Source organism: Falco punctatus, assembly GCF_963210335.1.
Source record: "Falco punctatus genome assembly, chromosome: 1".
Lineage (NCBI taxonomy): Eukaryota > Metazoa > Chordata > Aves > Falconiformes > Falconidae > Falco > Falco punctatus.
In genome coordinates this window covers 69,667,721-69,779,574 of record NC_137580.1, presented here as the reverse complement: position 1 = coordinate 69,779,574, position 111,854 = coordinate 69,667,721, and the positions used below count along the sequence as shown (strand labels likewise).

The 111,854-nt window shown below is 37.8% G+C and overlaps 1 protein-coding gene across 1 annotated transcript; it reads right to left on the bottom strand.

The window, feature by feature from the left end:
- Positions 1 to 44,782: 44,782 nt before the first annotated feature.
- On the bottom strand, positions 44,783 to 109,988 carry TACR3 (tachykinin receptor 3). Its single transcript, XM_080379712.1, has 6 exons — positions 90,453 to 109,988; positions 74,217 to 74,405; positions 72,620 to 72,770; positions 53,554 to 53,750; positions 48,161 to 50,631; positions 44,783 to 48,125 (listed from the first exon to the last, which is right to left on the bottom strand). The coding sequence occupies exons 1-5, from the start codon at positions 90,926 to 90,928 to the stop codon at positions 50,292 to 50,294; spliced, it is 1,353 nt and encodes a 450-aa protein (XP_080235838.1). The 5' UTR covers positions 90,929 to 109,988; the 3' UTR covers positions 44,783 to 48,125; positions 48,161 to 50,291.
- Positions 109,989 to 111,854: the final 1,866 nt, after the last annotated feature.

Here is a 111,854-nt window from a genome sequence, read left to right as displayed (position 1 = left end):
TCTTATTTCTGTAACACCTATTTAAAAAGGTCATTTTCTAAATTGATATGTCTGTTGAATGCTATAATTACCAAATGCACATATAAGAATTTAGAATATTAGGAATCTTAAAGGAAAACTACTTCATGATTTTATATATAGCACCTATTACTTCTCTTCCTCCCTAGAATATTTGCTTTGTGGCCTTTTTCTTGAAGAAATTATTTCTTTTACAATAATGTACAGAGCATTTAGATGCATATCCCCTATAATAATGATGGATGAGGATCTTTCTTAGTAAAATCAGGGAACACAGAATGAGATCCAGTGTCTTTTATTTCTCAGTCATTAATTTCTCATACCTAACCCAAAACTAAGAGCAAGAGGTTGCACCAAGCCATATAGTACTGGAAAAAGACCTGACATTTGAGTCACACAGTAGGTGAATTTTATGATTCTCCATTCACAAATGGCAGATACACTGGGACACTGGCTAAGAAGCATGATTAGCAAGCATGCTAGCTAGTGAGTCTGGGCATGTGTTATTTTACAGGTCCAAAAGAGTAATTCATTAAACCACAATATTTTTTTAAATAATATTCCCTTGTAACAGATATTTTATTTAGAAGTGAAAGGTAATAGTCTTTCTTCCAGTACTCCTTCCTTGCTCCCTCTGACCCTGCTGTAACATACTGTATCAACCATATTAGCCCAGGAGTTTTAGAAAACTGAAATTGTGCTCCCCGTACCATCCTGGAAAAATATCTAATGAAATCATCCACTAAGGACAAAGAAGCATCTTTTAATCTTTCAGAGATACCTTCAGCTGGTAGTTCTACATTTTTTTTTTCAACCCTAAAATGAGCCCTAGCTGGAACAGTAGTAGACTAGGGACCCCACTCCATGCACAGAGACAGTAACCTACAGAGGAAGACTTTGCAGCCCCTGTTTCCTTTGACAGCATCTCTCCAGCAACTGTCTCAACCTGTCCAAGTGCTTTCTCTTTTTCTTCATTTGTAACTCTAACCCTGAGGGGCTGATAGTAGGCCAGGAGACCCCAGCCACAGGCTTAGTGTTTCTTACAGGAGCGTTCTTCAAGCAGCCCTTACTTGCACTTGGTAGCCCCTTTGCTGTTTTTCTAGAGCCCTGCTCCAGTTATGGTGCTGCATTTCCTCTGAACTCTGAAGTCTGATAATTTCTCTGAACCTAGGCAGGGATCTCAGTCCACCTAGATACTTGATATTCTTCAAATGAGAGTAACATTTGCAATCCCTAAAAGTTTAAACTTAGTTAAAAACTTTGTAAGAGGTTGAGAGGAGAGATACTCACAAATACTCAGTTAATAAGAGCTTTACAAATCCCATGGCTGCCCAAGAGAATATGATACTGGAATAAGGTGCAAGAGAAGGAGGAATTGCTGTATGATACTGATTTATTTTTGAGAATGCACATATATGAGGGTAGCTTTTAAATTATTGTGTGTTCTACAATGGATGACTGTATTAGTGCTAATAAACTATGCCTCGAAGCATGTTTGGTCTAGATTCTGAAAGATAAGAGGGAGAATTCCTCTGCTGGATAACGGTCACTCAGGACTCTGAGTGTGTGACGAGGCTGAGGGGAAGGAAATGGGATGTATTAATGTAATTCAGGCTGATCACATGAAGCTGTCTTTTGTAGGGTAAGCTTTTCTGCTTACCTTGCATGGATCCCTGTGTGCATGGGGTGAATGAATTTAAATGTGACAAAGATCAAGTTTGGTATGGAACGATTTCTATTTGTCTCAGCTTTCTTTAGCCATCTGAGGCATTTTATTTTTAAGCTTGAATTTAAGCTTGCAAATATTGCAGGGAATACTGGGTAAAATCTGAAGTGACTTGCTCAAAGGCAGAAAGGAAGTCTGAAGCAGTAGAAGTTTAAATTTCAGACTTGGGTCCCACCTAGCCAATGGATTCACTTTTCTTTCTCAAGGTCCTGTTAGTTTCTGGGTACGTTGCAGCCTGTCTTGATACAGAGTCCACAAAATTACTGAAAACTGAAGCGAAGTGCTTATTAGATAATGATCAGATTCTTTTAAGGCTTCTGGTTTTTCTTTTGCTTTAGTTGTATCTGAATGGAATAATCTGATTTTTATTAACTTCATATATCTTTAGTCTCTGTTAACCTTTAGTAGAGGCAAGTTGTCCTTGTGAAGTGCATACAGAAGGTGGCCAGTAGGCTGCAGAAGATTAAGTAAGCAAAAAAGGAATTCACCTTTTTCCCTACCTCTCTTTCATCCCTTGACTATTTGTTGGGAAGGTAAAGGGATAGACTGGTTCCCACAAGCCCTGCTTCCTTTGAATGGAACCATTTCTGTGCCCTGCCTTTGTGCATTAGGCTGTGCCGCTTTTCAAATTCTGTTGCTAAAGAACATGTGTATCGTCTTACAGGTAAATCATGGTGTCTGACTTCAGAGTGGGAAGCTTGCTGTTGTTTCAGCACTTAGTGTGCTCAGCTCTTTATATGTGCCTCACAAATTACTAGGATGAAAACATTCAGTTGAAAACCAGCCATGATATGAAGCAGCAATTAAAGATGAATAGTAAGAGTCCAACTAAAACCTATAAAGTATAAAAAAGAAACTTTAAAATCCCAGTTCATATAATTAGTTTTTTCTTCACTGGCCAACACATTGGAAATGATAAACCTGAATTTATACAAGTGTTGTCAGTTGCTTGCCAGACTGGAAAAAATATACCTGACAGATAATTGTTCCATTGCAGTGGTCTCAGCCTGCATTTCAGGGAATGGATACTTGGTGTCGATACATGTAAAGCTGTGCATAGGGAGTAAGCTCAAACACATCACTTTCTGGAGTGCCAACATGTTCATGTTCCTCAAAGACTTCCCAAACGATTATGAGGAATGATTCTGAAACATGGTGGACAGCTGCTGCACACTAACTGTATAGCAGTGTTGTAAATGCTGACAGTTACATTGGGTGACTTCATCTGAGTGAAGAAGGTTTATTTCTTTCTGTCTATAGTTTATGCTTCATGGACAGGCCAACAGAAAAAGCAGGCACCAATTTAACCCCATGAACTAGTAATTAAAGGTAAAGAACACTTCTCTGCATTGTAGAATGTTATTCCATGGGAACTGTTGCAAGAAAATTTACTGACTCCTGTCCCAATCCATGTTAATAAACTTACTGGCTACAAAATTTGTAGATGTAGTGTGAAGTAATTTCCCCTGTGGAAGTGTAGCCATAAATATTGACTGAATTAAATTGCGAACACAAGGATGTAGTGAAAAGGAACTTTTAGCCAGAAGCTATGAGGTCTGTGAACTACACTGACTGAAGCAATCATTCTGTCAACGGTACGTTCTAGCCGCACTTGGCCTATTTTTTTTTCCTTATGTTGAGTATAAGTAAATATCTCAGTGGAAGCAATGTTCTATGGAAATGCAATAAAGCAATATCTGGTATATTTTGTTATAATCTTTTAGCAGAGACATTGATTGCAAATTACTTAGTAGAGAGGGTATTATCTCTTGTGAATTTTGGTCTAACAGAAAAGTCAGAACACAGGTTTTACATATAAAATCATCATGAACTTTGCTTTGGAGAAGAAAGTGGACAAAAGACACCATTGCAACTTACATTCTCTGTAAACTTTAGTTTAAAGACTCAAACAGCATGATGTTGCTATTGATGCTTAAGGCTGGAATCCATCATTATTGGGGAATGGAGAAGCTACTTGAAAGAAGTGATGTAATAAGTATCCTTGAGACACTAGTGTAACACTGGTGCCCATTCAAAAGAAAGAGCAGGAATTCGTTAATACAGGAACAGGACAATAGCATGTGAAAGGGATCTTCACTTAGATGCCTTAGAAAAGTCAAAAGCATGATGTATAATTTTAGATTTCATGGTTTGTGGTGGCAGCTGAGGTTTTCTTTTCTGGCTTTTCCTTCCTTTGAACTCTGTTGACCATGTTTCTGTGCATGATGGTCTAGTTATCCATTTCAACTGGTTATACTTGCGTGCAGTGCAAAGTTCAGTTGGGATAAATTTCTAGACAACTTGTTTTTATTGTAAGGCTTAATCATGATTGTCATCCCCTAAAGATGTCTTTGAAATACCATATTGGTAATTAACACTGGAAAATAAGCAGCAGTCTCAGTGGGGGACTGAGGAGTAATTTTTATTTCTGTAGTGTTTATAGATGACAGTAGCAGTACCAGTACTGATGATAGGGTGAAAAATTACTGGAACTGGAGGGTACAGTAAAATTACAGAGGAGATGCCAAAATGGAAATAATAATACCAATAGAAGAGATTATTAGAAGATTAATAGAGTACAGTGGTGAAAACTGAGCCTGATTTTGTGGGATGCCTGGGGATTCAGTAATGCAATTAGCAGTACCAGAGTAATTAAAAGTTTGGGCAGACTATAAAGTTCTACCATCCAGAAGGTCCAGCTGGGTAATGAGGCAACTAAAGCTCTGGCAAATATGATCATACAGGGAACCTTGCTGGCATATGCAAAGTTGGCAAACAAGTAATTTTCAGAAGTGAAGCTCTGAAGCACTTCGTGGGAGTGAGTGCAAAAGGAATTCCTTTGGGTTATGTAATGAGCATTTGGACAATTTATCAGATAAATGCATGTATGAAAACTGAAACAAAATATTATTTTGGGCTGGACCTGTTCCTACTATAACTTCCAGTTTTTAAACCATGTGTACCTATATCACCTAACTTTTTCCTCAAAGGTACTACGTATAACCTATAAAGAATTATGTGTTTGAAAGAGACAAACTGTAACTAGCTACCTAGTGAAACCCTTGCAGACTGAAGTTGTGTGGTGTTCATTATGCTGCTTTGTAGATGGAACTGCTCAGTCAACTTACGTTGTATTAAGCTGCCGTTTAAATACCTAAGATGCAGTAGTCAAAGTTCACATTAGCACAGAGATAACAGATTTGTCATTTTGATTTGGAGTTGAAATCTGGTGTTCTGCCTTCTGCAGAATAGAGAGATTAATTCTTGATTGTTTGGTGTTTTTTTATCTTTATTCTATTCTTAACCAGTTTCTGCTCATCTTCAGCTAAACAGTTTTCTGCCTTGTTTGATACACATTTTAGATGATTTTTCTTATTAACTCTTAGTAGACCTTTTCCTCACATATGCATAATAATGTGACAGTCATGAATTGAGTTATGAGCAGATAAGTTAGATGATGATTGGTTTGTTGAAAAAAAAATTGATAATTCATAGAAGTCTGATCTGTTCTTGCAGAAGAGAATTGGATGTAATAACATCCATTTTACAGCCCTTCTGTGTCATTCTGGAACTTCAAAGGTAACAGGTCAGCAATATGCCACTTTATTATTGCTGTAATGTAATACTGATGATTTGAGGAAGGACATTTCTAAAAGATAGGTGATTTAGAAGAATATAAAATTAAAATGAGAGAAATGCTGAAATTTCTTAAGCTTGAGCATTCTGTAGTAGGAACTTTGCTTGAGTCCAGAATAAAGCCTTATCCTTGATCTAATCCCAAACTACTATTAGTGTAAAGTCAACCCCCCCCCCCCCCATACCCTTAAAGAAATGCTCCAGCATGGCACCAAGTACAAGCAGCATCTTGATTCTAACAAGTTATTTCTCTTTGCTGGTTCTTCTCTCTGTATCTCTTTGTCCATAATTTATTAATGAAGAAAAAGCTTTAGCACATATAATATCCCAGTATTAAAACTTGAAAGAATGCACTTCTGATTACTGCCCTTGAACTATTTCGAAGAAAGCAAGGGAAATGTGCATGTTTTTACCTAACATCCAATTTCTTGGTGTTGTTTGGGTTAGAAAACCCTGAACTGTGATCCACTTTGTTTTGTTTTGGTTTGGTTTGTTTGTTTTTGTTTATTTTTGACTTGTTAAGATTTTTGGGAATGCTTAAATAACTTTTTTTTTCTTTGTTTCTACTGTCTCAAGGAAGATTAAGTTTTCTTTCCTTCTCATGGCTATTGACACTGTGGGCATAAATTATTTCCTTTGAGGCAGCTTGAGTGACATTGTGTCTAGGAGAAATTTCATTCGTGTCTGTCAAGGTGCTTTTCTTTTTTGAAGGCTGAAAAGAGGTCTGAAAGCTTGGCCATAATATTTAAAATAGCATAGGTCTATTGTGCATTAAGGACAACTGCCTATTCCAACTCAAGATGTAACAGAGTTCTTGAATATGAATTTTTATGAGGGAGAGGAAATACAGACAAAATGATTATTCCTAAATGAAGTATTACGTCTTATGGCACATAAGTGGATATTTTGTGATGAGTATAGTCTTTATTGAGACAACTGTGATCCTTGTGATTATGCATAAATCTTCAAAATGTGAGTCACTGATGTAACATACTGTCTGAATCTGCAAACGATTGAATAATAGCTGCATGATAGCAGATGCTAACTTACACCCTCAATAACATGTCAGACTTTAGTATCAGTATTACTGTTTCCTTGCTGCTAACTTATAGGAAAGTAGAGGGCTGATCATATTACAGATTTACAAAATACCAGGGTGTTTTCTTGCAGCACTCCAAACAAAGCCAAGAGGAATACCAATTTTATTTCCACCTTTCATGACGAAAAAAGAACTTGAGCTGAAGTGTTTAAATGAGGCACACTTATGAATACTTCACTATTCTTGAGAACTCATAACAGATACACAGTTGTAAATAATTCTTATTTTGTCAGATCAGGTGATGATATCTGGGGTCATCATCTTTTTATTGACCCTTGCCTGAAATATTTCTGAAGGGATAGATTTTTTGTTTATTACCTGATTTACAAAGAGCAGGTGCTGGTATACAAAAGCTAATGATTGTTCCATTGTTTGCAGCCCTGTCAGTCAAATGCTTAGAAGCCAAGAAGCTTATCGTTAGTACTGAAATTTGAATGCCTGTTTACAGCAAGCTTTGTGTCTTGAGGACTACTTACTGGTATATGTCAAATCCTACCCCCTAAAATTTACTTTGAGCTATTGTTTATTCTTCCACCATATTCATTGGGTAAGGATAGATCTTGAGCTAATGGGAACAACAGTGGCTTAGCTGAAACCCACAGCAGCACCAACTTTTACCTTGCATATCAGCTTTTCCTACAAAGCTTAATAATTATGAATAGGTTATGTTATGTGATTTGTTGTTGCTGCCTTACTGGGCAACAGGAGTGTTCTTAATAGTATAGGGAGGAATGCTTCCCACTGACAATAAATTTAATCTGTGAAAATAATTCATGTAACTGCCTCTGTAGATACAGTTTATCTACTAACCTTTCCTTGTCTTTATAGCTAGAGTTTTGAATTAGTGCCTGTATGTGGATCCAAACAAGAAGGCATGTGGTCTACACACTTTTTAATACAGAGCCTGCTCACATCTCAAAGGCATTAAGTAGGATTTTATTCAGAAGTAGCTTAATAGAAAAACTCCTTCAAAATTAAAAGTTCAGCCACTATGATGAAAGACAACACAAAGCCTAAAAGCTCCCAGCAGAGTTAATGATCTAAAAATAAGTCTAAAATTGCTAGATTTTTTTTTTAAAGTATATTGACTTTTCAAACATGACAGATATGATTGAAGGAAAATAGTCTTTATGAAGAGAAGGCACAGAGGAAGACAGGTAAGTTCAAAGTCACCTATCTCAGTTCCTTCTAAATATGATCTTTCAAGTTTACAAAAAAAATCCATGTCTGATAAATGTCCCCTTTACATCACCCTTACAATCATAAAAAAATTAATTCTATTAATGGTAGCTTCCACACCAAATAGAGCTGCTTCTGAGCTGTTTCTTGCTGCTTCTACAGGGACTCTGGAATGAAGTCCTTTTTTAGGTGTATATTTGTGTAAGAGAATGGTGGTGGAGGAGTGGAACACAAGACAATTGTTATCCAGAGTCCTGGGTGACCAAGGAGAGAGTGGTTAGATCCCTACCTCTAATAGTAACACCAAGCTTAATGTAGACTACTGTGCTCTGTAGTCTCACATACCTGGCAAATGGAGGGGAAAGTAAATCTGCAGCACTACAAAGTAGCATGTTGATCTAACTGTGATCCTGTTGCCATTAACAGGATTTTGAATGGATCCTATAAAAGACCACTGTTTAGGCAGTTGTATGCCCTTTACAGAGTACTTGCCTGTATTCCTTTTTTGTATTCCCTTTTTTTTTCTTTTTTCCTTTTTTTCTCACACTAGTATGTCTTCTGTACTGGCTTTAATCCCTACATCCCCTTTTAATTTTTGTTTTCAGGTTACTTTGCCGGCATAGAAGAGAATGTGGTTTACCCCTTGAAATCTGTGGGGGTAACACAATAACTTTTCAGCAGACTCTTTTAATGAACATCAGCAAGGAGTTGTGCATAAGAAATTGTTATGAGTTCACCTTTTTATTTTCAGCCTTTTTTCTGTTGACTTTGCATCTGTAAATAGCAATAGATCAAGGGTCAGAACCAGTCTTGCCTATATCTTTACATGTTCTATTAGAGAATGCAAATTAAAAATTCAGACCAAATGTTGTAACTGGCCTTAAGAAATTACTTACAAATGTTTTCTACTTTTTTTCCTTTGGATCTGAAAGTAGAACTCGGTTCTAGTTCATATTAATTTGGGAAATGCAGAAATTTATTCTGTCTCTTGGGATGCAAAAATGATTTGGGAATGAAAGAAGATTTGTCTTTTTCAAGTATGTAGAAGTTTCTGTCCACTCAAGCCTAAAACATGGGTAAAATAACTGAAGCCAGGCAATCTGGCTACTGCAGAAGCAAACAGGCTTACACACAAAATTGTCCACAACATTCAAGCCTTAAAATTAATATGGATAGTGTGCTGACTTATTAGGGTAAAATTCTTCCCCAAACACCACCACCCCCATCCCCCCAAACAAAAAGGAAAATTCCCACACTAATGAATTATTGTTGACTTGAGACCTTGAATTTGATTTGTTATCTGTAAGCTAATATTTAGGTAATTACTAGTATTCATGAACAAGTTTTTCTGAATTTGTCATGAATGAGTCAACACGGAACATAAGTTTCTGTTCATCACTTGATATTGATGAGATACCAGTCACACAACAGAAATAATTCTGAGAATAATTTTTTAAAACCTTCATTGCCAGAGTGAACAGAAAGCATATTTAGCAGGTGGAATGAGTTAATTTTGTTTAGAGATGGCTCAGGGCATAACACAAGGACTACCTCTACAATAACTTGTCAGACCTTGTATCAGTATACCATATAAACTTTAAGGATGGCCATACAGGATAATGATCATATCAGAAATATGTGTGGTCACATAAACTAATAGCTAAAATGGTCTCAGTTGAAACTACTGAAGACATTCTTCTGAGAATTTGTATCACTATGTGTTAGGAATAGTTTCAAATCTGTGCATAAGCTAGTAAAATGCATATGTACTGCCAAGTATTTCATGTAACAGCTTAAGTCTCTTTTCTAATTAAGTAGCTGATAATGTTTCTAGAAATAATCTGATTATTTTCTCCCTCAGAGTCAAATTTACTGAAAACAGACTAACGCTGCAGTGGTGACCAGGCCTCCTTCTCCAGATGAGTTCCAGATTTTTGCATTTGAGGGTGCTGAAGGGTGAGAAAAGAGATAACTTGTTTTAACTGAATAAATTCCTTATCTACAGCCTGGCTTTTAATATGCATAGATTTTAAGGCTAAAACTCCATTCTTCAAAATACCATAGAATATAAATTTGAAAGATTTCTTACATTATTTGGAAGGATACTTCACTCACTGCAGGAAATACTGCTAGAAATTCCATGGGATTTGCTATTCAGTAAAAAAGTTTAGAAATTCATGGGAATCCTCTCTCTTTAGAAGTTCTGAAAGTGGGCACTCGGGACAGTGGAATAAACAGGCAACAAATATTGCCAAGTAATTGCAAATCAGTTAAAGCCCATGGAAGCTCTACCAGTAGAGTCCACCTTAATACTTTTTGATCCTGCAGCCAGAGGCAGCTCTGGAGCAGTTACATTAAAATGTTGTAATAGGTGAGAGGGAAAATTAAACTGCTCCTTTCCTTAGAGTTTCTTCAGGACGAGCTGGAGTATCAGGTTGAGTTTCAATAACTGAAACATACTATCTAAAGCTATGTCCTTTATGTGATCTGTTTTGTTACATTATTTTAATGTCCTTTCTGGATATTATTCTATTATACAGCGAATCTTACTTCTTAAATTAAAGCAGCAGCAACAATATAACATCTGCTGCAGATAGAAATATCACATAGAAAGGAATCTGTGTTGCTATTGTAAAAATGCAATAGAAATATTCTATATTCTTGCTTTGAGTGCTGTTCCCATGCCTCTACTCTCTTAGCATTTTCAGAATGATATTGAAAATCAAACATTACGTGAAAAGTGCTTTACTTATCAGGTATGTGTAGAGATTTTTCTTCATAAAAGTCAGTTAATTGGTATTTGAATCCCTGTAGAAAGAATGGTGGAGACCTCTGAGAATATGAACAAAATAGATGTCCAACTCATACCTGCTTCTTACATTCACATCATTAGTTCTCAGATTACCTTGGAAACTCTAAATTTAGACTTCTGGTATTTTCCTTCAGGAAGGAAATAGAGATGAGACCATCTTCCATAACAGTGGAGGATGAAATGTGCTCTGTCTTCTGATCGCTATGAAACATGTAGAGTAGCTTAAGTAGAGGGAGCAATGGCTTCAGTGCATGATAGTATGATGCAGGATCCCTCCAGGATCCCTCCTGAGTTATTGCTGCTCTTATGTCCCCCTTCCTTCCCTATTGCCAAGGTGGTTTTATTTTGCAGAGTTGAACTCAATGTGAATAGAACAACTCCCAGTCTGGGAATTTAACAGGTGTGACTTCTCCAGTATGAAGAAGATTGAGCAAGTAAGAAAGTGGGACTACAGAAGAACTTCATAAAGCTAGGAGGCAGGCTACAGATAGTGTAGTATCATCAGTTTTATAGTTGTTGGATAAGGATTTTTTTTTGGAACTGCCTTTGAACATGAAAGTATCAACTTAGCCTTTGGACACTAATTCATCAAAGCTAGAAATTATATTTTTGAATAATAAAACACTTAACAATAAATGAATCATAAAGATAAACCTAAGATTTTTAAATGGTAAAATTTAAAATGATAGACTGGAGTTTACAACTACAGTGTTCATAGACAACTGTGCTGAATGGTTTTCAAAGGCAACTTGTGCAGAAAATATGGATGTTCAAACAAAGCAATTCAAATCTTATAAGAATTAATCAGAAGATAGAATGATAGTATCTTTGTCAGAGTAACTCAGTTACCAACTGATCTAATTTAGTATGAATCTAAAAAACTCCCCTGAGAAGGAAAGGGGCTCATATTCCAGAAGACAGAGTAGTTTTCTATATTTATTTAGCAATGACATGTTTAAGTCAAATTTTCCCTGCCCTTTTTGCTGTTTAAACTGTATCTGCACAGAACTGGCTTCCAGGGAGAAGCAAGTGAGATGATAGTGTCTCTTTTGAAAGCATCTATTGATTGTAGGCTATTGTATAATTTTGTGGCAAATAGTAAAATAAAATCCTTTTCATCACTTTAATCAGAATCAATGGGATAGAAATAACAATAGTCTAATTTCGCTTTAATCTCTTTATGATCCAAATGATGACTGGTGCAAGGACAAGTCTTGTACAATCAAATTGGGATACACCAGAAAACAGGAGGATTCAGTCCTCGCACCTTGAGTATAAGATAACATTAAGATAAGACAGAATTCCCACAGGAATTTACTGAGTAGAGACTGACCAGCAAAAGGTAGAGTGTCACTGTAGAACCAGTGTCATTTAGTGACTGCCTCAAGCTTTTAATGGCTAAAAAAGAAAAACAACACTAGCTTTGAAACCCAAAACTTTGTAGCTCTCTGCCAGTTCGAGATTGGCCCTGTGTACTGTTTTTGCCTGGAATAGAGTTAATTTTCTTCATAGCAGCTTGTATTGTGCCGTTTTGGATCTGTGCTGAAAGCAGTGTTGTTAAGTTTTAGTTATTGCTGAGTGGTGCTTGCGCAGAGTCAAAGCCTTTTCTGCTCCTCACCCCCCCACACCAGTGAGCAGGCTGGAGGTGCACAAGAAGTTGGGAGGGGACACAGCCGGGACAGCTCACCCCAACTGACCAAAGGGATATCCCATACCATATGATGTGCTCAGCGATAAAAGCTGGTGGAGGAAGAAGGAAAGGGGGCAGGCATTCAGAGTTAAGGCATCCATCTTCCTAAGTAACTGATACACGTGATGGAGCACTGCTTTCCTGGAAATGGCTGAACTGCCTGCCCATGGGAAGTTGCAAGTGAATTCCTTAGCATGCTTTGCTTGTGTGCACAGCTTTTGCTTTACTTACTAAACTGTCTTTAACCCAACCCACAATTTTTCCACACTTACCCTTCAAATCCTCTCCCCCATCCCACTGTGGGAGTGTGAACAAGCAGCTCTGCATTGCTTAACTGCCTACTAGAGTTAAAACACAACACACTCCTAGCATCAAACTTCATTCTTAAAGGAAATTTATTTAATTTGAAACAGATACTGCATTTTCAATAACAGGTTGTAACATTCTGCATAATTTAGTAGTATGAATGGATGTAAATTGGATGTAAAATATGAGAATTATGAAAAGTGAGGTACTAACACAAACAAAACCACAAACTCATGTCATTAGAGTCTATCTGACTAGAGAGCGTAGCTTGTTGTGGGGCTTTTCCAAACACGGTACATACTAAGATATCAGTAATTAGATGAGTTTACATTCTTCCAGGATTAAATGTTTGGTTAATTAATCAAATTACAACTATTTGAAAAAATTTCTTTCTGAACCCCATATCAGCACTAAGATGGCTCTTTATCTCTTACATCTACATGTACAATTAAATATCTGAAACTATCTGATCATCTTCTATTCTTAGAGGCAGCCCTTGCCACTCTTCTTTACTCCACTTTTATATATGTGGATTCAGTATTTCATTACCTTGAGATGGACAAAACTAAAAGTCACTGAGATAATTTAAGCATGCTGATGAGAAAGGCTAGGATAACTCTTGCATCATATGCTTCATGAAATCTCAAAACAGAGTACTTTTAACTTTCAAAGAATATACAGTCTTAATGAGGTATTTGAAGTATAAGCATAATTACTAAGATTATCATGCATAGGAGGAAAAGAAGAGAAAATGTTGAATATAATCTTCAGAAAATTATTATAATCTGAAGGTTGTCTGCTTATGAGACTGTCTTTCCATGTTTCTGAATGGCTAGGTTGCATGGAGAGAAAACAATTTAAAGCCATTATTTCCTGGAAGCTAACTACCATATGGTTGGTTGTCAATAGCAATGGTTTACTGCTGGTAGATGGGCTGGTAGCAGTATTTTCACAAATATTGATGAATATCGATGCATTCAATGCATCAATGCACAAATACAGATGGATGTTGTTAAGCATAGCCATAACATTTGGGAATGTGGGGGAAGCTATTGAAGACTTTCAGTCTTAATGTGGACAGAGGCACTTTAATAGGACACATAAGTACTCCTACTTTGTGGTCATAATGTAATTACTGATAATGCAATATAAAACCAGGGTTTTTTGATTAAAAATTGATATTGTCTGTGGAAGAGGATTGTCATTATATTGGTTTGATTATACATAAGTGGAAATTTGCTGGAGACTTAGACAAAGACAAATAAGAGGTTGCACTATGTTAATGTTATTGTACCAAACATCTTGCAAATTTTAGGCCTATGCATTTGCTTTGCGGCCATATTGCATACTCACAGAATCCTGAAAAAGTGCATCCACAGAGCTGCTTCGTTATTGCTGAGGGTGATGCAACAATGTTTTTATAGTAACAAGATATGATTGTGTTAATTGAAGATGGTCTCTGTTTTGATGAGGTTGAAGTATAGTTTTATAACAATGGACACTTGGTTGGAAAGTTTTGGCGATCACCTGACTGTGGAGGTGGATGTATTTCCAACTGAACAGAGATGAGATGAACCTCCTGCCAGGGACTGCTTTTGAAGGAAGCTGGTAGTTTTTCCAACAGACTGTTTTTAGACAGTATGCTGTTTTTCAGGTATTATACACTGATGAATAAGAATGACATCTTTCAAGTATTTTCACAGTTTAGAAGTATAAATGGAGTGAGGACCTAATGGAGATCAGATGTTCACCTTAGTAACCCTGTTTTATCACATTACTATTTATTTGTTACTGTTTATCACTATTAAAAGGTTTTGAGGGGACAAAAGCAGAAGTGGAATCCCAATCTTAATTTCCTGTGATTTGTTAATACTTATGTAAGCATACCACTGCGATGCTACACATTTCCCAGATGCAGGACACATCTATCCTAATCCTGCCTTATTTATGCTAAGCATGTGTCAGTATCCTGTAAGTACTGTGGAGAGTCTGAAATTTGTCTGTCAGCAGTTAAGTCTTTCACTATAGATGAATGAACACTGAGCCAGTTTCAAAGCTCATGCAGGTCTGTAGCTGTGACAGCTATTAAATTCCAAATAAACACTTTTAAAAAGACTTCTGTTCCATCTTCAGTTTCCACTAAAATCAATCAGCATTGAGAATGCTCTGCTTCTTATGGAGATACTGTTTCTTATGGAGATACTGTGACAGCAAGCACATTATCAGGAAACTTGTGCATGGATCACACACGTGACTAGTTTAATATCTGCTGTTTTCAGATGGGCAGGAGTAAGTTTTATGAAATCTTAAAAGCTAGAATGGAGACCTAAAGTATTGGTTAACAAAAAAGGATAATAATATTGCCCTTATGGTTCTATTTTGCATTTTGTTCTAATAAATGCTTCCTTAGAGGAGGCAAATGAGCTTATAAGGGAGAAGGTAGGGGGTACCATGCTTCTTCCACGTCTATTTTACTCTGCAAGATGATCTCCGAAGGAAGAGAGGAAGTGTCAGCAGAAGGTATTTAATGACAGGCTCAAACTTTAGAGCCAAACATCACCTGCTTTTAACATTGAACCCAAATGTGAGTCTCTGGAAAGGATGTCAGTTTGCTCTGATTATTTAAATAGTTTTCTTTTAAAGAACTTATTGCAAAAGTTGTTTTCTATCTGAAATTTTGTCACACTTCCAACTCTGATGAGACACTGGCAAATATATTGATCATATATACTAGATTTTTCCCTCTTGATATCTTTAACCTTCGTTCTACTGATAAAAAGAAGAAAAGTGAACAGCATATTAAAAGCATCACTTATAGGACTTTTAACATTGCAGCATGCAGACAGGAACTAATTTCACTAATCATATATACTACTATGGGGCATTTCACTCAAGGTGCATCTTTTCAATTTTTTCATTATGCTATATTCAGCTATTCCATGTGAAATTCTGACAGATTCACTGCTGGTAGCTTTTCTTTAGTCCATAGGGAAGAGGTTTGTGTGTTTTTTCTTCTTGTAATTACCCTTTATTCCCTTGTCTGAAACACTTGACATAGCAACTGGTGAAAACACAAAATAATTTTGTTACTGAAGTTTCTGTATATGCAGATTTTGTGACAGTCCTCTAGCTCTTGTTCTGTGCTATGATGAGTCTAAAGGCAGGCGTCGTTTCTTACTTCATTTTGCCTTAAATATTTCAAGCTTTACCTGTTCTTACAGCCTGGTGGGGGTTCTGATTTCTTCATAATTTAAATGATAAAGTATTGCAACTAAATTCTGCCTTTTTACTGCTGTGCTTGGAAGACAGCATATCCTGGAGAAATTTTTGTCAAGTTCATGTATTTTTTTCCATCTTTTAGGCTGTTACTTGCCTGGGAATTCTGGAACAAAAACAAGAAAGAACTTTCTACTCTTTTAGTCAATGAAAATGTACTTTCCAAAAAAACTGGCCTTAAAGTTATGGAAATAATTTATTCTCATGGAGATGCTTCATAACGTTTTCTCCTGTGCCTTATGCAGGAGACATCTAAAGGAATTTCTTTGCTGTTTTTCTTTCTGAGAATAGTTTTCCAGACAAATTGCGGAACAGCTGTCTGCTATGAGTATCTGTATTCATTCAGAATAGTAATGTACCAGTATTGACTTCATGAGCATGCATTAGTCTGTGGTGTAATTACTTCTATCAGTTTACAGGAGGGAAGAAAACTTTGTGGTTCTCTGGGGACTCTAATCCAGAAACTAAGCTGGGAAGCAGAGAAGAAAAATATAGGCAGAATGTGCTATGACATAGAATTTTGTAGAGAACGAAAGCCTAGGATAAGGGCACAGTCCCAATTCAGTGCTCAAATGTATCAAATATGTTTGTTCAAAGGAAGTCAGGAGTGTCACCAGCTTCCAAACTGCTTTTCAAGAAGTAAATAGGGTAGAATTTGAGAAGCTAAGAGGTATGTGAAGATGCTGCATATATTTTTTTTTAAGTTATGTTATAGTTTTTAATCTGCCCACCACTATTGTATCAGTGCAGTGCTGATCAGGGGCTGTGATGTCAGCCTCATTTGATGCCAGAAGGGAACAGCTATACGTCTGCTTTATGTGGTTTGCAGTGACAGAAGTGGATTACCACATCATCTCAAGGCAGTGCAAAGCCTCAGTGCTTTTCAACACAAATTTTATCTTGTGTCGATGAATAAGAAAGAGCTCAAAGAACTTTTGCCCTGTGTGTCTTAACAGTACTCAACTACTCTACCTATCCCTGCCAGCTTCTCCCTCAGTATTGCTTCTGAGACGCTGCACTCATGTGGTACTATTCACCAGCAATCTCCATTCCAGTCCCATTTCCCAAGCTGTTTTACCCATTTCTGCACTGCCAGTTTCTGGTCTGTAGTTCTTTATCTCAATGTAGTCCTGCCTGTGCTCTAAATAGGGTAGCTTTTCTTCATAGTATGTTCTTGCAGCTGTATAACACCTATGGAGGCAAGGTGCTGAATGGAGAGTTAATAGTTGCACCTGGTAACAAACCAGACAGGGCTTTACATATAGTCTTATCTGTAGGGCTGGCAAACCAACAGGATTTTCTAGCAGAAAACAAATTTACTTAAAAAAATAGTGCAGCATTTGATTTCCCAAAGCAAGCAGGTTTTCAAGAATAAACACATAGCCGGCGAGTCAGAGAATTACACTCACAGCAGTGGTAGCTACTCATTCAATGAATTGACTTATCAGTATTCTTTTCTTTGTTGTAATCTTTTTCACTGATTAGTATATAAAAGCTTGCCAAATTAAACATGAAAAAAATAACCTCTGAAGTAGGAAGATGTGTTTAAAGAAGGTACAAGAAATATGCAGAAGGGATAGTTTTAATAATTTAACTGTGCAGAAAAAAAAGTGGACTCTACTGACTGACTACAGCAAACACCAGATTTAGGTTTTAAAGGGTACTTTTTCTGTCCCTTACGTGTCAAAGATGTGCTTTTTACCTGGAGAAAAATCTGGGGGAAGAAAATTCTTGGGATTTTTGGAAACATAGTATGTAACTATGAGAAGATTCAAAAACCAACTGTCCTATGTTGACTGCTAGGAACATTGACTTGGGAATTGTGATTTGAGCTTTGACAACAGTGCTACTTAAATTGTCTTAACCCTGTGTGGGCTGCTCCATGGCTTTTGTTCTTGCCTCTGTTCCATCACCCACACATTAATGGAACTAATCTTTCTGCAACAACTCAATCTTTTCTTTGGGAAAAAAATTCTGCTCAAAAGAATATTTTTTCTTGTTGTTCCAATCCGATCAGTTCTCCAGTACTGCTTGTTTGGAAGATGTCTGCAGAAACATCCCTGCCAGCAGAAGGGGTATCTAGAGGTAGGTTCCCCTTTTTTTGACAATAGTGGTAGCTCAAATGCAAGTCAAGCGTTTAGTGTGAGTGACACAAGTTATTTCTTGGTTGGGCCTTGACCTTTGACTCAGTGAAATGAAAGGATGGTCACGTTTTTTTTCATGGTTAAATATTGGAAATATAATCCATTTTCTCTTACATGTCAGTATTTCCCCACACTACAGAATGAAACACGGTAAGTGTATAGTCCAGCTAATTGTAACTATATAACCCTAGAAATATAATTACAACAGTAAATTAATGACTTTATTTTAGAATTACAATCTAGGAGAAAATAATCAAAAAGTTGTCATTCCTTGATTTGGACTGGGATTTAGAGGCTTAAGCCTTTGCTTGTAAGTTTTGTGTCAGTTTAGGCTGAATATCCGTTGCTATCAGATGTTGAGATGTTAGAGTCCAATTTGCAATGGTCTTGGTGAGCTGGATCCTAAAGTGCAGTACAAAGCAAACTTGGATAAGTTTCCATTTCCATGAGGGAAATCATTGCAATAATTTGTAAATAATATAAGCAGTTGTAGCAAATTGGTTTATTCTTTGTATAAAATGCCCTCTCCCCTAAAAAATAATGCAAGAAAAAAGAAAAGATTTCTTTTGCAGATTACAAAGGAAAGAAAGCTCTGTGACATAGTACAACATAGTTTCTCTACATAATTAAGTTCCATGGACTTCAATTCAGGTTTATTGTAAGAAAATGCCTTTAGTTTTATGACAATCAATATGCAGTAGAAACATAGAATCATGGGATGATTCCAAGTAAATAATACTTGTTCAGCAATGAATTGACTTAGATTGTATTGTTGACTAAGTCTTGTCTCAAGACTGTTTGTTGGGTTTTGTGTGCCAAAATACACTAACAAAGACATTTCTGGGGGGAAGCCAGTGGTGGTGGATCCTGAGATACAGAGAAATCCTAGAAGTACTTTTCTTCACCTTTGAGATAAAACCAAAGTTGGAAGTAATCTCAGATTTGTGAAATGTTTTATGATTGAAGAAGTTTATTTACATTCTCCAGCAATGAGAATTAACTTCTTTTCCTCACCATAAGACATTTAGTGACTGTTTTAATTAATGTTTTTGTATGAGTTTAGAAAACAGAGTTTGAAAATATGAGAGGCTGCACATCTGCTGGCTGTTTGGAGCCTGCGATTCACTGTTAGAAGCAACATATTGAGGAAGATGCAGTTAATGCAGGTTCAAACTTGAAAAAGATATACCAGATAGGAAAAAGGTAGTTGTAAGAATATTTACATGTTAGTTGTAAAGATTCTTTAGGCTGTGGGAGGGAATACATCATCATTGACGGTCTACTGCAGAATTTCTCTGGTCTTACAGTAACACACAAAAGATAATTTTTAAGCAGCTGGTCTGTAACTTGGTTTTTACAGTTAATAGAACCCATGTTCCCTGGATAGGTAGGGTGTCCTATCCATTTTTCTGTTAAGCTATCTGCCACATTTCCTTCTTCACAGACTTTTCACTCTTTTTCCCTCAATGAGCATATTTCTGTATTCTGGGACAGCAGGCTAATGTGTCTGCTGGATTCGCCATTTTTTGCTTCCTGCCCCGTAACTACTATTTTTGTGTAAGAGAAAGGGCTTGTCCTATTAAAAGTTATTTCTACTTCATCCCCATCAACGTTGTGTTTTTCTCCACACTTCCTGGATGCAAATTACCTGGGATGTCAGGTCTTGTACATCTCATTGTTGTGTAAATTTGTAAGCCAAGATGCGGTTCTCTAGTGCTGTAGATGGTACTGGATAAAACAGGTCTCTGAAAAAGAAAATGGTAACTAAGCAGAGGCAGTAAGACAGTCAGCAGAGTGTGAATTCATACTTAGTGGTCTACAGTAAGGCTGTGAGGTGGAAGGGAATATTTTTTTTTCTTGTAACTCTTCTCAAGTGTTTTTGTAGTAGTAGAACTACCTTTTAGAGGAGTTTGTCAGGCACTCTTGTGGCAGTAGTTGTATATTCTTCCCACTTTTTTGGAAAATATATTGTCTGGATCCCCTAGGATACCTTCCACTGCATTCTACTCACTGGGATCACCTTTAATCACCACACAAGGATATTATGTGGCAGAAGTGTGGAAATGGGAACCAGGAATTGTTACTGCCCACTCTGTAAAGTTGTTGAAACTTGATGAGCTTATACTTTTCCCCCTGCTCATTGCAAGGGCTTCCTTACTTGGAATTTCTGGTAAGAGCTCCAACATTTGTTTGCTTGATCTCTTTCTATGTTTTTCTTGTTTACTATTTACGTAAATGTTGGTCCTCTTTCCAATTTCTCCCAAGTGGGGCAAGCTCATGTTATAACTTGGAAATGAAATCCTGACTTCATGTGAAATCGTGGCTTCATATTCAAGAAAATGCTGTTACTTGTATTCTGTTTCATAAAAGAGAGGCTGAGCTCTCTCTAACACTTTTGGAGGAAAAGACTTTCAAGTGCTTTATATGATTGTGGTCACAAAGGCTGTACCCTGATGCTTCATAGATAACAAGTGGGCCTGCTCCTAGTGTCAACAGGAAATGGGACATGTTCATGGGCAGTCACAAAGCCCTGAATGATTATGTATTTTCTGAACCCCAAAGGAGAAGCATTTGCTGAATGTTCATGCTTGTGATTGCTCTTAAACAGGAAACAAAGCAAGCTTCAGCCCATCAGAAGGTGGGGAGCAGCTGAATTATATACTGCTACTTCTTTCCAATCTGTTAATTCCTGCATAATTAAGTTATCAGAATGCTAATATACCAACCATGAATTACAAGTTTATTGCAGAAAATGGGATATGCCTGCAGACTTCCAGACTTTTTTTGCCAGCACTAGCTTTATGAAGCTCACCTTTGCATCCTGATAAGGACTGTCATTGCTCAGAATTTGTGGTGCGCTCCCAGACTACTTCTGAAGTTTAGGCACCGTAAAGTGATGGACAACTAGTTTAATTAGAGGTAGCAGTAAGCAGAACTCTGAGAAAAGAAAAGGTATTCTGGCTTTAGTCAGTTTTAACACATAGAAGGCACCCTTCATTTTCTTGGGACATGAGTAAAGCAGAAACAAGCCTTAATGTATCTATTGTGCAAATGCTTATAGAAACTGTATCATGATATAGAAACACTCTTCTTTAATACTGCAGTTTCAGGTGCCCCAAAGTGAAAGCAGAATGTGAATCAAATATTCTGAAGTGTTTATTACACATAATTTTCTCCAACTAATGAAGGAAGATATAATATACAGTAGTCGTGATCAGGCTAGTCAGGGGATGATAGTTATTTCAGGTAGGAGCAGTGGAAAACCATAAGTATTAATCACGCTTTACATCTGAGTTTGATTCAGTTTGATAGTGTAGAAATAATATTAAAATCTAATGCTGATTATCAAAATTAGAACACACAAATCTGAATTTTTAATGAGCTCTTGCAGAAGAAAAGTTTAAGTGATGGAACTGGGAGACAGCACATTCAGGGTGCCTGCTGTAGTGAGAACCAATATATGTGACTGTATACATATAAAATCTTCCTATGAGATACAGCAGCATGAAGATGTTCACATGAGATAAGATGTGCTGTGTCTCAAATCTCATATTGCTTTTTGGAAGCAGGCAGAGCTAGATATGGATACCAAAAAGAAAAACTTTGTGTAGTTATATGAAAATCCATAGGTAGAAAATTCCATAGTTTTAATGATTTTCATAGACATTAAAGGTGATCATTTATGTTCTGAAGTATAAAGATTTTATTGGTTCAAATAAGTACAAACTTTGTTGTTCTACATACTTGTTTCACAACATTCAAAGCGTACCTTTTACTTCATGGTTTTAATAATTGCAGTGTTAGTTTAGGCTTTAGCTTTGCCAGCAGTTTTGCCTTACTTGTGATGTCCATGTTTGGTCCTCATTAAATGACTAAAACTGATCTTAAAACTCAACTTTACTTTCTACTTAAGTAGAATTCACTTAAGAGTGAAACCTCAGGCACAGGCTTGTGCCTATGTCACAAAGAATGTAAGAGAAGAGTTATTCTGAAGCCAAATGCAGTGAAGTCAGCTCATGAGAACTCTTTCACACCACAGAAATTCCATGTTTGAGGATGATTGACTCCTGCCCTCACTCAGCCCTTACACAGTTCTCATCTCTTCCTAGCACTTTACAAACCTTAACAAAATGATCCTGACAAATACCTTCATACATGCACACACATCCTCTGGTGAGATAGGAAAAGACTAACTTTTTCACAGAAACACAGTAAGTTGTTTGCTGAAATTGTTCCTCAAGCTGAGAATTTAATAGAAATCCCTTTGCCTCCTCCACAGCCTCTCTTATCCTGGACGCTATGCATTCAGTGTGACTCCGCTCCTCCTTTTGTGTAAGTCAAGGTATTTTCTCCTTCTTCAACATAGTTATACTTTCATGGAAGTTCTGTTCTGCTGTGACTGCTGCTGTTATTATTTATTCTGAGTGCTGCTCTATACAGTTGCTCCACATTCAGAGTCAAAACTGCCAAGATACTGCTCTCATATCAGCCTTACACATTTTCCTACAGGCACTTATTATTCTACTAATCTTTTTACTTTTAACAGTATGTCACATTCAAGATGGCTGATAGGAAAGATGTAAAGATGCTACACAGTGGCAATGACATAGACTTGTCTTAATGTCCAGGTAAAATTTTTTTGATGCAAGTCAGCCAGAATTAAGTGAAAAGATACATGAAGAATAGTCAGGAGAAGGCCTGTAAACAAAAGGCAATGAGATGGTATTAAATGGGGATCAATGAGTCCAGATTCCTTGGGAAAGGCTTGCATTGCAGAAAAATAAAATTTTCTCTTAATTTCTGTTCTAGAGATAAATGAAATACTGCACAAAATATCACTGAAGTTATGTGAACACAATGCAAGTCACTGCTTTGCAGAGATATGCTGGTTTAGCTCTGAATGTGTTATCTAGTTCTTCGCAGCATGACAACTGTATATTTTTCTATTTATATTAAAGCTGCTGCCCAGTAGCCAGGGCGCAATATGCCTCTGCAGTTATACCAACTAAGCAAGAAGCTGCCTTCAAGCTAGTTCAGGAGTATTTGCTTGGCACTGTAGGTTCTTGAAGGAGTTTGCAGAACTTTTTCTGAAGAAAGCAAAAAAAATAAAACAGGTGAGGTATGTAGGGAGGACAAAGATATTTATTGAGTATAAGCAAATGATCATGTATTTAGATGCCTACACTTTTCAGGCATTGTGACAGAGCGCAAAGAGTTGTTTCAGGAAGAGACTAGTTTGGGGCATCATATGGGTGTAAAGCAATGTAATGTATAAGGGAAACATGGAAGAAACCATAAGATCCTTCTTGGAAAGAAAAAAAAAAAAAGGGAAAGCATTTTCACAGAAAAGATGAGCTCTGGTTTCATGATAGAAAGGTAGCCAATACATTCTGTAAATTAGATAACTAAGGAGGGAAGCCAGCAGGAATTTAAATGAACAACAAGCTGAAACTGTTAGAAAAATTGATCTTTGAAAGAGTGATATGAAGGAGTCTTTGACATATGGGAAAAAATGGAGTAAAATTCCAACAGCATGAGAGATGGTACTTGAAATATGATATATTGGTTCTGTAAAAGACTTGAATATGCCTCATATAAATTATGCTAGTCAGCTTCTCTGTTTATATTTTTTAGGTAATGCCATATAGGTGTCCAATTGGAATAGCAAAAGGAACTTTATAAAACTAAACTTCCAAGATATGTTTTGGTTGGTTAGGGGCTTTGACAAAGTCAGTGGAGAAGAAATCATCTTCAGTTTTTGGTGGCTCAACACCCACTTTAGATTTAAGCAGAAAAAGAACATGGAGGAGAAAAGTCCCTCAACACAAATTAGTATTTTGTCTGTATTTAGGAATTTTTAGGGTTCAGATTTTTGTGGATTAGCTAATGCTTGTTTTTCTATGATAGAATGTTTTTATAGTATATTATGTTGCCATTTTTAAATGAATCGTTTGACAAATATTCTTTGTTCTAGTAGCTGAAAGCCAGGTAAGCAAAGCCTATGAAAGAGTAAATACATTCTTGTTCACAACCTGTTTGAAGAAAAAAATGATCTCCTTTTGCAAACTGGACTGTGTATTCATCCAGGCAAGGACAAGGCTGCAAAATCTTCATATGAATCTTTTTTTTTAAATAAATAAAAAGTCCTGTGTAAGCAACATTGAATTTTTTGCAATAGCTGGAAAGATCAAAAGATCATTAATTCACCCCTCTCCACCCCCAGTAACTTTGGGACATGAATGCCTTTTTTTTTCTCTCTTTCTTATAAATAAACAATGACATTTCTATTACAGAGAGGCAAGCAATTGCTGCAAGTGGAAAACATTGACATTGGATCAGAAATTTTGATCCATTTTTCATTTCTGCTCCAAAACTGCTTGTGACATTTTCTTAGTATTAGAGTGTGGTCTGGGAATCTGCAGGTAGCTGATTTTTCTAAGATCTGTAGTGATTATTGTGTTCATGTATATTTGCCTATTTTCTAATGCAGATGCTCATTAATTTTCCTGTGGAAAGAGATCCCAAGTGCATTTGTTGCCAGTGATTATGTTGTATCACATAATCACTGATTATGTGATACATAGCGCTTTATTTTTATTGTCCTTATTGAGTAATATTAAAAGTATGCATTAACACATGACTTGGCAGAAGTGTCTGTGCCTCAGCAAGGAGGAGTTTTCCTAGCTTCACTGCAGGAGCAGATACAGACACATCCTTGTAAGAGTAAGATTATTTACCTGTAAAATTTCTTTCAGTTTATAGCACGTCTGACTGAAACCTTCTTGAAATCATTATTATCACCTATGAAGTGTACTCATTGTTTTGCAAGGGTGAATTGGCTTAGTAGTTGAATAGTAGTTAGAATTGGCTTCTGTATCTACTGGAGACCTAGCCTATTGTCATTTTACAGATACATTTGTTGTGTCTTTAATTAACTAGTCTTTCTATCCAGACTCAGTTCCTGTTCTACTTTACATATACACACCTTGAAAGTTGTGTATTCACCTTTAGTTGAAAGGAAATTTCTTGTTACACTTAACTACTTTTCTCTTGTCTTTTTGTTCACATTAAACAAAATAGAAGTGTATACTGACACAGGCATTCAAGAGGCAATACATTGTATTTGTTTCATCCTTTGATGATCTTGGTGTAATTACCTAAATAGGTTAAAATAGGTACAACTTATAGCACTAATAGAAAACACCAGACTGATGGCCCTTAGTAATCTGCCTGAGAAAAACGGTTGCCTTCTTTAACACCAACTTTTCCTGTCTCCCATAGGCTGTTTACTTCATGTAGTTCAACTCGTCTTCCTGATGATCTTTCCATCTCATATGTCTACCTAAGCTTGATAAGTGTCAGGCAAATCCTCTCAAAAAAGTATAAGATTAACAAACTTGAAGTGTATACTGCTTTTTCTCTCTTAAGTACAAAAGACAGGCAACAGACCTTAACTATGTTTTCCCCACCTCAATTATTTGAGTTCCCTCAGGAAGAAGTGGCCTCCTTCTTTGTATGGATTTAATGGGAGTTGCTGGACAGATGCCACTCTATACATAGCTCAGGTACCATGTAAACTTTCCGTCTATGGCTTTTTATGATACTCAGGTGTGAGTGTGGGGTAGTCTTCAGTAATGCAGATAGTGGAAGCTTCTTTAAGGAAGTGAGCAAGTGCTCACCATCAGTAAGAATTGTGTGAGAGAATTTCTGGGATCTTCTGAATAAGCCTTTGGGCACCAGGTGGCTGGCTTTCACTATCCAGCGTATAATGAAGAGAAGTTCAGCCTCGTTTTATCTATAAAGTCTCTGAAGGGAGGCACTCTACTGACTAGATGAAAAGCAAATACTGCTTGCAAAAATGTGAATACATACTGATAGGAAGGTACAGTTCAGCTAGAGTTCTTGCTCTGCATCTCCCACAGACATTGAGGTAGTATAAAATTTTCTTGGAAGCAGTCAATGGCCTTCCATTAAGTAATGCCACAAAGTCACCCATCTTTTATTAGCATCCAATAGAAAAAGAAGTAAGGAAATAGATACAGTGACTCAAGTAGCACTTTTGGTTAAGCCAGTAAAACCGGAAGATATTTTGGCTTGCTGTTTGCCAAAGCCAGACTGTAAGGGAACCCCCAGACCAAAAATTTTATTCTGTGCAGCCAGCCAGGAGCGTAGACCATCAGACTGTTTTCTCTGGACAAGGAAAAACTTCTCTTTAATTTCAGAATGGAAATTATTTTTTTCAGAGCCATTTAAGCTGGAAGTCAAAACGTTTACAACCTAAGTTCTTCTTATTAGAGTACTGTGTTATCGCAGGACCCTCACTATTACGTGAACTGGAAATGTGACAGGCATTGTTCCCATTTTCTTTTAGAATCTTTATGATGTATTGTTTTACTTCACACTCTGCCTGATATAGTAGTATCTCTGCATTTCTCAGTGTGGTCCAACAGTTGATTTATTTCAAGTTTTTTTTTTTATCCCAACAGAATGACAGTCCTGGGCACTGATATTTTAGTAACTGCTTTTTACAATAATGCATGTTTACTGTAGCCTCTGTCTATGAATTAATGAGATTAAGGACTCGGACAAAGCTTTCAGTTGCTGCAAGTTATTTTAAACTGATGGTAAGTTAAATATCTAAAACCAGAAGTTTCCCAGAGGTGGTAATCATGGAATAACAGGTCTCACTTTGAAGCTAGTGCCTAATGCTGATTTCTGAATGATATTTTACCAAGCATCAATGACAACTTGAAATATATCACACTAACAATTAAAGACATCTCAGTGAGCTAAACCCCTGTCAAATTAACTGTTTGGTTCACCTGTTGCAAAATAATGAGAAGAGTTTGATGACATGTCTAATTATCTGTGATATGTTTGATTATAAAAAAAACTCATCACTGTGAACAGTTTATTTCTCAATTTGCAGAGGCATCAATTTGACTTTTTAGAAAATAACCAATTACATGGGTATTCATTTTTTTGTAGGAATTAAAATTAAATCTAGAGGTTTGTTAGAAACATAAATAATTGGTATAATAAGTTTGCAAGGCATCCTAACTTATGTTATAGTCCACAAAAGTTCTTAAACATTTAAGTACAAAGGACAGCTTCATTTCCATCAAAAGATGGGACATCTTTCCAATAACAGACTTCCCCATCGTGAGACTTTATACTGAGAGCACTGCAAAGCTGAATGGACCACAAACTGTGGACACTTGAGGGTGAGGAAGAAGTGTCAATGTTTGGCTCACTGTCTTAGGAACAGTAAGCTATTGCAATGTTTTTTGTCACCCATTCCTGTCCATTTTAAAGACTGTGCTATAACTACTGCTCTAGTGGAGGGTCATGGACCAGAAGATCAGTACATACAATTATTCATGCTCCATTAGTCTTTTCTTTCTTTAACTTGGTAGAGAGAAGCAAACTCAAACCCAGTGATTTACTGTTGGAAAAAGAACCTAGAGGGTAAGGTTCTCTACAGAGATATGAGGAGAAAAGTGAAATTAAACAAGAAGAAAACAAAGCTGCTCATCAATGAAGGAGAAAATAACTCATTTAAAAACTGGATTTCTTTTTTTTAGGAAGGCCTATTAATGTAAAACCTTGCGAATGTCTATATAAATATGAGGTGTAATGAAATGGACCAACTGCAAAAGCCAAGGCGGACCTGTGCTTTCCTTGCAAGTGTCATATGACAGAACAAAGAAATAACTCTTCTGTTCCTGTGAGATTTGACTTTGACTTACAACTACATGTTTAATTCCAGACATCTTATAACTGAAGTTAGAAAACAATGCTAGAAGGAGGCAGGAAGTGGGAAGGAAACTCAACAGTACTAACTTTAAAAAGAAATAAAATATAAAGACTTGGTAGAAATTATTTGAGGAGGAGGTAAAAACTTACTGGAGTAGGACTATTCAATGAAAGGTCTTAAGCAAATGGAAAAGGATGGGTTATAACTAAGGTTAATTCTATTCAGTTCAAGAAAAGGCTATTTTTGGACTAACAGAAAATGTGGCAGACAGATTCACTGTCATGGAAAATTTCCAAACGCAAAAATACATGGATGTCACTGGAATGGTATCTATATTATGGACTAAAGTGTTCAATTTTAATTTGTGTTTGTAATAGTTGTGGACAATGATTTTTCAAAAAACTTTTAACTACCACTCTCCCCTAATTTATTTTGTAACTTGACCTCAATTCTGATTTCTTAAAGGATAGTATGAAAAATAGTATAAGACAGGTTGTAAGAAATAACTTTTTTTTTCTAGCAAAGCTATCATCTGGGAAATATAGTGGCTCTATAGTTAATATATTCATAAATCAATGAATCTTCATCATAATATTAATTCTGCTTCTTTTTCTTGTTTTGATGTAGTGTGTATGAAATGTACTTATTACTTTTTGAGTATGTAGCTTACACATCAAAAAAAGTAAAAAATAGTGATTCAATCCAATTAGATTAGATAGAACTGAACCTAAAAAGATATTATTAAGGATTTATTTAGATTTCTGACTGTTTATTACCTGATTCAGACACATTTCTATGGTAGAAAACCAGCAGTGGTCATCTGTACTGCATTGCAGATAAAAACTACAGTGCTCGTTACTGCTAGAGAGCCTGCCGATGTGTTGTTTCCCATGGAGTATGACAGTACTAATTTGGCAAGGGGACAAAGGAAGTGCAGAGGGTGAACAGGTAGCTGGCAAGAGTGGTATATGGCACTCTACCTCACCTAAAAGCTTTGTTTTTCCTTTTGCGCTCTGAATCAGTGTTTGTCAGATTTTTTGGTCTTTTCATCTTGTATGCTTAAACTTACAGATGTCTGTGAAAGTAATGTACACTTCAGAAGAATTCTAAGACCTGATGTTCCCTGTACTACTTTAATCAAGTGTTATGGAAGAGTAATTTACTTGCTACAAAAAAACTTTGACCAAAACTTTTAATGGTTGCCACTGAAGTTTCTGTTGCAAAGCCTATGAAAAGTTTGCATTTGCTTGAGGTAGGTAATTTTAATTAAAAACATTAGTTTAAAGATTCAGTATGTTGCACCAGCTCCTAATGGGAAAGGGATCAACTTTTATAAATTGTACTTACCTTTTGTACCCATTTTACTGTGGCTAAAAAAACTTTGGTTGCAATGGGAAGAAGGAAGATGTTCTTCTGGTTGGGTATCTAGCTACATGGTTGTATCTCAGAGCACCCAGCTATGTGCCCAAATACCCACACAGGCACATGCGTTTAGCTAGTAGATAAGTTGAAGTTTTCTTAAAAATATGGGAAAGTCTAAGTCTCTGATTCCTAGGGGATATTTTATGCTTCTCTAAGCTGGTTTATGATTGACTCCTTAAGTTTTTTCATGTTCTTTCAGTTGTATTGTAATTGTAAGGTGTTCTGCTACATAATATTCTCTAATGATGACTTCTTTTGCTTTTGTTTAGTTGTGAAATGATGCCCTGGCCTAAATGGTGAACACTAGCAATCACAAGGGAATAGCCAAGGCTGAATAAGTGCTTTCTCTGATGCTCATTAGACAGAGAAGTATGTCTCAGACATACAGGTGTTAACTAATAACTCTTGGTACATAAGGGAAGTGACTGATTACTGTACTTCTTGTTCTTGTAATGATGGTGTGTGTGCATTTTCTAAGATACCTGCCCAAGAATAATTCAGTGATACTTTTGTTTAGAGAGCTTTTTTCTTTTGTGCCTGTGATTCATCCATTTCAGTACCTGAATGGCTCAGACAATGTGCATTATACTGCTCAGCTTCCTTAAGTTTCACATTTAGATTAAGGTAGTTTTCTGCCTTGTTTTGTGTGATATAATGGTTTCCATTAGATGTACTTTTAAGTTTCTGATTTTTAAAGGTAGTATTGATTGGTTAGCTGCTCAAACACCTTTAGGTACAGATGTAAGTATAGGACATCTTGTTTTAATCTTTTCTGTCTGTGGTCTTGTGAGAGAAAGCTGGGATGAAATCTTGATTAAAGTAAAACTAAAGTGCAGATTAGGAATCTGTTCTCACACTGTATTTGGCAGGTTTATTTCTCATGCAAATATTAATCTGTTAAGTTACTCATAAGCATTGTCTGATCTAAGAAGTAGAACTGTTAAAACTTCCTAAAAACTATGTAAGTTACCACATACATAGTGTGCCTTATAAAAATATTGTGAAATACAGAAGGACATGGCAAATGCAATACATGCATGACTTTCACAGAAATGTGAGTGGATATAAGGGGAACATTTTTTCAATTTGTAGTGAGTTGGCCTTTGCTGGACACCAGGTGCCCACCAAGCTGCTCTATCACTCCTTTCCTTAGCAGAGCAGGGGGAAATTAAATAAAATAGAAAAAAACCTTGTGAGTCAAAATAAAGACATTTTAATAAAGCAAAAGCCACAAACAGAAGCAAAGAAAAACAAAAGATTTGTTGTCTACTTCCCATTAGCAGGTGATGTCCAGCCACTTCCCGGGAAGCAAGGCTTCAGTACATGTAGTGGGTGCTCTGGAAGACAACCATAACTAATGTCCTCCCTCCTCCTCCTTTGTCTGAGCTTGTATTTTTGAGCAGATGTTGTATGGCATGGAATATCCCTTTGGTGCCTTTGGGTCAGCTCTCCTGGTTATGTCCCCTGCCAAAATCTTGCTCACCCCCGTTCTACTGGTAAAGGGGGAATTCTGGAGAGATCACTTTGATGCTGTACGAGCTCTGCTTAGCAGTAGCTAAAACACTGGTGTGTCACCAACACCTTTCTAGCTACCAATACAAAGCACAGCCCTATGAGGGCTGCTATGGGGAAAATTAACTCCATCTCAGCCAGACCCACACAATACTATCTCCACCCCTTATTCCAGGGGTCCTCAGACGTTTTAAACAGGGGGCTGGTGCGCAGGTGAAGTGGCAGGCAGTTATCTGCAGCCGCTTGGTTTCCCCCCCGCCCCAACCCCCGGCGGCGGGGGAGGGGGCGGCAGGGTGGGGTGTTCTGTAAATACGGGGGGGCGGATTGAGGACCCTGGGGGGCTGTATCTGGCCTGCGGGTCATAGTTTGAGGACCCCTGCCTTATTCGATACCACTTCTGTCATGCTCGAGTCCCACGTAATTTAATACATCTGTATATGTATCTTCTAACCACCTCATCGTATTTATTTCTTATTACTGAGATCCCTTCTTACCAACACTTATAGCTTAACCTACATACTTAAACCATCTTTATACCTACCATACAGAATTATACATTCTCATTAACTGCTGTCCCCTGTCCTTTAACTGATAGATATTACTCTCTCATTCCATGGGCTTCTTAAGAACAGGCTATAACTTGGGCCCTATTTGTCAAGATGGATGCTCAGGACAGGAGAGACAGTATGTCTGATTGTTGGGCACCAACACCAGCTTGGTTTGGGTCATCATTACGCTTGATGGGTTCCTGGCAAAACTGACTCTCTGTTGGTTCAAGTAATTTCTGCTACAGTAGTTCCTACAACATACAACTCACATCACGGATTATTTTTCCCACAAGGTTAGATCTCCTGGAGATCTAACACACCAGCTCTCCCCATCCTTCCACATTACCCATCAAGTACACCCAGATCCTTGAGCGAAGACAATCCCATGAATGGGTTTGCCTTTTTCCATGGGAGGAGCTATCCACACCACCTTCCTCAGCCACCTTCCTGTGTGCACTATGGGGACCTTTTCTCCTCCCAGAGTATGTAGGGGTTTTGTTTGGGCAGGACCAGGATGGTTAGCAGGTCCTATGGTGTTAATCAGCCAAGTGGCTTCTGTTAAATTTGTATCCCAGTGCTTCCATGCCCCATTGCCCTACACTCTCAACATAGTCTTTAACAGTTTGTTATATCTCTTGATCTTTCCAGAAGCTTGTGGGTGATAGGGGATGTGGTATACCCATTTAGTGCTGTGTTTCTTTGCCCAAGAGTTTATAAGGTTGTTTTGGAAATTAGTTCCATTGTCTGATTCCATTCTTTCTAGGGTACCATGTCACCAAAAAATTTGCCTTTTAAGGTCTAGGATGGTGTTGTGGGCAGTGGTATGGTTTACAGGGTATGTTTCTAGCCACCCAGTAGCTGCTTCCACCATGGTGAGTATATAGTGTTTGCCTTGGTGCGTTTGTGGCGGTGGTCCAATTTGCCAGGCACCACCATATCAAAAAACCAGCCACTGCCCTCTGTTCCAGGGAGATTTTACTCGTGTGGTTCACTTGATTGCAGCACGTTTCACATTCATGAGTGACCTGTGTGATGGCCTCCGTGGTCAGATCCACCCCTTGACCATGACCACATCTGTATGTTACATCTCACTCTAGATGTCCCGATGTTTTGTGGGCCCATTGAGCTACAATTAGCTTGCCCTTGTGCTTCCAGTCCAGATCCACCTTTACTTCAATTTTGACAGCCTTGTTTACCTGATCATTGTTTTGATATTCTTCAGTGGCATGACTTTTGGGCATATGAGCATCCACATGACATACCTTTAAAGCCATGTTTTTCACCCAGGTAGTGATGTCCTGCTACAATGCAGAGGCCAGATGGGTTTACCCCGGTGCTGCCAATTGGTCATCTTCCACTTTTGTAGCCACCCCCACAGGGTTAGCCACCATCTAGGAGTCAGTATAGAGATGGAATACTGGCTACTTCTCTTGTTCGGCAATATCTAAGGCTAGCTGGATGGGTTTCACTTCTGCAAACTGACTTGACTCAACTTCTCCTTCAGTGGCTTCAACAACTTGTGTATGGGACTCCACACAGCAGCTTCTTACTTGCAATGGTTTCCTACCACATAACAGGATCCATCAGTAAACTAAGTATAACTCCTTTTATCTTCTGATAATTCATTATATGGTAGTGCCTCCTGACCACAAGCCACCTCCTCAGGTAACGCTCCAAAATCTCTGCCCTCTGGCCAGTCCATGATCTCTTCCAGGATACCTGGGAGGTTGGGCTTCCACAGTAGAGCTCGTTGCATGATTAATGCTACACACTTAGTCCATGTAGCACTGGTTGTGTGGTGTGTAGAGGGGATGTTTCCTCTAAACATCCAGTGTAGCACGGGCAATCATGGTGCCAAGAGGAGATACGCTTCTGTACCAACAACTTCTGAAGTGGCTCAAACCCCCTGATACACTGCTAGTATCTCTTTTTCAGCTGGGGTGTAGTTGGCTTCTGATCCTTGATACCCCGGTTTCCAAAACCTTGATGATCAGCCTCGGGTTTCTCCTGATGTTTTCTGCCAGAGGCTTCAGGTAAGACCATGCTCCCCAGCTGCGGTGTAGAGTACATTTTGCAGAGCTGGTCCTGTCCGGACAGGACCAAGAGCTACTGTAAGAGCTATTTTCTGTTTGATATGCTCAAAGGCTTGTTGTTTCTCACGGCCCCAGTCAAAATAGTTCTTCTTTTGGGTTACTAGATAAAGAAGGCTCATAAGCTGACTATAACTTGGTATATATATTCTCCAGAGTCCCACAAGTCCTAGGAGAGCTTGTGTTTCCTTCTGGTTAGCTGGTACAGACATAGTTGCTATCTTGTTGACCACAGCCATAGGCACATGATGGTATATAACCTGCCATTTTATTCCCAAGAGCTGAAGCTCCTGTGCAGGTCTCTTGGCCTTGGTTTGTTGTGTTGTTTTGTTTTGTTTTGTTTTTTTTTTTATGGTGAAACCAGCTTTCAGAAGAATCTGAATTACTTTTTCTCAAATACTTCTGCCCTGTTGCCCCACATGATGATGTCGTCAATGTATTATAGATGTCCAGGGGCATCACCCTTTTCCAGTTCAGTTTGGATTAGTCCATGACGAATGGCAAAGCTGTGCTTCCACCCCTGGAGCAGTCGATTCCAAGTGTATTGGACACCCTTGCACATGAAAGCAAACTGTGGCCTGCACTCTGCTGCCAAAGGAACTGACTGAGAAAAATGCATTGGCAGTATTAATTGTAGCATACCACTTGGCTGCCTTTGACTCCAATTCATATTGGAGTTCTAAAATGTCTCGTCCCATCCATCTGTCCCTGCCTCCCCTGCCGCCCACGTCATGCAGGAAGAATGACAGTGCGCCATGTGACATGCAACTGGGGCTCCCTTTCCCTCTGACTGGGGCAGGAGAGGACTGATTTCTTAGGACACCCCGATAACCTAGTTGCTGGCCCATAGGGATGTCCCACAGAGATTTTCTTCAAAGTTTTGGAGCCAGGAAGATACTCTCTCCACAGCTGGTGCATCCATATTTGGGCTATACATCACTGCCAAGCTGTCAGAATATGATGCTGGGGCACTTTAAATCAGCTTCCTCCACGTGGCCCGTGTGCACAGGACATCCTCTGGTTCTCTGGAGGTATCATTGTCTAGATTACTGTAGATGACTTCCAGCACAGCTAGTTCTCTCAGGTACTGAATGCCTTTATCTGTGGCAGTCCACTTTCCTGGGGAGTTTGCAAGCTCTTCCTTGAATGGACATCTTCCCTCACACTTGAGAGGAGCCATCTCCAGAGACTGCAGATTGCTGCCTCTTTTCCAATTCCTCTCTCAATTCCCTGGTTTCTAGTAAGGGATCCCAGCTGCTGGGCTTCCTTACCTTCCAACTGCTGTCGGCCCTGTTATCCCAGCATTGGAGCAGCCAGGCAGCAACCTGCTCACCTGGCTGGCAGCTGTAATCTTTCCACGTGTCTCAAAGTTCTGATGAGGTCGGGGACCTGGTAGTTTCCACTTCCCGTCTGAACTCTCTCACTTCTTCCTTCAATTTCTTTGTTGAAGGACCTTCTTCTTGGTCAAACCTTTCCTCTTCTTCCTCCTCCCTTACTGATCAATGATACGGATCCGTTGTTTTCCTTGTCTGCTGTTTGTTTTTCACTGCTGGGACAATTACTGTAGTTGTTGCTTGGGTCCCTGTTGCATCCATGGTGCCTTCAGGTGTGATTTGGGTCCCCGCCTCAGCCGCAGCCTGGGAGAGGACCGAGCTGCGGCTCGATGGTGCAGGCCAGGCCCCAGCACAGCGCCAGAAGCTGTTGGTTTCACTGGGGTAGGCAGGGCACCCTTCTGTCGGGTGGTGCGTTGGTGTGCCAGGTTGCTTGTCTGTTCGAGTGTAAAGTCCCAGGTTATGGGAGGTGATAACCATCCTAGGAATCTGTCCAAATCCTTCCACACACCCTCCACCCCGGGACCAGCTGCCTGAGGGCACATTTCAGTATCACCTCACCCAAAAGTTGTCTTCTCTTACATCAGGATGAGACCGAATTCCACAAAACCTGCAATATGCCAACAGTATTAATTAGTAGTATGAAACAGCTCATGTAAGGGTGAACAAGGACCTCGGGAACCTGCATAATAAAACCACCCACATCAATTGTAGGCAGGAAGAGTAAGATGTATTCCTTCATCCTCTCTACAAGACAGCTCCCCCAGCACAGCGAGGCCAGCAATGCCAGGGCAAAGGACATAGCCATCGTTTATTCTATCATGTTACTAAGTTCCCTCATCCTCCCCACAAAATAGCTCAAATTTTATTGTGTAGTATCTTCTTATGCAAAAAAATAATGTGATGTTTTTTCAGTTTACTCAATCCTCTTCCAGTTCTTTTTGCTTTGCAGATGCTCATAGCCTTCTTGTGTGAGAGAGAAGGGTTCCTTTCAAAGTTTTTCCAATTCTCTGTCTACTAATGAACTTCACAACTCTGTGCTTTCATATTATGTAGATAAAGTGCCTCTTGAGGAATAATAATTTTTAATCAGGGGAAACTTCAAGCAGTTAAAGGGGTTGAGAAACTTGATTTATGTAATCAGTTGAAATTTTACATGTCACAGGAATTGCAGATTTATTTTTTTCTTTCATCATTTGGTTAGAGAAGGTAAGAAGTTTTGTGGCAAAAAATATGTTGAGAGAACATTAATTTCTTCTAAACATTCAAATTCTAAAATATTGAAAAGAAGTTTTGAAATGTGTAAAAAGTATGTCAGTAAAATATATTTTTTTTTTGGCTCAATATTACTTTTGTTTTAGAAATATTCATATCTGATAAGAAATACTAAAAATGTTCAATGCTATCAAGTGAGGCTTTTCTTTTTGGCTAAGCACCATTAAAAGTTTTTTGGGAAGCAAGGGATTTTTCATCTTGCCAAGATTTTTGATTGATGTCTTAGTTCAGTGGGGGTTGGAATAAAAATCTCAAAGGTTTTTGAGTAGTATAGTACTTCTTCCTACCTAGTTACATTTCTCGTCTGACCTTCTCATACTTTGAAATAACAGGTTTCTTCACCATTAAAATTACTGTTTTTCTTAATTGCCCAAAAGTGTTGCTTTGAAAATAACAATCCTGCCTTCCAGAAACTCATCCTTTCCTTCCCAGAAAAGCTAACTACATTAATCTTAATGGAGAATCTGAGCACTGGGTTTCAATGAGTATTTAATTATTAAATAAATTGATTTTGCTGTCTCTAAAAAGATGTCCTTTATTTTCATGGCTATCTGATAAGACAAATCGAAAAGACTCTCACATACTTCAGACAGGAATACTTTTCCAGTTTGTAGCATTAGACGAATTGTTGGTTTTTTTTTTCCCTTGCTGTGGTGCTAGTGGTTTGGGTTGGGTTTTTTTCCTCTGAAATGGAATGTTCCAGTCACATGATGGTCATTCAGACAAACCATTTTTTATGCTTTAATACATATTTAAAGAAAACCTCTCACTCTGCCTCTTTTCTATTTAGATACTTTTGTATAGGAACAATTGTGTGAATGAGAATAGAGAATGAACAGTTCCTTGAATCCATTTTCTCACACATGCATCTGAAACCTGTTTCACAAAGGTTAAAGCAACTATGTTATAACTTTGCAGGCTATAGCTGAGCCATTGAGGTAATAGCTTGCTTTCTGTCTGTTTGCCTCATATTTGCAAAATATCTCCATGGGCAAAAAGCAGATTGATCAAAAATGTTTTCTTTTTCATCTCTATTCCATAGTGTCACTACTTATACCACTTTAAGATCTAGGATGTGCAGCGTCAAACATCTTTGGTAAGATGCCGAACTACTTTAAAAGCATCTTCCTTGGCTTTGTCAGGACTTGGAGCTTTTCTGTACTTCAGAGAACAAAGCTTTTCTGTATTGTGAAAAGACCTTCCTTGGTGTGAACTAGATGACTCAAATAACGGAAGAGTAAGAGTGTGTGATGGTTTAGACCCTTTGTTTCAGCCCTCGATTTCTCAGTTGAGGAGGGGCTAGTGAGTTACGCATGTAATGGTGAGTATTTCTCTTCAAGTTCAACTGTAGTAAGACCACATCACTCAACCCACTAAACTGCCCTTCCGTGTCAGCTGTGCTATTAGGGGTACTTTGAGAAACTCTGTATCTCCTTAATAGTATCAGTGAAATCCTGAAAAAACACTGTAGACCAATTGTAGAATAATGCTTGTTAAGAGCTTTTAGAGTACGTAGAAAAGCAGGTATCTTGCTTGTTCATACATACATTGAATTATTTTGTCTATTTAAGTGATTTTGCCTATTACAAGGTCTTGCTTTTATGCAGCTAGGAAGCAGGGTTTCTGTTTTTGAAATATTAGGACTGTGGCTGTGTTGCCTCACAATAAAGATTTCTATGCATGGTGCTAGCGTGAATATGTACTGAAGGATGAATATCAGACAGTTGTAGAACAAAAGTCACTTGAGAAAGATCATGAAACCTCTGTCAATAATGTAAACAAGTGCATTAAAGCTGGTGGTTCCAAGGGACTTAGGCAGGATGCAAAAAAGACAAAATTATTCTAGCAGAAGCCAAAGACTGCAGTGCAAACTGCTGCCTCTCTTGGTTGTGATCTGTGTCTACAGGTAAGGAATTGATTACACCCTTAATGTGCATCGTGCTTTCAAAATGTCACAAAGTTTTGAGAACAGACCTTGGCTGTTAAGTTTCTGACAATTCTAAGATTTCTCTATAAACCCACTGTTGCACATCAGGAAAAGCCTTTCCTTTTACATTCAGTAAATTAAATAATTTTATATTTTACGTAGCTTAGTGGAAATAGCTAAACCATCATTAATGAACGAATGTGGGCAGTGCTTTTTTCTTTCATCTCTTTCAAAGCATCTTGTCATTTATAGCTCTGTAATTGTAACAAATTTTCAATTTCTGTGTAAATGGATGCCTTAGGAGTGAAACTAAGAAAAATGCTTTACGTTTTCTTCTTTCTACCTGAACGAATACAAATGAAACTCTATAATGAAAATATCTGAGTGGATTTTGCTCAGTTATATCAGAGTGAACCCTGTGTGATTTAATTAACTTTGTTGCATGCGATTGAGAGGAGTATGGTATTTGGTCCTAGATGCTTTCTCACAGATCATCTTGTGAATTCAATGTTAACCTTGCATGGGGAAGAGAGGCATTGTACTTTTCCACTGAGAGAACCAGGAGACATTTTGAAAGCCTTTTCTAATCAAGTTGACTACTATTATTAGCAAACCTATTTTAAGCTGCCAGACATTTCTTGTGTTACATGTAAATTGTAAGCTCATTGAATCAGCAGGTTTTGTTTTCTGTTGTGTGAAGTATGCAGCACAGTGGGTCTTGCTCCATAGCAAAAATTTCGGCAGTATTATGCTAGTAATGTAAGAGAAATAAGTACAATGCTTATATATTATGATTATAAAATAATTATTTTATTATACTACCATATATGAGATGAGACATATCAATTCCCTATCATAGTTTTCAGTGTCATGTTTACCCAGTGCCTTCTGCAGGTAGACAGTTTGATATAAAAAAACAAGTATTCCTGTTAAGCATTTTTGGGGTTCCTATTGCTTTTTCATATTAGAAGGAGACAAAGATGTTTGTACTTTGATAATATAAGACCACAGAAGACCTAGAGGGGGGGATAAAAAAAAAGAAAAAACATTTATTGTCATTTGTAGGAAAGCAAGTTAAAAGAATTTACCTTTGGTCCTGATATATGCCTTTCTTCACCCACCCACCCCCCACCCCCCCCGGCCTTGTCTGTTTCCAGTAACAGCTTAGCTTTCCTGGTGTGTTCATCAAGGAAAATGCTGAGCTTTAAAAATGTACATTTAATGATGTACGTGTAATGCTTTCTACAGTTTAGAGACTGCTTTCTCTCAAGAGTAAGCAAGATTAACAGTGTGTTTTTTTTCCTATCCTTTTCCTCCTTTTTTTAGAAGGTCTTTGAAATAAAATGAATAATCAGATATTTTTTAGAGTCTTATTTAAAAGCATTTATATTAATCATTCAAGGGCACAATGCACTTCGGGAGAAATGTAATACAGATACACAACTGTCATCATCTTTGCTGCTTTGAATCTGTGTTACAGAGTAATGTTGGCTTTTTCTTGTTGAATACCAAAGCATCTTCTGCAACTCTTATCTTGAAGATTATGAACAAACTGAGTTATCCCCTTCCCATCAACAGTGTTTGAGACATCTTCTCACAAAAGAGGAGGAAGAGCTGAGACTAATGTTTCTTAGCTATAGTGGCCTAACTGTAGCACGTTCTTTTTATGGAGGTAGCAGTAGTTCAGTAGGACCACTTTTAGGTTGCCTTACAAGTACAGTCTACACATAATAGCCAAACAGAGAAGCAAGATAAAAGAGGTAGCATTTACATTTATGGGCATAAACCTGAAAATAATGGCTCTAACAATATTTCATCTATGGGAGAAAGACAGGAAATTTCAGATATTTGTAAGGGATTGAATTTCACCAGTTTCTTACTCTGCAGTAGTGCAATTTTGTGAAGCACTCAGCCAAGATGTGGAAGGAGAAAAGAAGGAGCAAAGTACACTTTTGATTATTTATATCATGGTGAAGTCTGACCCTGTGCATTGGTAACCTGTGATAACAAATGAATTACATATGCTAATTTAATTTGTGTGCACAGTCCTGGGTTTTTAAAAGCATCCAGCTGATGCTCAGCTGTTACAAGTGTCAGCTGCTCTCAGGATAGTTATGCTGCTTGTTTGGGGGTTGGCTGGCTTATAAGAGCTGATCCTAGCACAGGCACCAAAGTTCCGTGCCTTCCTCTTCAGTCTGATTAAATACTCCCCCATGAAGAGATAGCAGATGAAATTTCTTGTTAGTTTGGGGAGAATCTGAATCATATAAAAAAAAAAAAAAAAAGAGAAAAAGCATTGTACAAACTGGAGCATGGCCTGACAATCGGTAACACTATTGTAGCTGAGAGCACCAGCTAGAGTAGTGCGATTGCTGGATTTCTGCCAGGGAGACACCAACCAAGGTTCAGCCATGGTGCAGGATCTTGCTCCTCACCTCATGATTTAGCACTCTGCAGCACATCAGTGCGCAAGCTCCTTGTTCTGTGGCCTGAGCGGTATGTTAGAATTGCTACCTTTGGTGTTCCCCAACACGAGTGTACATCTCTCCAGAGGCAGCGTTTTCCAAAATCTCAATTTCATGGTTGGCAGGCAAAAGATAGCTTCTTATTCCAATCTATTCTATTACGTTTTTCATTGCCCTCACCTTCAGACAGGAGCTGTGGGCCTTGCAGAGATAACAGCCCTTGTATGTACTTTGTTTCCTCAGTAAAGTTAATTTAGTGTTTGACCTTAATTCCTAATAGCTCTGGCAGTGATTGGAAAGACAGAAGTAATGTTAAGTGCTTTGTATATTAAAACATCAAGACCTCTCCTAATATATCCAGAAACATATGGTAGCCTATGTAAGAGGAATTTAATTTTGTTTCTTTTTTCAATTACCCCTAAAGACAAGGGCTCCTGGGTATTTTGGAACATGACCTGCAAGCTCCTTTATCACCTCCTCAGAGGCCTCAAAAGAACTAAGGCCCTTCTGCAATCATTAGTCCACAAGCCACATTTATTCAGTAGAACAGGAACATGCATTTTGAGCTGAAGGTCATATTACATTGATTAGGAAAATGGTGACCTAGACACCTTCAAAGCTGTACATCAAAATGATATGATTAGCACGCTTTCTTCTATCGTATCAACCTCTGACACATCCCTGGGGGCTTCTGTTGAAATACTCATCTGCCCGTGTGTGTGGGGTGGATTATTAGCATCCAACTGTTTGGTTGTTGCTCATTTCTAACTCCTGTTGGTTGTTTATTTTGTCACTTGAGAATTCTGGCAAGGATCTGAGCTCTGTGAATGGGCCAGGGCCATCACTGACAGGCCAAGGTGTGCTGGGAAATTGCATTGTTCTTTTCCATGGATGAAACTCATAATTTTATTCAAGGTCTTTCTCCTTCCCTGGAACTTGTGTGTGTATGTGTGCATTATTTGTTCTGTTTCAAAGAATTTCTGTGTAACACCCACCTTGGTATGTCACTGTGACAAGCAAGACAAATGCATTTGCTTGCTAGAAAGCAATTAGAATTTAGATCTGTTGATCTTGCCTCATTTCAGGTCTCTAGGTCTACATTATGAAGAATTGTAGAGCTCTCTGTGTCTCTGCAACTCTACAAGTTGTAGAGCTTGCAGAGGTGCAGCCATACTGGGAAACCTGCCAGGTTGCATCAGAGCTTCCTCCTGGCCTCACGGTCAGGCTTCTTTTGAGTTGAAACAAGGAGAGGTTGACCAAAGATCTTGTTATGGCGGGAAGATGGGAGATGGTTACGGTGTGTGAGGAGTTTTGCCATCTTCTTTGGAAAATACAGAGCCAAAGGCTTCCAAAATATAAATGTTAAATGTAACAGTTTAATGATAGCTTATGTTGTTGCAGACCTTAACTGCTCTTTCATTTGCTGGCTTTCATTGTATTGTCATTCACAACTCAATATTTCCATTCATGCCTGTGGGCATATCCTCAGAAAGTGAATAAATTGTAACTTGTTTTGGTATTTTCACTAGCTCCTGTATAGCCTCTAATAGTAAGGTAATTGATACTCTAATGCTCATAATTTTTGGAATATTCTTATACCAAGGTTTTAAAAGGAAAGCAGTAAATGAAAACAGTAAATAACTGAATACATATAGTCAGGTTATGTAGCAAATTGGTTAAATCCTCCTGAGCTGATGTGTGAGCTTACACCTTGTATAGATAGAACTTGTATAGAGCTGTAACAAGCAGAATTCCAGTTGATCCCACTGTTGTATTGGGTAACAGTGTCATCTGGGACTAGAAGTTGGCCAGGTGTAAAGTTAGTCACATCTCTTCCTTGTGTGCTGCTGTCTACAGAAACTGGCATAACTTAATCATGTTAGCCTAGTGGGACAGACAGCCTTGCTACAGACACTTAATTAAAGATAATTTCCTAATCAGCCAGCCTGATACTTGGGAATAAAAAGTACTGGTGCTTAGACTGTTTGAAAAGGAGATACCTTCAAAGATAAACAGCAGAAATACATTGGAAGCTTTTTTTAGGCTGTTGGATGTGTTTGGTAGTAATTTTCTGCTTTCTTATGTTGTTCATGCTATTTTGTTTTTAAAAAGCATTTATTTAGAAATATTTCCTGTACAGTAATGTATTTGCAGACTTTTTTTTTTTCAAGCTGATTCAGCAATTCAGTGTTTGTTGTTCGTCATGGGTGGTTTGTTGTACAATACGAGCATGGAAGATGCTTCTGATATGATCTTTCAGATATATAGTTTGTGCCAAAACTCAGAGCATTCTATGGTTTGTGAATTCAGCATTCAGATAACAAATACAGCAACCTATAAGAGCTAGGACAATAATTTTTCAGATTTTCAAAAATATTGGTAGACCTCTTCGACAAACTCTGTTTTTCACTTACAACTCTGCTAAATCTGGACTCTGAAACTGGACAATTTTGTTAGACATATGGCATGTTCAAATAAGTTGGGTTTTTTCCCAGGAAATTAATTTGTTTTCAGCTGCTTTTTTTTCCATGGATTTTTCTGAAGATGAGATATAGTTCAAGTAAAAAATCACCTCACTTGATACTCTGTGATTAGTTTTTTATATTGATTACTTAAAAACTATTGAAAAACTATTACTATCCACCTTTTCTACTGGCAAATGAAATTATTGATCTTGGTTTATTGCATTTTTAACTTATCTTTGGCTACTCTGAGGGACAGAGATATGTTTTCCAAAGACAAATTCAGTATGGTGGTTTTCTACTGAATTGTGTTTTAGCCATTCAGGGCCAAAGAGTCAAACTTCACATATATATACCTTACCTGTTTAAGAATATTTTTTAATTTCTGTATAAGATATAGAATGTGCTAGTGCAATTAGTCCAAGACACTGCAGAATAGATCAGCAAGCTGCAAAACTAAATTATGTGTTAAACCCATTTACCTGAATAGTTGGTTTTGAACTTATATTTGTAGTCCCAGTGGGGGATGCTACTCTTTCATCTTTGGCATGTAATGCAGTTAGATCTCTTCCTTGGACAATGTTATGCAGCTGTAAATGCTACTGCAACCTATAACCAAACTGATCATGGGTATTGCTACCAGTTATCCATTTTTAGGTGCAGTTTGATAAGCTGCCATGATGACTGAGAAGTCAAATGCACAACATCCTCTGACTGATCTGTAGTTTCTTTGGTGAAAGCTTAATCCATCATTCTGTGATGCTGATTAGTGCTTGTGAAGAAGTGCTAAAAGGATGTTTGACCAGTGGCACCAAAGTATTTTGAGTGTGTCATGGTTTAACCCCAGCCAGCAACTAAGCCTCACACAGCTGCTCACTCACTGCCTTTACAGCGGGATGGGGGAGAGGACTGGAAGGGTGAAAAGGTGAAAATGGGAAAACTTATGGGCGGAGATAGTTTTATAGGTAAAGCAAAGGCATGCACACAAGCAAAGCAAAGCAAGGAATTAATTCATTACCTCCCATGGGCAGGCAGGTGTTCAGCCATCTCCAGGAAAGCTGGGCTCCATCACATGTAACAGTTACTTGGGTAGACAAATGCCATCACTCTGAATGTCCTCCCCTTCCTTCTCTTCCCTCAGCTTATAAACTCAACATGGCATTCTATGGTATGGAATATCCATTTGGCTAGTTCAGGTCAGCTGTCCTGGCTGTGCCCCCTCCCAATTCCCCGTGCCCCTCCAGCCCTCTGGCTGGCAGGGCCTGAGAAACTGAGAAGTCCTTGACTTAGTATCAAAATCACCCAGCAACAACCAAAACCATCAGTGTGTTATCAACATTGTTCTCACACCAAATCCAAAACACAGCATTGCACCAGCTACTAAGAAGAAAATTAACCCTATCCCAGCTGAAACCAGGACAGAGGACTGATCTTTTTTGTTTTGAAGGAACATCTAGCTTCCTGAATCTATCCAACATTGCCAGAAGGCAGAACACTCTGATCACACTGTGTGAGACTGACATCGAGCAAGCTGGATTAAATTTTGTGCTAAATGGAGGCAACCTCAAAGAAGAGTCCCCTCCATGCCTCCTCTGTTTTGCCTCAGGATTAGACCTGAAGGAAGGATTAGGAGCCAGAATCTTAGATTTATATGGGAGAACTATTGAGGAACCACAGGATCAGGTGGGGAAAAAAGGCGGCTTGTAAATGCCTGGTGTGAGAAGACATATGTCTGTTTTATGTGATACACGTTCACAATAATTAGATAAAACTATACCCAAAGCTTTCCCCAGTTATTCAAGTTGTTCAGACAAGGAGAAGCTGTTTAGCTGTGCTTGGAAAGGGAGGTTTGAGGGTTTTGCTTATTCATTTGGTTTGTCATGTTCAGCTGGAGACCAGACTGCTGTGGTGCTCTTTGTATGAATCTTCATGGGCTCAGGATGACCTGAATGTGGTGGAAGCAGAAGCGTATCACTTAGAGAAGTCTGGGAGAAGGGATTGTTTGTGAGATGTTTGCTCAGACAGTACTAGGGACAAATGTTGGAAGTTTTTGAGAGCATGAAAGATAGTTACACTGTTTCCCCCCCCCCCCCCCCCCCCCCCCCCCCCTTTGTATACACTAGGTCACTAAGTGCTTTGTAATATGGAGGTAGCTACACATACTAGGAGGGGTGTGTGTGATTATGAATACTAGAAATGGTTCAGCCTTGACAGCGTGGGCAAGTTTACCCATAGTAATTTGGTAGTCTGGTAATTTCAAGGTAAATTTTAGCCCTCTCTGAGCTCTGTGTTGATGTGCCTGTGCTATTTTTTATGTCTAAGCTTATCTTCTGCTAGCTCCAAAGTGTCTTTACATCCTATCAGTTTTAGGGGGATTACATGCCTAACAAGCTATGAAAAGTAGTTTTGGACCCAGGGGCAAACTCTTTGGCTAGCTGTCTCTCTGTCTCTCTGCCAGTACTGGTCCTGCTTCCCAACATGTATTAGCTGGTTAGGTGACAGCAATGGCATTGTTTAGTAGCCCTGATGGTGCTGGGGTGCAGGGCACAGGGAGAGAAGATCAATTCCTTTCTGCCTTGTTAGAGTCACCAAATCCCAGGAGACCTGCTCCAGGTGGGTAGCCTCACCTGGCCCATTACTTGTTGGTGATACACTAGCCTAAATGTTGCCTAAGGTTCCAAACTCAAACAAAATGAATGAGCACTGTGAACATACTAGAACACACTTCTGAATACAAAGCTTCCTTTCTTTAGTGTAAGGCCCTACTGCGTAGAGCTTTGGGCCAAGGAAAATCATTACCTTTGATCTTTGAGGTGTTGCTGGCTGCTTGAAGTTTTTCAGTTAACATCCAAGAGGGAGGTTTCAGTATTGCAGACAGGAAAGAGCTGCTGGCAAGGCTGCTTTATGAAGTCCTTTGACGCTGAACCTTTCCCTGTCCTTGGCTTGTCAGACCTCATCTGGCAGAACCTCTGCCAGCCTTGAGACACTCTGTGGGAATTTTTTCCTTGCATGCAGGAAGGAGCTTGCCTGAAGTCTTGGTGTGTGTAGTGTCTACAGACTTGATCTGTTGCTACTCTCATTTGCTTATGAATTTGTGGACAATGTTATAGAAGAGCTGTTGGGTATTTCAAGTGTTAACAGATTTGTAGCATTGGTGAATGCCTGTTGATTAAATGATTCGTTTTTTTAATCATCTAAAACATGTAAATCCAAGCAGGCTGGGCAACATGAGTTTTCAAAGTGAATGTACTTTGGAAATACAATTTATGTGACTGATCCTGATGTCGCTTTTTGTTTGCATCGCAAATTTTGCAGTGAAAAACTTAATGCTGGGACACTTGGAAATCGTGGTTCCAGAGGCTATGTTACAGTGTGTTTGTAACAGGCAAGCTTGGTATTTGTAAATGTAACCATTTGCTTTGGGAGATCTGATTCCAATTGTAATCCAATATGCATGTTTCAGTCTTAGGAGAGAGGCAATCCCATTAGCCAGTAACAGTATACCATGTGATATATGAACCCATCTGAAACAATTTGAATGTAAATACCCACAGCAACTGCTCGTGGACTGATAAAGAATAATCTTTGATTGCACTCAACAAATCAATTTGAATTATGAACACAAAATCACTTGAATCTGCTCATGAACGGGAAGGCTTAAATTGAACTGAAGGCATAATTTAATGCAAGGAACTCACACAACATTTGTAAACAGTGATGTATCCTAAGCAGTATCTCCTGCATCTTTTATAGCAATATGCAGAAGTATTCAATAACAAACAATACATAAGAACCAGACTCTAAAGCTTGTCTAAACTAGAGGAAGCAGTATGGCAGATTTACATTTCTACCTGAGCTGGGGTAACGTCGAAAGTCTTGAAATAAATGCAACAGAAACAAGTGTTTCTACAATCTGTGTAGTTCCTGGAGAGAACAGCCTGAAAGGTTTTGAAATTTGTATCAGTGGAATAGGAGTTCTTTTTTACTGCTGTGAAAGAAATTCACCAGTATTAAAGGAGAGATACCCCTTCCAAATACCCTGAATGTTATTACCTAGATTAAAAAAAAAGCAACTTGTAAAACTTGTGTTTTGCTCTCCTTTTCTATATGACTTCTTTTTGTATGTTATTTTTGAAAATGTGTGTTAGTACTGGTCAATGACCTTCCTCCATGGACACATTTAGTTACCAGACGTAAACATGCTGCAAACAGCTCATGCCGTGTGCAGTTGTGCCAATGCCTCCCAACCTTGACAATAATACTTAAGGGGACTGGAAGGGAGGCTGTCAAGGGGCTCCTGCCAAATAGCCTCAGGCTGCAATCTACTGAATGCATCGTGTATGAGTAACCTGAGCTTACTCAGAGTTCATTTTTCCTCTCAACATCATGCTTTCATTTGGAAGACTTGAGAAAAAAGGTATTATCAATCTCTGTTCATGAAATTAATTGTGAAGAGTGTGTTTAAATGTAGTAAATTTTAGGGTTTTTTTTTTTCACTCTGGTGTGTTTCGGGGGTTTTTTTTAGGTTTTTTGTTTGTGGTTTTTTTATTATTATTTATTTATTTTAAATAAGTTTACCCAATGTCAAGGGAATGACAGAGGAAACTGATGCTGAACATACTGTCTCTGGAGATTCTGGAGATATGAAAGTTAAACCTGCCCTATACCAAGGGAATGTCACTGTAGTTCAGGGAGCAATGATGTCTTTTCATCAGAAAAACATTTTAGAGGCAGACTCCAGTAGGAGCCTGGGCTAAAGTAGTAGGAACTCTTATACATGAGAAGGACTCATGTTTCAGAAGATCTTCAAGATCAGAAGATGCTGTTGAATTGTAGCTGCTTTAGAGGAGTATTAGGCCCCTTTTCACAGGAAGCTAGCTCTGTATCTGTCTGGTTTCCTTAACTCACCTCTCAGCAAAAGTGAAGAAGGTGGATTGAAGGTTGCAGCACAGATGTGAGACTGCTACAGTGCTGCACCAGCAGACACATAGAAGCATGTGCACTGCATGCAGACTACTACTTTGAGCAATCTTATTGGCACAAACTGAGGATGACCTAGTTTTCGGTACCTTCAGTGAAGGGTGTCAGGAGGCTTATAATGAATTTTACAGTGACCAGGACACTTAACTGAAAATGTTTGTTCAGAAATAGTAATTCAAATGCAATCTGCTGTCAGTCACAGTTTTTGATGTGCTACTTGTTTAACAGTGTAACCCATCATGTTTCTTGAGGCTGAGATGAAGAGATGGATTTGCACCATGTATCATTGTAATGTTTTCTTAAAGCAAAACTGTGATTAAGAGCACAGATCTCTTAATTTGATGTAAAGGAATATTCTGTAACTTCAGAGAACTACAGCAATGGTGAGGGTGTTTTTGATATGTTTATCCCACCAAAATATAGTGACATAATAAATGGATTTCTTGTCCAGGAGGTCATATCCTAAAACACTTAGTAAAGTGAAATTTTTTCACTGATTAGATACACAGTGAAATTTTTTCACTAATTAGATACACAGGTGTGAGGAAGCCACCATTGCTTCTTCAATATTTGTCAGCCAAGGATAATAAAAGTTATATGAGGATGAAGTTTTGTATTTTTGCGATGTTGTAAATTTTATATACAGCTTTTTAAGATTTATATTCTTTACAGCATATGTTTGGAATACATCACCATCAGGTTAATATGCTTAGGTTCATTTTTTGTTGTGTGTGTGCTGTCCTGAATCTTCTCAGCAGAGTTGTTAAACACCTGTGAAGATTTTAAATTCTTAAAATAGAGTATTTCAGGGGACAAATAGAAAATATTTTTTAGAGGCATTGCATGACACTTGCTGGACTACTATACACTCCTTTTTTTTAATAAAGAAAAAGCAAGGGTATTGTGGCATGATAGAAAACAGAGCTGGTTTTTCAGGAATGCAGACTATAGGAAAGCATAAACCGGCATTTAAAAGGAAAGCCATTAATGAACAGAGCTCTTCAGTGAATTTAAAATCAGGCCTTGAACAGAAAAAGTGTGAGTCTGGAATTGTGATACATTTTTCATCAGAATACAATACTCTGTGACCAGGTTCTTCAGTTACTCCACACGTGGTGGGTTTAATGTTAAATACCGGTATACTACTTTGGGGTATTTCACCGTACGCAGGTTTTTGGTTTGGCAAACTGGTACAGCAATGCACTGAAATCACAATACAAATACAAATTACACTTAGCAGAATATACCAATTGACTATACAGATGAATCACAATACAAACATTATTCTCATTACTAGTCTTTTATGATATGCTCATTGTCGCAATGCTGGGCATTCCCCATTGCTGGGAAGGAATGTGGGCTCAAGGCAGCTAAAGCCTTTCTCTTTCCAAACTTCTCTTTGTTAATTGCTCTGTTCTGATACTGTGTTGGGTTTACCTAGGTATATACTCCCCTATGCTGGTCTAGCTACCTCAGGAAGACACTCACACTCCTTTGCTTAAGTTTTGATTAACTGAGTACAGACATTCACACAACTGGTTGATCCATGCAACTGATATAGCCATTTATCTAAAACAAAGGCTGCCCTCTGGACCCTTTTATATTAAGTTCAGCTTTCTTTGCAATGGTAATGGTCAGTGGATTTTGACTGAACTGGGTGGGAAAGTGTCTGCATAATAATGCCTAACATGTTTTTGGATGCAGACAGAGGAGTAATTTTACATGCATCTAGCTGTGGAAAATTTGGGAAAATAGCCCAAACATTTTTTCCTGGTAAAAGTGTTTCATAGTGAAACAATTTACTGTATTTTCTGCAGAGAAGAGCTCATTGCCACAGTGGTATTTTTCTTACATGTGAATCTCCTGTTTAAAATCTTTTGACCTTTCCTAAAGTCAGTAACAAAGGCTCTGTTGCAGTCACTGGAGGAAGATCTTATACTTAAGCACTAAGATACAAAGCTATGGGACATTCATTTAAGCAATACATCCTCCTGGAAGTACATATTCCATTGGAGTCTAATGTTCACTAATATAGAAACAATTTAACTCAGGCTCTTAGAAATTTTCTCCTTTAAAAATAATCAATTCTCATATATATTTGAAAAATTGTGCTGTTGCAAACAGAGCTGAACTTCATTCATGTGAACATAATTTTGTCTATTTGCCTGGGAATAAGCCTAAACTGTAAATCAGTTGAATAGACTTGGGACTCATTAGGTCTTCATTTATAAAGGATATTTTTTTGGCAGCTCTTAAATAATTTTGTTACTGTAAGATTAATACTCATAATAGAAAACATTGTACATTTCAGCTTCAAGAAGTACAAGAGCCTGTTACATTTCAGCAAGTGAAACATAAATGCCACAGGTCAGATACAGTTAAAACAATTATTTTTTATGCCATTGGCTTATTTTAGATAATCACTACAAACATTACCATGTATAAGGTGCAAGTGTGCATTTGGACTGATGCATACATATATCTTCAGGTTCCTCTTTCTCTCCAAAGCAGAAAAGTAAATGATGCCTGAAGTCTCAGATTTTTATAGCTAGGGTTTATCAATGGAGTTACATTTGCTTTCCTGTGGTGTGAATATCTAGTCCCAAATTAGGAGAGCATTGTCCAGTGCTGCCCTTCTAGCAACTGTCACCATGAAATACTTGGGAATAGTCATCTACTGATGCGTGCAGTGAACTGATGAGGCTTGAGGCTGTGGAGACAGTCTTGGAATTCCTCCATGAAGAGCCATTGAAACTCATGTCCCTCAGAGCTTCTTTTTTCTTACGGCTGGTGTGGGTGTTGTCTCCATCATTAGTGTCGAACACCACTGTCATGCTGGACTCCATTCTGGACACAGCGTATAGGCTGCTTTGCCGGGTGGGATGAAACCTGGCTGACTTGAGCTCTAGCTCATCATAGCTGGACACCTCAATGAAGGGGCACCAGCGGAAAGCTCGCTTGAAGCCAGCTCGGAACCTGGGAGGAAAGATGCTTGGTGAAAGCCTGTGCTTGCGAGAGGCAGCCACAGGTCTTCATCTGAAAACCTATACTATGCTGAGTGGACACTAGCTCAACTAATTGTCTTGCCTCTAATCCTGCTTGTGGTGAAATCAGTGGAAGTTCACTTGACTAAATTCTGGGTAGGATAAAAAAGATAGTGGTAACATCTCATTTCTGTTTCTGACTTTCTATATACTTTCCATGCATTTTTACATTGGTGTTTTCCTGATACTCAATTTCCCTTCCTTTGCCTGTGCTTAAAGAAACAAACACCAGCTTTCATAGCACTGTCTTCACAGAAATTGTTTTGATTTGGCCTATGATGAAATCTGCACCTTTTTAATTTTCTCTTGGCAAGAATTTTTTCTCTAAAGCACCATCCTGGCTTCCAAATTCCAGTATCCCTTCTGTATTTCCCTCTCTGACAGAGATGCTTAAATGGGAATGATGTAATGACTAATAATTGTTGATACAAAATATTTGGAAAATCATTTGTAATAATGAAAGAACATCCTAGGAAGTTAAAAACTGGCTGTGAACAACGTAGAAATGGGAATTCTGAGGCTTTAGCACATTAGTGCTTGCAATATTCATACAGTACGATTTTATTTCAATTCAGAGGCAGAGATTTAATATAAATACTTTTTTGTGTGTGTTTTTCCAGAATAGGTTATATATATATTAGAAAACCAACTTGCTGTGTGACCTGAAAAAGAGCACCTTTTCACATAGACCTAAAACTTATCAGACTTTCTCAATTGTCTTGCTTCTTTTTGTTTCAACAATCAGCTGGGTTGTTTATTGTGTCTGTAAGCCTTCTGGAGCAATGATTCAGCTACCAGAGTGATGACTGCAGATACAAATTTATCTGCATAAAAATGAGGTTTTCAGTGGAAGTTGGCTGATCTCACAGAAGTAACTTTCTTTCCTCCTCATTTTTTTAAGTGAACCACAGAGTTGTCACATGATGAAAAATGAGCAGGTAGCTTGCTATGCAGCATTTCTCTGTTTATATGCAATTATGAAAAAATATTGAAAGAACCTCTGATGGAAATGGATTTAGTGAAGGAAATTGTAAAAGCTTAACAACTTTAGATTATTATTTTTTGTCTCACCTTCTACCCTCTTTCTCATTCAGGCATGTTTTTTTCTTCATCTTGAAATAATGCTCTCTTTATCTAGATACATAAATAGTATCCTAATTAGCCTGGAAGATGAGGCTAGGGGTAGGTGTTATAACTCTGTCTGAGACTAGATCCAGCAGCAGTAACAATACTGCACAAATTGATCTGACTCCCAGCAACAGGCTGTATTTTCCTCCTGCATGAAAAGGAAGTAGACGTTCCAGCTTCTTGATTTCAATATTGAACTTAATTACAAGAAAACTTTCACCAGTATTTCATTCTTGCATTAAATTCTGAACAGAGTGACCTTCAGTCTGTCTCCAAATTGTGAAGTTTTTGTTGATTTGGGTTATTCTTTAATCTAGATGTTTAATTTTGCAGTGTATAAGTGTCAAAATAAGCCACATCAGAGATAGTATTTTTTTATGTATAATGTCTTTTGTAACTCTATCGTAATAACTTTTTGAAGAAAATGAAAATATTTTAAAGGTTTTCTGGTAGTAATTGAGAACATGTGAGGACTGAATCTTCCTCACCTTTGATTTTACAGACACCGGATACCCTTTGAAATCTGATTTCTATTGAAATTAACGGGAAATTTGCCATTTGAATTAGGACTTATTTCTGGCATACTAAAACTATACCTCTTTTTTAACAGTTGTAAATAATCAAAAAAGGCAGAAGGCTGTATGTAATCAGGCATTATCTTGACATTTCAAAAGACTATGAATGTTAAGCATCATAAGCTACCCTCATCAAGGAGGCAGACTCCAGTGTTTTTACACCAATAAAAACAGCAGGATTCGGTTGCTTCATTTTCTATATAGTCTCCTTTTGACAGGTGTTGCATGATCATAAGTGGGGTTTTATAAGTATGTAATAAAATTGGTGTAAAGCTTGTCAGCAATTAAACTTGACACTGTCTGCTCATTCAAAAGAGATTCTAAATAATATTTAAGATTACTTATTCAATACCAATTCATACTGACTGAGTTTGTGAACTAATTCATTGATTTTGGTGGTCTTTATGTAGTAATACTAGAAGAAATACTGAAAAATAGAATGGCCAGGATGACATTTATTGCAAAACTTGTCCTACAAGCTGAAACGAAAAACATGCATTCATTCTGCAATCCAGTTGTCTCAAAGTGAAAAATATCTGTAAAATCTCACCAAACTCAACAAATGAAGTGCCTTTGAAATTCAGAGCATAATACATTGCTATCAAACAGTACTGTAAATTAGTATTGAGTAATGAGAATATAAATATTTTTTTTATTACCCTGTTAAAGACCTCAGAGCTCAGTAGAAATCTAATGGTGAGGTATAAAATACACAATAAATCACATTTTATATTATATTCTTCCAGCATTGCAAAACAAATTTGTGGATACAATCAGGTAGTGACATGCAGATTGCACTGTATATAGCTAGTGACTGTCTTTACATCTTTATTTTAATGTTTTGCAAGCCAAAAAATATTAAACTGCTATAGATTTTAAAGTTTGCATGTGGAAACAGGAAGGGTTGGTTTCTGAATACTGAATTTTGCTCTGAAATTTTAAGTACACCAAAATATTTACTGGAAGTGTGCATTTGTTGTTTCAAGATTCATTTCAAGTACAAACCTAAAGGAAAGGGGTTTTTATGTTTGGTTTTCTTTCCCACTAACTGGAAACTATTCAAGCAAAAACTCTTTGTCTTTTATCCCATTTAAATCATTTATATTCTCATTGAAGTTATGCATACCAACTGTTTCATCACCAGCTCTTACCTCTTATTAAGGCAACAGTAGATAATGGGATTGTACATTGTGGAGCTCATGGCAAGCCAAAAGCTGGCCAAATAGATTTGCTGAATGTATTTCCACCGATTTAATTGTTGGTAGATCCCAGTAACTATGAAGTAAATGTGATAGGGCAGCCAGCAGATGGCGAATGTCAGCACAACCACAATCATCATTTTTACCACCTGAAAGAAGGAAGTAATAATGCTATTTAATAATGTACATTAGTCTTTTTTGTTTGGACTAGCATTTCAACGTCCATTAATGATTTTCTTACATTTGATTATTAGAGTTAGTCAAATCAAAGATGAATATGTGATATAATTTTCTTTTTAATCTGACTGTTAAATTTCTAGTCTGTTGTTTGTTTTTTTTTTTTTTTTTTCTTGGCTGGACATCCTCCTTTTCCTGAGAAAAATAACATTAAAATGTTCTCTAAATTTATTTGTATTGATTCTTCCAAGTAATATACTTGCTTACTTATATTTGGCTATCTAAAATATTACTTTTTTCTCTACACCCAATCATGGAATAAGATTGCAGGGTGTACTGTTTGGACCTCATTTTGGCCTTTATTGACCCTGGTGTCTTTTTCTGTTGTGGTCTGCAAGTATATTCCTTGTCCTCAGCTATTAGATGTGATTTGAATAAACAGTAAGTTGTAGGAAATGAGCAACTGTAGTATCCTGTTTAATTTCAGAGGCTAACAATTTCCTTGGCTGGTGATCATTATTTGTTGTTTTCTGCAGGCATCATAACATCTGTTAGCTACCATAGTTTCCATTAGGCACAAAGGAAGAGAAGCTCCATTTGGTGCTTGACATATGAGAAGAAAAGTTGCAAGTCATATAATACTTTCACTCCTGTCTTTTTCTCTTCAGCTATGCCAAATGCTAGCCCAGCTACCATTTTCAACACAGTATGTCACATGTTTACACAACAGATTTTGTTTTTGTAGGTTAAATGAAACTAGACATGATAGATCTGTGCTGGGAGGTCTCTTGTTCGTTTGTACTGTGAATAGTGAGGAATAATAGGGATAATAGGGTTTGCTATCAACAGTTCCTTTCATTTCTCTGTACAGGGTGCTGTTTCCTACTGTCAGTAATTTTGTCAGGGAAAAAAAAAAAGGAACTGAAATTTCTTATACCTACATGCCTTAGGTTGATATTTTTATAAAATTTCAACTAATATGATTAAATAATTTTACCTATAAATGTTATGGTGTCATGCTTAATTCATACTACAACTTCCTGTGGGAAGAATAAAGCAATTTTTCATTTAATATTCATTTAATATATGGCACCAGTTTACAAGCTTTCCTGCTGTATGGGACTGTACTGTACAAGATTTTGTTTATGAGAATACTTATTATTACTGATACATATAATAACTTAAAAGATACAAAAGGTGCATCTGTCTACACATGCAATGACATTATTAATATTTGGTTCTTCTAAAGCATTTTTCATCAGTTAACTGTAAACCGTTGCAGAGGGAAGATCAGTATTATTATAAGGGAAGGCAACACACCAAAGCACAGTATCACTTTCACCTTTGGTGACTTTATGCCGATATCTGGGACCGTACTGTATGTGAGGTGTTTTTTGGAGTAGGGAAGAGGTTGTGACTATGTGTGAATAGACATTTCTGGACTAAATTATGTATCTGAAATGATGCCATAAAAATACATTGTCAAATCACAGACTATTGTTAAATGTCATGCCTTTTCTACTCCTTTGGATATAACTTCCGCTATTCTTCTGCTGAGGATTTATGTCTCTGCCTTGCACACGTTGTACAGGTAGAAGACTTAACTCCATAGTTTTATCACAATATTTAAGCTCACTGTCTGCTGATTTACAGATGTGCTTTCCTTGTTACTGTATTTTTATAACAGTCGGGAATTGTAAGTATTACTTTAACACCATTCAGGTTTTCTCTAATTTCAGAACAGTTGAGTGTCTAATTACTTGCCTTGATACTTAATTAGCAAGTCTTGTAGTAACAGCTGTGTATGTGAAATTGTTCCTAGAATTATTTGTCATTGAAATAGCATATGTACTAAATTGAGGGATATTTGTCTCCAAGTTTTCAAACGTACTAAATTGAGGGATGTTGTTTCCAAGTTTTCAAACTGTAATCAGGCAAATCCATATTTACACCGAACATTTAATCTGTGCAGTCCTTGAGAACTGAAACAGTAGAGCTTTCCAGCAATAAATGTAGTTGAATCTGGTTGAACGCTATGTCACTCATGCCCCAGAGCTGCTAGAAAAAACAATAAGATTACAGGTTGCCAGTTTGGCATTCAAAATTATGTTAACACCATTTTCAAAAGAAAATTATTTGTCTTTTTTCTAACATCCAAATTATTATTGGCTAGTTTTCTGTGTTATATTAAAGGACAAGGCAAGCAGTGCTTCAAGAACTTACTTAAAGGTCTCTGAAAGCTAATAAACCTTCACAGTCTGTACAAATAATAATTTTTTTATTTCAACTGCTGCACTCAAAAATTAACACAAATTAATTAAATTTTGGTTTAACCCAAATGCAGTATTTCAGGTTTTCTTCAGGGAAAGAGAAATCCCTAAATAACTGTTTACACTATGACCCAAATAAATTCCTCAACTAAAAAAAAATTTTGTCACAATTTCAGGCAATTCAATTTGTATTTCAAATGTTTTAATTTTTGTTTTAAGTTTTAAAATGAAAAATGGCAAATCACCAGAAAAATTACAGCTTTTCTGGCAAGGCTACTGTTTTGTTTAAAACAAAACATCCATCTTTAAAAACAGTGAAATTGGCATAAAATTTTCTTCTTGCTGTTTCTGTCTGGAAATCCATGATTAAATATAACATCATCATCATCCTGAAAGCTGAAATTTCTGAAGCAAATAGTTAAACTAGACAACAAGCAAAAGGTGATTTTAGATGACCATTAGTGTTTGATTTAATTTGTGAAGTAACAAATCACTGGAATGACAGACAGTAAAGCACACTACCTTCTTAATTATTCAGGTTTGCAGCTGTTTTACATAAATTAAAAAAAATACCTTAAAAGTTAAAGTATCATTTTTCTCTCAGATAAGCCTGCATCAGTCTGAGTTTCAATGAAGTGAAAAGCAATATACTGATATATATCTATTTAGGGGGAGACATGCAATGGGGTTTCCTTATCATGTGTAAAGTGTTTTTTCCTAGAACAAAAAAGTGCTAATTTTTCCAGCAAAAAGAGACATTTAACAGAAGTCAAAGCTGTCATTCTTCCAAGAATTTATGAAGTACAGTGCACTCATTGACATATTACCTAAGGAGAAGATAAGTGAGGTGTTGCAAGTCTGTGTGGCATAAAATTGTTTGAAACGGGGCAGTTACAGTTGAATATGAAGACAACTGCAGAAATTATGGGAAGAATCAGAAAGCACTAGTCTGTCCTCGTTTCATCAGGTAAGGATGAGTATGTGTTGGCAGAAATGGAGGAAAAGAAGAATAAAAGGAAGCTGAAAAGGAGGGCGATTATTCCCAATTTCCTTTCCTCTTTCAGAGACAGGCACACACACCAAGTAAGGCCCTACCATACAGTATGGTTGTAGTTCTTGTCTATACCCTTTGTCTTTCCAGTGTTATGTTTTATTTCTTGATCATCTAAATAACTGTGAACAGAAACAGATTTCAAAGTCTATAAAACCAGGACACCTTGATTTTACTTGGCATAACCCCTGATGAATGGGTGACAGTAAACGTTTCAGGTCAGTTAGGGCACAGGGAAAATAAGTGAAACAGGCCAAGTATGTATTTGCTGCAAAAGCCTGATTGTGTTGTCCCAGTACACTGTGATGTTTCACTAAAAAATTTCCAATGACACTTTGCAGGTTCAACTGCAGAGTATAAAAGAAAGCCTGTTTTGATTTTTTTTTTTGAGTTCTTAGACCTGTGGCTCTGACAATACAAAGTTCTTTTATTTTGTTTCTTTTTAATATGCCTGTTCTGCTTTATTTTTTTTTGAGGTATTGCTATTTTTCAATTGTTTTCTCCTCTGTTCTGTGTTGCATAGAATTCATTAATAAGGGTTTGGTCTTGTACATTAGGAAACATTTCTAAAGCAACCAAACCAGAAAATTACTGAATTCAGCTGTGCTTAATGTCTAGCTCTGTTCCTGCCACCATTTCACCACAGAGCTTTCCAAAATGTGATTGGTGTGAACATCACCAACCTGTGTCCCAATGGCACTGTTTTCCCTGGGTGTTCTGCTCAATCTCCCTTTGTGTACTATGGGCAGCATCACCAGAGGAAAGGTGGTTTTTTTTGTTTTAGGAATTTTGTTAAAATTATATGTACTAAGTCTCTCAATTGTGCAATCTTTAGGCAAATCTTGAGGCTAGATTTGGAATATGATGGAAAATCAAAGTATTTTATATTTTTATTTTCATCAACATGTTCTGCCGATGTTGATGTACTTCTGCCTATGTCTATAAAAAATTATGTGCTTTAGAGTCTTGCCTGTTCCTTTAAATATTTCCTCTCTCAGTGAGAAGCATTCTTTCTTTAATGAATAGTATGTAATGAGGAAAAAATGTATTTAAAAGAACAAAACAAGTATTGTTCTTTGCAATTGGAGTTTGCAGGTTTGCCTTTGTTGTGAAACCTTTGAAGCAGTAAAAGTGAAAAGGAGCTACTAGATTCTGCTACAAGTGGAAGGAGCAGCGAATATGTGTGTTCGTCCCGTCTCTTCCCACCCACCACCCCTCCCGTTTTTATATTGCATGAAAAATAGCTAGAAAAATGAATCTGACTTATAATGTAGCATTGAAAACAGCTCTTGAAAGATTAGGAATAAAATACGCTTTTCTGAGAGACTCAATTGCTGCTAGGGGGCTATAGCAATTCACAATTCAAGGCATTGATTTGCCATTAATACCTAAGACTTAGGCCATGCAATCACTTCCTTTTCAATCTGCTCTGCAGCTCCTTATTGCCTTTCTAAGTCATCTTTGATATTGCTACTTCTGCAAGGTCAGGAATTTGGCTTCTGATTTCATTTGCACCAATATCACACACTATAGCTTCATCAGTTTCAGAACTTTTACTCCTAGGTGTTATGTAGATGTAAATGAAAAGCAAATACTTTAAGAACCCATACAGTGTAAGAATGTCTTTTTTTACCTGGTCATGGATATTATTTGTCCATGAATACAATGTGAACACAGTTCAGAGAGATCTCTGGGAGTCAAAATGTATTTCTCTTTCTGATCTGTGCTCTTTTGGAAGAAGTAAAATACCATACTAACATTGCACGAAGTATTTCTCCTAACATGTTAGGATGCAATCAATAAATCCATTTCCCAGGCTGGGGAACATACATGGCACTTGCACACTAAGCATCAGAGAGAAGGAAACACCGTTGTCTTTTGCTTCTCCACAAAGCTTATTTGGAGTAACCTATTTATCTTTTGCAGGAAAATTAGGATTCAAAGGTAACTTACTGGTACTAGTACAGAGGTAGGACTGAGTTCTGAGATACCAGGTGCTGTGGGTTTTCATATAAGTTGGCAAGCTCAGGGATTTTAACCCATAGAAAGAATATAGCTGAAGGAGATGCACATTTAGAAGGAGAAAGAATCAGAAAGCTTTGAAGTCTTTCAGTCAGGTAAGGTACTTGTTAACTCCAGTGCTTGACAAATAATTTTATTCTTCTAAGTTACACTTCCCATCTATTTTTTCTCAATTGCTTAAAATAAACTGGTTTTCATTTCAGTTTTCATAATGCCTTGCTGTGGACAGAATTCACAATCACTTTGTTATTTAAGCTGTAAAGTTGAAAAATATATTCTGTTCCAGTAGAAAGTAGCTTTGGATCAGATTGCTGTCTTACAAATGCTAAAATGTGGTGTCACCTCCCAAAGCAAGTCTTAGATACTGTAATTTTTAAATGATGCTTTTCTAATGTTGCATGGAACACAGCTTGACAGTGACTTTAAGAGTCTCTCAACATGCCAAGAAGTGTAAGTAGCATAAAAAGTTTGTTCTTTAGAAAATTAGTCCAAGTGGCTGTTGTGGGATTAGCATTACTGGATATGGTTATCCACCTGAAATCTAGTCCTGAAAAAAGGGGGAAAGCTGATCTAGTGCTTTTTTACTTAAAATTCACGCCATCACTTATTTTGCAATAGTTTCCTTCATGACCTGGAATGAGTGATGGGGTGCACATCACTTCCATACTGCCAAGCAGGGATGAGATTTGGTGTGGGGAAAACAAGAGTCATATCTTCTTTTGTTTTCCCAATAAGAGTAGTTGGTTCTTAAGTCTACTTTCTGCCACAATTCTGAGAATGTTCTAGGACCTTTAATTTTCATTGAAGGCTCTCCCAGAACCTTGCCAATGTTTTAAGACTCGACTTTTCCATATAAGACTTCAGATGGATTGACATATGTATATTTTTTTTCTCTTGGAAACTAGACCTTATATTGAACAGTGGAATAAACAAAAAAGGCTATGCTGAATTATGCCAATTAATTATGCAAAACCATCCTTTCACAGTATTTGCTTTCTGTGGGCTCCTATCAATGGAAACTGCTCTCTTGAAACTAAAATGAGATGAGTACCTTTGCTTATCTTCAAAATAGGAGCAGGGACTCCTATTCCATATGGAAAGCCTAAAGTCTTTTGGCTTGTTTTATTTTCAGTTTATTCACTTAGGGGAATTAAATAAGTGATTTATATAATTGAAAACCATTCTAATGTTTACCATATTTCTCCATAATTTTGGCACAAAAATTTCATGGGAGTGAATGCAAATTATTTAATACATAGTTTGAAAAATGTCTTTCTTCTCTTTTCTGTTGATGAGAATAAAACTGTGTTGCCTGAAGGTGAAATTAATTATTTCTGGACTGTATTTGTTTAAAATGCATGGCAAAATTCTGCTCAGCAAAAAAACAACAGTTAAAGTTATTTTTTTATTACCATCATAATTATGGATTTGCAATGGTAGTAACATCTTCCCGTTCAAAGGCTGAAGCAAAAGTGTTTATTACCACCTAAAAAACCTCCCAACAAATTAATGATGTCCCTGTCCCCCAGTGTATTTTAATTTACATTGAGTTTAAAGGAAACTGTTGATGTCAGTGATGCTTGAGGTTTATACTTTGCGTTTGATGCACTTAGTTTATTTCAGTTATTCCACAAATGACTGTACAAAGTGATGAACTTATTAGAAGTAGACTTTTAACACACATACAGAACATTTTGGAAATATGTAGGCAGTAAAAAAGTGGTATATGCGCTGGTCAATTATTCTTGCTAAAAAGTATCAGGAGTGTCATTGTCCTGACAGCATCTGCTATTTCTGCTTTTGTACAAACATTTTAGCATGGCTTCAAGTATTAAAGTATACACACTACTTGACCATAATGGTCAACACACTGATCATTACTGCACTGGTTTGACAGTCTCGTGGAATAAGGTATAAGCTGACCCATGCTGAAACTGTTTCCTAGGAAACCTGCTCTAAAGGCTTCAGAAATAAATGAAACTCTTTCTATCCACCCCAGAAAATGAGTAATGACATAATAGTGCTTTGAATAGGTTGTTTACAATGTTGCAGTACAGAAACTTCTGAAGCATAAAGTACTTGAGTTAAAGGATTAAATTTGTTAGGTGAAGGTCTCAGTAGACGTAACATAGACACCCCTCTGTGTGTATGCGATAATTTTCACCTGGTTCTAAGAAGCACGTTTGGAATATTGTAGGTTCTCTGCAGTTCAGCTCCTGCCACCATTTGTGAAGTCTCTGGGCTGTTTCATCTGGTTTCCTCTTTGTAAGTTTACACTGCAGCAGGAGTTTAGTGAAGTCTCTAATGCCACGTCGAACGGAAATAGTCACGTAGCCTTCAGCTTTAGCTCAGAAAAAGTTGTGCTGAAATTATGTTTTCTTTTTACATTAATAGCAACATGTAACGAGTGTAAAAGTGTGTAAGTGCAACACTGGGACCGCAGTTCTGCTGAATATACAGCTCTCGGCAGTGTAGTTTTCCAAGCTGACCTGTGCCAGGTTTCCTGGACTTCTCGCCACACAGGTGTTGGGCACCATTCCAGAAAGCTCAACAGACTTCAAAAGTCATGCTAAAATCAATCTGTTCATGATTTCCCTACAGGGACTCGATGAGGAAGTAGCTCCTTATGAGCTCTCTCTTACCTGTGTGTATGTATGTATATATACACACATGGAAGGCTATGCGTGTGGCCGCTATTTTGTATGTATAAGGGGATGACTTTGACTGCAGATTAGATGAGACAAAAACAGAGACAACAAAAGACCTTTTGAGGTTTTCAAGATTTGTTTGTATGTGTTGGTGAAAGAATTCTCTTAGAACTTAAAGAACAAACTGTCTTGAATGTAGGATATTAAGGGTTATCTGTCTGGAGGGTCACATCTAGAACTTGGGCAAAGCTATGCAGAGGAAATGAGGGCTGTCTCTAAAAAAACCAGCCAACTCCACAGTTTTAAACATGGAGATCATAATCTCCATGCTTAACATGTAAATTCTGAAAACAGGACAGATATGGTTTTCATTTTTCTTTCTGGTAGGTATCTTGGGTTTCTTATTAAGGAATGTGAATAGCTCAATTCAGCAATGCATTTAAAACCACACTGAGTTCAGTAACAGTTGAGCAGTTAGTTGAAATTTTTGGTCCATTTGATGCAGTGTTACTTCCATTCTGAAAAATGAGACATTACTAAAGAGAAATTTTTGCCCTAGGACTGTGACTAGGCTTAATATTTCACATGAATTTTCTGCCACAAGGGATGAGAAATACTGAAATACAGAGGAGAAACATCACAGAGATTATTGGTGCACAGTCCTGAGCCTACTCACTGACCATACGGAACCAGTCTGTTAACTCTGCCCCTGACCTGGAGCTGTTGCCAGCCGTTCTATAAGAAAGTTTTAAGCATAAACCATATATCAGTCTGTCAGTAAATACTTAACATTTGCAAGGTTTATTCATGGTATAAAGCCATTTTTAGACTGTACTGTTCTTTTACTCCCCTGTGGTTGCTACTTGAGGCATGGACACTGAGTGTGGAGTGATGTTTTCACAGTTCATAGCTGAGTTTTAGGGAAACTTGAGACAATGAATGGACGCTGGTACTGCTGCTGAGTGTGCTGTATCTATTTGGTAGACAGAGAGCAAAGCAGGGCAGCTTCCACTGATTTCATTATATTTCACTGTTTTAATGCTGTTCACAAAATGATCAGGAGGTCTGACTTTATTCTTACCTCAATAGGAAAACCTGTTCAAAATGTGGGCAAATTATTAAAAAGAGAACAAATTCCCAGAAAATAAAATCCAGAAAAGGAGAAAGGGTGATGCTTGGTTTTCTGAAGTTCTAAGCCCATGAAATAGCTCTGTAAAAAAATATTTTGGCTTCAACATGCAATGAAAATAATTCCACAGTACCTCATGTCCCAGTCTTTCCCTGGGCAACTGCTAAGCATGTGAAGAGTGAGTCTACAGAATGAAAATCATGATACACAACATTAAGAATTACTTTGCTCATTCCCTGCGTTTTCAGTAGGTATTCAGTCCGTATACTCAATAACAGGAAGAGTTTAACAGAACTTCTTAAAAATTAAAAAAAAGATTTCTCAGATTATTGGTTATGTTGCCTCGTAGTGCTGGAAAAAAGCCTCTCTGTGTGTATATGTTTAAGGAGGGGGTCAGACATTATCATTAATGTGTTGATTGCGCAAGAAATTAAGAATTTAATTAATTGTAAAGAAAAATGCCCAAATCAAGTTTTCCTGTCGCTACTTTGTATTGCTGAGATTTTTAATAGCTGTGGGAATGTATCACTGATTAAAATAGGAAAAGATATCTTCTGCTAGTGTTTTCACTAGGCAGATATTTGTATGATATTCTGGCCTTTATTACCCTTTAGAAGCTTTTGTTAAGCTTAGAAGAATATAAGGTTAAAAAAACCTCTGTTCTGCAAGCTTTTAACTGTAGCAGCAATTACTTGCAAGTAGTGACTTTTACTATTGTGTTAATAGCAATCTGGTAAGTCTGGCAGGGTATCTGTTTTTATGGGTATGGGACAACTGCTCAAAATATTACTGGAACACTAACCTGTGCAGTCTGGTTCCATAATCTGCTTCACGACCAGTACTGACTCACCCGTGCAGAGCCAGAGAAGAATAACAGACAGAACTGCCATCAGTGCTTCACAGGAAGCATGCTACATCCCCTGGTGTAACTTCATCTACAGTGTTACAACACCAGTTTTAGGCATGTGTAACAGTTGGTGACATCAAGCTCCAGCTTTATTAGGATTGGTTTGCATTTACCACATTAACAACGATATTTCCTACTTCCCATAAATTGTCAGACTTAATGGTATCATAGTAAGAGGTGCCCTGAAGCAGAATCGGAGAAAACCTGTCTTTAGCTATTTGTGCAAGTAACTTTTACCTGTTGCATTTCATTACTAAGCATGATTTGGGAAACACTTACTGGAAAGGTAGTGGAGAGAAACATTTTTTATTAGAAAGTATTAATACTAACCTTTCTCCAAATCAGGAGATACTCTGTGTCAGTCTTGAGGTCGGTCTCATTTAGTGTATTTACTCTGAGGAGTTTAGTACAGGAGAATAGGAGCATGCCAAATATGTTTGGTGAGAACACACTTTTGTGCAGCTTTGCTGTGACAGAGGCATAGCAGAGGAAGAACTTGGGAACTGCAGGAGCAGAAATGCGACTTCGAAGTGCTAATCGCATACTTTGTGCAGTATCTGTCGTGCTTGTGTTTCTAAGTGGGGTTGTGACAGTGACAGATATCACAGAAACTGCTGGATTGGTACTGTGCTAGTTTTGGGATTGTTTGGCACTGTTCTTCCATAGGTAAGATCATACTTGGAAAAATTCTGTGATTTGCTGAATTAAGAACTATAAACATTTTTTGCTGTGGGTTGTGGAATGAACTGTTGTGAACAAGTGAGGAAGGTACAGATGTACTGATTCATTATAGCATGACCAGTTCATCAGTTTAATGAAAAGAATAAATGAGATATTAAGATGTTCCAGATGAGGCATTTTCAGCGGAGACAGGAAAGTGTTATTACCACTGTGCAGGACCATGGTGAGACTTCATTGCTGGTGTTCCTTGTCTGGTTTTGGTCACTTGTTGCATACAGATGTTGTTACTTAAAAGAAGACCAGAAGCACTTGTTTAATTAATGTAATGAATGTAAGTGAAGGCTGAGATAGGATATGGCTATAAAAACATCTGTAGAGGTGGCACTAGTGAGGGTTAATAGGTTAATTAGTTAAGCTAACATAAAATAATGGCATAAATAGAGCTGTACATAAATAAATTTAGCCTGGGAACTGGAACTCTAGGAGCGGTGAGATTTTTAGAACACTTTCCATTACAGGTAGCAATCCAGAAGGCAAACTGGTTTTAAGATGGAGATTTGAGATGATATCAGAGGAATTCAGTTAGGGTTGACTGTGATGACTCTTGGGTTCTGAGACTGGTTCCTGTCCTGTTTTTACTTACCATTTTAATATTGAAAGAGACAAACTGACACTCAAGGACAAGTGGAGTGTCAAGAAATAGAGAAAGCTCTGGACACAGTTCAACATCTTCCAGTGTCTGGAAAACAAGGCACAGGTTTTCTTTTGGAGGAGCCCTTAAAAGCTCCTGAGAATTCCTTCTTCCTGAGTTGTTTTTTCTTTAAGCAAGAAATGTGACAATGTCAAACACTGCCACAGATAAAACTGGTGTTTAAAACCTGTTATGTCTCTTTGATACGGAAATCTTCAAATGGATTTTATTTCTAGAGTAGTGTCACAAAATACATAAGACTAGGTGCAGCTAACCTCAATGGACACTGATGTGGAAGTATGAAATTGTAAAGTTAGACTATTTTTATGGTAGGGAGGACAAAAGGAGAGTTAGAGCTAATCACTTCAGAAACTTTTAGTTAAATTCTTTGTATTTCACATAGAGGAAAGACATTGTCTGAGCATAACAAGCTGCCACTTCAAGTGGTATTTTTGTCACATCTTTATCTGCCTAAGAAATAAAACAGTGGACATTTCCACTTAAGCACTGGAATTATTAAAAGGCATTTCTGGTTTATTTTGGTTGTTGACTGACAAAAAAGCAGTGGAATTTATGGAACTGGTGGTAGCTGGGGTAAATTGTCCTTCAACCTGATATTACTCAGTCTTATTGCTTTCTGAATGTGCTGAACAATGCTTGCTAAATTTATGAATGGCTGCACTGAAGTATAGCTGTGATTTTCCACCATGATAAAGCCTTGGCTCACAAGGTGCTCATAATGCATCAGCATTTAGGATAAATGACAATTTAACTGTAGCTGTATGAAATTTCAGATACTCAAACAATATAGCTATCCATACAATATAAGCCATAGTACTATGTCTGTTAGATCAGTGAGACCATTTGTTCTTAAAATAGGGTTTAATTCTCCAGCTCCTCTTCTCTGTTGCCTGTGTTCTAGTGTTCCCCTATCTTTTTCTCTCCATTTTATTTGCATTGTCATTCTCTGCAGAATTGAAGACTATACCCATTTACAGAAAAGAATTAGTGATGTACAGAAAAATAACACAGGCACCTATTTTTGGCAGGAGGTATATGTTATGCATGACAAATTGAATTTCTGTATTGCGCTACCCCATGACAGAATGGGTAGGTGGTTTCATTTATCACTCTCAGAAATGTAGAATCAACCAAAAGGAAGGGGTGCCTTCCCAGGAGGAAAGGGCACGTGCCCTTTTGTGTATGTTTGCACGGTTCTGGAGCGGGCTTCTTGTCACTTGTAAGCAAAGTGCTCTTGCATCACCATGGCAGTCATTTTTGTTCATGAAGCATAAGCACAAATGAATCTCCCAGGTGGAAGCATTCATGCCCCATGAATAAATAAGTAGTGGGAAAGGCACGATGGCAAAGTAAGTCTCTTTTGCAGTCTGCTGTTACATGGCCGATTTGGATGAGCTGTAACCCAGATGCCTTCCCCCTGTATCTGTGCGCTCCAATATCTCCACATAACATGGAGAAGTGAATATTTAGATGTATTGAAGCCTTGGTAGACCGTTATCTGAACAAAGGCCAAAAAATTCTGTGGTTATTACTGTCTGACTTTTAAAAAACATTTGTAGGTGATGATTCAGTATAAACTAGGGTGTCAGCTGTGAAGTCTGTAGTACAAAGCTGTGTTAGGGTAGTTCATTGCAGCTGGTATTTTAAATGGAGTTTATCAGGATATATTGACTTTCTCTTCTATTAAACTGTTTGACTCCCTTATGCCATTTTGAAAATGGAATATAATATTTAAGTTATTAAAGATTGGAGTGCTGGTCCTCATACTGGGAAAATCTAGAAGATGGGTTGCTTAAACAGCTGGGAAGGTATTAAACTTACCATGTCTTTATGCAGTCCCCTGGGGTAGCAATTATTTTCCAAGAAGTCTGAACAAATGTCTAAGATAAAGGTGGAGTTTCAAAATGGTGTTAGTAGGAAATAGGAAGTCACATGCAAGAAAGTCCTTGGACCCAGAGTGTCAAAACATTTTGTTTCTTATGACTGGATGCAAAATTTCACCTGAGGTTTTATGAATGGGGCAGTATCTAGTCTGTCTGTCTAGACTGAGTGGTTGTTTGTTAACAATAAGGATCTTTGATTTCAGAATTACTTACCATCTGATACGTGAATTTATAGTGTAATATTCTCATCGCCTACTTTTGATGAATAAGCTTTGAATGATGACTATGGTATTGTTTTTCCAAATCTGTGTCAGCCTTTGTGGGTGCTCATAATTAATTCAATGTTCCAAAAGTTTTGGTGCTACACTGTAATATTTTGGGCTTTGACTCGCTTGCCTTTTTTTTTTTTGTTTTATTTTAATTTAACAAAATGTGTTGCTTAATGAACTACTCCATAGTGAAACAATTCAGCTACTTTCTTTCATCCTGATCTGGTCAGCCACCATTTAATGCCAGCAAAAGTGTTATTATTTCGAACTAGTGCTTTTCTTATTTTGTGCAATGTAGTATAAAATGTATATTAACATGATTTCATGTCATGTATCCATATGTGGTAAAAAAAAAAAAAAAAAAAGGGAAATCTGCCTTTTTAGTTGAACTAAAAGTCAGTGAGAAGGTAGGAGCTGTACTGCTGTGTAAAAAAGGAACATAAAGACATAGAACAATTGCTCCTGGATCAGGCATTTGTCCATCTACGCTACTATTCTGTCTCTGACAGTGGCAGTAAGAGCTGCTATTTAGGGAGACCCCATGAACCTGGCCATTTTCCATCTTCTATTTTCCCAATACTCCCTCAGCATCCAAAAACTGTATTAGAGAGGGGTGCATCCCTGCTTCATCCTTTCAGTATCTATTTATGAATTTATTGCCTGTTAATTTGCCTCATCTCTTTCTGAAACTTCTGAGATCATAGCACCTGACAGGAGCCTCAGAAGCTCTTTGCCAACCCTTAAACTATTCTTACTTAAAGCACTCTCTTCTACCTGCTTTAAAGGGAATTCTTGTAGTTCTCCTTTAAAGGTAGTTCTCCTCTTAGTTCTTGTGTTTCAGAATTTGGTGACCAACAAACAGTTCTTCAACAAATTTATCTACCACCTTCATGATTCTGTAAACCTTGATCATCTCATCCCATGGCCTCCTGCTCACTAGGTCATTTTAATCTCTTCATAAGATATTTGGTCATTTTAGTTGGCCTTTGGACTTTCTCTAAATCCATGAAAGGAAAAAAAAAAAGGATGGGTGGTGGGTGGGTGGGCAGGGGAACAGAGAACAGAACAAAAGAGAAGTACATGTGTGAGTGGCTACGTGTGAAGTGTTCATGCAGTGTTCCTACAGATGTTTGTTCAGATCCTGTCCTGTTGCTTATTCCCATAGCCTATGAAAGTGGGGAAATATTTCATGTAACTGTTTCAGAAAATTATTTAAAATTGTTGGGATGCCATTTTGTAATACTTACTTGTGTCCTTTAAGACTTCATCTGGATATTTTTGTTTATCTAGTAAAAGGTTTTCACACAGTAATTTTGAGTGATTTTTGAGTTTACATGTAACCGTTGAGTCTGACTTGGAAGTGTCCCCTGCTGCCTTACTTGATTTGGCTTCTTTTCAAATTCTTATTCAAAAGTGGTTCTCATGACATCATTATTCCTACAGTCCCACATTGTTTTGAATATTATTTTCTTTTCAGATGGAATTCTTAAGTTTTCTACTTTTTAATTTTCTCCCCTACTGTGTTGTATATACTCTATTAACTAATTAAATGGATGCATTTGGCTGTAAATGGATGTGGGATGTCTATTTTTGCTCTCAAAAAACCCCCGCAACACACATACAACTTCAAAGATTTCCTTATGTAGTTACGGTGGTAAACCTGACCATCTCTGTAGTGATTCCTACAATTCCTACTAGAAAACATATGGGGCTTTTTTCCGTTTTTTACATGCAAATTCACACAAAAAAAATAATTGGAAAAATGTGGATTTTAATCATTCTTCATTGCAGTAAGAAGCTGAGGTGACACCTCAAGCTGTGTTAGGAGAAGCAAAGAATACAGGCAGAGGCATAAGTATGGAGGAATCATGAAAATTGCTGAAAAAGATGCGCAGTGACATTATCATAAACTTAATAGTTAGAGGTAAGTGGAACTGTAAGGAAAAGGTATAAAAGTTAAGGAGAGTATTTTCTGTTCTCTGTTATTCCTATTGGGACAAGGCAATGGCATCTTCTGTTGAGAGAAACGCTATTTTTTCAGAAGACAGTTGTATCAGAACTGTGTCTCTTGACAAAGACAACAGTAACTGATAGATTTTATTTACAGTACACAATTATCCCCTCTTACAGGTTAATTGAAGTTGGAAGAGGTTAGATAGAAATAATATAACGTGGAGACAACATCTGAGAGCAAGTCTGTATTTGTGGTGAATTTATTTTGGCCTAGTAAAACTGGTAGTAACATTATGAGCCACCTATATAAACTTCAGTTATGCAAGACAGTATTAAAACTGTCATTCTGTCTTGTGAAAATTGAAATTGCAGGAGAATAAGTGATGTTCAGTTGAGCATCAGTCAGTCTCATGCCAGAAGCTTTAAGAAGAAGGGGCAATGACTGCAAAGTCCCCACATGTAGTGAATGTTCAGAAGTTCAAAAGGCTGATGTCAGGCAAATTTAAAAGGGTCAGTCCCTGAGACATTTGATCTGTCAAAAAAAAAACCCCAAAAAAACCAAAAAACAACAAAAAAACAAACAAAAGTGGTAGTAGTCTCAACCAATCCGGAATTTCTAAAAATTTCAAGTCTTTGACCATTAAAGATGCTAAGTATGACTTTGTGTTGCCCAGCCTGTAGTACATACTGTGAAATTCTATGAATCCTTTGTTCTTTGATGCTTTCAGAAGGATTCAGGGTGCATCACACAGTCACATATACAAAGTGATGAGTCTATCGAACTGTTAACAACTTTCACAAGCTACAAATCTTTTCTTGTCAAACATCATTTCTTTTAAAGGTCTTACATTAATTAATGGTTCACTACCTTCTTAACATTAAATACCATTTCAAACAATCCTAATCAAACATCCTTTGCATTGTGATATTGCATAATATGAAACATGCAGTCAGCTATTTTATTTCTCCTTCATTTATACTGCACAGACTTTCCATATATCTAGATATTTGCATGCTAAATAGCAAGAAAACCAGATGATTTCTTTGCTTGAATAAAGGAAAAGCAATAACTCTGTTATCAGAGGCAGGCTGAGTGATAGCTTTTTTTTGATTCCACTCTCTTCATCTCCATGAATGACCAATTATGATTAATCTTTCCAAATACCAGTTACTTCATGAATCCTGCCAGAAAGCACAGCAGTGGAACTGAAGAGCTGTCATGGTGCTCTGCCAGTAAAGTCGCTGATGCAGGTACAATATATCTGCACATAATTCAACCCCCTTGTTGCATGTGTTGAAGGCATGCATTCCAGTACTGTCACATTCAAAAACCTTTAATTAAGGATGTTACTCCTTGTCTCTTGGATATATTTAGAGTTCCAAAGAGGTGTTTTTTTAACGTATTCGAGGGATTTAATTAGACCCTTCATAGCATATAGTAAAATCCAGCTTTTGTCTTCAGAGGTCTTTTGTTTTTATGACATAGGATGTTTATTTTACTTAGTCATTATAATAACAGGTGCTGAAGTTCGGGGATGTCCTGGTTCTCCAAATTAGCTCTTAATAGTTTTGTTTCTACATCTGCTTTTGCAAAATGTTACAGAAGATGATTCCTCGTTTTGCCTTTACAATCAGACCCTGAGCACCCTCAACTAAGTATTTGCTTCCTTTTTTTCACTGGCTGAAAGGGCAGTATTGGTGATAGCACAGCTAATTGACTAACGAAATCTTTTTCCACTTATGCTCCATAGGAAAGGTAATTTTGTAACTTTGAAAATACAGTTTTGGATAAGTGATGGCATGCATGGCAAAGACTGTAATGGTAATGTTGGACTTCTATGGATAAAGATAAAGAGTTAAATGCTGGTGTTTTGAAAGATTTCCAGCATTTCTGGAAATCAGTTCAATAATTTCACTTTGGGGCAAATATGCAAAACATACTGGTTAGTTTGCTATGATGATTTTTCATCATTTTCTCTCCGTTCACATTCCAAATAATCTATGAAGTGTTACAAGGCAACAGTAGTGATAATACCAGTCAAACTGGATTTTGCTTCCTTAACAGAGGCTGGCATTTTGCCCACTTAAAAAGAGCTATGTAAAAGCAAAAATAAATAACACCTTTCACTTCAAATGAAGCATTGCACATTATACTGCAAAGCTGTTTAGCCATGTCTACAGTTCTGACAGCTGAAACATGCCATAGAAAGTTTGCACTTGTCTCTGTGTCTGAAAAAGTATGAATGAGAAAATGATCCTAATCTTTCCTTCCATAGATCCTTTGCCGTAATAACTTTCTCTGTGTAGTGTGTGTGGGAAAAACATTCTGATATTCCTGGCAGCGTCCTGAAAGAAATGGAAACATTAGTGTTCTCCAGCATTTGCAAAAGATCTCCTGTTGTCTCAGGACCCAATATGCTGTACTCTGCTATTGCTACAGCGTGGTAGCATATACTGCTGTTCAAACCTATTCACAGTACTAGGAAGCAAACAGCAATTGAAAATGTGCTTATTATTGTGAGTTAAAAAGTCCATGTTTTGGGTACCGTTTTTTCAAATCCAAAAGGTTAAATGCATTTTAGTATGAAAAAAAGTCAGAAACTAATAGCAGAAGGGCTACTTTATTAAAGAAGAAATGTTAGGTTCTGAAAAAGAATGTTATAAGAAAGACACCTTCATGGCACTGCAGCACCATGAAAACTGAACTGGAAATAGTCAAATAATGGGTTCATAAGCAATCCACAGCCTTGTTAGATTTGGCAATACTTACAGTGAAAAAGATTGAAAGAAAATAACTGGGAAAAAATAGTTTGTATTTCTCACCAAATTCATTGATATAAAACCTAAATTATTCAATATGAACAGGCTGATCAGCACTTATCTCAAAGATGCATGGGCCTTAATCTACTGAAAATTACAGCAAGATTCACTTTTCTTTCAGTAGGATGAGAATCTGGCCTAAAAGGACCTAATGGTCCACTAGCCCATTGTTCAAAACTCAGCATTTTAGCTCTGTAAAGGCTAAACATTTGGGCCTAATTTCTACCTATCAGGCACAGTATATGCTGCTGCATGTGGAGTAAGACATTAAAATCCAAATGTTACCTTCATTTAATGACAAACAGTAAATTTACAGAAAGAATAGCTAGTGAGCATAGAAGACAACTTGTCAAACAATTTTTTTATTGGAGTAAATCTCTCATCACTGTTATTTCAAGTGATTTGGTGTTTCTGAAGGACTGAACTGTGATACTTTGCAACACAATTGCAGATGATGTTACCAGGATTTACTTAGTGAGATTTAATGGAACAGTACCTTTCTTTTAGCTTTGAGCTGCTCGTGGTATTTGTCAGATGTGTCGCCTGGTATTTCTCCTCCCCAGAGGGTAATCCCCACTATGGAATACGTGATGCCCATGATAAGCAGTGGAAAGCAGTAGACCAGCACAATCACAATGACATGATACCTGCAATGAAAAAGCTTGGTAAGTGCTTTCAGAGGAGCTGTAACAATGGAATGGGCTGCTAACAGTCAAGAGTGCTACTGTAACACAAAGCATGTTTTATGTTGACTGGCTAGTCCTTGGTGTTTTCACTGTCTTTTTGAAAGTCTTGAATTGCACTGCAAATTTATTCACATTTTAATGCAAGAAATGTATGGTGTTTCTGGTGCTGATTGTGAACTTGCAGTAGCATAGATCAAGAATGTCTCTATAGTTAATCATAATTAGTGACTGCAGAGTAAGGCATGTCTGTTCATAACTAACTGAATTGATTTAACTATAGCACAGCCAAGTATTCTAAGGGCAAGCTAGGAATTTTGTGCTCTGCTCTGGACCATAAATGAAAGAGGAAAATAAGTATTCAAATGGTATGTTTACACAAAGGACCTGGCAAGTGGCCTGTGTTACCCAACGTACTTCATACGGCAGATCTGTTGCATGTAGGCAGCACAGATCTGTTGCCTATGTGCAATTTAGTCATTGCTGCTGATGTAATGATGGGAAAAAAAAAAAAGATAACTTCTTCTGTCTCCTGTTAGTTCCTGGTTAAATGCCATCTTCAGATAAAATCTCAGTGAATGACCGGTGAAGAATCCCCAGCTGTCACTGAGAGTGACCTTTTTGCCCTAAAGAGAAGTATCTGTGCATGGCTCCTAAAAAGATAAAAGTTACATATGACCAGAGCCTCTTTCACCTGCCTGAAAGAGAACAAAAGGTCAGATTTGATTCTGGATGATTACACAGGCTTTCAGTCTTGAACGTACAGTTCATCTTAAATGCTAATGAAGACATGAAAGGGCAGATAATGTTTCTATGGCTAAGTAACCACTTATTCCTAATTCTGCCAGAGGGACAAATAGGATATATTTGATTTAATTTACTGTTATTCTACACTTTCAGAAAATGGAACCAGTTATAGATTTTACAGTTTTCTTACTTAGATTGATATCTGAGATAAGTAATTGTGATAGTATAATGGAATGAAGTGGGAAAATCCAAACTTCTCATGAAAAGATCCAGAGAAAAAAATCTCATTAGGACAAGGAGAAGCTGGAAATACTTGTTTTCCTGGTTAGGATGAAAAGGAAGCTTGATTTGAATTGCATGTTCTGTTCCAATTTCTGACCATCTCTGTCTGTAATGAAGTAGCCATCTCAAGTGAAGCAATGATGGCAAACATGCACCACAGGATAGAGAACACTCATAGAAGTGGACGAGAATAAATGTATTCCACTCATCACTTAAAATGCTCTATCTTCCCAGCTTAGAAAACTTGCTTTACATTTCTTGGTGACCAATGCTGTTAGTTATTCTGCATGTAGGGTATCTACATGGTACTTTGCAGCTTCTGCCAAGTCTATTGCAAGTGTAGACACCAACATGCACAAGTTTAAAAGAACAAAAGCTTACGTAAAGTGCTGTTTTGGACCACCTGGCCACGCTACATAGCAAAGAGTTCTCCCAGGCATCACCTTGGTTATGGAGTATAGGCACTGGGGAAGGGCTAACAGGAAAGCCAAAATCCATATGCTCCCAATGACCACCTTGGTAGCAGTTGCAGAGAGCCTAGGTTTCAAGGGGTCAATAATGGCCATGTACCTGTAAAAGAAAGAAAAACCTGTGCATAAGAAACTTTCAGAAATTAGGATGTATCTAAAATCAACTAAAGCTTAAGGTTGGGAGTAGCATAAAAGCAGGGATATTTGTCTTCCTGGTGTTCTGATGGCGTTGTGCTCTTTGGGTGGTTCAGCCCCCATGAAGGCAGTGCTATAAGAAAAAGAAAGTTCATTGAATATTATTTTGAAGCTGTGGGACACCCAGTTCACCACGTGTATACCAGCAGAACAAATATTTCTCAAAGAGTTAGTTAATCCTGTTACTGCACAACAACATAGCTGGATCCTTTGTTACTCTGCTACATAAAACAGGGTTTATCTCTAATTAAAAAATTAACAACCAAGCTGTCAGGATTATTAGTCATCTGTCCAAAAGCTAGAGGAACATGAAAAGTCTGCATGCATCTATTTCAGTAGACATAGACTGACTTCAGATCATCTGCCAGAGAGACCCAGACTGCAACTGGTTCATAAAGAGATTGAGAGAGGATCCATATGAGTGTTTCCTTGGGCAATGTAGAAACCATAAAAGCACTAAGAGAAATAGATGCATAAAGCATGAAAACATCTCATTTTCTCTCTCAGTTCCTGTCTTCTCAGGTAGAATAGCATTCTTCTTGCTGCCCTATAATTGTCTTGGAAATCCATGTATGCTGATAACTTTAAAGAATATGCAACAACTCATTAAAAAGTAATTATAATTTAAAAGCTTAGCAAAAAAGAGCAACAGGAAGGCATCAAGACAGTAAAAGTCTTGGGTTTTGTCTTTTGATGTCTGTTATAGGTGCAAAGAACAAAGGAAACAGAAATTTTGTATTATATATATACTCCATATCACATAATTAATGTGGTTTTCACATATTTCTTAGCATGACTATTGTTTTAATTTCTGGGCTAAAATCTGAATTAATGTATTTTCCACCAACTTCCCTGGTCACACTATTTTGTTTCATTTAACAACAACCAAATAATGCCTTGCAAAATCATTAATCATATTAATTAAATAAGAATACTATTCAGAATTTCTTCCATTATTAGGGGAAATGCTGATAAGCATCAGCCAGGATCACATCTAAAGAAATCTGTGTGCTTCCATAAAACCAGGGATATACTGACTATATGTGTGTCCGCATTATGTTACCAATATAGCATACTGAATAACTAACTGCATGTTCTTTAATCTGACATCCTAATGTTTTCCAAAACAACACAAGGAAATGGTTTTTAGATTAATATTTTGCCTCAGATCCAGAGAGTTTCCAAAGTATATTAAAAAAATCCTTTTATTAATGATTGAAACGTCATGCTGTTTGTGAATTAATGTAGGCGTTAACAGATCAGCAATTTAAATGAAGAAATTTCCATGGGAGTATTCAGTGTATCAGTGCTTATTCAGGAAACTGAAGATCTTCCCTTCTGCAGTCATTGGTAGCACTGACATTCTGCACTATGTTTCCCAAATCATTGCTTTTCTGAAATCAGAATTAGAATAGCAATGATTTAGAAGCTCCTCAGGAATAACACGAGCAAGTCAAAAGGAAACTAACAAAACTGATTTTTTTTTCTGTGTTTCCTTGTATTTTTTTTTTAAATTATATGAAAATGGCTGAAGCAGATAGGAAACTGGGATGAATATGAAAAACGACTTCAATGTTTTATTAATGAGAGTTTTTGAAATTTCCAGGAGAATGTCTGGATCGGTTTCAACAGTTTGTAATCAATTACAGGGATTAGTACTAATTCTGGAAGAAGCAAACTAATTGCCAAAGAATAATTCTGGCCCGTATACTTTCACTAGCTTTCACAGTACACATGTCCAGTGATCTGATCATCTTTAACAAGATTATTGGAGTATATCAGTGGTTTCCCAAAGGTCCTCTTTGTCTACATTGTACATCTCCAGTGAAGACTTAGTAACTGTCTTTGTTCCTGTCTGTTTCAGGTTTTAAACACAGAAAGTAATACCACACCTATTCCAGCCTACATTTGTAGAGGCAATACTTTCAGAACTTTCCGGTATTACTTCCCTCCTTGTGTCATTTGTAAGTTCTAAAGGAACTGCAATAAGTAAAAGATGTACTATGGCTCTTCATCTAATCTTTCTCTACATTTCTTCTTCATATAGGGATGGATTGGGATAGATTAAGAGACTATTTTCTGCGTGGAAATTTATGTAGACAGTAATAGGCATTGTATGGCAGGACTGTGGGAAAAAAAATCACTTTGTCTTATCAGCATTTGTAGGTTTTGTGCTGTTGTTGAGACTTTAGGTGTTGCTGCGGGGCTTGGAAGTTATAAGATCAGTTTACTTCACGCTCACAGAGAATGAATTATTTTGTAGGAAAGCTTGCATAAATTAATAGATCCTATGCCAAAATGACACTAATATGTGACTATTGCTATTTTTCGTGTCTATGTTTGTCCTTCCAACATTCAGAGATAAAAAAATTTAAAGCCATTCATGATGTTTACTTTTTGTGTTCTCATCTTCTGCCTTGGCTTTAGATCATGAGAACCCTTCCTATACTGCTAGGTGACTGTCTGCACCTGTGCTTCCAACCCTAGGCAGGATTTGAATTGAACTCCATTGAAATCAATGGAAAATCTGCCATTGGTTTGAATCAATCTGGGTTTTGGATGAGTAAGTTCTGTTCTGCTGCAATTAGAAGAGTAGCACTCATTTAAAATGAAGGAAGGTGTGACATGTCCTAATTGTTACAGTATATACCTATGTTCTAAGCAGATTTGGCCCAACATTTTTAGGTACAGCTACAGGACAGTAACAATAATATTCATAAGATAATGCCCCTGATAAGAATTTGTACAGGTAATCTTCTGCATCCATATTTACCTGCTATAGCAAACAAATTTCATTCAAGATATTCCTACTTTTTGGAAATTTCCTACTTGAGAGATGAGTAATTATAGCATAGATATTTGTTTTAGCAAAATAACTCCATTTATAGTTAGCCATCAAATATGTGATAAATCCAACATTTGCCATCGTTGTGGTACTCAGCCTCTAGTGGACATAACTGTGCTAATACCTTAAAATATCTAAATGCTGTTAGAAACAGAGAATGATCTAAAACAACTTCAGTTCTGAGCATCAATTTCTAGATTTAGAATTTCAAGCCTATTCATTTTGCATTGTTTTTACTGCGCTTACATATTTTTTCCCACAGGGTATTTATTTCTCCCCTTCTTTACCTGCTTTTTGGTTTTTTCTTCAGATAAACTGGTGCTTTCAGTAGCATATACGAACTATGAAATAGCTTTATTCGAGTGCTGGGTGTCTTGTCGTGAGAAAGCAGCAGATCCATGAAAATACACATCAGTTGGATTGTTGCCCTCTACCCCCTAGTACCCTTCTCCAAAGAGTAAGTACAACTTGGCAATGAAGATAAGTTTGTAGACATGAGTCCTGTCTTTCAAATTGAGCAAACTTGAGTGTGGTCTGCCAGATACTGTCCAAAATGCTTGATGATCTTCACCTGTAGTATGTTATCACCTATCAACAAGTCATCATTTTCACATGCTTGTTGGACTCTTAAGGCATCTCATAGTTTGAAATCATTCCTTTCAATTGCTAGTTTTCTTCAGATTGTACTTTGACATCATCTTATGTGCTTGTCAGCTTTCTATTACATTCGCATTATTCTTATTGCCAGTTATATTATTCTTATTCCCAATAGATTAAAGCAGTAATTCTCTTTGGCTAAGATATAATTCTGTTGCTTTACCTCCCTGTCTGGTGACTGGCCTTTAAAGATATGGATTGTTTGTGTGAAATGACTCATACAGCTGTACTGAAGGAAATTTTAACTATTGGCTGGCTGAGTGAGGTAAATCAAAGGACAAAGGATCAGATAAAAAGCAGGCTACTTGTCTTTCTTGTTGAAATTAGAATGATAAGCCAACAGCCTAGCTTTTGCACAAGATAGATAACAAAAACATAACAGGCAGTCATTCTAACAAACAAGAAGAGGAGGAGGTGGAGTAGCCTTTACCATTCCCACAATAATGCCTTTGTGCAGGAAGGACTTAGCTGACCAGGGAGTACTGACAGCTCTCTACTACTGAGCCTTTGATAACAAATCTCATTTATTCTAATTTGCCAGTACACTAACAATTACAATGAAGTATCTAACTTGTTCCCTAAGTGGCTTTTCTTAGAAACAAAATTGCTTAATTAACATAGTGAGATACTGCTTTATAGCTGCAATTGTTACACTCATTCAAATTTGTCATAGAACTTTGGTAGCGTTTTCTTACAGCAGCCATTATTAGCATAATTAAGGATAGTGGAAAACATGGAGTGACTTGGTTGCAGGCTAAAAAACCCACCTCTGTAGCTGAGCTGTCTCTTGATATTAAACTCTGTAGGCAAAAGCTGAGAAAAGAATTGAGTCCTTCCTGGACTGTTTGTTAGCTGTCATTTGCAGAGGAGGTGTAGCCATTCCTGCCTATAATTTTGTTTGCTGAAAATGTTGCCTTGACATTACTGGTACCTAAGGGTGGTGAGTTGTTTGTCTATCTCTCTAGCCTCAGCCTGAAGGAGCAGTAGCTAATTTTCCAGTTGCCCCTTGCCTTTGATCTCTGTTCATTTTGGCTAGCATGTTCCCATCAGGAATGAAAGCTCCTGCTAGCACAGACTAGAGGTTCCATGCTTAGATGTTGCTCAGAAAATCAGTGAGGTGAGGAGGCTGTGGTGTAGTGTGTATGTATGATGCAGGATATTGCGCCTGTATATTCCAGTTACCCATGGCTGACAACTGTGTCATCTTTCATGGTGTAGCTCTGTCATTAGGGCTCATTTCCTTACCCTGTTTGATATCCTTACATGTATTTTGTATGGTAAAGTGCCAGTTACAAGGAGAAGCAGCAAACATGCTGTCTGAATTGTGCAGTGAATGGTGCCGCACATGATGTAGAAAAGAGAGGATTGTGTGAGTAGGCCAGGAATGAAAGGGAGAATGATGAGATACAGGATCTGGAGCAAAAGCAAAAGAGCTTAGGCTGGGGAACAGTTTACTGAATGCAAAAATTGGAATAGAAGTGAAACAAGAATAGTAAGAAGCTAATAGGAGGAGAAGCAAAGAAAGGAGAATTGCAGAGTAACAGCAGATAGAAATCAGTTTGAGGGAGGAGAGGGTAAGAATGGAAACTGGGGTAATGTAAAGGCAAAAGACATGAGAAAAATCAACCCTAGTGGACCAGAGATTCCAAGGTAAGTAGAACTTGTAAAAGAGCACAGTTTTGACAGTAGGGCTCCGTGGTGGCAAGCACTTTTGCCTCTGCAAAAAAGCTCTTTGAGGGAGAACTCCCAAAGAGCTGTTCTCTCTGTGGTCAGCCAACCATAAACTGTGTACAAGAGGAACAGCTGGACTTCTCTGATACCCCAGTGTCATGTGATGTAATGACTGTTCTGCTTCTTCACTTTTCTTTCAGGTGGCCTGAACTTATACAGTCCTTTGAAGTCAGTGAAAGTGGCTGGTGCTGAGGTCCTCATAGGTCCACCATGTTCTGTAATAGTTATACACAGACCTTTGAACTCCCACACCTCTGTCTCTAAGCACACTAAAAGATGGTAGGCATTTGAGCTGAAGGAGGGTTTATAATGGCTACAAGCAACTGAAGACTTGTTACACCTCTGAAAAGCGTTCTGTAGCTACACAAACGTTGTCCAGTGTGGTGCTGTGCCAGCGCGCTTTGCAGTCCCTGGACATGTACTGCTCAGTCAGCTACCAGCCTGGCCGAACAAAGGGCTCTGAACTCTCACTGAGGTCACTTGATTTCAGGATCAGACTTCTAACATTTTCTTGGTCCAGTGGGAGCTGCTGATAATGCCACAGATAGCTTGTTCCACACAATAAGGCAGAGATGCTGACTCTGAAGTCCATATCAACTGAAAAGAATTAATTCATCATGCTCTTTTATCACAACAAGCAGAAACCATTATCACCCCATCCAATATAAACACTAACACTTGGAGGATGATTATTAGATGGAATATGCACGTTTAGAAATTTAGGGTTGTAAATATGTGCAAGTAGAGACCCAAGCCAACAGTTGCAAGGACGTGGATTATTCAACATCTGCACAATATTCTATGTATTACTTTAAAGCATTTTTAGGTAGCGCTTTAGTTTCATCACTGGAATCATTAGCACATGATTTTGTTTGCTGTGATCATGTTATATCCCACTGTCATAGCTTTTCTTCCAGCTTTGGCTTGTCTTAGTCTTTGTCTTTAGCTAATTACTACTGAGGTCAGCAAGAATCTTTCCATTGAACTTAATGAGAAATCAGTCAGGATGCAAGATATAGTGACTGGTGCATCATGGTGTGCTTGCTGCAGTGCTCTTTTCCTTCAAGACTCTTTTCTTATCTGCTGGGTCAGAATAGATCTAGTTTCCTTCAGAACTGCTCAGATGGGCTGGAGCATACAACTTACTGTTTGGTACTTGTTTCTTGGGATCATCAAATCAAGAAAGTGTGTTTTCACTGAAACAATAATAGATGCAGTCTTCATTTGAATAACATAGATAAATTCTTTAAGCCAGTGGTTGTAATGACAGCATAGTCATGTAGCTCTGTTACAGTTTGCAAATAACATGAGACAAACAGCTGTAAGTACTATAAAAGCTTCTGAAGTTTGCGTATTATGGTTCTGACCGTAGAAAAGATTAAAAAAAAAATCCTAATTTATATTTTTGTAAAACAGCATACACTGACTAATACAGGCAGGAAAATCTTCCCTCTTTAACACATTATTTAGAAAATTGTAGCAAAAATATGTAAGATGTTTTTAAAACATAATTAGATTCAAAATTGGATCCTACAAATGCCCATCTGGAAACACAGTTGGAACCCTTTAATCATCCAAAGTGATTTGTTTTACCCATTTACAGTGTGTTTATAAACTCATATGGAGGGAAAAATAGTCAATTCATCCACAGATTGTAACAGGAAATCGGGGCTTGACAAAGGAAGAGACTGAGATAAAATCATAATGCTTGCATGTAAGTGCCTCGTCAACAGCAGATAGCAAAGTGCACATCCTTCGTGAATGCAGAGACGCTGTTATTCCCTTTTCAAAACAGAAGCTGGTTTTAAAACTTTGTATTTGGAATCAACTGATAATTAAGAAACTTAGGTAGGGAAATTGCTATGATTCCCTGCCTTTATTTAAAACATTGTATTGGGAAATACTGCAGAGTGTCTCTGTAAGGTAGATACAGTAGACTAAAGTGGATGAAGTGAACTGTAAGATAGATTTTGGAGGCATTTTTTTGTATGATGCAAACCCAATCTTCAACTTTTGCATTCTTTAATTTTTATCTTCTACCTATTAGTGCAAGGCTCCATCTTTTCTTGTGGGAGTGGTCTCTATTCATTCATTTAGACTGACTCTCTCTGCAGGAAGAATGGCTATGGGCATTTTTGTAGGTCTGTCTCTGACTGTTGAATAAGACTGGGTTTTGTGGCTGGAAGGATCTACAGTGAACAATGATACTACAGTTAAACAGTGATCACCTTAAAGGTAACAGCATAAAGAGAGAGTGTAGGACAGAATGATAGCTAAACAAACACATTGTACATTTTAGAGATCAGTGGGCAATATCCCAGAGGGATAACTTGGCCTTGATTTACCCAAAGGCACGTGTGCTGCTCTTGGTGAATGGCTGTTGTGCTTTGAGCAGGGGGTAACACTGCAGGTTTTCTGAAATCAGGATGAGCGTCCCACATGTTGCTTTTTGGGTACCTCTTAAAAGAAACCTTGAAAGAGGAATATTTAAATTCTTCATTACAGCAGAGTTCTCATAAAAAGTCCAATGCTTTCTGCTTGATGAACATTTTGGTAACTGACAATGGGCTAGACTTTTCTAAATATGTAATTGATTTTATACAATGTATTCCATACCTATGCATATTGATAGAAAAGGGATAACACTTTTCTTTGGTCTGTCTCATAAAATGATGGACTGCCTTCCCCTTATAGAAGGGCTTCTCTTTCTCCTATTTGAATACAATCTACCTGGGCTATCAAGGACCAGTATCAATGCAAACAGCTCCATCTGCACAGACTACAACCCACTCTGCCTACATTTCTGACACTGTCATCTGAATGGCTTCCTTCTTGTTTCTGCAGTTATTTTGAAAGAAATAATAATTTAGGTAAACATAAATATGTGAATGATACAAATTTTTCTCCTGGTTGGTAAATTGGTCAGAAATACATACATATAGGCAGTAATATTCAAGAAAAAGCTCAAACCAAACCAAAAAAACCCAACCCTTGGGTAACTTTGAAAAGTGCTGTAGGCTACATTACCTAGTAAACCACAGATAGATCTTTTCAGAGTTTTCATTAAGCTATAAGTAAGGGCACTAAGAAAATGTGTTTAAGACTACGATTCTGTCTAAAATGAATTTCTTATTTTAACATATGGTTTGAACTTGTCAGTTGTTGTTTTCTGCCTGGAACAAGACTTGAGGCTAGTCACAGTTGTACATGTTGCTTATACTCCTCAAGATATTGGCGTATCAACCCCATTTTTTCTTTTGAAAGCAGCTTGGTAAGTAGAATATTTACCAGCATAAAACAAAGAGGAAAAAAATAGCTGTTAGGCCTATATTTATTCCCAAACTGTCTCAGTATGTTATAAATAACTGATACAAATTTTGATCAAACCCCAAAGAGATGCTTTGTGCCTGGTCATTATGAGTTTGCACCTAGCAAGAAATGGATTACTTTCCCTTAGTCTCTGACAGTCTGAATCTTGTAGCCATTGCATCAGAATGTTCTGCAGAAGCTATTTCACCTCTTTTCTCAGAAAGAGAATTGTCAAACCTAGAAAATCATTTTAGGCTCTCAAGTCATAAAAAGTCCTTTATGTTTCACCTTTTGAGTTTTTAACCCGTAATGCTTTCCCGTTCAACTTTTTCTTTTCAGTTCTGAGGACCAGTATTTTTCAGAGGGCAGCCTAGCTAGCTGAATCTAGAAATACGATGTGCTTTATCTTAAAGTACAAATTGGGAAACACAATATTTTTAGTTTGAATTCTATAGTTTGACTGGCAAAGTAATAATAGTAATCATAGTGATAATTTTAAAAGCATATCTTGCTTTTTTTCCCTTCATGATATGCAGTGATCAAAGCTGATTCACGAAGTCATGATTGTGAAGTCATCCATTGGTTTGGAAAAAAAAGCTGTATTGAACTTCAATTTGGGGGTAGGGTGGGTAGTATTGTGTGTAGTTACATGACGCCAGAGGCAGGTAAAGCTAACTAATAATAAAATGGCATCTTGTGGGGAAAACAGCACACTGAGTTTACAGCAAGTCCATCCGTTTCTTCAGATGAAAATATTCTCAGATACGAGAGGGAGATCTCTCTGGGGAAAAGAACATGTAAACCATGAGAAACCTGAAAAGAAATCCACCTAGCTTTTTAATTTTCTTGTTCCCATGCTCATCTCTCCCTGGTCTTCATTGCAAATTCTCTCTTCTTTTACATGGGAACCTTTCCTTTGAGACAATAGTTTGAGAGGGGAGTGTGAGAGAGGGGCCAAAGGCTGTAGTTGTGTTTGGGCTGAGCTCTGTGCAGGGGATGGCAGCTGGCTGTGCAATGCATGTCTCCTGCCTGCCATTGCTTCAGCCTCCTCTGTTCACTGGTAAGCCAAGCACAATACACTTGGTACCAAGCGCACGTACAAGAATGCAAGTACCAGTGTACATCTCGGTGTGCATCTTTTGCTGATGCCACTACCATATGACCACAATATAGGTCATGCCTTGTGTATTCCACATCCTATCGTTAGACATATTTGAGGTCATTTCTTCATATGCACATTTCCCTATACTTCAGTGTTTCTGACCACACAGGTAACAGATATTTAACTCCCAATACAGATAATGTTATTCTACATCAAAGATGGTTGTGTATGGTTTGGCAGGAGTTCCGGTTTAAAATGTTTATGGCACATGAAGGCCTTGAGCAATTTGTCCCAGGACTAGAAACTAATGCAGAGACAGATAACAAAATGTATTCTACTGGAAAGATTATATGTTCTTCAATGTGCCAGCTGCCCACTTCAGAATTTCAGTAACAGTTTCATTTATAGGGCTTCTGGTACTACTTTATGATGGTAACTGCTCTTGCAGCATACCCTTGAAGAGAATGAAGAGCCTAAGTGATATTTAGAGGATCTCTGTGTGTAGACATGATGAATTTAGCTTTCATTTGATAAATTGATTCATGTGTTTATGCCTTGTAACTGCCTGTTACAAATTTGATCATATTACTTATGCTGGAGACTAATGAGTATATAGAGGGATTTATAACAGCCATCAGTAACTGAACAATGTAACAGAAAAACAGAAAACCCCAGTTTGTGTGTGTTTCTGTAGACATCAGAAATTAAGAAATAAAGTGGGAAACTAGAATAACATGTTTGGAATAAGGATATCGGTGTAATAGGTATACTAGAAACCAGGTAGAAGGAATGTAACACTGTAATAGTAAGGTTCATAAAAAAGAGAGGAGATTGTGCAAGAGGAGGAATAAAACTCAATGTTAGATATAGTTTAAAATCAAGTCAGGTAAAACAAATGTATTCATGAACAATATAGAATTTTAAGGTTTGAAACTTTGAAACTCTGCGTGACTCTGAAAAAATAAACTTCAAGATTATGCACTCAGCTAATTCGTAGTAATCATAGTGACATACGAAAAGAAATCAGAAAGGCTGTGATAGCAGGTAATGCAATAATAATAGAAGATATCGGTAGCTTCTTAGCCATAAAATATGTTCTTGGTCAACATTAACGACTGCTCTATAGAGCATCTACGAGGAGAAGCCCAAAGTATACAAGGAGCTCTTGAGTTGGTCCTGAACAGTGCCTATGGTCAGGCTTAAATGTCATTATTCTTCAAACAGTATCTAGAGTGTGGCTGGTTTTAACATCTCTGCAGAAAAAATAAAAGCAAAAAAAAGCTGCTATGGTAGAGTTTCATTTAAAATTTTAAAAACTTGAGGAAGCTTACTGGAAAGAAATGAGAAGGGCAACCAAAATGAAACAGATACTGCTAATAACAAGATCCAATCATATTCTGAAACATGGAGATTCTATATTTATCTATTATTAGTGAAGGTTAATTTGATTTTGAGTCTGTTGTTCCCAAAGTGAGTGTAGTGGTGTCAGGAAAGAGAAACCTGGGCCTGCAGCTCTTGGATGCTGCTGCTGCAAATCGTTTGATTATTTGAATTTTCAATCAAATTTTTAAAAACATCCATCCTGATGTCAATATGTTATCCATGTCAACAATGTGATGATGTCTATGGTACCAGAGGTAAGAGTGCTAATATACCTGTCTGTTAGCTCTGATTTTAATAGCGTTCTTCCTTCTAAAAATAAAGTCACAGGCACAGTTCTATGGAATAAATACAAACAGGAAGTTTCATAACAGCTCTGTTGGACTAGACAAATATAGACTAAAGTTCTCTATCTACTTGTAGGTCAAAAAGTGGGTATTTCATTCTATCAGAAGGACCAAAAAAAGAGGGGAAAAGTGGCATTATTATTATTGAAATCTTAAGGAGATTTTGGGACATGATCAAGTTTTCAGTTTTAAAAATGGTGATTTAATTTGATAATCTCCAGATTGGGAGTTAAATATTGGGCTTTCATTATTGACAGCTCACTGAGACAGCAATTATGACAGCTCCAGAGTTTACATCAACACGTGTGGGGAAAGTTTTGTGGTTAAAAAAAAGTACATGAAAGTGGAATTCTCTTTAACATTGGACTTTATTTTGTCATTCTTCTATTGCAATATCTTTGACTCTGTAGGCATCTGAACTGAAAAATGGACTGGGATTTTTGCAGAGTATAGGGCTAAGTTAGATGGGTAACATTTGGCAGAATGTGATCTTTAGAAAGGATTAGGTAAAATCCATCATTTTTCTCTTTCCTAATAATTTATTAAAAAAAAGTTATGTAGGTCTTTTTGATGCTATTATATTGATGTATGTTGAGCAGCAGTAAACCTTGTAGGCTGTTTTGCAGTAATGCAGAACACTGGTTTATCATAAATGCAATTTTATTTACATTGGTATTAAATATTGGCATATATAGGTAGTTCTTTTAAATCACTTTTGCATATAAATAAATTTAATATGTATGTAATAGCTCTTCAAAGACCAAAAGCTTGCTTGCATACCAGGAAGAGAAGAAATAGTAAGATGTGAATAGTCTCAGCAATCACTCACTGTCACTGTTAGAATACCTTGTTTAATTCCAGAGCAGTTGCTTTCACGAAAAGTTAAACTTGTTGCAACGAGGAAATCATTATGAAATTGCTGAGAGAACAATAACTGAGAAAGTCATCCTGTAGATGTACTAATAACAGGAAAAAATGGAAAAAATACATTAAGTGCTTTACTGAAGGTATTTTATTTTGTGCTATATTGCTACATCTCCAGACTTCCACTTTAACCATCAGGTATCTGCAGAGAATTTCTAGGTCTACAAGCAGAACTGGTTGTATGAGGCAATCTTGGGACTGGAAATTAATTGCCAGTGTACATGAATGACCTCTTTTGCATGCTGAAGAACTAGTAGGAAGGGACAGCGGGCAGGGCCAGATGGCCTAAATTCTGCCCAAGTGTCTGTCTTCAGTATGTCCAAGAATTGTACCACCACCAGTAATCACAGGTGAGTTAAGACACATGACCCTTTAGGATCATGCACTGGCCAGTGGTACAGGCATATTGGCTCAAGAACTAACCTCAATTCAGTTTATCTTAGGCTATTAAAAAAGTTTATCCCCATAAGGTAACTAAAGGAACTATTGCACTAGAAGAAATGTAACTGTGGTACTGTGCAGCATGAGCTACGGAAGAATGCATGAATAAATTGCTGTGAAGCAGTACAGTGTAAAATCTTTGCAGCTTCTGATGCTTGGGCTGGCTTGGTTAAAGCTACCTGCGGCATCTCTGCAGTAGACTGTGAACAGCCTGTTGGAAAAGAAGCAGAAGGCAAGGCAAAAAGACCACCAGAAGAGTGAATAAACCCACATAAATTTCAATCTATGATCAATGACCAGGTCATACAGCGGTCTTGTATACTTTCATACTCAGCTTCAGATGCAGCACACTTATCCCGCTGCAGGGACTGCCTACTCCACAGAAATGTCAGTCCAGTAATTTCACAGTGGATACAACTTAGACAATGTGGCCTACAGAATCAGATGTGGAAAGAAACATGTACTGCCCCTGACCTCTGCTCAGTGGTGTCTAGAATCCCAGTGAGTCATTCACCCTTTGTGAGCATTTGGATGTTCTAAAACAATCAATGGAGCATACAACAATGTACTTTTTAGTGAATTGCAATTCATGACCTTTCTGTATTTTGGGACGTTAACAATTTCTACTGGAAAATATCTGATATGATCCCATCATTTCAGTTCCCTAAGTAGCTTTATCCCAGTTCAAGCTTTTTTTTTTTTTTAATTTTTAAACATGAATTAAGGATGTAAGGGTGAGATTACTGGGTCAAAACTAAAGCAGAGTGTCATATATGAAGCATTGACTGAACTTTCACAGAAGGTAAATGGGAATCAACATTTTGAAAAATGTCCGCCCAGCAGATGTGTGCCCTGCAATAGGGCAGCCTGTACATCCAGGGACATTTCTTGGCATTCACTTTGACCCTCAGTTTTCCTCCTGACTCTGCAGAATTGTTCTGCACATGTAGCCAGGAAATGCTTAAAGCTACTGAATGCATTAGGTGTGATTTAGTCTAAAAGGAAAAGCAATACATGATGCTCCTTGGTACTACAGATTGCTCACCTAAACACAGCTGCGGCATTGTTCACTGTGCTCTACCCAAAGGAATATTTCGATTGCTCTTTGAGGGCAGGTAAGCTTGGGAGATGCGGTGGGGTGGACATCGTGACTTCTCCAGAGGATTTTCAAACAAGAAATAGACCAGAGTGAATAACAGTAGTAAATTACTCACTTCTGAGCACCAGCATCTCACATTGCTAAACCAAGGAAAACTTTTCCAATATTTTTGTGTCTATGCACTTCAGACACTGTGGAGCAGAGCTATTCTTTACTTACTCTGGAAATGCACCCTTGGAATTCCCAAAGAGCTATTCACCTTCATTTCCTTTTCCTAGCATAAATTTAGGAACTTTCAGGGTAGTAAGTGCAATGTCTCTGTTGATATTTTTGTCAGAAAAAAAACCCAAAAAAACTTACTCTGAGCATCCTAGTAGCTGCTCAGCTAATGACATGATCAGCTGCAGCAGTAACAGTTAAATCCTCAGCATCATAATAGGTAAAGCAAAAGCTGCACAAATAAGCAAAGTAAAACAAGGAATTGATTCACCACTTCCCATCGCCAGGCAGGTGTGCAGCCACCTCCAGGAAAGCAGGGCTCCATCACGCATAATGGTTACTTGTTACTAAAAACCTTTCCACTTTCTGAGATCCTCAAGCTAGATGAGAATATTAAGCTAAACCCAAACTGACAATGGAAGAAATCTTTGGCTGATTAAAGATAGCATCACTGGCTTTGCACTACCTCCTCCATTGTTAATGGGAAGTAACAGCTAGGAGCAAGATACATCACTGGCAGGAGGAAAGTGTACTGATTTCCTCCTGTCTTCACCCATCCCTCAAGCAGAGACATAGAAGAGTGGCTAAGAATCTAATTTTCTCTTTCATTTTTAGCTTTACAGAACAGAAATGCATCTGGCTAAGAATGCCACCTAAAATTTGCAATTACTAGAGCAAACAGAAAAGCATTATTATGAACTTGTCCACAGCACAAACAAAAGGTACAACATGTTTCCCAGTCTTTGCACCTGGAAATGAGAAATAAGTGTCAGAAGATGGATTGAGCCTTATAAAATCTTAACTACTGTCACCAGAAAGTGCTGCAGTTCTGCCAAGTCAATTCAGGCAAGATGCATATCATGGTTTGAGTACGTAGGAAGGAGTTTTGTGAGTAATGTCAACACATTGCTAATAGAAATAAAAGATCTGAAATACAAAGCGATATGTTTTTCTGTATGAAAATTCAGGGATTTATTGGATTTCTAAAGCTTGAGGTAAGTTATCTCTCCAGTACAGCAAATGTGAAAGTGATCATAAAGAAAGGAACATTTCCTAGGGGAGACTTTACAGCACCTTCTGAGAAAGATGGTCCATCAAAGCATCTCCGTTGGAAATCTGACAACTACTTCTCCCCTTTATGGAGACTACAGCTGTCCTGTAGTAGTGGTAGTAGTAGCCGAGTAATCCTTCCATTCTTTTCAAGAGCACAAATGTAAAGTTTTTCCCTGCCCTGTTTTCTTTCACAGTCACAAAGGCTTGCTTTGCTGCAAGTAATCAGAAAAAAATCAACCATGTTCTTACCAGACCTCTGGATATGCACAGATGGCAATGTAAGTAGTCTCATTAGTTAAAATGAGGAGGAATCAAGCAGCTCAGAGCTGTTTGTGATAAGAGCTATTAAAAACAGTCTGAAGTGATTTCCAAGGAGGAGGCAAATGCCTCTGCCAGCTGCAGAAATACAAAGAGGAGGGAAATTTGAAATCCTCTCCCTTCACACACAATCTCTAAAACTCCTTATCAGTATGAATTAGATGACATTGCCTTTGGAACAGATACTGTTTTCACATGTGCAGAAGCAAAACCCTGAGCAATGGCTGCTGTTACAGAGTTAGTATTAAAAGATGGAGCACAGAGAGCACCTGAAGTCAGAGAGAGGAAGTGTTTGTTGTAAAAGAAAGCATGTGTAAAAGCAGTGAAAGGCTGAAGGAGAAAGACCAAAGACAGGGAGAAAACCAGAGTGTTAGGGAGAGTCCTTAAAGAAGTACAGAACACCACAATCAGTGAACTACTGAGGGCTCTGCCTCTCATCACTTAACGATTGTTATCTCTGTATTTTTATTACAGCAGAGAATAAGATCTCAATTTCTCACCCCTAAACTTTTCCTCTCTTTTCTCACCTGTCCACAGCTATTGCTGTCATGGAGTAGATGCTGGCGAAGACAGCTGTGATTGGGAAGAAGTTGTGGAAGCGGCAATAAGCCTCCCCGAAGTACCACTCGCTGTGCAGCGCGTAGATGAAGTTGATGAGAGTATTGAAAGCAGCCATGGAGGCATCAGAGAAGGCCAGGTTCACCAGGAAGTAATTGGTCACTGTCCTCATGCGCTTGTGAGCCAGGATAATCCAGATGACAATGAGATTTCCAAAAACAGCCACTGCCACCACACCACCATAAGCCAGAGACCACAGGAAAATGCGCCAAGAGGGCTGCACAAACTGATTGGAGAAGTTGGCTGCTGAGGATGCTGTAGGAGGAGAAGTATTTCCAGCTGGTGCTCCTAGTGCCTGTCCCCAGGGATCACCCGCTGCAGCAAGGCTCACGTTCCACCTGCTGCTCATGCTCACATTCCAGTTGGCTCTGGGGACAGAAGTCATCTTGGATGTTCCTCTCCTCTTTTCCAGGAATTATGTCCTCTCCCACCTCCCTCTCCCAACCCTCCAAAATCCCCACCAACAGATAAGGAAGAGGAAAGAAAGAGAAAAGGAAGTGAGGCAGCACAGCAGGTACTGGGAAGGAGAGGTCTGTCAGAAAAGCTTTGGCTACGCTGTTCAAGCTGTTAGAAATGCTGTACCAGCCGAGTCAGGAGAGCTACCTCTGGGTAGAACAGCATCCTATTCCTCCTCTGTACAGACACCTCTTGCTTTTGATTTTGCTGAAGAAGGGGACTGGGAGCTAAGGCACATTTTATAGGCTTGTGAGTTCCCAGCGTCATGAAGGGAGTGGAGTGATGAGCTCCGAGGGCTGGTAAGGTAACACCTCTTTCTCTCTGTTCCCCCTCCTCCACTTTTATTTCATTCATTGCTAGCAGCAGGCACTTTCAGCAGCTGCGGAGAGTGCCACGGGGAAAACGAATTCTTGTCTCATTTATGTTGAGAGATTTGTTTCATATTGCCTTAAGTTTCATTATTGTGCTTCCTTTTTAAATAGTCTGCTTGCCCTGTCTTTGCAGGGCTCATTAGCTGGTTTGGTTGAACATTCCAGGACTGAGACCGCTTTTATTTAATGCTGTTTCCAGATGAGTTTAGATCTGGTTTTTTTGCTGCTGTCTTTTCATTTGGTACATGATTTCCTTTTAACCTTTCTGTTAACTACAGATTTGTAATAGCAACCTCTTTCAGATAAATAAATACATCCTGTTGCTCTCTAATTTCACTTTTCAACCTGTAATATGTAATTTAAAAAAAAGAAACACTTACAAAACTAAAATGTGACTATCTTTTTCTTACAGCAGTAACTTCTGTGCTTGTAAAGCCATTTACATGTCCAGCAGACACTGATTTTTGTGAAAACCCTATGCAGCCCTACATACAGATGACCTTAAATATGGGTAAAGTGGTAGGGGTTTGTTTTCTTTGTGTCTTTGAAAAAAATATTTCTTTAGTTCTTTTTACTTATTTGCATTTACTCCACACTTAGTACTATTATTATTTTGAGCAAACAATATTTTTATATGCAGTGATTTCTATACTGGTAGAAAAGGGTAAATGAGGAAATTTAACACCTGATATTTTTGCATCCAAGAAATCAGTTTTCTTGTTAATATGTTAAGAACAGCTGGCATTGGGGATGCATGCTTTATGCAAGGGTTGATTGCAAGGGACTTGAACCGACAAACTTCTGTTATTCAATAGGCTGCAATCATTAGGGAGAAAATATGTTTTAGTGCTGATCTGCTCCATTCTTCAATGGTTTAGAGCTACTACTTGTCATCAGCACAGATTTCAACTGTATCACAGCAGTGGGAGTTATTCAATACCCCTATCAGCAACGACACATTCTACATTTTTTAAACAAAATATTCATACAAAATTCATATATTTCTATGTGCCACTTCCTCCCTGCTGTATTTACCCAGTGGAAGTAGTGTCTGTACTTTGTCAGGTCTTCACTGCAGTTTTAATTTGAATGACTGCAATTGTGGCCATTTCTATATGCTTCTCAGCTCTTAGCAGCTAACATGATCTCAAACAGCAGCCCACCCCAGGCTTAGAAGCTCTGCTGGAAACCACCCTTTGCTACAGCATGTTTAGAGCCTACCCATGTGCTGCAGGTCCTCACCACAGGAAAACCACTGGAGTTAATCCCACGGTTCCATTTCAAGTCCTAAATCTTTTGTCTGCATCATCTTTCATCCTCTCCCTAGAGGCAAGTCTGAAGAAGGGAATAGTTGCTCCCACAGCATTTCCCCTACAGGCTATGTGCCGTGTTCTCAAGAGATCCCATAGTAAGAAGCAAAGACTATAGTAGTGCTGAGCAAGCTGAACCACTCTTTAAGTTAGCTCCCCAGCAAACTGTGGGATATATTTCTCTGCCTTTTGGGCACATATAGAGGGGACTTTGGGAAGGCAGTGAAGAATAAGTAGTTGAATAATTCAGGTGCACTGTCCTGGTAAAATCACTGAGGTGCTGGCCAGAGGGTTAGTAGCTAGGGCTTCTTGTATCATGTTGTCCAAAATAGGCCACTGGGATAGACTGAGAGAATCCCATACCTGGGCAAAGAAGTCTGACTTGTAAAAAATTATCTAAATCAGAGGCAAAATCCAAGTAAGAAGTTTAATTAACTGTGGTAAAGAAAATCTCTATGAGTTTTGAGTGTTGAAAAAATTCACATGGTGGTTCGAATGAGTGAGGACTGACTAGTTATAGCAGAAACTTGGACACTGAACTCTTGACTCTGGAAGCTTCACTCAAGATTTTCATATGGCTCTGAGCCAGAAAGCACAAACCCAGACCTGTGCCCTATACCATTCCACCTTTATGTCCAAAGTAGGGACTCCAGACTGTAACCTTTTGCTATGCCGATGTGTTTTTCACATTTCCACATCAGCTGCCCACGTCCTTATGTCCCACATGCTTCTGTTGCTTCCACCCAGCTCTCCCAACCCCAGCTCTGTTACTCCTTCTCCTCAGCTTCAGCAGAGAAACAAGGGCCTTATTTCTTACACATGGTACTTCTGAGCATGCAGCAGAGTGAAAACATACAGGAACAACATACTGTATAGCACCTGTGGTAACTTCTCCTGTACAGAAACATAGAGGATCTGTGTTTGAACTACTTGCGCTGTATTGTTCGTGGAGTCACATTCTGGTCACATGTGTAAGTTCTGTCTCAGTGGTGAGTTCCCCTGAAAAATGTGCAATATGCAGTAGTTCTGCAGCAATGCTGCAAACTATGGGGCTGCATTTAAATTTGAGTGCAGGAGTTTAATTTCTTGTTCCTCTTTTCTCACAGGAATGATGCTTGTTCTAGGTCTCTGTGTTGGAAAACTGCTTGCCATTGCATCTGAGGTGTTCTGGACAGACTGTTCCCACGTGTCTTTCTCCAATCCTCTACAGGTAACCCCAAGGGAAATTGTTCTCCTCTATGCATTCCTAGTCACAGTTTGAGAAGTCAGTACATCTCGTTATGCAAGAAAAGCTATAGGTAAATTGAGTCTTTGAGACTTTAAACAAAAACTGGGAAGCTTTTTGTAGTCTGTTTGTGAACCGTCAGCCAGGCCACCAACACAGTATGTGAACAAAAGTGTCAGATTTGCAGTGTAGAAATGGAAGTATTGATTCCTGTCTTCCTCTTCAGGGATACCCTGAGTAAACAGGAAATATTGCACTCCTGTAGGGAACTTTTTGTACACTGTGCTCTTCATCATCCCCTCTCTTCCACACATGTGGAGAGGAGAGGAAAAACTGTGGGGTACCATTAGCATAATGGAAAATCTAGATTTTTCATTAGTCACTTGCTCAGTAAGCTGGATGTTAGCTGCTGTGCTGCAGCAGGTGCCCAAACCTGGCAGAAGAGGTGGCTGAGTATCAGGAGCTGTTTTGTTTCACGAGGTGTAACACTGAAAAGTACAGGGCAAACACTGGGCAACTGGAGCAGCCTCCCATGGGGAACATTTTCAATTCCTTTTGGAGATGACTGTAAAAATTTGCTAGAATAAATTATCTGTGTTCCGGCTTTTCTTCTTATTGAAATCCTAGAGAAGTAGTCTAGTACTATCAATTGATGCAAAACCAGGTCCTCCTGCATCCAAAAGACTGCAGCAAGGAAATAGGTTGACCTGCCCTCTAGCACCTGTGTTGCTAGCATTTTATTCATCTAATTAAGGAAGGAAGTTAGGCAGCCAGTAAGTGGCTCTTGCCTAGAGAGGAAATTCACTTGGACAATGAAGTCAGCTGTGTTTCTCCATCAAAATTTGTACTGATTATGCATATACTGATTGAAGTTTTGTCAGCTGAAGATCATCAGCATTCAGTTTCTCAAATAAGTGCAATAGCAACTTTGGTGAAAACACTTTTATTAATAATTTCTGATTAGCAAAACCTGCCTGACCGTGGTGAAACTTATGCAAAGAAGTGGTACAAAAGACAAACATTGTTTTTTTTCTCAATCTTCTGTAGAAAAAGAGGATAGTTGTAGAGGCATTTTGTTCTAAAACTGTTACATGTACATGAATTCTTATGTTAACTTTTGGCCTTTCCAGCTTATGCATATTCCCAGTGGGAATATTTCATTTTCCTCTGGGCAAGACTGTTCTTAATTTTAGAGTGACTGCTTTCTGGTCATCTGCTATCTGCTGTTCTCTTTTGCCCTTCCACTGATAGCAAGTTTGTGCTTGTACAGTTGGCTGAGGTTAAACTTGCGGCTATTAGCAGTTCTGCATTTCCCAGCTTCACAGAAACAGAAATGTCAAAGAAATATCCAAAGTGTGATCAGGAAAGTAGCTGTGATTGTAGTACTTTCTTTATGATATATAGCTTGAAGCTGTTTTTTCACAGTTCCAGCAAAACCTTTCCTACTGGGCCTAGAGTGGAAGCTAAACTTTTGGCTTAGCATCTTGACTACAAGGTAGATTTAGACATTTTTCTATTTGCTATATATAAGAGTATGATATAATCTTCTACAGGTTTTTTGGTGTACTTGAAGTTTTCATCTGAAATTACTCTTCCACTAAATTAATGTGTGCTATGGGAAAGAGAGCCAGAGAACATTGTAGTGCACAAACAACAGGGATTTGTAGTAAAATAGCAGGCTGCACAGCATATCTATTTAGCATGGGTGCTAACTACATCATTGTTAATGACAGTTCTGTTTCACAAGACCTGTCCTCTATGATTCTTTTCTTTTGTATTTAGCACTGAGGGCATTGCTGAGTTTGCTTTTGGTTTTGGATTTGCTTGCTTGATTAGGCTTAGCCTAATGACCTCTTTCCCTGCCTCCTTCCTCCAGCCCCCAGCTGGAAGAGATGACCTTTCAGCAGCAACTTTTCTTTTTTTCCTTCAGCTTTTATTTCTCTTGTTCATTAGTCAGTCATGCAAACCTTTAGCTATGGCAAGACATTTTTTTGCCATTTTTAGATGCTCAACACTGTCCTATTTATTATGGCTGCCGGTTAGCATTGTGCTGCTGTCATTACAATGTCGGCCTACCTGGGTTTTGAACTGTTTGCTTCATATTTGTGTAGCTTACAACACAGCTGGAAAACTCAGTTCAAACTTGGTTTCTGATTATTGCTTATAAATGCAAAAGTCTTCTTCCTCGCACTGACTGAAAATGACTCAGTAGGAGATCAGGCCACTACACAAGTATGTGAGTAAGGATGTTGCAGCAGAGTAGACCAAAACCAGGAGTATTGTATGTGGTTCCCCATCATAGCTAGAGGGGGCCAGAAGGGTGGGGACAATCAGAGCCAAAGAACTGATCAGAGACAAGTTTTCTTCTGGAATATGATGCTGAGGTGCAGCTTCGCTGAAACTACTTTTAAAGGAAAAATTAGCAGGTCTGAGTTAAGGGATGAGTTATAGTAAATTAACACTAAATAGAAATGAACACTATTCTGAATTATAGATAATATTCACAAAGTATTTATTCTTCTTTAAAGAAAGAACCAGTAGGATTTCTTCAGCCACTGAGAGTTTGATCTTCTGATCCTCCTGAAAGGCTAAACACCCTTGGTTTCCATTGTCACCAGCATAGTTTAGCCCTCTGTTTTATAGCTGCTGCAGATAAGGCATGGCTGAAGGGCCTGAATAGCTGGTACAATGAGGTGCCTGCATCAAAATGTAATTTGTAGGGCATAGTTCTGTGAAAAATAATTCTTAATAATTTGCTTTCTTGGTCAGCTAGGGCTTTGAGAGGAAAATACATTATATAAAGTGCGATACTGGCAATATTTTTGAAAAAATTAAGTGGATTGATTCAAGTGGTTCTTCTACCTGACAGCAGTGCATCTGGAGAGGAGGTAAAGGCAAAGTGAAATGGGACATGATATAATAAACATTTTCTTGGGCTATTGTGATTAGTCTTCTTTCCTGCTATTATTCTTATCCTCTTCACATTATTCATTGCAGCCCCTGACACAAATTAGTGTGATATCTTCACTGAATTATTTTTTTTTCTAACCACTGTACATTCTTTATTCTCTCCAGTGGGAGACAATTTATTTGCAATTGTAATTCCAGAGACCTCTGCATTTTCATCTTTCTCCAACTGCTCAAGTGCCTGTTTAATGTCATAGGTGAGATGAACTAGCAACTTACATGTATGTGTGAATTCCTGTAGATTTCTGCATATTCCTTTTTTTAAAATTGATTTAATAATTTTTTAAAGTTACATTTAACCACAGAATTATAAGGTCACATAAATCAGAGGTGAAAAGAATGTATTTTCTTAGTTCTTGCAGGTTATGAACCTACAGTCTTGAAACTAATGGGTAGCTGCTGTTGCCACCTGAAATTCCTGTTTTCAAGTCCACTGAAGTCAATAGAAAAGGCACCTACTGGCAAAACAATTTCCTCTGTCTCCCACAGGACTCTTTCCAATGACTTGTTTCCTTCCAAACATCCAAATTAAGGGGAATTTTATTGGTGACACTTCTTTCTCCTGGTTACTGAATATATGTTATATATAACAAAATGAACATACGTATTCATGCATAATAAAATGCATATTTTAAGGTCTTAAGGAGGAGTGAGTGGAATCATGGTAACTCAGTGCTGAGTGAAATCAGGAAATAAGATTTTCAGGTAGCTTTATCCATGTTATTCATAGAACGTTGGTGACAAATCTGTGTTTCACTGTTACCTGAAAAGTAAAACAAGGAAGCTTCTTGACTTTTAATAACAGGACATATTATCTTTCTGTCACTGTCATATCAAGAGAATATTCAATGTTACTTGCTTCCTTCATTAAAAAAAGAATTTTTATGGATTCTTCTTTGTAACGCATTACAGGCAATTCACAGTTTTAGAATAGCATCTACAGAATATTTCTAAAAATGTATGTGATCTCATCCATTTTAGAAGACTATCTAATTGGGATGCTTATATGAGACCATATTCTGGCAGCATAGAAATAGTTTGCAACTCTTGTCTTTGTTATACAAGGAAAAAAGTAAAAAAAGGTATGGATTTACACATTCTTATCACTTCTGGCCAAAAATAATTTTAAATTCCAGTGTTAGAGTGGGATCAGATTCAAGTGAATTTTGTAACTGCTTATGTGGTACGCATATAACAACTTAGCAGAAAAGCTGTATCTGCAAGCTGTGTAGCAAATATAGGAGAGAGCCTTTTTGCAACATAGCAAATTTTGTGTCTTGAAATGTATCTTTTTGCATTGGAATTAAAGGATAAAAGAAAATATTCTCAACTACTGTCTCAAATGTGGGAAAACATTTGCTTTCTCCTATTCTACATTTTGGAATCTGAGATTTGTGCCCTGTCTGCTTCAGAATCCAGTTTTTTTATCTAAGATGCAGGTGGAGAGGGGATCTGAACTTGGTTTTTCCGCATCCTAAACCATTGTTGTGGCCTACATGCTGACAATGTTATGTCATGTTATGTGCATTTGCCTATGTGACTGTCAGTGGAAAAAACCCATCAAAACAGATGCATAAGTATTATGGTATTCTTGTGACATTTTATCACAAATGTTCTATTTCTAAACTACAGAGTTTCTTAAGCCAAAATATCTGCTAGTCATCTGGTTCTCAGCAGAAATAATAATTTAAATTCTTTGTCCAAAACACAATATGATCTGCCTACATAGAGTTTTATGAAACCCATTAGTGAAATAATCATGTCTTAAGAAGTATTATTTTTCAATTATCATGTTGCCAAACTTTTTTTTTTTCCTTGTCTCTTCTCCCTAATACTTAGTTTCTGTTTGCTGTTGTATGATCTTACTCCTCCCTTTGGAATTGGAATGAAAGGAAGAACAACTATGACCATATCAGTGAATTTCAATTTTTGGCTTCAAGCTGTCAGTCAATCTCTGGCACTCTTTCTGCAAACCATTGAACCATCTTATTTCTGCTATGATATATATTTACAAAATGTTCTTATTAAATTGATTTCCTATATTCATCTTGAAAGATGACTATTTATGTAGGAACAATATACTTGGCATTTTTCTTTCCTTATTCAGAATTAGAGTTTTTCAGCACGAGAAGAGCCATTCCTGTAGCTACCCCACAGAATGACACTCTGAAGTTGACTGGCCAATTGTTCATTGACTGCTGAAGATCACATACTTGGTCGATGTTCAGAAAGCTGCATTACAGTCCAAAAATTTTGAGAAAATATGACTGATTACAAATTGACTTGAAGATTTCTAGGTCATTGTGACTTCCAAGAAGCTGTGATAGGAAAAACAAAAAAAGAGGATGAGTGATAAAGAAAGTAATTTTGTTTGTTTTTCTAATAGAAGATTTTCTAGAAATATGCTAACTGCAATTGCCCTCCTCCAAGCCTTCCAGACGGCAAATATTTTTTGCTGCAACTGATTTTGTAAATTTCTACTCTGTTTTTGCTGCTCAGTGAACTGTTTTTTTAAAAAACGTTCTAGCTTTATTCACAAGGCCAAAGAAGTTTCCTGCTGCACTTGTATTTCTATATTGCTTAGAGTTTAAGAAAAAGCAGAATGTTTGTGTTTCGAAGTTTTAGAAAAAGTAGGTCATCACTTTTAATATCCATAAAACCTGTGAAACAAATAGGTTAACCAGAGCAGATTAAGGAATCAAGAAGAAATGAACATTACAAACAGTAGTAATAATAAAACTGAAAAGCACTACAGCAAAATGGATTATTACAGAAAATTTATTTATTTTTAAAAGGAGCACAGTCTAAACTTCACGGAAGTGACTGTAAGGAAGAAGGAAAGGACATGCTGATGCTAGGTTTGGTATACATGACATTTTCCAATCTCACTTACACTGATGTTGATCCAGAATTATTCTAATTTCTCTAAATTTCTGCCTTTTTAACTAAAGAGCAAAGTCAGCTTTTAACTCTGCACCTAAAAGTAAAGTTTTAGTTTCTCTTTTTATCTTACCCATCATTTAAAGTTCTTAGCAGTTCTCTACCAAAAATGAGTTATAGTGGAGATAGTCCAGGAAAAGCAGATATATTTTAGATATGAATCAGGCCGTGATTTCTAGGTTCATCATACTTGGAGGAATAATTTGTAGTGCTGAATGTATCTTCCTTGCTTTGATCATCTTATGTAATAGGATGTGCTAGCTCCCTTATGGGAGGCTGATCCATCAAACTCTTATTCTCAGTGATTTCCTCTTCTTATATGCTAGAGAAAAGTATTTTCTGGGTTACATTATTCTCTCATTTATGAAGTATTACTAAGGAATTAGCAGAGTTCAGAAAGTGTTTTCTTACTAGTTTCTATACTTCTAACATAGCAACTAATGAGCAGAAGTTTGACTAAAAGTAACTTCTAATTAGAAATTATTTTCCAAATTATTTCCTGAGTTTTTTCGTTTCAGACTTTTGGTGAGAATATTTAATTTTTTGGCTTTGTATAAGCCTTAGTTGTGCTATGGAGAGGAGGAGAGTGAAGAGTAAGGGTATTTCTCATTTTTTGCCTCTTTTAGCATGTTGTATTTTACGTATGCTGGGTCGCTTAGTCTGTGGCTGATCTGCAGTGCCATAAATTCTTCAGGTGATATATTCTGTTAATTGGGGAAAAGGGAGCCAAGTTGTACTAGTTTTGTCTTAGCATGGAATAGTGTTCCTATTGCCTTTTCTTTTAATTGAGCTGACCTATAAAATCACGTAGCTGCTACACATTTTTGTGCTACATCAGCCCTGTTCAGTATTCTTGACACTGCTTAAAACCAGCAGGTTTTGGTTTTGAACATGTGGAATTAACTATATTTTCTTGAAAAAATAAGTAAGGAAAAGTATATTCTTAGCTAATCTTATGCTTTTTCCTAGAGAAGTGGCAGGCAAAAGATAACCAGTTGTGTTAAGAGCATTGAACTGGGTTGTGGAGACCTGCATTCTAAGTTTGGCTGTGGCACAACACAGCTTGGAGAAATCAGTTCCTTTCTCAACTTCAAAATTCCCATCCTCCTAAATCTGATTTTTAAAGTGGTCTGAGATTACCAGTTACATCAACAAAGCTTTGCTGTTATGGTTGCAAACCAAATGTCAGCAATTTTGTCCCAGGCTTTTCTGTGTATGCCACTCCTTGCAAAAAATACTATTGCTGTTTTGTGCACTAAATCACAAAACCTTTCTCCTATTTCTAGTGTCAGACAGGCTCATTTGGCAGAAAAAGAATCTTGTTGCAAATGAGCTGACCTTTCTCAATAATTCAGCATGTTCTGGAGACATTGTGAAGACAACAGAGGGAAGGCAATTAATTTTCTGGGGTGAAATTATTTAGACTAATTTTTTTTTTTTTTTGTGGATACAACATATATCACCACATGAGTTTTGAACAACCAGTAGCAAAGAGGGAGGAAAGAAGCATGAAAGCAAGACAGTAACTAAATATAATTTGTAAAGAATGCATCTTATTTATTTAGACAAGCTCCAAACATTAGCATTCACATTTGGTGACTAATTATTTGGGAACTTTGTGGAAGGTACTTAGATTTTTATCATCATGCCCTTTTTTCCTTTTTTTAATTAACTCTCAAGTAACAATGTGGCACATATTGTTTTCTGATTTAGACTCAATCTCAGTTTATTTTATGTGAAAACAGATCTTGCATGCTCTTCAGCTGTGCTATGCTCTGCTGTACTGTACTATACTAAACTATGCTGTACTACGCAGCACTATAGCTAATACTGAGAAGAGCTGATGGCAAAATTACTTCCTTGTATACTCTTTCTAAAGGGATTATCATCTTACTTTTATGAGAGGTGTAATTACCATATTATTTAATCACTGGTTGATTTCTTCATTTATGCCGTCCAGCTTACTGACTGATGTTCACTGACTGGGCTTTCAGTCATAAATTACAGTGAAAAGTAGAAACTGTCCATGGCAAATGCCTTCTTGCATTATTTTCATGAGCGTGAGCATGATTTGATCAGACAGCTTTTGTTATTTTCTGTAGTAATAGGAACATTTTTTTTTTAGTGGGACACTTGCCTGTTATAAAGAAAAGAAGCAATTTTCTATTTTTTTACTTCTCATTTTCACAAAAAAGTATTGAAATTTGAAATTTTTCTTAGCAAAAATTTGAAAATTTCAGTGTACATTTCCACAAAACTATGAAATTACTTACTTAGAATGTTTATTTCTGTCAAAAACTGTCTCAAACTAATATTTTGACTGATCTCTTATAGTAACAGAGTTTTTATTGCTTATTAATTCAGCTATACTTTTGAAATGCATAATTGTTTAATTTTATATATGTATTTTTGCTGTGAGCAGGCTTGAACATTTCACAGGTGGACACTGATCTACTCTCCTGTCAAAGCAGGGCTCCCTTCTCAAATCTTTAAAGAACTTGAATAGTTGCCTGGTTTCAGCTGGGATAGAGTTAGTTTTCTTCTTAGTAGCTGGTGCAGTGCTGTGTTTTGGATTCGGTGTGAGAACAATGCTGATAGGACACTGATATTTTCAGTGGTTGCTGGGTGATGTTGATACTAAGTCAAGGACTTCTCAGTTTCTCAGGCTCTGCCAGCCAGAGGGCTGGAGGGACACAAGAAATTGGGAGGGACACGGCTGGGACAGCTGACCCAAACTAGCCAAAGGGATATTCCATACCATATGGTGTCATGATCAGTATCTAAAGCGGGGTGAGTTGGACAGGGCCTGCCGATCGCTTTCGGGGACTGGCTGGGCGTCAGTCAGCGGGTGGTGAGCAGTCACACTGTGTATCACTTTGTGGGTTTTTTTCTTCCCTTCCCTTTGGATTTTATTCCTCTCCCCTTCCCTCTCCTTTTTATTATTGTTGTTATTATAATTTTATTTTCTTTCAATTATTAAATTGTTCTTATCTCAACTCCTGGGTTTTACATGCCCCACCCCCACCCCCACCCCCGATTCCTCCTTCCCATCCCACTGGAAGGAGGGGCCGGGGGAGGAGAGTGAGTGAGTGGCTGCATGGTACTTAGTTCCCAGCTGGGGTTAAACCATGACAAATAGTTATGCTCACAGCTGATGGATTAACTAAGAAGCTGCTATCAATTTATTAGTGTACCAGGCCAGGACCTAAAGACTCTTACTTTAAAGGTTTCACTTGCTCTGGACCATTAACAAGAATTCAAGGAAGGACTCATATAGTAAGCTGCATCCCCACAGAATATCAACTTTTCTGTTGTTGTTGGGACAGCAATTGGTTAAAATATTTCTTTGCCCTTCTGTTTCAGTTACAACTCTCCACAAGGACTAAAAACATGTGGTCAACTCTACCTTGCTCCTAGTTTTTCACTTCTGCAATGCCTGGCTTTAGGGCATAACAGAAAAGCATTCTACTATGAATCTTGTGTGTTCATGTATGTTTGTAATAAGTGTTATGCACATACACAAAATAAACACATACACATAGGACATTAATTGAATATACTATTGGTAGGAAAGTTGTCTAATGTGTTTAGGTGGAAGGGTACATCTTGAGGAAGGGCTGTGGCAGCTGGATACTGATGCAGCTCCTGCAGGCTGTCATGGTCCAGCCTGTGCCTTGCCACTTCTTGCATTCAAGTAGCAAAGTCTCAATACTCTCATTAGCCTCTTATTTGTTGTCTATCAGCTGAGAGATTTTCATGCTTGCCTTTTCATTATTTTTTTTTTTGACATGAATTCCTGGAAGAGAATAATTGCAATTTTTCATGAGGATACTTGGCATTTATTCTTTCCTCTAGGCTACCTGATCCTTGTAAGCATCCCATTATGAGCCTGTTGTGGTTTAACCCCTGTAGGCAGCTAAACACCACACAGCTGCTCCCTCACTCCCTCCCTGCACCTCCCACCTCCCCCCACCACTGACTCAGTGGGCTGGGGGAGAGAACTGGAAGAAAAAAAATGAGAAAACTCATGGGTTGAAATAAATACAGTTTAATATACAAAATAAAATAAGGATTTTTGGTTTGGGTTCTTCTTGGTTTATAAATAAGAAGTATATGTAATTTGTCTTTTGAAAAGAAACTCTTATCAAGCAAGTAGATTTTCAAATAAATGCTTAAAATATTCCCATTCTGTACAATACAAATGAGTAGTAAAGATACTGTATTTTTGAGAAAACTGAAAAAACACAGAAGACATTTTAATACAGTTTAATATTCTATTGCCAAGAAAAGATTTCAGAGAAGAGATTTTTTTCATAGAAGAGCTATCTCTGTTCCAAGACTGATGTTGAGAACAGAGATGTGTCCTAAACTCCCAATTGACTGTAAATTCCTGAAGATGTCTGGTATTTTAACAAGTTAATATTCAGTAAATTGGCACAAGATTGTTTTTTTTTTCCCTGCCACAGGGTTAGACATGTTTTGCCCCAATTGCACATTGCAATAATTTAAGTTCCCTTAACTAACTGACTTCAACTTTTGCAGACCCAAGTTTGCCTTATAACCAATCTATTTGTTGGATAGCTTGTTTTTCCTGGAAGACAGAGTACTCAGAAGTAAAACTGAAACACTGTGGCAAGTTTAGTGATGAAGGAGCTGTGACAGCTCCCTAATTTGCAGCTAATAAGCCACTTCTGATCCTTGTTGCTGTTTTTGGAACAAGGAAACAACTTCTATGTGGAAATGATAAAGAAGTTAGTAGATAGTGCTGCTGCTCCTTTCCTGATTACAGACTCGAGGAAGGTGGATGGACATTGTATCTACATCCATAATGTGTTATTGCATCCACAATGCTGATAGTTGATAATCAGGCAATTTCTCTAACCATATTAATCTGTCGGTAAGATTTCTCTTTAATGGATACCATTCATGTAGGGCTGGCACAAAGTAACAATCTCGTAAGAATGCCTTCTAGCTTTGCTCAGCTTCTTAAAAATAAAGGTGAAAACGCTTCCCTGTTTATGCAAATAACAAAGGAAATGGCTCACTGCCTGAATTTTTTCCCCCACCCCCACCCCCTTGTTCAAAGATATAAACAGATACAAGCATGGATGTCCTAAAGCCAATTTTTTTTACCTTGCAGTTGAATCATTATTGCAACAAGTGTCAAATTAAAATGATTTCTATGGTGTTATGAACTTATAAACTAAGCCTTGCTATAAAAAAAAACGGAGGCAACTACCCTTCCCCAATGCAATGGCTCTTATAAGAAAGCAGCTACAAGAAGGACTGTAAAAGGAGTTCAGAGATCTGGGATTTCTGAAATTAAAATATGAGTCTTCCTTAGCTTTCCTGAGGCAGGCAGGAAAAAAAAAAATCTTTTGATTAAATCTCCCATATTCCTTTCAGGTTATTGTCTAAAAATGATTTGTTCTCATTCATGTAGCAAGCACTTGGGATTGAAGATGTTTTATAAATCTTTTGCTCTTTTAAAACCAATACAGATGGTGAGTGTTGATAAAATGATTGTTGTCTCACTAAATTGTTCAGATAATTTAATTTTGTCAAGTAGGATTTGTAATGGCAGGAATATGTGTAGAGGTAGCATTTGCAGGCTGAAGAAACTAATTTCTTGCATCTGACTTCATGTGTTCAGCGTGTTATCTAATGGATTTATTTCCAGATTAATCTGGCAGAGAAAGGGCCCTTCATCACTCTTGCTGTAAAGCACACATTTTCTTTTATGGATGAGAAAGATAGGGAAATCCTGGGCTGGCATATGTACTTTGAATGAATTCTGGCATTTCCCTAATGAAACCACTATCCCAGAAAGATGAACTAGTGTTCCCTGCTGCTAAGCAGTGGTTTTGCCTCATATTCTTGTTTCATACTGAGGTAGCGTACGGGATGCCAACATGGCAAAGCAAAAGGTACTTGGAGTCTGGGCCTGGGGCAGTAGTCAATGACAGCCATTAAATCCAACTTCCATTCAGGACAGAATGACAGAAAACTGGACAGAAGGAAGGACAAAAGGGTAAAAGACAAATCAACGTACAGCCAGGAAACAGGAGATTGGAAAGAGAGCACTGCAGATAATTGGAAGTTGAACCAAATTGTTTGGGGGGGGGGGGGGGGGGAGCAGAAAGGACTGAAAAACACTGATCTTTACTGTGTTTATAATAACACTTGTATAATTATACATTTTATCAGACGTCCACAGTGAGACCTAAAAATATTGCAGTTTTATCTGTCAACACCCAGCAGCTTTGTTTAGGCCCCTGTCTTTCATTAGTGGGACTTTACTCAGACTGCATTACCACAGAGTCTACACGCTTCTCGTGTCTCCAGACCTCAAATGAAAGCGTTTGACTTGCAGAATGTGGAAATTATTTCTTTTGTGAAATACAACAAAGCATTTTGTTGTTGTTTTGTTGTTAGGTTTTTTTTTCCTTTAAATCTAAACTTTTGAGAATTTCTACTTGGAAAAAAATTATTCTTAATCTCTGGTGATGCTTTTGTTTTGATTCAGGACCAAAATATATACTGAAAATTCTCAGGGCTGTACACTGGAGGCTGGTGGTTTTTCGCATACTGTTCAGTTCCTGCCATCTGTTTACATGCAGCCCAAAGCCTTAAGGTCAGAAAATAGTGGTTTGATACTGTGGACAGAAAATAGTATTTTTCACTTGAAGATCACTTAAAGATTTTAATAAAGTAAACATTTTCTTTATCTAGTTGCATCTCCCTTACCCCAACTGCCATCAATCTGCAGCAATCAACTGTATTTTTCATTGCTGGCACTTCTTATTTGAGAAGAGCAAACTCTTCTTTTTTTAAGCTAAGTGCAAACTGGCATTCCAGGTTTATATAACTGACAAATTCATATTGATATGCTAATCAATGCATGTTGTCACCTTTCTACTGAGTTCTTTCCTGAGAGAATGTTCTGCATCCCATAGGCTTTGTTTCCTGCAAGACACTTTGCTAATGCAATTAATCAGCTAATCCAGGAATCATCTTCCATCACAGAAAACTGAAATAAACTTTTCTGCTGTATATACTCTGCATCTGTGGTGGAATCATATATTCTTAGATAGATCTAGAACGTCTGGTGAATCATTACCAGGCACTAGTTCCAAATCCCATGGAAAGGTGCCACTATATACATATATTTTTTTAAGCTTGTTTATCTTTACCATTGACTTCACTGGGTAATTGGCCCAGTGGAAATGCCTCCTTCAGTTCTATAATGTTAAGTTTTGAAAAGCACACAGATACAGAAGCTGTAATTCTAATGTCTATACAGAGTATCTCCTGGTTAGCACAGAATCTGTGAAACTAGATTTAGAGATAAAAATCTTCAGCTTTTAAGAGAAAGGAAGCTCAGTGAACTGAATTACTCTCCTGAATTCCCACTGCAATAAAAATGTTTTTCAACAGCCACTGAGAGTTTCATGTAAGAAGTGATGTCACTGCTTTTCTTTTCATTCAATAAAAGAGGCCCCAGTAGTTCCAGATAAGTACAGGATGATTTTATGATGCCTCTGTAAAGATGAGCTTCTGGGTGAAGACCTGGCCACCAGGTCTTTTCCAGTACAGAGATGGATAAAGCTGAACCCTCTATGTGACTACGATCAGCTGCAGCTTTCTGTGTCAGAAACAGAAAGAATGAAAGAAGTGTAATACAATCTTTCCCCTGGTGTTATCCAACTTTTTGTTATTTGGTGGTGTCCTGGGAACTTGCTGAGGAGATCACATCTGAGGTACCATGTCTAATACCATGCTGAGACCTAGGAAAAGGGTTTTTATTTATACTTTTGGTATATACATCATCTGGCTGTGAGTAAACAATATCCTATGCCAAAAAATATTTCAATTTGTCTCTGAAATTTGTGGCCTGATAATTTCTTTGGACTTTCTCTGATCTTTTAATTTCTAAAACTCAAGAAATAGCCATTCTCTATTCATTTTCTCCAAATCAGTTAAGATGTATTAGATGTGTTTCATTTGCAAGCAGAGGATTTCTGATATGTTTAAACCTTCCCATGTGTTAACTACAGCATATCTCTCATTTCCCTTAAATATTGTTGCCTTTCTCTGCAAAACTTTTAGTTACCTGTATCTTTTTTTTCTGAATGGTTGTAGTTGCCTTATAGATTCATACTACAGTATAATAGTGTTCTGTTCTTTATACCTTAACTATTTTTAGCATCCTATTTGAATTTTGGGTGCTACTGAGCTGACACTTTCTGATAATATTTACATTGATTCTGCCATCTTGTCTCTGAGTGAAGACAGCCAGTTAAAGTCCAACCTGATGGGCCCGTAGCCACAGGGGTGTGTAGTGAAAGCTCTTTATTCCATAAGAGTCGATACTGACTCATCTGGTAGCAAAGGATCTTTATATACATGCTATGTTGTTATTACAGAATTTTAAGTTAATTTCATTTGAAAAATATACTACCCTTAGCTAGAGAAGGGAATTAAAAAAATGACATACGTACCCTGAGAAATCAGAATGGAATGAGAAGGCTGTGCAGATATTTAGCTTTCCTCCCACAAGCTGAGGATTATCAGTGGCCTGCTTTGCCTTCTAAGATCAGAATCCTAATTTTTGGATCCTTTAGATGATTGTGCTTGTGTTAGAGAATTGGAAGGGATGAGTGGCCAGAGAGAGAAGCTAGGACAGGTTGGCGGTGGAAAATTTGAAGGAGCCACCCCTTGGGGGAAGGCATAGGTTAAAGTAAATGACACATAAGAATTGCTCTGGTGGAAGAAAGCTGGGGCTTCTGTCAATTAATTTATTTTAGAATTATCTTTCTGTCAGCTAAGGAGATATGAAGGGGCAGGTTTTTGTTGTACAATGAGTTGATGGTTTATACCTGAGGCAGTAATACGACTTTACCTGTTTACATTTTCCTGGAGTATTAAAAGAACATGTAAGCGTTCCTACAGGGCTTTTTAAAAAATACAAATTGGAAAACAATAGGTTGTTAAAACCCATAGAAAAATACTATTCCCTATTACATGCTACCTGTTTTTTGCATCCTATAAAAATGAGTTGATTTCTTCTAAATCTTGTATGATTTTTCTCATAGGGACAGTATTCTGAATTTTTGAAATTAAATATTTTGTGTGTTTTAGCTGGAGTTTTTAGCAATGCCTTTCAGAATTACAGAAACCACAAAATGTAGAAGAGAACTCTTGAATAATATTGGTAGGCTTAAAGCTTCCAGAGCGAGATGATAATCATGTGCAAAATGTATAGAATCTCTCTGTAAGCAATATGCAGTATGGCAGATGAAAAGCAAACAACAGCTTTAAGTAATAAATCTCCAAACAGGTAGGACTATGGATTATAAATGCATAAATGTATCCTTTATTTGGCAAAATTAGCATCAAAAAAAAGAGACAGAACATATACTTAATCTCTTGTTAGTCATAATGAGGTCACAAGTAGTGTTCCCCAAGGCTCAGTCTTGGGGCCAGTCCTGTTTAGTATCTTTATCGATGATCTGGACAAGGGGATTGAGTGCACCCTCAGTAAGTTTGCAAACACCAAGCTGGGAGGAGTGTTGATCTGCTTGAGGGCAGGAAGGCTCTGCAGAGGGGTCTGGACAGGCTGGACCGATGGGCCAAGGCCAATTATATGAGGTTCAATTGTATGAGAAGTGCCGGGTCCTGCACTTGGGTCACACCAACCCCACACAAGGCTACAGGCTTGGGGCAGAGCGGCTGGAAAGCTGCCTGGGGGAAAAGGCCCTGGGGGTGCTGGTCGACAGCCGGCTGAACATGAGCCAGCAGTGTGCCCAGGTGGCCAAGGAGGCCAACAGCATCCTGGCTTGTGAGATCCTGTGGCCATGGCCAGCAGGACTTGGGAAGTGATTGTCCCCCTGTACTCAGCGCTGGTGAGGCTGCACCTTGAATCCCATGTTCAGTTTTGGGCCCCTCACTGCAAGAGGGACACTGAGGTGCTGCAGCGTGTCCAGAGAAGGGCAACGAAGCTGTTGAAGGTTCTGGAGCACAAGTCTTCTGAGGAGCAGCTGAGGGAACTGGGGTGGTTTAGCCTGGAGAAAAGGAGGCTCAAGGGGACCTTATTGCTCTCTACAACTACCCGAAAGGAGGTTGTAGCAAGGTGGGTGTCAGTCTCTTCTCCCAATTAACAAGCAATAGGGTAAAAGAAAAATGGCCAGGGAGCCTTAGATTAGATTTTAGGAAAAATTTCTTCAGTGAAAGGGTGGTCAAGCCTTGGAATAGGCTTCCCAGGGAAGCAGCTGCGTCACCATCCCTGGAATTACTGAAGAGACATGAAGATGTGGCACTTAGGGACATGGTTTAGTGGTGGACTTAGCAGTGCTAGGTTTACACTTGGAATTGATGATCTCAAAGGTCTTTTCCAAACTAAACAATTCTATGATTCTATGATAATCAAGCTTGTTGATTAATTTGATCTTCTAATCTGCCTTTATCTGAAGAACAGTCTATGCCAGAAACACCTTGATTGCATAACTGAAGTCATTCTCTTGAGATAAACATTTAAGAATTACACTGACTGAGAGAAAACTGAAGACAGCCTAAATGACAAGGAGGAAAACTACCATTTGCTTCAGAAAAGCAGGAGGGTGTTTACATTAATGTCAGTCATATCTAATTCTTAAAGGTCAACACAGTTGTTTTAGAAAACAATAAGGTAAATGGTATAACAATAAGACATCAAACACTGTAACAAAATATATACTGTCATTGAAGAAGAATGCTGACTTCTTCCAAGAGGCGCTGGAGTTGTCAATGGAAAACACTGAAGAAGGGAAATTATGTACTTGCAAACATTAATAAGAGTTAGTGGATTTTTTTTTTATTAAATACATACACTATCATTCAGGAGAATGAACATATTTGCAGTTCAATAATGGCATTAATTTAAGACATTTGGGGCTGAATTTTGATTTAGAGTGGCTAATGTAGAACTGTGAGCCCTTTGTCAGCCTAGCTAGTCCAGTGGAAGCTAATAAAATGGTGTAAGGAACTGCTCAGGAGCTGATGTTTGGATCTGAGCTTGGAGTAAAGCAAAATTATTAGCAGTTACTTGAAGACAGGTGTTCAGATTACTTCAAATTATATGTTTTTGAGATTCAGAATTGTACTTCTTAGAAGAGAATGCTGCATGTTTGGTCATTATATGTTTTGGGTTTGTTAATTTGGTTTTATGCCTTGGGGAAATACACCCCAGTCCTTCCTTTTGGAGCCTCTGATATGGAAATCCATGAATAAATTGTGCAGCCTGAGAGGGTTCATCATTGCTCTCACAATGACTTGTGTGTGGTGCCTCCTGGCTGAAGGAGGCACCTTCAGGTCCTTGCAGAAACCTGAAAGATTGGTGCTAATTAGAAGGAGGAGAACTGAGAAAATGTAAAGCACTTGGCCTGAGGAAGAAGCAGTTAGTGCATCTATAGTAGCTCATAGGACAGAGTTCACTCTGTAGCTGCTGTCCATTAAAGCAAGCATCTGTAAAAGCAGCAGAATTAAATTCAAAGAACTCCCCCATCCTCAAACCAAGTTTTTTTAAAAAATGTTTTAATTGACATATATTTAATAGTATAATTGACAATTAACGTTAGTCCAACTAAACTTTTGTTAAATGTTAGTCAATCTGGTTATTTCCCTTTGAAAAAACTGGCAAAATCTTTTTCCCCAAATAAGATTGTATGAAGATATTTAGCTGGCTTAGAGCAGAAACAGCTCATTTTGCTGTTAATAAGGTCTAGCATGGTGTCTAATTGGCTGTGCTCAGAAATGTACAGGCCAGCTAGGACAGCAACAGCATTCAGAATGAACACCAGCCACCTTTCACAAGGTCATCCGTTGCTTGTCCTTTTATGCTGTTTGAATGCAAAGATTCTAGTTTATAGGGAGATCTTTTGAAATAGGGTAAGACAGACTATCTTTCAAAAGGTTTACTTAGCAGCTGAAGCAGAAAAATAAACTCACAAAGAATAATTAACAGCAATTATCCAAATGATTTTCCAGAAGAGATTTATGTTAGAA

Excerpts from the sequence above, each read along its gene's own strand:
- TACR3 (XM_080379712.1), bottom strand. The coding sequence starts at position 90,928 with ATGACTTCTGTCCCCAGAGCCAACTGGAATGTGAGCATGAGCAGCAGG. Across the intron at positions 74,406-90,452 it reads ACAGCAATAGCTGTGGACAG|GTACATGGCCATTATTGACC; the intron begins GTGAGAAAAGAG and ends TTTCTTTTACAG. Across the intron at positions 50,632-53,553 it reads TACTGTTGCCTTAATAAGAG|GTTCCGAGCTGGCTTCAAGC; the intron begins GTAAGAGCTGGT and ends CTTTCCTCCCAG.